Raw genomic sequence first — 133,225 nt, forward strand, 5'->3', positions numbered from 1 at the left:
TCTGCGTAGGGACTTCCTGCTCTAACCAACCAGACTCATTCTTCACCTTCCAGGATCATTTTATAAGATTCTTCTCCTCACCCTCTCATGGAGTGCTGAGTGGCTTCATATATCTTTCTACGTAATTCTTTCTAGGGTTTCTCTGTGTAGTCTTGGCTGTCCTGGAACTTGCTCTGTAGACCGGGCTGGCTTTGAACTCACAGAGATCCACCTGCCTCTGCCTGTCTCCTGAATTCCGGGATTAAAGGCGTGTGCCACCAACTCAGGGCTTTGAGTCTTTGTTTCTTTCTTTGTAGGATTTATTTCATTTTTATTTATGTGTGTGTGGTGTATGTGTGTGTGTGTGTGTTGTGTATGTGTGTGTGTTGTGGTTGTGTGGTGTATGTATATTGTGTGTGTGTGTGTGTGTGTGTGTGTGGTGTGGTTGTGTGGTGTATGTATATTTTGTGTGTGTGTGTGTGTGTTGTGTATGTGTGGTGTATATATTCGTGTGTTGTGTATGTGGGAGTGTATGATGTGGTTGTGTGGTGTGTGTTTTGTGTGTGTGTGTGTGTTGTGTATGTGTGGTGTATATATTCTATATATTCGTGTGTTGTGTATGTATGTGGGTGTGGTTGTGGTGTGTGTGTGTGTGTGTGTGTGTGTGTGTGTGTGTGTGTGCTGCCTGTGTGTGCCTCTGTGGCCTGAGGCTGTGTAGTATCCCCTGGAACTGGAGTTACAGGAGGTTGTGACATAGATGCTGGAAATCAAAGTCAGGTCCTCTGGAAAGTGTTCCAAACCAGTGAGCTATTACATCCCAGCCCTCCTGACTCGTAAGCCACACAGTGTCCAGACAAGCTCCCATGTCTAAATACTCTCATTTACCTCACAGTGGATTGTGTGCAGGAACAAGTTTTTAAAAGATAATTTGCAAATGATGAAGTTCAGTCTTTTTAACATATAGTTTTGAGTTTTGATGAAAACTCATGCAGCATGGTCCCACAGTAATGACTTCCCATCCCACACCTTCCAGCTCCTGGCAATCTCAGGCTACTCTTCCAGCCCCACAGCCCCACAGTGTCGCCTTTCCTAGGATCTCTCGGGAATGAAATCACGGCACCGTGGAAGCTTTCCCATCCCTTCTCCGTTTGCTTAACAGAATGGCATTGGAGACACATAACTGTGAGGAACTGTCACTCATTCCTTCCCTGCTGCAGACATGCTGGTGGCCAGGCATTCTTAGAATTCCCTTCAAAACTGTTTGGCACACTTGCATCATTGTGGAAGCTGATTAAAAGTAAATTACAGATATTTTAACATCTGCCCTCATGAGATGCCCATGTGTCTTGCTCTTCACCTTTCCTGTGTTCTAGTATGTGTGACTTTGTCTCTTCTGTGTCCCAGTGGCTCCTGGGACAGTAGTTCTCCCTGGTGGCATGGTCAGTCAGTGGCTAGATCACTGACATTCAGATGATAATATTCTGCTCTCCATTCAGGCCAACACACTCTTCTTTTTAACTCATTAGAATTTAGTGCAAGTGTTCTGAAATCAGCATGTAAAAACCCTATCCAACAGAAGTATGAGGCAAATCAAATACCAGATTAAAGATTTCCATACAACCATCTGTTTTATCTTATTTTGGTTTCAGATGTTTTTCCATGGTAATTTCTAGACAGCCTAAACATTTGAATGTGCATCTCATTAATTAGCCAACTTCCATCCAAACCATCCAATGTCCTTATTTTTATCATGATGGCTTTGAAATGAGAAAATCAGGTGTTCTGTAGCATTAAAGTGGCTTGTGCTATGATACTCATGAGTGGGGGATACCTTGCTCTCCCTGCCCTCACTCCCACTAAGTAGAGACCCTGTAATCGAGGTGTCAGTGAGGAGCGTGGAAATCAGGGGTTAACCCTTCACTCCTTTCCAATAATGGCACCTCATGGATGAATTCTTATGTTAAACTGAGAAGGGCAGTGGTTCTCAAAGTTGAATGCTCATAGGAATTTCCCAAATGGGTCATTTAAATTGAGAATTTCCTGGGCACCAAGTGTATGACATACTTACCCAGTAAGCCAGGGATCTGAGTTTTTACTTTGAATCCCAGGTGATCCTGACACAGGGAACTGTAAACTTCCACTTGATGATTTGGAATATGTAAGACCTTCAGACATGGGTCCTACTTATAGGCTGGAGAAGGTTGTTTGAACTCAGGCAATTGAAGGATCCCAGGGAAGGGGTGTGTACTGGAAGCAGAATACTATAGCGTTACAAACCACTCTGCTCCAGAAGGGGTAAGGGCATGTGAAGATGTGTGCCATCTACTTCCAGGGCTCAGGTTTGTGATTCTTTGGGTGGAAGAGTGCATACTGCTCTAGCAGAAGACCTGAGTTTGGGTCCCAGCAACCATGTGAGGCAGCCAGCTCACAATGACCTGTCACTCCAGCTCCAGGGGATTCAATGCCTCTGTGACCTTCAACACTAGCACTCACAGGCGCATGTCCACACAGAGACACATATACACATTGAGGAGAAATTACCAAGCAGGGCAGGCAATCTGCAGCACAAGCCTGACAATCTGGGTTTGATCCCCACAATCACCAGTGGATGGAGAAAACTGGCTTCCATAAATTGTCTTTTGACCTCTACATGAATTGTGGTCTGTGTACACTTACACTCACGCACACATCAAACATACATACACACAGTAATTGTAATAATGATACATTTTAGAATTACCACGCAAATGTTGACATATCATTCTACATTCACACAGCAAACTATACAGCTATTAGTACATAGCCAGGCATGGTGGCTCATGCCTATAATCCCAGAACCCAGGAGGCTGAGGCAGGAAGATACTGTAAATATGAGGCAAACCCAGATAGTGAGTCCCAGGCTAGCCTGGGTTACAGAGTAAGACCCTGTCTCAAAAAACCAATTAACCTAGCCAACTATGGGGGGCTAGTGAGGCCATGGATCTTGGAGGCTGTTCATTAACTTCACTAAGCCAGCCTAATCCCTAAGTGCATCTTAAATGTCTACCCTTCTATGCTCACATAAGTGTCACCCTCACCCCTCATCAAAGAAACTTCTCTTTGCAACAGAGACCATGACAGGAAACCATAACTGATCAAAATGCAGAGGACAATGACCATGGGGTGCCCAGCCCCAACACAGCTCCTGTGCCTGAGGCTTGGGGAATGTCACAGAAGAGAAAGCAGGGAGATTGTGAGAGCCAGAAAAGCAGGAAGCCGGCTGTGAGCTTTCATCTCCTAGAAATGACACAGAAGCTACAGCCATGAAGTGTCAAAACCAGGATGACACGGGCAGACATGCTAACATGAAAGGGGAAAATCTCAGTGTCCCAACCCTTGACAAAGAATTCCGAGCTGGTAAGAAATTCTGAGAATGGGAGAAATAGTCTTCCTGAGGGAAGGGCCCTCCTATTTGTTATCCAATACCAAGTAGTCAGCTCTGAAATCATACACATACAAGTAACATTATACAGACTGAGCAGGTTATATTTACATATTTATGCATTAACAATAAAAACAATAATAATGAAAGAAAAGAGGTCATGAACTTGAAAGAGAACAAGGGGACATACATGGAAGGGGCTGGAGGGGGGAAAAAGAAGGAGAGAAATTATATAATTATATTTTAATTTCAAAAAGTAAAAACTTGGGCTGGAGAGATGGCTCATTATAATACTGGCTGCTCTCCCAGAGGTCTTGTGTTCAATTCCCAGCACCCACAGGGTGGCTCACAACCATCTGTAATAAGATCTGGTGCCCTTCTCTGGCCTGCAGCCATACATGCCAGAAGAATACTGCATATGTAATAAATAAATAAATCTTTTTTAAAAAGTAAAAACTTTATTAAAAAACCATCAATTGATTGGATTTTAATTAATTGAAATGAAAAATTATATACATACTTATTTATATTATTTTTGTGTATATAGTCACATAAAATGGGTGAAAAACACCAAAATGTTCACAGTAGCTATAACAACCTAATAATGTGAACAACTTAAAATTTTCTCCTATTATCTTGATTTTATCACAGAATTTTGTATAGTAAATGTGCTATTTTAATAAAATGCAGGGGAAATTAATTTTATTTAATCCAAGTACTGTTGTTATAAAGTAACAATTGTCTGTTTAATAAGTAGGCAATAATAGGTTTTCTGTCCCTCAATAACAGGTGCTCTGCCAATGCAGTAAGCCATATCAAGCTTCACTGAAAAAGGATAACAACAGGTTCATTTGAGCAACCCCAAGGTGGGTTCTCCAGGCCCAGAGATTGAGGTGGAGAAGCTGAACTCCAGAACTAAAGCAGAGAGATTATATGGCCTGTAGGTGAGGGATGATGACATGTCTGCCACAGGCTGGGTTTGTGTCCAAGTATGTATGGTCAAAAGCCGGAATGCCTAGGTGGGAACTTGGGCTGCTGGTCACAACAGGGGAGGAAGCTGCGTTAATAGCCAGGAACTCGGGACTGGGCTTTTTTGCACCTTATCTTTGTTGGAGATTCTCTGAGAGGGCAGAGTTTGGTGAGAGACAGGAATAGGGTTTTCCGGATCATGAAGGGGTGAGCTGGAGGTTCCAAACAAACATATGAGTACACTTTGAAATTTTCTGATGATGGATATTTTACTAAACATATAATTGTTAATATGCATATACTGACAATTTAAAGGTGGATATCTGAGTTTGTGTGATTATGGTGTGTGTGTGTGTGTGTGTGTGTGTGTGTGTGTGTGTGTCCAATAGTCTGTCCAATAGCCATGGTTTCACCTACTTCAGTCACCCATTATTTACCATGATCCAAAGACAGTAAAGGGGCAATTACAGGACTAACCATGTTCAGGAACTACAGCATAGATCATCCATTTGGCAGTCATATCCACACTGTATACACTACCTACCTGTTAATCCCTCAGAAGCCATCAAGCTTATCAGATTGATTGTCATAGAGCCATGGTGCTAGTATTTATATGACCCTTATATTATTTAATAATGTCTCCAATCATCATGGTAGTAATTCTGACAATTATGACATAAGAAATAAATTTTAAAGTCGGGGGTAGTGATATATGCCTTTTATCCCAGCACTTGAGAGGCAGAGGCAGGTGGATCTCTGAGCTTGAGGCCAGCCTGATCTACACAGTGAGTTACAGGACAGTCAGGACTGTTACACAGAAAACCCTGTTTGTTTGTTTTGTTTTGTTTTACATTTTATAGGACTTGAGGGGAATGGTAGAGAATATGATAAATAAACTATATGAAATTCTTAAGGGCTAAAAACATTTTTAAAAATAAACTAATTTTCTTGTTCTCTGGACGTTTTGGCTGCTGCTCTTGTTGGGGGCTATCCTGCACCTAGGTCAGGAAGATGGTGGCCACAGAGAAGATGGAAAAGTCTCCAGAGTGACCAGCTCTGGACTCCAACTTGTTATGAAAAACGCAGAGTACATGCTGGGGTAGGAACAGACTTGAGGATGATCAGACAAGGCTAACAACTGCTCAGCTTTGAGGAAATCTGTCTGAACTAGGACATTCGACAAGCACTGTCCGTCACTACAGTGGCAGTCACACTGAGCTGAGCACAGCAGGCAGAAACACTTCAGAACGCATGCTGGTCCTCCTTGGCCTTCTCTAACCCTCGCTGGCCCTTGCTGGCCCTTGGGATGCTGGTGTTGTTACAAGCATGCCAGGAAAGATGGGTGCAAAATAAACCAGGAAAGTCTTTCTTTAATAAAACATGCCAGCACGCCGGGCGTTGGTGGCGGCACGCCTTTAATCCCAGCACTTGGGAGGCAGAGGTAGGTGGATCTCTGTGAGTTCGAGACCAGCCTGGTCTACAAGAGCTAGTTCCAGGACAGCCTCCAAAGCCACAGAGAAACCCTGTCTCGAAAAACCAAAAAAAAAAAAAAAAAAATGCCAGCTTGTTTAAAAATAAATACATTTATATCTTGGTAATTGACTCGTTTTGTGATTGTTGTATTGTCCATCTCTTTTGGAACCTAACATAAAGTCAATCTCACAGACAGATAGGAGATACCTGTGTCTTCAGGCATCCACTGTAATCTCAGGCTGTACTGAAGTTGACAGAGGGGACTCCTGTAAATATTTTCTTGAAAATGAAAGGCTTTTAAAGGCAAAACATATCTTTTAAGGGCAAACTATCTGACTTCTATAGATTCTCCCTGGCCACCTGCTAGACCTACCCTCCTAAAACACCAGGAGGAGGCTGCTTTAGGAGCGTATTTCAGTCTGGTTATGTTTGAATTTGTGATCTTTTTTTTGTTTTGTTTTTTGTTTTTTGAGACAGGGTTTCTCTGTGGCTTTGAAGGCTGTCCTGGAACTAGCTCTTGTAGACCAGGGTGGTCTCGAACTCACAGAGATCCACCTGCTTCTGCCTCCCGAATGCTGGGATTAAAGACGTGTGCCACCAACACCCAGCAGAATTTGTGATCTTTAAAACTTATTTGTGTGTGTGTGCATGCACGAGAGAGTTTCTCAGAGTGAATAACAATAAGAAAAATCTTTGAACAAAGGGCTTTGATAGAGAACTGAGACCCTCTGCTTGCCTGACCACTACACCCAAGAGATTCAGAAGGTCAAGCCAGGTGTCACAGCAGGGCACTAATGCCATGGCACTGTGGCCTCCCACACAATTCCCTTCTTAACCTCCCTGTTCCCTTCTCTCCACAAAACAGTGTGCTTATTTTGTGACTCTTCCCAGCAGGTTCTCCCTTCTGCTCCAATTTTAGATCTCCTTTCTGTCTCCCATCCAAGTACTAACCAGGCCCGACCCTGCTTAGCTTCCAAGATCAGACAAGACTGGGTGCGTTCAGGGTGGTATGGCTGTAGATGATCTCCTCTCTATATTTTTCCATCACTTCCCACCTCTTCGACAAGAGTCACTTAAAACTGTATAGTTGAAACCACACCCCTGTTGGTAGGTAGTGTGGAAATGTCTGTGGTGTGTGAATGGCCAAGACTGCAGAGAACTATCAGCACCTACTACTGTCCACTGTGATCATCCTTAGAGAGCCCGGGGTCTGGGTGTGGAATTCCTCAAGACACAGAATGTGAAATGCACAGAAAAGAAAGGTGAGGAAGTTCTGTTAGTGGTTGCATAATAGTCAGAAACATTCTAGATTTTCTAATGAAAAATAAAATAATTATCCCTTCCATTCTCCACATGGGAAGTCTGCTAGTTTGAATGTAATTGGCCCCCATAACCTCATAGGGAATGGCACTATTAGGAGGTGTGGCTTTGTTGGAGAAAGTGTGTCACTGTGGGGGTGGGGTTTGAGGTTTCCTGTGCTCAGAAGACTGCCCAGTGTCTCAGCTGACTTCCTGTTGCCTGCAAAATGTAGGACTCTCAGCTGTGTCTCCAGTTCCGTGTCTGCCTGCACGCTGCCACGTTCCCCACCATGATGATAGCGGACCAAATCTCTGAAACTGTAAGTGAGCCACCCCGATGAAATGTTTTCCTTATAAGAGTTGCCGTGGTCATGGTGTCTCTTCACAGCAATAGAAACCCTAACTATGACAGGAAGGCTGTTTTGTTTAGCACCAGTAGACAAAAATAATCTCTAACAGGGCTGGCAAGATGGCTGAGCATGTAGAGGCGCTTGCCTCTAAGCCTGGAGTGGTGGCTTGCACATTTGAATACCTGAGCCAAAGCTGATGGCAATACCTGGGAAGGCTTAGGACGTGTTGTCTTGTTGGCAGACGTGTGTCATTGCAGGTAAGCTTTCAGAGTTTAAAGACTCAGGCCATTTTGAGTTCCTTGTTTCTGCTTCCTGCTTGTGGTTCAAGATGTGAGCCCTCAGCTGGCTCTCCCTGCTATGATGGGCTTTTATCCCTCTGGGACCATATCCACAAATAAACTCTTTCTTCTATAAGTTGCCTTGGTCATGGTGTTTTATCATAGTAATAGAAAAGTAATATACCTGATGATTTGAGTTTTATTATCCCTAGAGCTGACAGAAGGAAGGAAAAAAGTCTCTCCCTTCCTCTCCCTCCGTCACTCCCTCTTCCTCCCTCCCCCAACCCTTCAGAAAGCTGTTCCCTCATGCACATGTATGCCCTCATGCACATAAACATGGGGGGGGGATTAACGACAACAACAAAATACTCTGGGAAAAACAAAACGATAGTATGGCTAAGCAGAGCTTCCAGAGGTCTCTGAGTGTTACAGTAAAAGGAGAAGGTGGCTGCTGAGAGTTCCCAGCTTCTCCGATGTGTTGAGGTCCCCATCCATGGCAGAGGAGGGCCCCTGTGGGAGGTGAGCAGCTGGTCTCCCCTTGGAGAAAGAGACTGTCTCCAGTACCAGGGAGCTTCCTTGGAGGAGAACTCAGGTAAGCAGAGATCTGCTCTGTCAGCATGCTGTCCTCAATTTGTGACCCAAATCTTCTCAGACAGCCTAGAGGTTAAAGAAAGCTTTTCTGTTCAGAGAGCAAGGTGAGGAGTGGCAGCACACTCCTGGAATCCCAGCATCTGGGAGATGAGGCTCAAGGACAGAGGTCAGCCTGAGCTCCCTCAAAAACAACAAAACACAATTGAGGCATTCATGTGGCCGGGTGTGGTGGAGGCGAAAGAATCTGTAAATTCTTGGCCAGTTAGGAATAAATAGTGAGACCCTGTCTCAAAAAAAAAAAAAAAAAAAAAAAAAAAAAGCCATGCCCATGCCTTGCTCATCACGTCATGGTTAAAATCCTGTGTTTCTGAAAGCAGGGCCAGTGAGATGGCTCAGTGGGTAAAGATGGTTGTCACCAAGTGTGACAACCTGAGTCAGATCCCTAGGGTCCACATGGTGGAAGGAGAGGAGTGACTTTTGAAAGTTATCCTGACTTCCACAAGCATGCTGTCTTAGAGTTTCTATTGCTATGAAGAGACACCATGACCCTGGCAACTCTTGTAAAGGAAACATGTAATTGAGGTGGTGGCTTACAGTTCAGAAGTTCAGGGCATTATCATCATGGGACCGGGGAGGGGGGGTACAGGGGAGGGTGTGGGGGGGTGTGGGGGGGGCCCACGGAGCATGGCGGTCTGCAGGCAGATGTGGTGCTGGAGCTGAGAGTCCTACATCTTGCAGGCAACAGGAAGTCAACTGACACACTGGGCGGCATCCTGAGCATAGGGAACCTCAAAACCTGCCCCCACAGTGACATGCTTCCTCTAATAATGCCATACCTACTCTAACAAGGCCACACCTCCTAATAGTGCCACTCCCTATGAGGCTATGGGGGTCAATGACATTCAAACTACCACACATGCCATGGTGCGCGCACACACACACACACACACACACACACACGGGGGGGGGGGGGAGCAATAGACCGAGACAGAGACAAGACAGAGACAAAGAAACACAGAGAGAAATATAATTTTTTTTTAAATTTCATAAACCCAATATTTCACACCTGTGTTCCCCAAAATAAATATGTTGGCCTTCTGACCCCACTAATTCAGAATATGAGGGTTTTCTTACTCCCAGTCCATCATGGCTGCTTCAAGCCTGAGGGTCGATAGTAATACCATGCAATTATCTCCATTTACAGAGTGCCCCCCAACACACACACACAGAGTCAAAAGCCACTGGTGTTGTTAGTTCTGCTGCTGTCCTGAGGTTGGAATACTAACAATGGAGATTTGAGAGAGAGGAGAGGGAGAGGGAGAGAGAGGGAGGGAGAGAGAGAGAGTCATTTTTCTTTCAGCACAAGACTACACTTTAACCTATTTCAGCCAGTTACTGGCCTGCTTCTGTGGCAGCAGGCTGGCCACTCACACTGCCGCCTGGTGGGACTTCTGTTCCAGCAGGCACTGGCTCTGTCACTGATGTCAAATATAGCTTTAATTAAATCTCTACTGTTCTATTGATCAGTACGACTTTTTATCAGTACGACTTGGGAGTCAAAGGCTGGGGTGAAAACCTGCTACTCAGAGAGGCAAAGCAATTAGCTGGCCTTCTCTGTCAGTGTCTCCAAAAGACAGAGAACTTCCCATCCACCAAACAAGAAAGACCACATCACTCATAGTCGTCCCCCTACTACTTCCTGTGCATCTGTCTACCATCTTCCAGGTGTCCTCTGACTCTCTAATTACTTTCTGTCAACTAGTTGCTAACTCAGTCTCCTGGCTTAAGGTTGATCTTATTAAATGAACAAAAATGCAAACTCAGGGTTCACATTGTGATTGAGTTTCCTACAAGAGAGTTTTGTCTGTTACCTAACATGAACTATCAAGCAGAGCCAGGACCCAGCATGGATACTGTAGCTCCAATGCGGCTCATCTTGCACAGTGCGTCCCTGTGCATTCCTCTATGACAGGAGAGCTTCGGGCAAGCAGGAGGAAAGACCTGCAATTTCTCCTCCTGCTCGGTTGCAGGGAAAGCTGAGAGAGACTTAAGGTGATGTCAAAAAGTTCTGGGATGAGCTTGAAAGTGTTTATTGGCCAAAGAAGCACATTAAAATAAATGCTTAAATCAGTGAATTAGTGTGGATATTAAAGATAATGACAATGACACCACTGGTCATCTTTGAAGAACACTGGGGACTCTTTTTTTTTTTGAAAACTAGTAATCAAAGGATGAAATCAGTGTTCCTTCTGCCTTCCTAATATGTGCTGCTGGTGCAATGGTCAGCACCTCATCACTATGGCAGAACCCCTGGCAGCTACTATGCAGCCCATTGTTATAGATTCAAGGACATGATTCTGCCATGAGCTCAGCTCTGATAAGAACATGTAACCATGTCTCAGTATGGAAAGCAGGCCCGGGATTGGAAACAACCCTCCGGGGAGAAATCACTAGAGGTTGATGAGAATTACATTAATCTTTTCAAAAGCAGGACCTCCTATCACGCCACCCCAACAGTTACTCTGTGGGCCACACTTCCAAGGATTAGACTCCAGCACCTGGGTAACAAGGCAGTCCAGCCAATGGGTGGAAACAAAAAGAGCATGAATGCTAGTATTGTGTGTCTGTTGTCTATGCAAAACCACTCGTGGGCAATCCATACACAGAAGGTGGGTGAGTGGGCACGATGACTGAATGTGCACCCAACGCCAGTGACAAACTCTTGGCCTAAACTTCAAACTTAAATCTGACCTGTTTTTTAATCTAATGACTAATTTCCAGCAGGTGTAGGGAACAGAGTGAAGTTGTGAAGGGACACTTAAACAGGCTGCACTCATTGGAGTCTGCTGAAAAAACCTGTGGGAAAACCACCAAGTCTCTCTTTGTGAAACTGTAGTAAGGGATGTTGTACTTCATGAAAACAATTATGCAAGGAGGAGCTAGAGTTGGCTCAGATGAACTCCCCGTGCTTCTCCAGAGGATCTGAGTTGGGCACCCAGCCCCTAAGTTGAGTGACTTACACCAGCCTGCAACTCCAGCTCCAATGGATCTGATGCCCCCTTCCGGCATCTGAGAGCACCTGCACACACCTGGCATACACTCACGCACATAACCATAAATAATATTTTTTAAATATTAAAATACCTCTTCAAGGAATACAAGTGTATGCACGTGCACACACACACACACACACACACACACACACACACACACACACAGAAAAAGAGAATTTTTTTTATGTTGCCTCTACTTCCCAGAGTCTGGCACACTCTTGTAACTTCCTTCCACCAACAGAAAGCTGTAATGGTGAAATTACACTGCTAATGAGCTAAGTCCTCAACGGGCTTTGCAGCTTCTGCTCACACCCTGGAAGCCCTGCGTGTGATATGAATGGCTTTGAGCTGTCCCTGGCCAGCAGTTGACCCATCAGAGTCCTACATCAAATGAATAATTAGCACAACTGTCCAGCTGAGCCATGTCGAAATTGAATGGCAACTGTCATTTTAGTTTGGTTTTTTGTTGTTGATGATGTTTGTTTCCAGGCAGGGTAGCCCTACATATTCTGGAACTCTCTGTGTAGACCAGGCTGGTCTTGAACTCAGAGATCTGTCTGCCTACCTGTGCCTCCTGAGTGCTGGGATTAAAGACATGCACCATGATCGCCTGCCTAAGGTGGGTCTTGTTAATGAATATAATCTAGGTAATTCTTGGCATGCACAGAGATATGTCTCCATAGTGATTCCAAGTCTCATCAACTTGGCAAGATTCACACCACAGTCTTCCTGCCTCATTTCCCACGGCACAGAATCTGCATAGGGTATGTTGATGATGATTATAAAGGCTCATTGTCTTGGAGTACCTATATTATGGTAGACACTATACCAATTGTTTAAGATGATTTTGCTCATTATAATAGATTATATGGTGTTTTAGTATTCCCAATTTCTTAATTAAAACTCAGAGCTGATAAGAGACATAAGATTAACAAACAACAACAACAAGCTAGGCATAGCAGCACAAGTCTGTAATCTCAGCACTGGGGGGTGGGGTGGGGGCAGAGGCAGCCAGTTCTCTATGAATTTGAGGTCAGCCAGGTCTACACAGGGAGTTCCAGGCAAGCCAAGAATACACAGTGATACCCAGTATTAAAAACAAAGCAAAAAAAAAAAAAAAAAACACCAAAACCCAAAAACCAAACAAACAAAACCCTGCTCCAAACAAACAAACAAAAAGAAACCTAAGTGAAAAACAAATAAACATACAAAAATATAATCATGATTAACAGCAAGAGGACCTGGGTTTAGCCCCCAGCACCTAGATGGCACTGACAAACATCCATAACTTCAATATCAGGGATCTGACTGATTTTTACCTTTTCTGATCTCCACAGGCACCAGGCGCATGTGGAATACACACACACACACACACACACACACACACACACACACACACACACACACAAAACAATTACAGACATAAAACAAAAATAAATATTTAAAAAAGATTAACTGACTAACATTGACCATTTTGAGATTTAGACTTAAAATTTAACTTCCAGGTGACTATAAACTTGATACTATAAACTTAAACACTAATTGCTTTAGGAACTGGGTGTGATGGTAGGCACCTTTAATCCTAGCACTTGGGAGGCAGAGGTAGGTAGATCTCTGTGAGTTCAAAGCTGGTCTGGTCTACATAGTGAGTTCTAGGACAGGCAGAGCTATGTAGAGACTCAAAAGAACAAAACAAAATAAAAAAAAAAAAAAGAACAACACAAAGCAAGCAAAAAACCAAAAACACAACCAAACAACAAAGACTCCAAAAAGTTGTTTTAGTGATGTAATGACATTTTGATATTGTTTTATCTAGAGCAATGGTATGGAAGAATTGTGAGAGCAGGTGATGGGGATATGAACCCGTGAAAGTTCATTACCAATTCTGAGTACTCTACTTTTATGTATTGTGAAATTCTTTGGAGCCAAAAAGAGAAAAGTGTTTCTAAAAATGTTCTAAGACAATTTTTTAATCTTTTTCCTGATTGCTGAGTGAAGCCTTAGACTAAATAACTGCAAAGGCATGGATTTGTGTACACTGAATGATATACATTCTTTTTGCTAATTTTTCTGGTGTATGTGTAACTGTGTTGGGTCATGTATGTGTCATTCATTAAATGAAAATTTTTAAAAAATATCTAACTTCAATGTCTTTTTAATTTCTGAGACAGTATCTTGCTAAGTGTGCACTCAGGCTGGCCTTGAACTCTTGATCCTCTGCCCCTCAAGTGCTAGAATTATAAGCAGGTGCCACTTGTCCAGCCAAATGGACGTTCAATTAAACTTTCATCATTGCACTGTACAACCTGCTTCTGATAAATATGTTGGTATTGCAGATTGTTTTTCTTTTAATAATGAAAGCATAGATGTATTAAGAGTGAGAATAAGCCGAGTGTTGGTGGCGAATGCCTTTAATCCCAGCACTTGGGAGGCAGAGGCAGGCAGATCTCTGTGAGTTTGAGGCCAGCCTGGTCTACAAGAGCTAGTTCCAGGACAGCCTCCAAAGCTACACGAGAAACCCTGTCTCACAAAACAAGACAAAAAAAAAAGTGACTACTGATTTTTGTTGCATTCTGCGCCCAATAGTTGTTTGTTAGAAACAACCATAATGGGAAAAGCTTTCTACATAGCCAGCCTTACCTTTTCATAAAGTTGGGGGCTTCAAATACCAACAAAAGATGCTGAGAAGATAGTACTTTTTATTTTGGTCAAATTAGTATGTATGCTGACTTCTTTAATTTTCAGTATCTAAAGTCTCATGTATTAGAAATATCTATATAAGTGGATACATAATTAAAATGTAACTCAGAAATGTGAATTAATAATAGAGTTTGTTTTCTGGAAAAGATATAGCCCTATTGTATCAAATTGATTTTACCTTATAATGGCCAATATTCTAAAAGTAATGTTTACTATTTAAATTCTTGTGCCTCCTCCTCCAAAGGACATGAAAAAATATGATCATATATTAACTTTATATACCTTCTTATGAATTTTGCCTTAGTTCTTGTGCCTTGTTTTATTAGACTCCAATTCTGGTTTTTGTAATAGCATTTTAATGTAAACAAACATTTATTTAAAAAACTTTATAATAACTATTTAGTATATTTCTGTTTATCTATTTATTGAATTTATTGAATATACAATTCCAAAGATTAAGAAAAACCCAATTCATCCAAATGCATAACATTGGGGATGAAGTGAGAGACTTCAAACTCTTAGAATGGGCTTTATTCTGTTCCTTTGAGTTAATATCTACTGCAAAAAAAGATTGTTACTGGGCACACTGCTGCAAAAGGACCTCACAACAACCTGAGAAGCTGTCTGGAGAAATGGGTTTCCAAAGTCCACATCCAGGGTCCTATTTTAGTCCAACTGGCCACCAACCCCTCTCTTAGTATATCCACAACCTGTAGCAGACACCTACCCAGATCGAGGTTTTGAGGAAGGCTAGGAGCTGAAATGCAGGTCTGAGACACAGCCTGGGTTCTGGGGGACATATTCTAGCAAGGGATGCTAACAAGGAAGTCAGAAAGCAAAGATGCTATGAGAAATAAATGGAAGGCTCAGTGGAAGAGGGAGGGAGAATTTTACCTTAAAATAAGTAAGAAGAGCTAGACTTGGTGGTATGTGCTGACAAAAGCTGTACTTGGTGAGCAGAGGCAGGAGGATCAGGAGTCAAGGACAGTTTCACCATGTTTGAGGCAGTCTGGAGAGCCTTTGAAACTGTCTCAAAAAAGAATCTAGGAAACGCTTCTCTGAGGACATGGCTTTTGTCCCAGGGTGAATGCAGACTGCAGATGGGCAGGAACCTTGGGGGAGACTGCTTCAGACTGAAGAGGCAGCAGGAGTGATTGTCCTGGACTAAGGGGAGGCCCTTGGCTGCAGAAATGTGAGTTAGGGGTGTGGCAGGGTCAGCAGGACTTAGCATGGAAATTGACTACTCTAAATTACAATGGTGTATTAGTCATGGTTCTCTAGAGTAGCAGAACTTAGAGAATGAATATCTCTATAAATATATATAGAAAGGGGATTTATTAGAGTGGGATTTATTAGACTTCAATTCTGGTTTTTGGACCAGCTAATCCAACAATGAATGGAAGGTCCAAGGGTCCAGTAGTTGTCCATTCCATGAGGCTGGTCTTCCGTATACTGCAGAATCCTGAAGAAGCAGGCTCTAATGCAAGTGAAGGAATGGACTTGCTAGCAAGGTGAGGGCAAGCAGGCAAGGAGAACAAGCTTCCTTCTTCCATGTCCTTCCAGCAGGAGGTGTGGTCCAGATTAGAGGTGGGTCTACCAGCCTCAAAGATCTGGATTAGAAGCAGATGATCCTACTTCAAATGCGTAAGCAAAATTCCCTCACAGAGCTGGGCGGTGGCGGCCCATGACTTTAATCCCAGCACTTGGGAGCCAAAAGCAGGTGCATCTCTGCAGTTCAAGGCCAGCCTGGTCTACAAATCGAGTTCCAGGACAGCCAGGGCCACACAGAGAACCCCTGTTTCAAAAAAAAAAAAAAAAAAAAAAAAAAAAAAAACAAAGGGGAGGGACCTTCAGAGTTGTGCCCCTCCATTTTTGGGTTTTAATTAATTCCAAATGTGGTCAAGTTGACAACCAAGAATCGTGACCACAAATGGAGGATTTTGGATTTAAAAACCCTCCCCAGTCAGTTGTAAGGGCCTGTGAGTGTAGCTCAGCAAGGCCATTAGGAGCATCAGATGGGCCATGGCGGCATCACTTAACCTGCTATTGCATAGAATGCCCAGAGTTAACTACAAAGTGGGCTCAATTTCTCCAGAGCAGCGGTTCTCAACCTTCCTAATGCTGTGACCCTTTAATACAGTTCCTCATACTGTGCTGACCCCAATCATAAAACTATTTTTGTTGCTACTTCATAACTGTAATGTTGCTACTGTCATGAATCATAATGTAAATATCTGATAGGCAGGATATCTGGGATGTAACCCCTGTGGAAGGGTCTTTCAACCCCAAAGGGGTCATGACCCACAGGTTGAGAGCCAATGATCTGAAGGATGGAAATGTGCTTTTCTCCTCTTGGTAACAGGAACGTGCTTTGCTGAGGTTGTTTACCTGCGCCTCTGAGACAGAATCCCACAATGCTGTGTTTATGCATTCTGCATGCTCTGTCCCCCACAGATATACCCCAGGGAGACACAAATGCATAGCCCCAACCTTTTCTAAATCAGAACATCTATGGATAATGCATTTCATTCGGTCTCTACAAAAACACATTCTAGTGTTCACAAAGGTTTGCTCGCTGTTGTCAGAACGCAGCTAGGCTTTTAAATCTTAACCGTATGAAATTGCAGTGGCTGGCTGTTGGGTATCGGAGAAACCTCTCACTGTGTATTCTGATTTTTCCTCATTGGTGCTGCTGAGGGGCATGTTAAAAAAAGGGTTATGAAAAGATAGTAGAGAGTTTGATGACTTAAGATTCATAAAACCCCCATGTTCCCTTTTTAATTTAAAAATTATGATAGTCTATAAAATTATGATAAAGTTTTACTTCAATATTTTAACCCTTTTGAGTACATAATTGAATGTCATTAAGTAGATTCACAGTGTTGTATGACCAATACTACAATCTGTATCAGAAGTTTTCATCATCTCAAACACAAACTCTGTACTCATTAAGCAATAATGCCCCACTGCATCCAACCCCAGCCCGTGGTAACCTTTATTCTACTCTCTGTATTATGAATCTGACAATTCTGAATGCCTCTGTGAGTAAAGTCCTGTTTGTCCTTTGTCCTGTTTGCTTCACTTACCATGTTTCACAGCTCATCAGTGTGGTAGCAAGAACCAGAATGCTATGCTATTCCCTTTAAAAACTAAATACTTGGGGTGTGTCCTTCCTTCCTTCCTTCCTTCCTTCCTTCCTTCCTTCCTTCCTTCCTTCCTTCCTATTATTTATTTACTTGGACAGGGTTTCTCTGTGTAGCCCTGGCTGTCCTGGAACTAGCTCTGTATACCATGCTGGCCTCAAACTCAGAGATCCTCCTGCCTCTGCTTCCTGGGATTAAAGAGCCACTATGCTCAGCCAGCACGTGTCTTTTCCTATGTGAAAGTGCCTTATTTGGGACTTTCTAGATTGACTCTTGTGGCTAATGCCACTGTTCACACCAAGGAAGTGTCTGTTGGAGTCCCTGCTTTAATTCTTCTGAATATATATCCAGAAGCATAATGCTTGCTAGTGTAAATTCTAAATAAACAAATAATATATAGAGAGAGCTTGCATACACCTAAAGACTTGTGTTTAGAGCTGCTCCTACAAAGCTGAGGAGTGGATTGAAGGATGCTGAAAGTAAACTTAGATTTCTTTAAAATAGTTTGTTGTATTTTTGCTTGTTCACATGTGAGTGGAGATCAGGGTACAATTTTGTGCATTTGGTCCTCTTTTTTCCATCATTCTGTGGGTTTCAGGGCTTGAACTCAAGTCATCAAGCTTGCTCAGCAATCTTTCTAACCTGGTCTAACTCCCCAAAGAACAGCTGCAGATTTACTGCCTCATGGTATTGGGAAAAGCCATTTTGGTGAGCACTGGGTTATTTGGAAATATCCCCAAGGGAAAACTAGTCTCTAGGAAGAGAACTCTCCCAAAGTCACCTACAAAAGGCCTTGAGTTTCTTCATTTTCGTAGCTCCAGAATTTCCCTTTTTAACTGATTGATAACAGTGTCCTCGTGTGTCTGCAAAAGACTTACAGTTAGAATCATATAACAGGGGAGGGAATTTAAATATCATTTAAAAAATGAACACTGCCTGCTTGCTGGATCTTAAGTACATTTTTAAAAAACCAAAAATTTTGACAGATCAATGAAAATCCCGAACCCTTGTCTAATGTGCAGAGGTACACTGTAGCATTGTAGAAGCCAAGCTGACCCACACAAGCTGTATAGCTGAACTTACCTCAGACAACACTACTCTGAGCATTTTCTTGCTTTCCCCAGGCAAGGTCCGATGAGATTTCCTATTTTGGAGATTTGCACAGATTGACTGCCCCTCTGTCTATTCATACTTGCTCCCCCCCACCTCTAGTTTTTCGAGACAGGGTTTCTCTGTATCATTTTGGAGGCTGTCCTGGAACTTGCTCTGTAGACCAGGGTGACCTTGAACTCACAGAGATCCGCCTGCCTCTGCCTCCTGAGTGCTGGGAGTAAAGGTGTGCTCCACTAATACCCAGTTGTTTTCTTGTATCTCTTGAAAGAGTATAGTGTTCCTTATTCACATTCACCTTTGGTGTTATTTCAGTTTAAGAATATACTCCTAAACCTGGCAATGGTGGCACATGCCTTTAATCCCAGCCATTTGGGGGGTAGAGGCAGGCAGATGTCTGTAAGTTCAAGGCCAGCCTGGTCAGCAGAGTGAGTCCCAGAACAGTCAAGGGTACACAGAGAAACCCTGTCTTGAAAAAAAAATATAACAGAATATACTTCCAAAATGGCTTCCAATTATCATGCAAGAGATGCTAGAATGCTAGCCCATATGGCACCCTAAGTTCACGGTGACTTTCTTCTGGGGTAAACATAAGGGATGGAATAGTGGGGTCTTTTTTAAATAATTTATTTAACTTTATGTGCATTGGTGTAAAGGTATCAGATCCCCTGGAACTGGAGTTACAGACAGTTGTGAGCTGCCACATGGGTGCTGGGAATTGAACCTGGGTCCTCTGGAAGAGCAGTCAGTGCTCTTAACCACTGAGCCATCTCTCTAGCCCTGGAATAGTGGGGTCTTAAGGTGTATATGTGACTAGTTTTTCTACAGTCGGCTTTCCTTTCCAAATTGGATGAGTACGGTCTGTACGAACTCCCTCATCCATGGCCTTGACACAGGGCTTGCCTGTCAGACTTCCAGATTTTGACCAGTCTAGCAGGATGAAATGTGACCTTATGGTGGTTTGAGTTTGCATCTGGTGTAGTAGTGGTGTGCACCTGGGCAGGATGGTCACTGAAAGTTCTAGGACACTTGAGGTTACATGGCAACACCTTACAACCTCCGCCCCCCGTGGTGGTGGTGCATGCCTTTAATCCCAGCACTTGGGAGGCAGAGACAGGTGGAAATCACTCTGGTCTATAGAGTAAGTTCCAGGACAGTCAGGGCTGTTACATACATCTGTAGATCAGGCTACCCTCAAACTCAAAACCCCTTCTGCCTCTGTCCCCCAAGTGCTAGGATTAAAGGCATTGCCACCCACCATGTTCTGCTTTCATAGGTGTCTTCTATTGTTGGTGGAGCTATTTTGTTAATAGTATAGTATTTGATACAGAAAGGTGCAAACTGTTGGCAGAAGTTTTTGTGCTCCATCTACCAACTCCCAAATAACTGACACAGAGACTTAATATTAAATAGAAATGCTAAGTCAATAGCTCAGGCTTATCACTAACTCTTACACTTAAATTAACCCATATTTCTTTTTATTTATTTTGATTTTTTGAGACAGGGTTTCTCTGTGTAGCTTTGTAGACCAGGCTGGCCTTGAACTCACAGAGATCCACCTGCCTCTGGCTCCTGAGTGCTGGGATTAAAGGCGTGGGCCACCACCTGCTGGCTCTAACCAGTATTTCTCATGCATGTTTTGCCATGTGGCTTAGTACCTTCTAAGCATGGCATGCCCATCTTGCTTCTCCCTGCATTTGCTGGCAACTCCTCTGACTGTACCCTCCTCTTCCCAGCATTCTCTCTGTGTCAGACTATTTCACCCAATCCCTTCCTGCCTAGCTATCGGCCAATCAGCTTCCCCCCACACCCCCCCTTTTGTTTTGGAGACAAGGTTTCTCTGTATTACTTTGGAGGTTGTCTGCCAATCAGCTTTTTATTAACAATGAGAGCAATACACATTTACAGTGTACAAAGATCGCTCCACAACAGCAAAAATTATGAATATGCTTTTATTCCTTTTTTTCAATTACAGTGTGGTGTGTGTGTGTGAGTGAATGTGTCTGTGTGTGTCTCTGTGTGTGAGTGTGTGTGTGTGGTGTGTGTGTATGGGTCTGTGTGTGTGTCTCTGTGTCTGTGTGTGTGACTGTGTGTGTGGTGTGTGTGTGTGAGTGTGTGTGTGTGAGAGAGAGTGTGTGTGTGGTTGTGTGTGTGTATGTGGTATGTGTGTGTGTGTGTGTGAGAGAGAGAGAGAGAGAGAGAGAGAGAGAGAGAGAGAGAGAGAGAATGTGTCTGTGTGTGGTGTGTGTGTGAGTGTGTGTGTGTGTGTGTGTGTGTGTGTGTGTGTGTGTATACAACTTATGGGAGCTGATTCTCTCTCCTACCCTATAGGTCCTAGGGATGAGTTTGAACTTAGGCTGTCAGACTTGCTTGCAAGTACCTTCATGTACTGAGCTGGCTACCTCTCCTCCTCCTTTTTGAACAGGGTCACTCAGACCAGAATGGCCTTAAACTCATAGCAATCTCCCTACATTAGCATCCTAACTGCTGGTATTACAGGTGTGTGCTACCACTCACAGCTTGAATATACCATTAAAATAATAACCTTAAACAGGGTGTGGGGGCACACACTTAAATCCTGGCACTTGGGAGGTAGAGGCAGGTGGCTCTCTGTTCAAGGCTAGCATGGTCTACAGTCCTCCTGCTTCCCCAGTGCTGGCATTACCCCAGGCTTGTCCCCACCATGCTTTGATTGTTCAAAAGCTTTTATAGAATATAGTGTATAGTAGACATTGCCGAGTGGTTAAGATGATGGACTAGAATATAGTGTATGACAATTCAATGAATTAATATCCTATTGATAGACATAGACTGTTCCTGATGGTTTTATGGAGCCCAGGCTGTCCTCAAACTCACTATGTAGCTAAACATGATCTTGAACTCATAATTCTCCTTCAGTCTCTGTCTCCCAAGTGCTAGAATTACAGGCAGTGCCACCAAGTGTGTACACACACACACACACACACACACAGTGTCTCATGGCTGTGAATTTACTAAATAGCCAAGGGTGTCCTTGAACTCCTGATCTTCTTGCCTCTACTTCCCAAGAGAACTGGGACTTCCTTATAAAGCTGCTTTCCATTAAATCATCTGGTGTGTCAGAGGTAGCAAGTCTCTGTGTATTTCAGGGCCGGCCTGATCTACATGGTGAGAAACTATCTAAAACAAACAAACAAACAAGCAAGCAAGCAAACAAAACCAGAAAAATCTACCCCCCACAAAGCCTCATATGGATAACGTTTTAAATAATAAAAACTCTTTCCAGATTTGATAGAGAGATGAGACTGGCCACTCACAGCAGAGGAAGCTGGAATATGGTAGCAGCCCCAGAACCAAGGAAAACCCTTCAATTAGAGATGTTTCTATTAGGGGAAGGGTCTCTGATTATAACAGATTAGTGAAGGTACTAGATGGGAAATTAGGCTGAGATGTAGCAAGTGAATCCTATCGTCCTACCCTGTTTTGACTCTGTTAACCACTAGGAGCTCAGTGGTTTGGGGAAAGGGGTCCTAAAGAGAGGATGTGAGGCCTGGCTGACCCTCTCTACTAGAGCAGCCTTTGTCTGAAGTTAAGAAAACCCTAATCCTTTTAAAAGATTTATTTTTATTTTATGTGTTTGGATGTTTTGACTGCGTGTATGTGATCCTCTGGAACTGGAGTTACACGTAGCCATGTAGGTGCAGGGAACCCATCTGGTCCTCTGTGAGAAGAGCAATCTTGTAATGTCTCTCGACACACTCGAGCAAAGATGTTCTCAAGAGTCTAAATACCAAGGAGTTGTTAGGATGAGGGATAACTACCAAATAACCCTAAGTTATCCAGAGTGTGTGCACCAGCGTGCCTCCCACCACAGTGCAGAAGTTCCAAGTCCAACAGTGCTATTGTTGGTTTCTAACTTTTGCCAATTCAGTACATCCAATTTGTTCTAAAAACCAAACTATTAAAAGTGGTCACTACAGCTTTAACAAACGCCCTGGATTAATAATGAGCTTCAGAACTGTATGTACTTGTTGCTGCTTTAGATTTCATTTTCAAAGCAACTGCCCAGTTTTTTCTAAGACTCATTTTTCACTGGGGCTTTTTTTTTGTTTGCCTGGTTTATACTTGGGATAGTTGCTTTCACAGTCACATGCCTCCCCAATACCTCTGGTACTATGTGGTTTACTTTTTTCTCTGTACAGCATATTGTGAAGGTTTTGTCGATCTTCCTCGGCCGGCACTTTTGTAGTATATATTTCTGGTCACAATCCAGGAGATAGTCTAGGTTATTTCCCCCCAAAAGCTCCTGGTTTTGCACTTCATTTAGGTCTTTGATTCACTCTTTTTGCTTATTTTTGTTTTTTGGGTTTTTTTTTTTTTTTGAGACATGGTGTGGTGGTATTTTGTTTAGGATCTAATAAAGTTTGCCTGAAGATCAGAGTGCAGAGCTAGCCATACTAGTTAGCCATAGAGGCCAGGCAGTGGTGGCACACACCTTCAATCCCAGCACTTGGGAGACAGAGGAGATGGATCTCTGTGAGTTCAAGGCCACCCTGAGCTACAGGAAACTGATCCAGTCCTAAAGAGAAACAGCTCATACAAAGGTGATCACAGCATTTGGGATCCCATGCCTTTGGTCCCTGCACAGGGAGGAATATAAGGTGGGAGGAGACAGGAGCTTATTGTAGTCTGAGGAACTGTGCAGTCTGAGGAGGCCTTCTGAGGACAGGATCACCCCTTTGGTCTGAGCATTGGTGGAGGTAAGAACGCCAGTGGCTGGCCGCTCTGCTTCTCTGATCCTTCAACTTTTACCCCCAGATAGGGGCTCCAAATTTTTAGCTTTGGAGCCTAATCCTGGCACTCGCTCTGGAGACCAGGCTGGCCTGGAACTCATAGAGTTCCACCTGCCTCTGCCTCCCGAGTGCTGGGGTTAAAGGCGTGCGCCACCACCACCACCCGGTCTGACTCACTTGAATTTTGTGTGACATAAGAGTCCAATGCAGCCCGGCGTTGGTGGCGCACGCCTTTAATCCCAGCAGAGGCAGAGGCAGGTGGAACTCTGTGAGTTCCAGGCCAGCCTGGTCTCCAGAGCAAATGCCAGGATACGCTCCAAAGCTACACAGAGAAACCCTGTCTCTAAAAAACCAAGAGTCCAATGCATTCCCTTCCCCAGCACAGACAAGTTTCATCACCTCCTACAGAAAAGGCATCATTTCTCTGCGGGCCTTGCAGTACCTTAGGAGTCCCTTCCCCTTTTATCACCGATATCTACCTTGCCCATATTTTTTACAAACCACCTGACTGTTCTTAAGATTTTCGTATTCGCTGCACATTTTCGAAAACGTACGTTTAGGCTACCTGGGCTGTGAACGCTGACGTGAAGCAGACAGGACAACTTTTTCTAGAGCCCGGGGGGTAGACACTGCGCATGCGTGTGTCCCGCCCCCTCCCCGGGGCAACACGCAGGCGCGCCGTGGGTGCGCTCACAGGGGAAGTGCGCTTGCGCCGACCGACGCCCCGCCCCGCCACTCGCCCGCTATAAAACCTCGTGCCTTTCCTCGCGAGAGACGACTCGCTCATGCTCGCTGCGGGGGTCGGAGGTCAGGGCGAGCGTCTCCCGGGCCGAAGGAGGAAGATGGCGGTGGAATCGCGCGTTACCCAGGAGGAGATTAAGAAGGAGCCCGAGAAGCCGATCGACCGCGAGAAGGTGCGGGCCGCGGGCCGCTGCGGGGCACAGCCGGCCGGAGGCAGGGCGGGCGGGCGGGGGCGGGCGCGGCCTGCGGGCCGGTGGGCGGGAAGGCCGGGCGGCGCGGCCGAGCGTTGAGCTAGTCCCGCTTGTCCCCAGACCTGCCCGCTCCTGCTGCGGGTCTTCACCACCAACAACGGCCGCCACCACAGGATGGACGAGTTCTCCCGCGGGAACGTGCCCTCGAGCGAGCTGCAGATCTACACCTGGTGAGCCGCGCGACCGGGGCCTTGCGGGGGCCGGGCTCTGCGGAGGGAGGGAGGGAAGGAGGGAGGGACGCGGCCCGCCCGCCCGCCCGCCTCGGAGCGCTGTTAGCAGTGGCGACACGCAGGTAGACTAAAATGCCATCGTGAGATGGTAGGTGACCGGGGCTTGTTCTCAAGCGCTGGCGGTATGAAGAAGCCTCGAGTATCGCAGCACCACAAGTTAAAAGAGCGCCAGCAAACCCCAGTCCTTTCTGCTCTGGCCCATGGTGTAAATTTAGGCTCTTGTGGTGGTGGTTTAGTGAAGACGACTTAACACGTTTTATCTCTGCGTTGACTGCCTTGCTGCCGCCTCAGCTAGGACCATACAAACGTTTCCTTCATATTGTGTTGGGTTAACATCGCAATGGCTTTTGAAGAGCGGTAAAAACTTATATTTGTAGTGGTAAAACAACACGAAATTTGCCACTTTAACTTTTCAAAGTTGTGCGACGTCTACTTCTAAAATCCTTCCACACACCTCAATACTATAAATTCTGCACCTGTTAAGCGAGCGGTCATTTCTTATTACGGGTGGATCAGTGTTCGAGGCCAGCCTGGTCTACATGATGAAGTCCACAACAGCCAGGGCTACACAGAGACCCTGTCTCAACCTCCCCCCAAAACAAACAAACAAACAAACAAAAACAACTATTCATGTCTCCCAACAAATAAGATTTCCAACTTGCCAGGACTTTCCTTATATCCTGAGGATATAACATACTGCCTCTCTATACAGTGATGAGCTTTTCAAACAGGGTTATCTATATTTGTAGAGATTGTTCCAGAATCACGGGGATATCAAAATCTTGCAAAATTCACAGTTTTTATTTTAAAAAAGGAATGTAGTGTTTACTTAGAACCTGTGCCCATCTTTCAGGATGTCCCCTTAGGACTTTGGCTGATAAATTCAGGCCCACCCGGACTGTAAGTTTATTTAGTTTTTAAAAGATCGCCTCAAAACAAAAGAAAGTTCGTTATCTCACCTCAGAGTTTATGCCAGCCTTGAAGTTCACTGGAGGCAAAATTTAAAATTTCAGATTTAATTGCAGAATAGAATATGAATTCTGACAAAGTAAAACTCACCTGCAAAATTACATAAGGTAATAGTGTGAGTTGTTATTTCTGACGTTTTACCGCTCACTTGACTACACAGTGAACTACAGTTATCTGAGAAAATAAGATTTTACTTGAAATATACATAGGATGAACTGTATATTTTTGTGTCATAGTTTCAATATGATTTTTTTTCAATTTTTAATTTTTTTTTTATGTGTATGGGTGTTTTGCTTGCATGTATGTGTGTGTACCACATGAATGCCTGGTGCCCACTGAGGTCAGAAGTGGGTGTTGGGTCCCTGGAACTGGAGTTACAGATGGTTGTGAGCTGCCATGTCAGTGCTGGGAATTGAAACAAGGTCTTTGCAAGAGCGTCAGGTGCTCTTAACTGCCACGACAGCTCTTCAGCACCACTCCTCACAACCCCCGTGATATCTCTTAAACATTTGTTTTTTAGTTAGGCCTCAAGGTGGTGGTGGTGCACATCTTTAATTGCAGCACTTGGGCAGAGGCAGGTGAATCCTGTGAGTTCCAGGACAGCAGGATAGCCAGGGTGTTACACAGAGAAACCCCATTTTGAAAAAAGAAAAAAAAATGGGTTTTAGGTTCTGGAGAGAGATCTGAGTGGATAATAGTGCTCACAGAGGGCCAGAGTTCAGTTCCCAGCACCCATGTTAGGGAGCCCACAGCAGCCTGTTACTCTAGCTATAGTGTCATCCAAAGCACCCATCTGGCCCACATAGACGCTAGGCACACACACAGTGCACATACATATATATACAAGTAGAGTACTCATATACATAAAACAAAAAATAAATCTTTTCCAAAATCCCTCTTTAATTCTGTATTGCATACATGTGCAGAGAGGTCCACAGTGATGTTAATAGCACTGGTTATATTTTGATTGGGCTATAATTCATTGCATTCTAGAAAAGTAATATGTATGCATTCTTGCAATGCATAAAATGGCCTTTGGTCTGGAACATTGCCGTGGCAAAAGATAAGGGAGACCTTCCAGCTTATTTCTAGAAATATCTTTTCCTGTTTTTGGTTTGTATACATACTTCTTTGTTCTGCTTAACTGTGTTTACCACTGCTCTGTTTGTTCCCAGTGGGGAGGAAACAGGTGGCCATGCCTGTAGCAATGGAGGAATGCCAGCTTGGGTGAGCCTTTGCTGAGCTTGTATCTTTGTGAGCAAAGTATGATAATACAAGTAATGTCTTTCTTGGTGACTATGACACCTATAAGTCACTTATTAGCTTGACAGACTGGGACTTATCAGGTGTCAGGCATTGGCATGCTGGGCTGTACTGTTCATGCAGTGAGACCCTTCCCTAGAGGTGACAACAGGTGGCACTTCACAGCAGTTTATAGATTGGAGCTGAGGGTGTAGCTCAGTAGTACGTTGCTTGGGAACAAGAACTTGGGAACAAGAACCTGACTTCGACAGCTTTAACTAGGGTGGTGGTATTTTTTTTTTTTTAATTAAATTGGACTAGCAGAAGGGCATGTTCTGGAAGAGCAAATTCTATTACAGGAATATTGAAATATTTGGAATAGAAAATGGAGGACAGTGTGGTTGGTCATCTTTGGTATTTTCACTCCATGTATTTGAATATGGTGGTGTGGAAATTGATTGTACAGTTCACAGTAGAAATGCAATGGGCTCTTTGGTTCTTTTCCTTGATGCTGTTACATCAGTGTTCTAATTCTCAAGTGTCTAGTGTTCTGCCATTTTCCCCCAGCACTTTGCACAAAATGCTGTTTTAAGTTTAGACCTTGCATTTCACTTTTCTTGTTGTTATGAGCAAAAACAATATGTGAACGAGGTTGTTAAAACATTGCTAAAATGTTTACATTTTCAGTTCCTTTGTTCTAGATTGTGTTATATTAGTCCAAAAGACTATTTTTAGTTCTGAGTTCAGAAGTTTTTTTAAGTTGTATTTATTTTACATCTCAGCTGCAGTTTCCCCTCACTCCTCTCCTTGCATTGCCTTCTGCCACCCCCCCCATCCACTCCTCTGTTTCTGTTTAGATAAGAATTTTTAAGTTAATGGCTTGTGTTGTAAAAGGACCCAAAATTTCATGTCCTTGGCTTTAGGATTCATTCCATCTTTAAAAAAAAAAATAAATAAATCATTTTTTTGTTCTCTTCCTGCCGTTTTCTGTCTTTGTCTCTCTCCCCACTCTCCCTTCCCTTCCCCCAATGAACTTTCCACATAAGTTTTAAAAATCATTTTTTATTATTTTGTGTTGTGCACTGTGCAAGTACTACATCACTTGTAGAGGGCTGAGGGCATCTTTTGGGATATTTTCTCTCCACATTTACTTAAGAATTCTGGGGATTGAACTTGGGACAACAGTCTTGTGCAGCAAGTGCCTTTACCTACTGAGCCATCTCACTGGCAAATTTTCATTACACTTTTCTGTGTATATGTAGTGTATGGGAGTGTCATGGTACATGTGTGGAGGACAGAGGACAGGCTACTTCTCTGTTCTATCATGTGAGCTCCATGGATCGAATTTAGGTCATCGGGCTTGGCAGCAAGCAATGATACTTGCTAAGCCTTCTTGCCTGCCTCCATCAAGATTCTATTAGAGAATAAGAAATTTCATATCCTTATGAAGATGCTATCCCAGCACATTGATTCTAAGATGCATTCTAGTTTTAGAGGCTGCATTGTATGAGATTATATATCTTAGAAATTAAACAGTTAATTTGTGCAGTTGAATAACTTGGACTGGTTACTTGTGGGTAAGTACATCACTGAGCCAGATGATGCTGTGTAGCTTCAGAAGTGGTTATGTGGGAATCTCCTTAAACTCTTGCAGTAAGAGTTATTGATATTTTTAGCATTGAGGCCAGCACAGGAAATATTCAGAGGCAAATAATTTTTTAATTATTACTTGTGTGTGTTTGCCCACATCCCATGAAATGCTTGAGGAGGTCAAGAGGACAACTGTGGAGTTGGTACTCTCCTGACCTTTATTTGGGTTGACACGGTTTGCCAGGATTGTGCCACAAATTGCCTTTTCCCTGCCAGGCCATCTTGTGGGTAATTCATATAGTGTGAGGCCCTGGAATACAACTCAAGGATGTACAACTTGCTGTTTTTTATGTCCCTGTTACACTAATGTTTATTAATCGTATTATCTTTTCAAAAACCTTAGGATGGATGCAACCTTGAAAGAACTGACTAGTTTAGTAAAGGAAGTCTACCCAGAAGCCAGAAAGAAGGGCACACACTTCAATTTTGCAATTGTTTTTATGGATCTTAAACGACCTGGATATCGGTAGGTGACTTGTTACTATTTCTGTACTCTCTGGAGTTTGCAGGACCCTTTTCTGACAAGATGAAGTTATCAGTCTATTTCAGGCTTCAGTGTTGGAATTATAGGCATATCATATGATACCATGCCTGGCTTTAGGATACTCTCTTTAGTGGTGGTGTCTATAGGCTTATATTCAGATCTGGCTTAGCTTGAATGTAGTGCTTAAATTCTGGAAATCTGTTGTGTAGAGACCATTTCATGTTCTCTGTAGTCTATACTGTTCCATCGATGCAGTTCTAGTCTATTAACGGCTGATTTCCTTCACTGCAGAGTTAAGGAGATTGGCAGCACCATGTCTGGCAGGAAGGGCACTGATGACTCCATGACCCTGCAGTCACAGAAGTTCCAAATAGGGGATTATCTGGACATAGCCATCACTCCTCCAAATCGAGCACCTCCTTCAGGACGGATGAGACCGTACTAAATTCTATTGACTTTCTTCAAGTTATTTTTCAGCCAGTTTGTAAAATAAACTTAATCTTTTCCTCCCTTGAACCTTGCCATTAAGCCTTTAAATTTTAAGCAAATTGTAACACATTTATTTAGGAATTAGAGTTGGATGTACTTTGGTATATTAAAGTCTGTATGTTTTAAGTCCTCCTGTAAAATACGAAAAGTGCTCTTAGCATTCTGTGTAAAACTGTTGTGAAATACATGTGTGCAATTAGCCCAGGTGTGAAGTTAATGGAGACCTGGGAACAGAGTCTCAACCATGAGGGCATTTTAAGCCCTCAAGAGGCAGAACAAGAAAGCCATGGGGTTGTATAAAATGGTACAGTCAGTTTGTGGTATTAGACTATAGGCGTGTGTGAATAAGACGTTGAAAAAACCATCTTGTGTTGGAAAAGCTTGGCTCGCTTAAATAACAAAATAAAATAGGTGGCAAGAGCTAGAGAGACGGCTCAGTTTAAGAACACTTGCTACTCTTGCAGAGGACCCAGGCCCCACCCAACATCTGCATGATGGCTCACAACTCTAACTGCAGTCCTAGGGGATCTGACCCACTCCTGACTATAGCACCATGCATGTGTTGAAGAGAAGAAATGAGCCAAAGCCTAAGGTTCAATCAAGGTTTACCTTGAAGAGCTGAGAATGGAGGGAGAGGGAAGGAAGCAGTCCTGTGAAGTGCTGGAAAGCTGTAAAAGCTTTAGAGTAGGACCTGCAGGGCAGGAGAGATGGCAGAGCAGGTCAGTCATGCTGATGTGTGTGTGAAGGGCAAGGGAGGAGGAAGAGAGCTAAATAGTTATTCTCTGACATGAAGAACTGGATTTGTTCTACCACTTTCCAGCTTGTATAGGACAGCTTAGCTGTGTGTGCCAGGACTGTACAGAACATACTGCCAAGTACCGCCTAAAAACCTCGGCTGCGGTGCGGGGACTGACTCTTGGCTGGTAAGGCTGTACTTGCTTGAGTTCAGGGCAGGCATTTGAAATACTGACCTGACCCTGCCTTACTGAATTCATACACAATTACAAACTCCAATCTTAAAATACTTGGCTATAGTTTCCACCTTAAAGGTGGTTAAGAGCAGTAGAATGACTGCCTGTCTGGTTTGTTGTCTTAAACACTTGTCAATGGCTGTGATTTCCTAGGGTTGGCAATGAAATAAGCTAAAAGTATTTTTTAGGATTAATCTTGACCAGGTAACCATTCTCTGAAGACAAAATCACTGGATTCTTTTCTCCCCCAAATAAGGAAATCCCTAGGGGCAGTAAGCTAAAACCGAAGATAAAATTACAAGTATTTATTTGGAGGAAGGGACTATGAGTCAGGACAACTTTGGGTGTTGGTTCTCTGCTTCCACCATTGAGTCCCCAGGATCAAACTCAGGTGGTCACACTTGGTAAAGGCTCCTTTACCCACTGAGCCATCTCACTAGCCCAAAGAGCAACTTGACATAATTTTGTTATTTTGGGTGTATGCATGGGCCTTTCAGAGGTCAGAGGGTAGTTTCAGACCCCCAGAACTGGCATTGCAGACACCTAGTAAGGCTGCATGTGGATGCTGGGAACCAAATGGAGTCAGTCCTCTGCAGAAGCAGCAAGTGTTCTCCGTAGCCCTTGTTTTTGAGAATAGAATTCATAGATCTGATTTTGGGGGGGGGGGGTGTCCTGTGTATATGATTGTCTTACTGGTTGATAAAGTACTGTTGGTCAATAGGAAAACAAGATAGGTGGGACTAGGAGTCAAAAAGGATTCTGGGAAAGGTAGGAGAAAGCACAGTAACCATGTGAGCCCGGCAAGACAGGACGCTTGCTGCTGGCGTCTGATAAGTCTTATAAAATAAACAGGTTTATGATAATTTAAGACTGAGCTAGCAGATGAGAAATCCTAGTCATTTGGCTAAGCAGCATTTGTGCCTAATATAAGTCTGTTTGTGTTACTTGGGACCTTAACGTGGCGGTGGGCGGAACTTAGGGCGGCCTGGCGGAAAGACTTATTGTTAGAGATATTACCTGCCTCTGCTTTCTATCCTGGGATCAAAGGCATGCGGGACCATACCCAGCACAAAGCATTTTTAATAGTAAACACTTAAATCACTTTAGTAATTTGTCTGGGAATGTTAACATAGTCATTACCCTGGAAGGGTGCTGTGGTGAAACTTTTTGGTTTTGTTTCTTGGACAGGGTTCTGCTGCATAGCCCTGGCTGTCCTGGAACTTGCTCTGTAAACCAAGCTGGCCTTGAACTCATGGATCTGCCTGCCTCCACTTCCACTGACTGGCTTGCATAGCCAGGTGACTTCGACTTGGCACAAGGCTCAGTGTCAGTTATTTTCAAAGAGGGAAGCACTGCCTGCAACCTCTGCTCTGCACCTTGGGTGCTCGGACGTCCTAACCCTATTCAGCTGCTTTTAACACTTCCAGGGAAATTCATGTACAGTAACGTAAATAAAAACTTTTGAGATGGTATCTCTACTGTAGTCCTGGAACTCTATGTAGATCAGGATGGCCTTGAACTGACCATCCTGCTATTGGATTTACAGGTCTGGTTTTAACCAACTGGAATAATTTGAATATGAATGAGGTGAACTTTGCGAAAGTACTTAGAAACTGGCTGAAAACTTGCAGTGTTTCTAATTCACTCCATTCAAGCTTTCCAGCAGTGACAACAGGTAAATTAAATACAAAGATCAGAGACAGGTGTGGGGGGGTTAAGGATGAAAAGAATAAGTGTCATGAAATAATTGCTGAAACTACGTGGTACAATTCTAGTGATAGTGTGAGCTTGCCATCTCCAAAAATGGGAGGTGACATTTCTCCTCCAGATAAAGGACTGTTAAATGAAGGGCTTTTGTGGTGCTAGGCATCAAATGCAGGGTCCTTCACATTAAACAAGCAACGCCCTTGGCTTCTCACCCAATTTTTTATGTACTATTGGCAAGGACTAAAGGAAAGGAGGTAGAAATTTCAGATTATATAACCAAGGTGAGAACATCCCAGATTTTAGAGACCATCGGAGCTTGCAAAACAGTGTAAAATAGAACACAAGGAAAAGAATGTCTTAATTTCCTCATCTGAAATGCCTCATATGTAAGAATTATATAGGCTAATAGCATTTAGAATCAAATGTTACTGACAAAAAAATCTTGGTAACTGACACTGTCAATAGTTAAATAAACACAAGGCTAGGGCAAAGGTCACAGAAACCAAGGGTGTAGTGGGTAGCCCACATGGGAAGTGAACATTTTATACTCATATATAGTACAAGTTCTACTTAGTGTGACAGACAATACAGCACTCAAGAGCTGGGATATCTGGAACCAATCCTTCAGTACTCTTCATTGTTGACAATAATAGACTCTAACATAAAGCACAGGGGTTTATGATCATTTATATGGAAAGTCGAGGGCACAGCTCGCTGGCCTGAGACCAGCTCACAGTGGAAACTCTTATCTTGCTAGAGCCTGTGTGGACTCTGTCCAGGTAGACTCACCCTGCATAGCTCCAGGTGTACCTCTGCATGTTTTACCAGCACTGTCAGCGATTGCAATACTGCTTGGTTGAGCACTAAGTTTTTTGGTTTTTGTTTTCTGAGACAGGGTTTCTCTGTGTAACAACCGTAGCTCTCTTGGAACTAGCTTTGTAACTGGCCTCAAACTCAGAAATCCACCTGTCTCTGCTGCCCGAATGCTGGGATTAAAGGCATGTGCCAGCACTGCCCAGCAAGCATAAGTTCTCAAGTGTGGAGGAGGAAAGCAATGTCAGCTGTCAACTGCTTGAAGACAGAAGAGAATGAAGCAGAGTTGGCAGGAAAAAAGAAACCATTCTAGGCAGAGCAGCCAGCGTGTCAGCCCCAAGGCAGAAGCTGAAGACTGGTGAGGCTAAGGAACACATTGCAGGAGAGCAGTCACCTAGGCCACAGTAAAGATCTGAGATCTCCTTTAAAGAACAGTGGGAAAATACCCTGGAAAGACCACAGCATGTACAGCTTGGGCTAGAAGCATCATTCTAAGTGACAAGCTAGGGACAGTAGGGAAATGTTGAGGGTGGAGCTCAGGGAAACAAATTTTGTACAATCTGAAAGGTCAAAACAAGCCAAGCTTAAGCTAAAGTCTACCACTAACCCTGAGAAACATCTATCTTGTCTTTCCCTGTAGCCCATCCATTTATTAACTGACCCTAGCAAAACTCCAAAGAGCTGCCTCAGTTGGCTCTCTACTCCCTCCATTCTTTCTTCTGTTCACCCCAAACCATGTCTGAAAGTGTTATCAACCTTGGCAAACTTAACAAAATTCAGCCTGCATATTCTCAGCAGCACTGAAAGAAATGATTACTCCGCCTAAAATACTTCTTCCTGAGTCACTAGGCCTCTTCCCAACCTTTGCTAGAACACTCTCCTCTTCCCACTCTTTAAAAGCTTTATTAGACTTACCTATTCTATGTGTGCTTTGCTTGTATATAGTATGTGTACTGCATCTGTGTGTGCTTGGTGCCCATGGAAGTCAGAGGAAAGCATCGGATCCCCTGGAAATGGAGTTACAGATGGTTGTAAACTACCATGTGGGTACCTGGAATCAAAACCAGATCCTTCTGCAAGAGCAACAAGCACTTTAAACCTGGAGTCATCTCCCTGGCCACTCTTCACTCCTTCAGCAGTCCCATTCAGTTATGTGGACTCACGGCCACAAATGCCATGTAGTGAAAAGGGCACACAAAAAGTGGGGTAGAGTTTTCTTTGAAAATCATCTATTTTATATTATGTAACAAAAAATATACAAACACAATTACCCTGGAATTCTTCCACTTAATTTTCAATGCATAATCAGAATAACCTTTATATCACACAAAATTTCCTAAAGCTGTTGGGAGGTGGTAACTAACTCCTTTAATCCCAGCACTTGGGAGGCAGAAATGGAAGCTGGAGAGGCCAACATAGTGTGGTGGAATGAAACATTCACGTAAGAATGAAATAAAACAGAAAAGAAAAAAGACTGACAGCAGTGAGCGCTCCTTCCACCTCCACTGGTCTCTCCGTGTTAACCAGCTAAAATTTTTAAAAAAATTTTGAAAACTTCAGTCCAGCTTTTGCTTCTACATTTCTGTCCAGCTTCTGTATTGGATGTATCCACACTAGAATTCCTACAAACAAACAAAATCAAATAAGGGCATCAAGACAGAAGGCAACATGGTAGCTAAGTATTTTAAAGTTACACACATACACCATAAATCTTTAAAAGAAAAGAGACTGGTGGCATACCCTGAGGCAGGTAGGCAGGTGTGTGGTTTGAGGCCAGCCTGTCTATATAGCAAGTTCCAGGTCAGCCAAGGGTATAGAGTAAGACCCCGTTTCAACAATTAATAATAAAAAAATTTTAAAAGCAGAAGTTAGGAATGGATTCATTACCACACAAGCAGATTTGATAATTTGGAAATGAGATCAAGGGCCAGTTCCAGGCTCAGGTGGAGCCAGGCCATTAACCTGCACTGGCAATGCAAATGAAAAGGGAAATTGCCATTACCATTCTGTGGTGGCGCCTTACTGTCACCAGTTTTCCTTGTTGGCAGCACCTCGGATACTCTGCCCCTCGTACTTGAGGAAGCCTTTCCTGAGTGGCATCGTTTTAACCTCCAATGAAGTAGCTAGGTTTGAGTTGTGCTTTGTTAATATCTGAAACAAACAAAAAAAGAGATAAATCTGGAAGGAGTTATAAACATTCAAGGAAAGCCATGAGGCCGGGTAGTGGTGGTGCACGACTTTAATCCCAGCACTTGGGAGGCAGAGGCAGGAGGAGCTCTTTGAGTTCGAGGCCAGCCTGGTCTACAAGAGCTAGTTCCAGGACAGCCTCCAAATCCACAGAAAAACTCTGTCTGGAAACCGCTACTCTGCTCCCCCAAAAGCCATGAGCAATTAGATGAAGGTTACTTAAAATACTTAAAAAAAAAAAGTCAGCAGTCCATACATACAGAAACTGAATAAGCAAACAAAATAAAATTAACTTCACATGGAATTTTGATGTCTAAAATCTAAATACACATTTACTAAATTTAATGGAATCATGAGAGGCGTGTTCAGTCTTGATGGTGTAGATGACCGGAGACTAATGCACTGAAGAGAAGGTAAACAACCGCTGTGAGTATGTGCACTGCATCTATACAAGACGAGCAAATGAGCACCCATCTCAGAGGGGGAGAAGCTCACAGGCCCTACCTCTCCCTGAGTCTCTAGAGTTAATGAGCAGGGTGAGACATTTCTTCAGTGACATAGACACTTCTAAACAAACCCTCACTCTTGCTTCTAAAACAGCTTAATGAAATTCATTTGAGGACACACTCATCCCCTCTCTCTTAATATAAAAGTAGAGGGGGCTAGTTGGGAAGGGAAAAGACCCATGGGAGTGGGGCAAGAGAAGGTAATGGGTGTTTGTTCATCTGTGAATATCAACTAAATATATTATGTACACGTGTGAAAATTTCATCATGTAAGCTGGGCAGTGGTGGCACATGCCTTTAATCCCAGTACTCGGAGGCAGATGGATCTCTGCCTGGTCTACAGAGTGAGTTCCAGGACAGCCAGGACTACACAGGGAAACCCTGTTTCAAAAAAACCAAAAAGAAGAAAACATGAAACCTATTGCTTCATATAATTAACATATGCTAATAAAACATTAAAAGAAAAAACTAGAAGTAGCATATTGAATGTAAGGTGTCCTTGGGACTGGGCATGTATAATAAAAGGTAGCATGCTTCTGTGCCATACACAAGTCCCAGTGTTGTTCCCCAGCACAGTTAAGAAAAGCAAACAGCGGGGCTGGAGAGATGGCTCAGCGGTTAAGAGCACTGACTGCTCTTCCAGAGGACCTGAGTTCAATTCCCAGCAACCACATGGTGGCTCACAACCATCTGTAATGAGATCTGGTGTCCTCTTCTGGTGTGCAAGCATGCATGCAGATGACTGTATACATAATAAATAAATAAAATCTTAAAAAAAAAAAAAAAAAAAGAAGAAAGCAAACGACAAAGAAAACCCACAACCCCTACATACATCCTCACCAAGACAGGCATTCCAGTTTATCTCCTAAGAGAGCAAGCAGTCAAGGGGAAGGACTGGAGACAGCTCAGCAGTTAAGAGCATGCACTGCTTTTACAGAGGACCAGAGTTCAGTTCTCAGCTCGACGTCTGGACAGCTCACAATTGCCTGTAACTCTGATCTGACACCCTCTTCTGACCACTCAGGCATCTGTATTCATGGATAGGTACACATTTCCCCGCAAGACACACATGTATATTATACACATAATTAAAAATAAAATGTTAAAAAGAAAAATTTAACAGATCCTTGGTTGATATTTCAGGGTTGGGTCAGTTCTACTGGTATTTAAGTCTTTTCTCAGTTTATTGTTCTCATTGCTGCCTGTGAGGCAGAACAGCTCTAAACAGTCACTTAGAATTCTTTGCACGTAAGTACTGATTGCCCAACTCTATAACCTGGATTAGAGTCAGAGTCAGACCCGTCAGTAGTATCTACTAGCTGGTGATGCCAACTACAGTTAGCTATTTTATCATCATGCTAAACAGTTTGAGAAATGGAGACACACGTTATTAATGACACCCTATGATGACTATAGGGAAAAATGACATTTTTAATTTTAAAGGAACAATAAATAGCCAATGTAGCAACCACAGATAAAAACTAACAGAAACAACCAATTGTAGAACACAAACTTAAAGAGAAAATACCTCATGGAAGTAATATCACTAAAACCAAGTCACACATTGGTTTGATGGTAAATATGACAGGTTATATGCAATTTAAATTCTCTAACACAAATATATAATTGTAAAAATATTAGAAAAAAAAAGTGTGGAAAATAACCTGGAGAATGTCTTCTGGAATTGCAGTGACTTCTGGAGGACTGGGTGTTCTGATATTCTCACAAGAAGTAATTGTAGGAGAAGGGGGGTCTGCAAAACTCTCGTAGCATTCATCTGAATTTAAAATTAACGGAGCATAATCTTTAACCTCCATATGGCTTAATGAAGTATTTGGTTTTGACAATGGATAATTTTTATATACCTACAGAATGAAAATAAATAATTGAATTATGGTAAGTAAATAATAATGCTTAAATAAACTTTTATTCATTTAGCTCTAATGAAGTCTACTAAAGCAGCTGTCTCACCTGACTAATGAGGAAGGTTTTGATTATGTTAAATAAGTTAACAAGGAAAAATTACTTAAAAATCTGTTTGTTACCTAGGAGAACAACTTTGATCTGTTTCTACTCATTCTTTTTTCTTTCATTTTTAGGTTTTTGAGACAGGGTTTCTCTGTGTAGCCTTGGCTGTCCTGAAACTCACTCTGTAGACCAGGCTGGTCTCAAACTCTGAGAGATGCTCCTGCCTCTGCCTCCTGAGTGCTGGGATTAAAGGTGTATGCTGCCACAACCCCACCTGGCCCATTCTTTTTTCTTAAACTATATGTTTATCTTCAAGAACATCAGATTTCTTGAAAACATTCCTTTGGTCTCATCCGGTTTTTAGACAGTGACAGATACTTGGCATCAGCTCTTAGATAAGCTCACTATATCCATTCTGCTTTCTCACTAGCCATTTGTACTTCTGTACTTCTTTCTATACTGTTATCTCCGTCTCAATTTGCCTCCAACACATTTTTTGACATGATATCAGGTCCTGATCTATGGTGCTAAACTACCTCCCAGAATGTACTGCACGTCCATTCCTAAGAGCTGCACTGGTCTAATTTGTCAGACACTGAGTCCAGAAGTAATGTCTGAGTCATAAGGCGGAAGATTGGTGCTTTTAACATCAGTGAAACTTTACCAAAGCTGTACTGTCTACTGTAGAAGGAAGTTTCAAACCAGGAGTGCAGAGTTTAGGTGGCAATGGTGAATTTCTGCATTCAGTATCTAGAAGACATAAAATAGTCATAAAAATTAAGTTGAAATAAGTATTCCAACTTTTTAAGTTAGAGGTGGTTGTGAGTGTCTGATGTGGCGCTGGGAATTGAATCTAGAAGAGCAGTAAGTATGTGCTCCTAACTATTGAACCATCTCTGGAGCCCCCATATTCCTTTTTTAAATTAAAAGCACTGTCAATTTAGCCTGTATATTTTGTTAGTAATGTTTTAAAAATCTACATATGGTGTGTGGTTTGGCTGAACAAGAAAAACCAAAACTGTCAAATTACATATCGTTAATATTAACAAAAGTTGCATGTTATAAGAACAGTACAAAGTAATGAATTCTACTGTAATAGGTAACATATAATAGCAACAAATTATTGGGGATCTAACTCAGTTGTTAGATCCTATGGATAGTAGGCCCTGGGTTCAGTCCCTACTATCAAAATATTTAAAAAAAATCAAATTAGCTACAAAGATAACTATTAATAAATTCATTTAAAACCGCTAGGCCATGGTGGCGCATGCCTTTAGTCCCAGCACTCGGGAGGCAGAGGCAGGTGGATCTCTGTGTGTTTGAGACCAGCCTGGTCTACAAGAACTAGTTCCAGGCCAGGCTCCAAAGCCACAGAGAAACCCTGTCTCAAAAACAAAACAAAACAAAAAACAAACAAACAAAAAAACAAAAAAAACAAAAAAAACCTAACATAAAATAGTACCTTTCATGCACAAAGCCCGGAGTACCATTCATACACAAAGCCCTCACTATTATGGAAAACTAGGTGGAGGCGGATGAGAAAGGTTTGAAGAGGGGGCTGGAGAGATGGCTCAGTGGTTAAGAGCACTGACTGCTCTTCCAGAGGTCCTGAGTTCAATTCCCAGCAACCACATGGTGGCTCACAACCACCTTGAATGGGATCTGGTGCCTTCTGCTGGCATGCAAGCAGAAGACTATAGATTGTATACATAATAAATAAATAAATAAATAAATAAATAAATAAATAAATAAGGCTGAAGATGTGGCTTGGTGGTTAAGAGCACTTGCTGTTCCTATAGAGGACCTCGGCTTGTTTTTGAGCACCCACATGAGGGCTCACAACCACCTATAGCATGAGCTCCAGAATTCCAGCTATCTTCTGCCCTTTGTAGGTACTATACATAGTGCACATATATTAATGCAGGCAAAACACATATATGCATAAAAAATAAATCTTAAAAAAATATATTTTAAGTGGACATGGTGGTTCAAGCCTGTATCCCAGAGGTTGAGGCCAGAGGACTGCTGTGAGTTCAAAGACTCAAGATGAGACATTGTCCAAACACATAAACATATTCTCTTTTATCTTTTTTGGGTGAGTGAGTGGTGTGTAATACTTCGTGTGGTGAGTGCACAAGTATGTTTCAGTGTATACTGACTGTGTAGGCTAGAGGCAGACATCAAGTGTCTTCCTCATTGCACCCCATCTTTCTATTTTATTTGTTTTGCTTCAAGACATGGTTTCTTTATGTACCCTGGTTGTTCTGGAACTCACTCTGTAGACCAGGATAGCCTTAAACATAGAGCTCCACCTGTCTCTGCCTCCTCCCGAGTGCTGAGATTAAAGGTGTGCACCATCAGGCCCAGCCACTATCTTGTTTTTTGAGACAGTCTCTCACTGAACCTGAAGGGTTCAACTGTCATTGCCTCCCACAGTGCTGTCGATAACATGCACGTATCAGCATGCCAGGACTTTTATACAGGTTCTGGGAACCCAAACCCAAGTCAGTCCTCGTGTTTGTGTGGCAAACCGTTTACCAAGTGAACTATCTCCCCAGCCATACTTAAAAAAATAAAAAAAAAAAAAAAAACCAAACTTATACTCTATTGATTTTACTTTTATGTGTGTGTTTTGTCTGCATGGATATCTGTGCATATTCCAGCCCTAATTTCATTTTTTTTTAAATAGCATATTGAGAGCTGGAGAGATAGCTCAGTGGTTAGGCCACTGGCTGTTCTTCCAGAGAACTAAGGTTCAATTCCCAGAACCTACATGGCAACTTACAACCATCTGTAACTCCAGTCCTGTGGGATCCAACATCCTTTCCTAGCCTCTGAGGGTACCAGACATGAATGCACACGGTGCATAGACATACATGCAGACAAAATACCCATACACATTTTAAAAAGAATAAAATAAAAAGTATCTTGGCAGGCAGCTCTTCTGTGCCTGCCATGACCAATGTTTTCCTTTTGATATACTAATGAGCCTGTTTTCTTTCTTTAAAGAACTAGTATTTTTTAAAAAAATAATTACTTATTTATTATGCACAGTGTTTTCTTCCTGCATGTACAGCTGCGGGCCAGAAGAGGGCACCAGATCCCATTTTTGAGGTACCATGTGTTTGCTGAGAATTGAACTCAGGACCTCTGGAAGAGCAGTCAGTGCTCTTAACCACTGAGCCATCTCTCCAGCCCACAAGTAGTACTTCTTTAATACAATCATGTTCTTCCTTATAGTTACCACGAGTATGGGCCAGTTATGTTTTTAAACTTGCTTTTACCAGCAGTGCGTATTAATAACATGTCATGAAATTAGCACTTTTTTTTTTTCTAAAAAGTAAGTGCAAAACTTTGCAAAGATGATAGACAGTTTTAAACACTTGCCAATAATGTGAAAAGAACTCAAAGATTTCAAAGTTAAAGGATAAAATGACAGCTGAAGATATGGCTCAGTGGTTAGAAGTACTGGCTGTTCTTCCAGAGGACTTGAATTCCAGAGCACCCACATGGCAGCTAATAGTGACCTGTAAGTCTAGGTCCAGGGATCTAATGCCCTCTTCTGATCTCAACAAGCACCAGGCACATATGTGGTATGCAGACATACATGCAGGCAAAATACACATAAAATAAAAATGATTAAATTTTGTTCATTGGTGTTTTGTACAAAGTTAACCAGAAAAGAGTACAAAGGAGAAGTTAATTTTTAAACTCACCAGTTTTTTCTAGCTGCTGGACTACGAAACCAGGAATGGCAAAAGAATTCTCCTTGGTCACAGGCTCTGTCCCTATGGCCTCTCCACTGGCACTATTCAGAGGGGAGCTGTAAAGGAACAAGAGTTAACATTCAATCTTTGTGGGGCTGGAGAGATGGCTCAGCGGTTAAGAGCGCCCACTGCTCTTCCAGCGGTCCTGAGTTCAACTCCCAGCAACCACATGGTGGCTCAAAAACCATCTATTATGAGATCTGGTGCCCTCCTCTGGTGTGCAGATATACATGGAAGCAGAATGTTGTATACATAATAAATAAATAAAATCTTTAAAAAAAAAAAACAGTCAATCTTTGCAGAAAAACGTCATCTATCTTTCAGTCTGGGGTAGTTCATTTTTGATTTTTGGTTTATGAAAAAGACCAATGGAAGAAATCATTAAAATAATATATTTGATACACATATTTTTACTTTAAATATTTAAAGTAGACATACTTATTTAAAATATACAAATACATAAAGCAAGGTGTGGAGGCACACACATGCAATCCTAGCACTCAAGCGATAACAGGTGATTCCTTGCTTGATAGTCCTGAAGCAGATTAACAACCTCTAACTTAAAGGAAATCTGTGGACTTTACTGAGTATGGAAATGCAGTAAGTTAGCAAGACTTCATTAATAACCTAGTGTGGCAAGATTTATTTATCTATTTATCTATTTATTTATTTATTTTGGTTTTTTGAGACATGGTTTCTCTGTGGCTTTAGAGGCTGTCCTGGAACTTGCTCTGTAGATCAGGCTGGTCTGGAACTCAAAGAAATCCTCCTGCCTCTGCCTCCCAAGTGCTGGGACTAAAGGCATGTGCCACCACTGCCTGGCCTGGCAAGATTTATTTTTTATTAGTCTGACAGAAAGCAAAATTGTTGAAGCCCAATAATAAATCGGGGGTGAGGGAGGCTGGAGAGATGGTTCAGTGTGGTTAAGAGCACTGGCTGTTCTTCCAGAAAATCAGGATTCAATTCCTAACTCCCATCCTAGGGGCTCTGACATCCTCTTTCACCATGCATGAACCAAGTGCACAGTAATATACTCAGATAAAACACCCAAACGCACAAAATAAAATTAAAATTTTAAAAATCTGCCATTATTTTAGAGTAAAAAGACTGAATCTATCATTTTATTAAGATTGACTTGCCCTTGGTGGCACACACCTTTAATGCCAGTACTCGGAGGGAGAGGCAGGCTGATCTCTGTGAATTTAAGGACAAGAAACCCTGTCTCAGGGTGGGGTGGGGGTGGGGAGTTGACTTGTCCAATTACACAAATACATAGGAGAGAACACTGTGCAGTGTCTATCATTACTTAAGAGATCAATAGCTTATGCTTCATTGATGAAATTAGTGATTCAAGAGATTTAAAATATGAAATAGCTGAACTCCTTACATAAGTTGGCAGGAGAGACTGTTGTGTGATATTTTGTTTGTGTTCTGACAAATAAAGCTTGCCTGGAGATCAGAGGGTGGAGCTAGCCACTAGTTAACCATAGAAGCTGGGCAGTGGTGGCGCATGCCTTTAATCCCAGGACTCGGGAGTTGGAGACAGGAAGTGATAAGGTGAGGTGCAGACAGGATCTCAGAGTTTTTTGACTGAGGAATGAGAGAAGATGCAACAGGCAGCTGCTCCGGGTTTTGTTATCTTCTGGGTCTTTACCCCAAATATTTGACTTCTGGCTTTTACTGACTACGATTATGTAGATTAACGCTTCAAGAGATGGCTCAGTGTTTCCTGCCCTTCCAGAAGACCCCAGTTCAGTTCCTGGCACAGACATTAGGAGCAGCTCATCTTACCCTGTCACAAAGGCCAAGATTAAAAAAAAAAAAAAAAAAAAAAGGACACCACTCAGGTGTGTCGGTATACACCTTTAATCTCAGCACTCAGAAGGCAGAGGTAGGGGAATCTCTGCATTTTGGGCCTTCCAGGATTAGAGAGACCCTAACTCAAAATCAACAACACAAACTCAACCGACACAAAACCCGAAGTTTTGCTGGCATGGATATCAGAGAAGGGGGAACACATTTTTTTTCCTTCAGGTAGGAGTTTAAACAGGTACAGCCACAATGGAAATCAGTGTGTAGGTTCCACATAAAGCTAGACATAGATCCTCCATGTGATTCAGCTATACCACTTTTGGGCATGTGCCCAGAAGAGTCTATGTCTACTTCAGAGATACCTGCTCAACTATGTTCATTGTTGCTTTATTCATGACATCAGGAAATGGAAGTATCTTACAAGTTCACCAACTGGCAACAGATAATGAACGAGGTACCCAGACTCTGAAAGACAAATATCACATCTTCTCTTGTATGTGGAATGGATGCAGCACCTGTGTGTATGTGCGTGTGGTGTGGAAGTGAGGGTGTGTATAATGGAGTAAGAAGGATTAAGTGGGGTGGGGAATGAGGGCAGGAAAGTGGGACAACACTAAAAATCTTTGTGAAAAAGTCATGGAGACCTACTACTATAGAAGCTTCCTAAAACATACACACATATGTAGAGTATGAATGGAGCTATCCTATAAACAGGAACAATGGTGCCATCCCCAAGACACCAAAAACTATTAGATTAAAAAGCCCAGTGCCTGGAACAGGTTACCTTTTGGAGTTATTTGCCAGTGAAGTTTCAGACTCCCACACATTACACATGACATATGCCCACTGGAGTTTCAGAAATAACTTTCTTTCTTTGGTTTTCCAAGACAAGGGTTCTCTATAGTCCTGGCTGTCCTGTAACTCATTCTGTAGACCTGACAGCCTTCGAACACACAGAGATCTGCCTGCCTCTGCCTCCCGAGTGCTAGAATTAAAGGCGTGTGTCACTACCACTGGGCAAACCACTTTCTAATTCCAATTACAGCCTGATACACAAGACAGAAGTGACAAGTACCCATGGCTAGATAGATCTTGGGGGAGAAACTATTATTAATTCTGACACAGGGACATAGTATTAAACTGAAGCTTAATGACACTGCTCACAGATTAGTGTGCCCACCCAACTTTTTTTTTTTTTTTTTTTTAAAGACAAGCTCTATGTAGTCCTGGCTACCCTGGAACTTGCTATGTAGACCAGGCTGGCCTCAAACTCAGAGATCTGCCTCCTGAGTGCTGGGATTGAAGGCATGCACTACTACACCCAGCCAGATTATTGCATCTCTTTTAATCTTTATCATAGAAGCTTCATTTTTGTTGTTTGCTTTTGTTTTGTTCTTTGAGACAGGGTCTCTCAACACAGTCCCAGCTGTCCTGAAACTTACTACATAGACCAGGATGGCCTTGCTTTCTTGACAGATCAGCCTACCTCTGCCTCCCAAGAGCTGGGATTAAAGGTGTGAGCCACCACATCCGGCCTGGAGAAGCTTCCTTTTGTAGATGACCATTAACAGAGATCCACAGTCAACATGGGGAGGGTAAAAGACTATACCGAGTGCTCAGCCCTAAATGGGACGTCATCCCAAGACTCAGGGATCATCTTGGAAGAAGAGATGGAAAGACTGTAAGAGCCAGGGGTGGTAGATGACTACTTAAAATAGCGCTTTCCTGACACAACAGGCAGCTGCACATATGAACTCACAACAGTTCTGACAGAATGCACAAGGTAAGGACACAAAATCCCAACATGGAGGAGGAAGGAGGTCACAAAGTCCCTCCCTTGGCAGAGGAGCTACAGGCACTGTGTTATCTGTTTTCTTTAAGGGTGTGGCGTGGGGAGGTGGACTGTGCTCCAGCAGTATAGGGACAGCACAAATCAGACTTCGTGGGTCATTTAAATAAAAAAGGACATGAGTTGGGGGAGGGAGGGAGGGAGGGAGCTAAAGGAATTAGGAGGAAGATAAGTAAAACACTGCATAAAGTTTTCAAAGAATTAACAAACATATTCTCAAGGGGCTGGAGAGTCGGCTCATCTAGGACCGGAGTTCAGTTCCCAGCACCCACATCAGACAGCTCACAAATGTGTGTACCTCCAGTCCCCAAGGGGAGATCCAATACCTCTGAGGGCACCTGCACTCACCAGCACACACCCACACATGTAATTAAAACTCACAAAAATAGTCTGGTAGTGGTGCATGCCTTTAATCCCAGCGCTCCGGAGGCAGAGGCAGGCAGATCTCTGTGAGTTCGAGACCAGCCTGGTCTAGAGTGACAGCCAGGGCTGTTAAACAGAGAAATCCTGTCTCGAAACAAAAAACAGACAAAAAAAAAAATCACAAAATTAAACCTTTAATTTCAAGTTGCTTACCTTTTGATGGTCTTCCTATTTTTAAGTGCCATTGTATAATCTTCATTTAAACACATAGTATATTCAGATATACCAAAGTGTTCTAATTTAGGAGTTGTACACTCGAAATCATCCATCTTTAGAGCACACCTGGGAGTCTTTATCACTGTAACCGAAGAGTCTTTGGAGGGAGGAGTTTCAGATACGGACCCTTCTTTAAGGCTGTCAGCTGCCTGGGGAGGGGGGTTTGGGACTCGGGAGACCATGTACCGCTCAAGTCCAAAATCTGAAAGCTGTGGGCTGCGTAGTAGGAGATTTTCAGAAACAGAACTGCTTGGAACACATGGATCGGACAGATCACCCTCCACACCAGGCATCTGAAGGTCTTCACACACATCCAACTCCGAGGCTGAGTCACTGACTTTGTGCTCACATCCTGGGAAGGAAAGTCGAAGAGGTAAATTCTGGCCAGACATCAAGACAGAAAATCTCTTGATCATTAAAACACAGAATAGCCCACCCCAAATATTCCATGTCAGTGAAATCTTGATTCTTTGAAGCTTTCATTTCAAAAGTTTGATATATGTATATCTTACCTACTTGTATTCCATCTAGACACTTTAAACCAATCTGCTTTGAAAAGCCAATACCCACAAATAAAATCCAATTTCTTATTCCTCAATATGATTTATTTATCAGTCTTAGTGTTTTCTGAAAGTATTATTAGTATGAAACTGGTGTATAATCAACTTTGTTTTAGATTTAACACAAACTGTAACAATATGATTTTAGACTTAATTTTGTAAAAATTTTCAATTACATTTTGTTTATTTTGTGTGTACCATAGGGTACATGGTGTGTGCCAATAGTCATGGTGATGACTATTGTCAGGTTAGGTAACAAATCCCTTTACCCAGAGCCATCTTGCCAGCCATCGACTTAACTTTTAGGTGCCTAAGCGCAAAAGAAAAGGAGAATTTGAATCTATGATTATTTAAGGAGAAAAGCAGATTTTATTACACATTTTCTAACTTCCAAATTAAACTGAATTCTAGTATAGCATGTCGGCTAACATACTTATCACACATATATACTTGTTGGATTTCATGAATGCTTTCCTTACATATAAAGATCATCTTCATAAAAGACCAAGACATTGAAGCATATTAAAGCCAGCCACTCAGGGATATGGGCAGAATGACAGCAACAGCACTAACATTGAGCAACAAACATACCAGCTGGCCTCCATCAAGTGATCTTTGTGCCTGGGCCTCCAAAGGGCTGCAAAATGCTCAGCTCTTAACTGGTCTATATGCAACCTCATGAAGTAGATGTATTAAATATTCCCACCTTACACTGGAGGAGCAAGGTCAGTTATTATGCTCTGAGTAATAACTTTTCAACTGGTAACCCTTCTCCCTCTGGCTCCTAGGGCTACAAGCGTGTGCAGCTTTGCTGAGCCACCATGACTAACCAATCCTTTATTATAAGTGTGCAGTCAAAAAAGCACTTTATCAGTTTATATAACCCAAGCACCTTGTTCTGCAGCAGAGGAATCTGAATGTAAGGGAAACCAGAGAACCCAGTGGTTCTCCAGCTACTTACTGGCAGAGATAACTAGACACCCGTTTCCATTTTAAATGGCTCAAAGACACTTTCATCCAGCACTACAGAAAGGAGAGCAAGAGCAGTTTTATTTCTTGCTGCAAGTCTTACTCTGTGTCAGGTTAGCTCGAAGAGGTCCCTCAAATTCAAGACCCACACGGGACTACTTCAGTGTACCACTGACTGGCACAGAGTGCTGAATGCTCACCAAACAGCCTGATAGACAGAACTAAAGGCCCAAGTCGAGCCTCAATCATTCTGCCTTCTTCCACACTGATGCTAAGAAATGAAAGTCAATCAAACCTGACTCTTCTTTGTCTCGTGACTGATAGCCATACTTCTGGAAAAACTCTGTTAGTTTCATGATGTCTGTGGAATTTTTTTTCATCAGTACTTTTGTTGCCTTTATGAATCTTGTGCTTTCTTGACTTTCCAATCTTGCTTTATCAAGCAGAGTATTAACATCATCCTTTTGGGAGGAGAGCAAATATAGTCACATTATCTAATGTACTTTGTGGTTATCATTGTGTTTAAGATTTAGACTTACTACACTTGAGATACCAAAAAAAAAAAAAAAAAAAAAAGCCTCCAACATGTGAGTCCCTAGACTGTACAGGCTGTACCCTAGTTGCCCACTTCCCTCTCTCCCCAGACGTTGAAGGCCACGCTTAAAATCAACTGATCTTGTAAAATTTGTTTTTCCTCAGGACAGGGTCACAAGACTACCTGCCATTTCTGCTTTTGTAACCAAGCTTGCTTACTGTGCTCAAAAAGATGACGAGGACAACTGCAAACCAAATTATGTCAAAATTAGCCTCTGTCTACAAGAAGGCAAAATACTTGTAATCCTTGTTTTTTGTCTGGATAAGCCCTGGGTTGATATGGCTAAATGCTGCATCTTGGGAGCACTCTCAGGTGCAATCATGGTGCCAATCAGTCAGGTGCCAGCAAATAAAAAGCCTCCAAAAAGCCTCTTAGTCATCTCTTCCCACGACAACTTAAGCTACAAAAAATTACACACCCACCATGGAAAAATGATAATAAGAAAAATAGTACCTTTAGAGTCTGAACTTCTGAGTGAAGGTCACACAATATTCTCATTGGATAATCCTCAAAGTCTTCAAGGGAAAAAAAAAAGTTCAATAAGCACAAGGAAAACAAAAAATTTAGTATAGTTCCTTAGACATAAAAATCCTGCTGGTGTGGTGTGTTTAATCCCAGCATTTGGAAGGCAGAAGCAAGCAGATCTCGGAGTTCAAGGCCAGCCCGATCTGAGTACCAGACAGCCAGGGCTACACGGAAACCCTGTCTTGAAAAACAACAACAAAATGAATAGATAAACAAATAAATAACCTTCAATGAACTACAGCACACAAAGTACACAACTCTCCAGGTATGTCAGCCCATGTCTTTGATTCAGAACTGAGAGGCAAAGGCAGCTGGAATTGTTTGAGTTCAAAGCCAGACCAGGCCCTTATCAACACAGCAAGGGCTACAGAGTGAGACCTTACTTCACTAAGTAAAAAGTACACCTAACAGACAAATGCCCTACAAACACAGAAACACAACATACAGCAACTGATACAATGGGATAATAAGACCAAATATGGTCTTACTCTACAATGTGGATGAACATGGGGAATCATGCTAAAGGATTACATACTATGGGGTTCCTTTTACAGGAAAGGTCCACTCATACAGAACATAGACAATGGTTGCCGAAAGCCAGTGTGATGGGCGGTGATAGGATTGCAGGGAACACCTGTTTAATGAATCAGTTTGGGTTTTGCGTTTACTGAAGTAAAGAACAGCTGTAAAGGGCAAAAGCAAGGCTTACCTAACCAAGTTTCAGGAAATTATCTTTTGGAAGTTATTACAATCTAAATCTTCTGTACTGACTGCTGCATAACTGACTACACTAAGAACCAATGAAATGCTTTCTCCAGAGTTTTACTGTATGTAAATTATCTCAAAGCTAACTTTTAAGTCCATTTAATGATTTATCACTATAGTCACTGTCTTAGTTAGGGTTTCTGTTGCTGCACTGGAACACCATGACCAAAACTTGGGGGAAAGGGATTTATATTTGTCTTATACTTCCACGTCGTAATCCAGCATTGAAGGAAGTCAGGACAGGAACTCACACAGAGGAGGAGCCTGGATGCAGGAGCTGACACAGAAGCCATGGAGGAGTACTGCTCAGTGGCTTGCTCAGCCTGCTTTTATGGAACCATGACCACCAGCCCAGGGATGACCCAAGCCACAAGGGGCTTGGAATGGAATGGCTTCCCACATCAATTACTAATTAAGAAAATGCCCTTCAGGCTTGCCTACAACCCAGTCTCATGGCAGCATTTTCTCAGCTGGGGCTCCCTCCTCTCAGATGACTCTAGCTTGTGTCAAGCTGACATAAAATTAGCCTGCAAAGTCATAAAAAGTACAACTGCTGGCAATTATCGCCTGTGTTTTTAGCATAATAATTAAAATATTGCAATTTTTTTATGTAAAAAGCAAATGAAGCTTGTGCAGAGGTAATGCTTTGGTAAGAATGTAGACTTAGCCGGGCAGTGGTGGCGCAAGCCTTTAGTCCCAGCAATCTGGAGGCAGAGGCAGGCGGACCTCTGTGAGTTTGAGACCATCCTGGTCTACAAAGAGCTAGTTCCAGGACAGCCTCCAAAGCCACAGAGAAACCCTGTCTCGAAAAAAACCAAAACCAAACCAAAACAAAAAAATGTAGACTTATTTTCACTATGTGAAAAGCAATTTTCATAGGGTCAAAAATCTAATACACTTTAGTCTATTATTCTGCATTAACTAAAAAACAAATAAAGCACATTTTAAACCCCTAAAATAAGAATGGCAGAAACGCTAAAACAGTAAGTGGTATCTTATGAGTTAAATAGAAAATATGTATATTCTTTTTACTTTTCTGTATTTGAGGTTTCCTACAGGGCATTAAACACTTCTAAATGGAGTTAGTCATAAGTAAGAGGAATCTGTGTCTACAGGGTGCAATATTATTTAAGATACATTAAAATTATGATATTTAAGATCTCACTATGGTAGCCTGGTCAGTCTGGAGCTCCCTATGGAAAACAGGCTGGCCTGGAACTCACAAAAGCCCGCCTGCTTCTGCTGCAATTCAAGGCGTGCGCCACTACTCTCGGCCCTGAAACTTTTTTTTTTTTTAAATCTCTAATAGGAGTAAGAATGGTGGTGAATTTTATTTAGTTACAAAACAAAACAGCGGTGGTTAGTATTTTTACTGGAAATATAGCATTACTGGAGAAAATGCAGATGTTTGCTTCAACTCCACACAGACAGAACAGCGGTTAGTGCATTTTCGAACAGACTAGGGTGGATGATGTTGACAAGCACCCAACACACACGGGACGCCTGGCGGCGACACCGGAGAAGCACAGTTCGACTTCGCCCAGCCTCGCGGGTGCCGCCGCCCGCCGACAACCGCGCCCGCCCGCCCGCTCACCGCTGTCCTCGCCGTCCAGCGCTCGCAGCAGCCGGGCCGTCTCGTGGTCCAGCACGGCGGCCAGACCCCGCAGCTTACAGTGGAAACTCTGGATCGGGTTCATGCTGAGGGGAGCGGAGCCAAAGGCAGACCTTCTTCACGCCCACCCTCAAACGCGCCACTCATTTGAATCTTGCCGCCGGGACGAGGCCCTCGCTCCGCGCAGGCGCAGAAGACTTCTCTCGCGAGAGCCGAAGTCTCGCACCAGGGCCCCGGCTAGCTCGGTAAGAGACGCGCGCGCTCGCGTCGGTCGGCGTCTGAGGGAGTCCGCGGCGAGAGGCTCGTGAGTTGGTTCGCGGGCCTGGTGGGTTCTCTGGGAGGCTCGTCGGCCCCGTGGGCGCGGGACGCTTGCTGCTCGCTGCCCGGCCCAGGGTCTCAGCGACTTCGGCTTCCGTGTCGTTTCCCCAGGAGGCACCATGTTCCTCACCTCTGCCCTCCTCCGCGGTCGCATTCCGGGCCGGCAGTGGATCGGGAAGCACCGGCGGCCGCGGAACGTGACTTTCCGGATGAAGGAGAACATGCTCCGGCGCCTGGAGGTGGAGGCCGAGAACCACTACTGGCTGAGCATGCCCTACATGACCGCCGAGCAGGAGTTCGGCCACGCCGCGGAGCGCAGGGCCCAGGCTTTTGAGGCCATCAAGGCAGCCGCCACTTCCAAGTTCCCCAAGCACAGATACGTTGCCGACCAGCTAGCCCATCTCAACGTCACGAAGAAATGGTCCTAACCTGGAGCCGTCATCTTTACCCTTATGGATACCAGACTGTTCTCTTACCTGGTCCTGGAGCTGAAAAAAAAAATGTAATTTATAAACTGTGGCGCACCCCCCCTCCCACTTCGACCAGAATCCTATTAAAACAAACACGATTACTAGTTGTTTTATAAAGAATGTTTGGGGCTCTCAGGCATTTGGCTCACGCTTGTAATCCTCACACTTGGGAGGGAGAGGGAGAAAAATCTTTGCTGCCATACTCAGTAATGCCCAGCGTCAGAAAGCCAAAAGAAAGAACATTTGGGGCTTTCACCTTGCTACATGTGCATAATTTCTGATCTGAGTTTTTTGGGGGATTTGGGGTTGGAATTGTTTTGTTTGCTGACCTCATTTTTGGTGGCCCTTTCTATTCCCAAGTGCTGGAATTACAGGCATTGGCTCCATGCTCTACTAAGAAATGTGGGGTTTATTTTTGTTTTGGAGATGGATCTCCCTATGTAGACTAGACTTTAATTTTTATCTAGAGCGGTACCTGTAGGGGAGGGGGATGTTGTTAAATGATCTTTTCACAAGGGTCACCTAAGACTAGCAAAAGACATATTTACGATTCGTGACCGTAGTAAAATTACAGTTATAAACATGCAATGAAAATGCATGGTTGGGGGGCAGCACAACATGAGGAACTGTATTAAAGGCTCTCAGCATTAGGAAGGTTAAGAACCACTGGTCTAGGATAAATGTTTAATCCCCAGCACAGAATAAACTGGGTATGGTGAGGCATGCCTACAATCCCAGCATTCTGTGGGTGAAGGCATATGAGAAGTGCAAGGTCATAGTCGACCGTGTAGCAAGTTTGAGGCCAGCCTGAGATACACGAGACCACTTATCAAAAGAAAAGAGTATTTTTGGGAGCCTACCTCCTATATTGCCTGGAACTCCTGCCCATACTAAATGATGAAGACAAACTGAGTGCAAGATTTTTTGTTTAACATAAAACCCTCACAACTTTTTTTGCCATGCTGCTTAGGTTGTTGAACTTCTGGGTGGAATTGATCTGCCTGATTCAGTCTCCTGAGTAGCTGGGTCTACAGATGGCACAGTGACTTGGGATTTTTTCTTTCTTTTTAAAGATAGGATCTCACTTTGTAGTCAGGGCTGGCCTGGAACTTGATATGTATACCAGGCTGGCTTCAAACTTAAATGTCCACCTATCTGCCTCCTGGGTGCAGGGAGCAAAGGTGTGTACTGCCATGCCCAGTACTCCTTTTTAATTTTTTATTTTGAATTGGAGACTTCATAGAAAGCTGACCAAAAAAGGAAAAAGTCTAAGTCCATTGTAACTACCACCCAATGTCCCTCAGTGGTAACATTTTTTCTCTAACCATAACAAAAACCTAGAAATTGCCTGATGGTAGTGATCCCAGCACTCTGGAGGCAGAGGCAGGTGGAACTCTGTGAGATTTAAGGCCAGCCTGGTCTATAAAGCGAGTTCCAGAATAGCCAGGTCTACAAAGAGAAACCCTGCCTTGAAAAACAAAACTCCAATAAACAACATCTAGAAATTGACATTAGTATGATCTATAGAACTTACCTAGACTTTGTTTTTTTGTTTTTTGTTTTGGTTTTTTGAGTCAGGGTTTCTCTGTGTAGCTATGGAGGCTGTCCTGGAACTAGCTCTGCCTCCCAAGTGCTGGGATTAAAGGTGTGTGCCAACAATGCCCTGCTAGACTTCCTTATTTTATATGCACTGTTGCATGAATTCTAATTGTTCTTAATAAAAACTCAGAGTCAGATATTGGGGTTAATGCTAAAGATCAGACAAGCAAAGGGGCCAGCCACTCTTAGACCAAAGGGTCGATCCTGTCCTCAGACTGCATGTCTCATCTCCTCCCACCTTACTTCCTCTCTCTGCCCAGCCATATGTCTTCCTGGGATCACCTTTGTGTGACCTCTGTTTCTCTTTTAAACTGAATCAATTTTGTGTAGCCCAGGGTGGTCTTGGAACTAACAGATCCATCCGCTTCTGTCTCCTGGGATTAAAGGTGTGTGCCCCCACTGCCTGGCCTCTATGGCTAACTAGTGTGGCTAGCTCTGCACTCTGATCTTCAGGCAAGCATTGTTAAATCATAAACAAAATATCACCACAATGCACCCATGTGTGTACAGGTCTATGCAGTTGTTTGTAACCATGGTTCCTTTACCTCAGGGTCTTCCATGCTCTCTGTAACAACCTCTGACTCCCCTGCTTCTGTTCCATCTCTATGTCTTTGTTATTTGAAGAAGGGTCTATAAGAATAGTTTATATTGGCTTTTTTTTTTAATGTAGTTTATTTCCCTTGTGATCCATTCAGGTGATTACATGTATCAATGACTTGAACTTGCTTTTTTCAATACGTAGCCCAGGCTTGCCTTGAACTCATTGATACTCCTGCCTCTTCTCCCTGCCTCCCCAAATGCTGGGAATATAAGCATATACCCATGCCTAGTAAACTTGCTTGTTACCTCAACAGTGTAGCATGGGCCTCTGCATCTATACAGATCCACCTTATACTTTGAATACTTGCATGATAATAGAGATATGCCGGTTAACAGCTATTGATTATGGGCATCTGATCTTTTTCCTTCAACAAACCTTGCTGTAATGCATGTTAAGTATACACATAGTAATGACTGTAGTGTGTGGGACAGTCTTAAAGTGGTAGACCCTGTGTACACGGACACTACCAATTTATGCCCTGCAGTCCCACAGGAAATACTAGTGAATTTGTTTCCTGCTGTACTATTTGTGGCAGCAAACTTAATGAAAGAAAAAGTTGGCAATCCAGAGGCTGCTGCTCTTGGCACTCTGGTTTACATTTTTCCGGATACCTGCAAATTCTTAGTCACTGTTCATATAGAGGGAATTATACTAGTCACTCAGAAACACTGACAGCCAAGTGGGCACTTGAGACTGTTTTAGGCCTCTGTTTATTCTCTCTCCCCACCCTGTAATTTGGTCTTCATGTTTTTTTTTTTTTTAGATAAATATGCAGGAAAATTCATGATTCATGAAACAAGCAGTGAAAAATATGAGTGGTTCCCTCACCGTTATGCTTCCAATTCTCCTTTCTTAAACATTATGGTATTTCCTTGGGCATGAGTCAACTACTTTTCTTCTGAACCTACCCAAAGGACAAAACAGACTTACTAGCCAAGTACTTTATTAAACAAAACTAGTACACTAAATATATAATCCATCATGTCTACTGTTAACACATGGCGAGCACTTCTAAACATGGAGCAAAAGTAGATATTTAAACAAAGGGCTTAGAGTTAATCACTGCACTCACAAGGGCAGGGTAACACATGAATCAGCAACAGTTCTACTACACAGATTTTAGAAGGGCTCCTTCCACTTCCCCGATGTATCTTCTACCCTCCTCTCCAACCTGGGAGATAAACCTCAGGCATGAATGAGTCAAAAAAGTGATGTGAGGGTCACATTTACAAACTTTCCATCTCTTTATATAAAACTTGATAAAGCTGGTGTTTGAATCTGACACATGTTATGCAAGGGCTCTACCAACTGAGCTCATACCCTGTCTGAAAAGTAGGGGATTTTGCTGGCTGTGGTGGTGAGTGCCTCTAAGCAACTCCCAGGAGGCAGAGCAGGCAGATGACTGAGTTCCAGGGCCACAGAGAAGACAACTCAGACACAGAGGCATGCCAACAGAAACTATTAGCCAGCCGGTGACTATACTGGGTATTTACCACTCGAGTCCTCCCTCCTACAACACACCTGGGTTGACATACTTCAGTTAGCCAGAAGCGTAACTATAGAAGCCAAAACAGAAGGTTAGTACATTTTAGGAGCTTACCCGGAACTCTAGCTTCCTGAAACCAAACCCAGGACTTGAGGTTGGAGGCAACTGCCTCTACCTGCAGAGCTTCTTACTGGCCCAGTAGGTTTTAAATAACTGAAAGCCCAGTAGAATCTAAGTGCTATGTGAAAGAGGCAGACCACCCTCAAAGGGGTAGCACAATGGTCTAGCATCCAACATGTTTTCATCATTGATGCTGACTATCTATGGCAAAATTTTCTGTTTGAAAACCAATGTAGGCACATGCTAGGAAAGCATTAAAAAGACATACACTGAAGTGGCAGCTATCAACTCCAAGCTCCCCTCTCTGGAAGCAACCCTCTTAGCCACTCCACTGCACACACACACAGAAGTGGAGTCAGACACAGGGCACGTCATAGACTGTTGCTTCAAACAGTACTGTAATGAATACTTTTTCTTTCTTTCTTTTTTTTTTTTTGCAGGGGAGAGTGTGAATACAGTCCCCTACTACCACAAATTATTCAGCTGAGTTTCCTACGTTTGAGGCAATCCAAGAGGTCAGCACATCCTGAATGAAGTAGATAAGCCTCACCCTAGGAAAACCATCTTCATGATAATGGTAAATCCACTGCCAGATAAATGTATACAATGAATATTCTCACACAAAGTACAGCTCCTGAAGGTACTATGAACCAAAGAATGTGAGCACTTACAAGTGACAGCCATGCCGGGTGGTGGTGGCGCACGCCTTTAGTCCCAGCACGCAGGAGGCAGAGGCAGGCGGATCTCTGTGAATTCCCAACCAGCCTGGTCTACAAGAGCTAGTTCCAGGACAGCCTCCAAAGCCACAGAGAAATCCTGTCTCAAAATAACATTAAAAAAAAAAAAAAAAAAAAGTGATAGCCACTGCCAAACTTATCTCCCGAGACTAAGGCCACTGAAACACAAAACTCTGGTGCTTTTAGGAGATATTTTTAATTATGTGTATGTAGGTATATGCAGGTATATGTAGGTTAGTATAGGTGCCAGCCAAGGCCTGGAGTTGGATCCCCCAGAGCTGGAATTATAGCCATTATAGGTGCTGGGAATGGAATTCTGGACCCCTGGAAAAGCAGTGTATGCTCTTAACCACTGAGCTCTCTCTCCTGCCCATTAGAGAAATTTAGGCACCACCACAGAAAAATAAAATTAATGGATATGAAACTCATTACAGTTCCTTTCTGATTTTTAGTGTTTATTTTGTGGGAGGCTATTACAGGAAAATAAAACTTCAAGAATTTACAGTTGATTGGAGCCGTGTAACCAGCACAGCAAAATAAAATAATAGAAACTAGGGTGTCAGCTGTGATGGAGGCCAGGCAGCTACAGGGGGAAAGGTGATGGGGCTGAAATGCAGCCTGGGTGGATCACTGAGCAGAAACATCACTGGGAAGCTAGCAGGGAGCTGTGGAGTCGGCTCAGTGCTTGGAAGTGCTTCCCACTGTTGCAGAGCAATGTTGGCAACTGCCTTATCTCTAGCTCCACAGAATCCAGGGCACCAATAGTTCCTTTCCTGTAAGAGCCCACACACAAAAAGTAAATCTTAACAAAACAAAACACCCAGGAGTCATGGACACAAGGTCAAAGACAGTTAACTCACGAACTGTTAGATATCCATAAAATCCTGTGGCTTCAAAGAACTGTTAGTTGCTATCCTTATGTATTTTGGACTACCATCTAAGGGTGTTGTTCTGTTTCTTTGAGACAGAGTGTCAACTATGTATCCCTGGCTTGTCTGGAACTTGCTATGAGACCAGACTAGCTTCAACTCACAGACATCCTCCTGCCTCTGCCTCTTGTTTTGGGATTATAGGTGCATACCACCAAGACTGGCCTCAGACAGCGTACTTACTGAGCCAGAGGGAATGGTGCTCATCTGTGTGAGCCTCTCTATTGCCTCTTACATATATATTTTTGAGATTTTAATGGTCAAAATAACATCAACAACCACTATTTAACCATTTTACACATCTGGCAGTACGCAAACTTCCTAAAGTACCTTGTGAAACAAATTGTGTCCACTAAAAGCCTAATTAAACCTCTTAGGTTCTGAATAAAATGAACAATTTAACTTGCCTCTCTTCGAGGCCATTTTCAGAATTACTAAGCTCTAACTAAACCAGTAGTCCTCAACCTACGGGTTAAGATCCCCTTGTAGGGTGAACAACCCTTTCACAGGGGTTGCATATCAGATATCCCGAATCTCAGATATTTACATTATGATTCGTAACAGCAGCAAAATTAGTTATGAAGTAGCAACAAAAGTAGTTTCATGGTTGGGGGTCAGCACAACATGAAGAACTGCATTGAAGGGCTATAGCATTAAGAAGGCTGAGAACCACCAAACTAAACAATACTTTTAACAGATTTTTATATCAATCAAGTGAAATTATTTCCTCATTTGGCAAATAGCACTTTATAATGGCAATAAAACCATTCCAAAACAAGGCAATATCCTTTATCTGTTTATTAATAAAGTAATTATGATTTCTGAAAAAAAAGTTGTAAAATGTGCACATATTAATGTAGGTTAGGCCATCCAAAGTACAGAGCAAAGTCATGGTCCAGGTTCACACAAATGAGAAATAAATACAAGGCTAAGCTACTTGATAGGTAAAGACAACTAAGGTAAACTATATTTCAAACTTGTTTATAGAAAAGCATATTAAATATAACCTTAAATAGTATCCATCTTTTCTTTTAAACAGGCATAGGCTTGTCTGCAATCATGTACAAATATAATAAACTAACAGCTTTCCTAGCCCCTTAATACAAATATGATTCCTTGCTTTATGTAACCCAATAACATAACATAGGGTGAAGTCATTAGAAAAATACGGGCCTTTCTGAATCTCTATTGTATTTTAAATTTAAAAATACAGCTTAGATCATATGAAATATGAATTACAGATTTATATCTTATCTGTACTTTTACATATGTTCTTGTTAATTTGACTGAATTGCAAAAATATGATTTAATATCAGATTAGTTAAAAATACTCATCCATGGACAGAAGTACTGGTTTATAGAACGAGATGTAAGCTAAGCATATTTCTGAGTTACTGCCTCTTCAATGCCCCAAATACACAGGCTCTAACACTAAGCCCTTAATATAGGTTTGATTCAGAGAGAACGGGAGGGCTCACGACTCATCTCAAGCATTCCTGTAAACAGTCAAAATCTGCTTTCTCTAAGAATTAAAATTCAAGTAAAACACCATATATTTATGTAAGCTGACCTGTTATGCTCATAAGACATTGAATCATAACCACTATGTAAAAAGTTTTTAAAAAATCATTCTTATGTGAGGAGAAAACTCAACTTTGTAAACATGTTCATTTCAATAGCTGGTGTACTGCAGCTGCTTTGGTTGGCACAGTGACAGTGGCCAGGTGCCACAGGTACTGAATGTCAGGTACCTCTGTACCCAGCAAACCAAGTCTCCTGTCTGATGTTTTTAATGGCAAGGGCAAGACCTGAAATTCAACTTTATTTTATTTAATTTTTTTACAAATGTTCAAGTGTTTGAAATTTTGGCAAAGCTTAATTTTTGACCTGGTCTCCCCAGCAGACAGTAGACTCAATGCCAGTTGAAATACTGAAGAGCCAGCCTTCCTTGGCTCCCATACCACTTCTTGGCCCCTAATGAATGGCCACTAATATGTATGAACATATTCAGCCTGGACCAGTGGTAAAGGACTTGCCTACTATGCACAAGGCCCTGGGCTTGATTCCCCAGTACTAAAACAAAAAACAAAACAAAACAAGAACCAGGTAAATATTTTAGATTGGAAAAAAAAAAAAAAATGATGGCTATAAAGGCTACCAAAGCCAAAACCTAAAAAGTTTACTATGCTAATAAACAAATGATAACAACTCAGTAAGATGATACTTCTACATGATAGCATGTTAAGGGGGCAAACTGTGCTAGGTGCATGCAAATCCCTTGATCTAAAGACAGAAACAGAAAGACTGGGTTACTTCTAAAAGCAGCATGCAAACTACCAAATTGAGGTTGTATTTTTGGTTGGTAATTGATATTTCTCTCCTGGTTTTTTCACAGAGGGTTTCATGTAGCAAAGGCTACTTTTGAACTCACTACAAAGCTGAGAATAAACTTGACTTTCTTGCCTTAGGCTCCCAAGTGTTGAGACTACCAGTGTGTACCAGCATGCCTAGTAGTAATTTGTAACTCTTAATTCATTGTCTTTTATTTAGTTTTGAGAATTCCATCAATTCCACAAATTGCAAAGTTGGAATAGAAGGTATCTTCATCTTTGCAGGACTGGAAAACCACAGCATTATCTATAGTATAATGTCTGATACACAGAGGATTTCACAGACACTTGGTGGATAAATGAAAAGCAAGGTTGTTTTGCACACTTCAATATTGGGGAATATAGGGAGTCCTGTAGTCCAATTCACCCAGGATGCGCTCTCCTTTACACTGTGTGTACAGACACCACAGGTGTACAGACCCATATAGTCCAGTACCTGCACATTTGAGTGCGACTTCTCTCTGCTGGTCTCAGTCTAAACTGAGACCAGCATTTCTACATTGTCTTTCTATAGAACACTGGACTAGTCTCCTGATAACAACCATTCCTGTTAAAGTCAACAGGTGACTGTTAGGGAGTCAGACTTTTTCACATGCGTCAAGAGTCTCAGAATTTAAAAGTAGTGTCTGTGTGCACCAGAGAGCACATGTGAACGTCAGGAGACTCGTGGGAATTGGTTCTCTCCTTCCACCATGTGGCTGATCTCAGATTGTAGGTGTGGGAGCAAGTGCCTTTATCTACTGAAACATTTCTCCAGCCCAAGACTGGGAATTTGTTTTATTTATTTCACTTTCATCTAAAGTGCATTTTCAGCCACTGTTTAAGCTGTTATAGGATTATTGTAAAGTACCACAGTAACTTTTAGACATCACCTAAACTGAAAGTCTGTTCATTAGCATTTTGTAGCTTACATACTTTTATGGCTGAGAATCTGTTTCACTGTTTAAAATATTCCTTCTACCTTTCTCTCTTTTCTTTAGCCACTTCCACCTATTCATCATACTGTGTTGGATCCGTGTATAGCTCGTGAACTTCTGTGCTTCCATGCCCATATAAATTCCCCTGAAAATTCAAGAAATAGTAATCAAAGAGCGGAGAGTACCCAAAATACCTCTTTTACTACCATGTTTCTTCTGAGCCTTGGGCACACACTACACCCTATTAGTGCTTCTTGTGCTCTGCTCTTTGGACACAGTCCCTATGTGACCTAGGCAAGACTCAACTGACAGCAGTCTTGCCTCAGCCTCCTAAGCGCTGGGATTACAGGTGTGTGCCACTGGCTTGCATTATAATGCTTCTAACTAAAACTTCACTGAATTATATCAACATCTTCAATGTTCTAAATTATTATATTTAGGTATCTGAATCCTTCTGAGTGTTATTTCATAACCAATAATAAAAAAACTTTATTAAAATGTTGAAAAGTATAAAACAGTAATTATAAATTAGTAAACATCTAATAAAAAAAAAAAGCAGTGTTTTCTTTCCCTTATATAGCGCAACAATCAGTGGTTTGGATGTCATTTTTAGCCACCATTTGCCCTAGATTTACTTCACCGAAGACAACTTTTTAGTTTGTTTTTGGGGTGAAAAATCTATGTGGATACTAAGAAATAACTATTGTTTTTAACTCAGTTGTTAGAAATACAAATGCCATGTTAACATGTGAGGATAGCATCTCAAGACAGGTGTTATTTCCAAAGGAAAATTAAGTCACTTTTGAGGTGTGAGGCAATGCTGCACAAATGGACACTAAAAATTAAGGCATCTTTCTGCTCCATAGTGCTTCTGTGGATCCAGCAAACTGTACAAACTCTTCCTTTTAAAAAATATATCTTCTGTTATACTTCAATTATTTCATTCCACCGATCATTTTTCTTGCAAATAAAACTGAAAATAGTCCAAAATGTGTTTTTATATACCTACAAAACCAGAAAAAATTGAATTATTAGTTGGAAGCCAATTTTTCCATTTCCTTAAATACTTAGTAGATGGTCCTATGGACAAACAACCAACCAAATTCTTGAATTTTACTACAATAATACAAACTTTTGTAAATAGTGAAGGAATCATCATCAAGCTTTCAACTTGCACTCAGGGCACCCTGAGAGAGTCAGTCCTCATACCCACCTACTGCTAGAGAAGCACCAGGTGGCTGGAATGGGTCTGTACCCACATATGCAGACCTGCAGCTAGCTCTTCACAGTGGGACCTATTTGGCCTGATGGAGGATTGAAACCCCTGCCTCTGGAGCCTGGATCTCACTTTGTCCTAGGTCTTGGGCCTCGCCTCTAACTGCATAGGCTCCAGGTTCTCTGCAAAGACCTGACCTTATGACAGATAAGCCTAGAGTGGAGGATGCAGGTGCTCCACTTGGCAAGACCCCGTATGAGATACTCTGGGAAAATAAAAGTAGCCAGAAAGCAAAGGGCGTAGGTGAAACAGAGGCCATGAGGCACGGCTTTCCTTTTTGTGCTCTTTTCTGTTGGATCAGCTGATCCAGTAGGGAGAGCAGGGAAACGCTCTGGCGGTTCTTGGTATTTTTCTGTGTTAATTGTTCCCAAATAAAGACCCATTTATCATTTATTTTGGGTCTAGTGACATAATTACACCCTCGCCTTCAGAAGGGGATACTAGGCCATAGAGGTTTGAGACAATCTTTGCTGTGTCTTACAGAGTAACATTAGTGAACCTAGAAGCCCTTTGTCCACCTTTAGTCAATCTTCACTTGATCAAACTTCAATAATGGGCACCCATTGTTCATTAAACTAACTAGTAAGGTGCTGTCTCCATGCTTGCATGTAAATTTTTGTTTTGTTTTGTTTTTTGGTTGAGACAGGGTTTCTCTGTGTAGCTTTGGAGCCTATTCTGGCACTCGCTCTGGAGACCAGGCTGGCCTCGAACTCACAGAGATCCGCCTGCCTCTGCCTCCCAAGTGCTAGGATGTAAATCTTAAACATTTTCAATTAGCTTCTTCATTAATCTACCAGTAAATGATTAGTAACGTTGTGTTAGAAGCAGTAAGGAAAATGAGATTCTGGCAGAAGTCATATTCCAGTTGCAGGCCAGAACTGCTTGATCTGGGTGATATAGTTGAAAAAAAAAAAAAAAAAACTACAAACTGTTTTGAGATGAAATATGCAAATAAACTACATTTTGCTGAAGGAAATTACCTTTTTATTGTCTTACCTTGCACTCATCAAATGGTTAGTTATGAACAAGTAGTACTCAATTTTCTATTGCCACTGTAACATGGTTATTTGTCCCTGTAAACATATAATTAATTATAAGACAAAAGAAGGATTAAGTTTCTGGCTACATGGAGAAGTTAATTACACTGAAAAGAAGTTATTGAATATTAAAGGTTTAATGACAACTATTGGCCTCTGTGTAGAAGGTAGGCATGAGTACAGCGTGTTAAGAGTTGGCTAGGTTTTCTTATATTTATCTTGTGAACATGGCTGCTGGGTTTAGATGCTAAGCAGCAGTAATTAAGAAGTACATGAAACACAGCTCTCCATATCCATTACTTTACCTAGGACCTGAATAACCTTAAAGACCCCAAGACACTTATTAACAGATTCCCTTCATTTATTTATGATTTTTTTTTTTGACACAAGATTTCACTCTATGGCTCAGGTAGGCCCGAAATTCATAGGAATCCTCCAGCCTCAGCTCCCCAAAGGGATACAAAGGGGTGCTACTGTGAGAGGTGAGGTAAATGCTTCTCAAAGCTCAAGCCCTCTGCCTACCACCCCAAGATCAGAGCTATTCAGACCATTCACAGGGTACTTCTGGAGTTACTATGAACTGATCTGACAATCTCAAAATGTTTTCCTATAATCAAGCAGATTACTGACAGGCATCTTACCATTGGAACCATGAAGTACCTGAGAGCCTGAGAAAGCTTTGATTTGGGCTAGTGATGCTAGTTAAGTGGTCAGATGATAGTGTAAACCCAGTTCTGCTCAGAAATCCCACTCAGCCTTAGCAGTTGTTCTGTACTGCATCTATAGTTCATGGGCTTGTCACTACTCTTTAAAGAGTACAAAGCTCACTACACCCCAAGGGAGGTTTTACAGCAGCCTTGCTAGTATACAACTTGTTGATTCTCCTGCCTCAGCAACCCCAAGAGCTAGAATTACAGGTATGTGCCACCATAGCCAGTTGAGTACAATGCACTTAAAAAATTATTTTCAATTAAATATATGCTGGAACACTAAAAACAGTTCTTAAAATATTATTCAGCTTAGCCAATGCCAAACTAACTTTCCTTATCTGGGTGAAGAAGCGTGTGGCTGGGAAGCAGCCCTGCTGAACAGAGCAGAGTACAACTCCACTGACATTCTATCAGTCAATATGCTCTATTATCTCAAATGTCACACCACTTCATTTTATACCGTTTGTTGAGTCTGGTGATTCTCATCTGGACCAGACGAGAGTTATTACCTGATCTGGTGACTCCTTCTTCAGCTCCATTCTCTAGCCACTGAGATTCACTGTCCAACAAACGGTTTTTTGATTCACTAAGTGGTTTGATAGGAAAAGGTTGATTTGAGCCAGTACTGGAAAAGGAGCAGACAATTCAGTGAATAGTTTAATGCTCAATTAACAATACTTAATAATTAATAAGCGGCAAATTAGTATTCCTTCTCTGAAATATGTGAGGGCAACTCATGAGATCTTAGCACTCTGAAAAGGCTATCTCCAAGAGAAAAATAGGCCCACAACCCCCGCCCCCAGTCAAATAACTCTTGGGCCCAAAAGTGTGTATTTCAACACTGCCAAAGAAACCAGTTAGACTAAGACACTGCTTCAGGGCCAATGGGAAAGGGCTTTTAACACTTGTTAATTGGGAGCTGGGGTGGCATAAGGACAGGTGAAGAGCTATGTCTGTGGCCAGTACAAAAGTTACCTGTCATCTCCCAGATCTCTGCTTTCTACCTCTGCAGTTTAGATCTAAGGGGAAAAAATGATTCAGTAATTTATCGTAGACTTATTGTTCTAACTCAGAAAACCAGGGAGGAAGGAAATGGAGGAGGAAAGGAGGAAAAAGGAGAGAGGTTTGCTAGGAACTTCTTATGGGCGGACACTACACTGGGTGCTACACACTATCTCCACCCTCTCAAGAACCCAGGGAAAGGAAACAGACTTGCCTGAATGACTTGTCTAGAACCACAGCAAATGCTAGAGCTGAAGGGTAGAAGGCTTTGGTGCAGTGCTGAGGCCTGCCTGCTGACATCAACATGCTAGTTTGGAGCTTAAAGCCCTCCTCACCTCCCCCCCCTCAAACCCAACCCTGTGTAGCTCTGGCTGCCCTGGAACTCACTTTGTAGACCAGGCTGGCCTCAAACTTATAGAAATCTGCCTGCCTCTGCCTCCCAATTGTTGGGGTTAAAGGTGTGCACCACCATGCCTGGCTACCTTCCATTTTTTTGTGTTGACAGAAATATGAATTTATGAATCAGTTTTCTTGGTGTGCAACTATGTTAAGAAATTTCCTTTAAGATGAATAAGAAAATATTTGTACTTTCAAGTTTTCATTAATTATTCTGACATTGTAATTAAAATATAGTTATTGAAATTAATAGTCATTAGAATAATGACAATGGCTTTTAAATTTTCTCTGAAAAACACAACTTGGGATAAACCAATATACTAAAGTCCTGAAGACATGAAGCTGCACGGATCTGTCCTGATCTAACCACTGACATGCTCTGTACTCTCCGTGTTCTGCTTTGCATGTAAAAAGTGTGTAAGGTTAGGCACTTAACATATCGGTCCTCCACTGAAAAGAGAATGTAAATACAATTTTTCTTTTTCTGTGTGTTTCCTGGAGTCTGCTGTTTTGTGCATGAGTCACTCATGTAGAACAGGATTCAGACTGTTTTACAATGAATACTGAAATACTGAGGATCAAGAAACACACCTTCTGGCATAGTCATTCTGGTTTGCAACAGAAGCTTGTTCTGGATCCATCCCCACAAGGCGTGTTGGAAAACTGCAGCCATCACCCAAGCTGTATGAAGAGAAACAGTAATTATCTCAGTACTAATTTAATAACAGTCAACTGTAACATTCTTTTTCCTTTTAGATTTATGTATTATGTATACAGTGCTCTATCTGCATGTATGAATACACACCAGAAGAGGGCACCAGATCCCATTACAGATGGTTGTGAGCTGCCATGTGGGTGCTGGGAATTGAACTCAGGACCTCTGGAAAAACAGTCAGTCCTCTTAAGTGCTGAGTCATCTCTCCAGCCCCCAAGAAAATTCTTTTTTAAAGTATAACAAGCCCCAGACATCCGCTAGAGCCTAAGGATGAGGAGAATATAAGCAAAGCAGTCTCACTGAATCAAGGCAACAGAGAAGGAGGAAACTTTGGGAAGCTGAGATGTCTTGAACCTAAAAGGCAGAGGAGAAATGTCTATAGAGATATGCACAGGCTGAGCTGGGACGTGGTGGCAGTATATGTGTTTAATCCCAGCGCCAGGAGAAAGAGGAGGTGAGGTGGGGAGAGGGGGAAGAAAGAGGAGACAGAGAGAGAGAGAGAGATACACAGGCCAGACTCGTCTATCTACAAAGCTAGTTCTAGGACAGCTAGGGTTGTCACACACAAAAAAAAACCCTGTCTCGAAAAAGACAGACAGACACAGACACACAGACACACAGACACACAGACACACAGACACACACACACACACACACACACAGTGTATGTACACATAGAAATTGTAAAAATTAATAGTGGGGTGTGGGTGTCACCAAATCCACAATTCACCAAGAATGAATAGAGTAAGAGTGATGACAGACACTCCTTTAACAAAACAAAACAAAACAAAACAAAACACAGGCCGGGCGTTGGTGGTGCACGCCTTTAATCCCAGCACTCAGAGGCAGAGGCAGATGGATCTCTGTGAGTTCGAGGCCAGCCTGGTCTCCAGAGGGAGTGCCAGGATAGGCTCCAAAGCTACACAGAGAAACGCCGTCTCGAAAAATAAAAATAAAAAAAATAAAAAAATAAAAAAACAAAAAAACAAAACACAAATCAGAGAGGAGATGGCTCAGTAGTTAAGAGCACTTTTTCAGGAGCTGGATTTGGTTCCCAGCACCCACACGGCAGCCCACATCATCTGTAACACCAGTTCTAGAGGATCTGGCACCTTTTTCTAACCTCCTCAGATACCATGTGTGTACACAACACACACACACACACACACACACACACAAAGCAGGAGCTATCTGACAACAGTGTCATGGATTCACTGATCAGACAAAATAACCTTATAATCAGATAGTGTGCATTTCATTCTTTTGTAGTACTAGACTTAGCTTTAAAGAAAGTATGACTCTTCATCCAACCTTATAAGACTTAAACAAAAAGACTGTGAAGCCTAAACCAACTACACACAAAAAATCAATACTGAATATACAGCATCAGGGTTTACAGGAAATGAAACACACATAGACAACAGTAAACTATGACAGAGCTATGGGAAGCAAGGGCCCCATGCAGGAACAGGAGCCGTCCCCACAGGGGAGGACACAGAAGAAATAATGCTTAGCAGTTCCCTAGCTGATGAGAAGACACAGACAGACTTAGCTAGCTGGGTGTGCTGGTGCACATCTGGGAGACAGAAGTTCAGGAGTTCAAGGCCAGTTTGGGATATATAAGACCTTGCCTCAAGAAACAACACAAATGAAAAGAAAAACCAACAATAAAAAACCCTAATCCTAAAGTAATCCTAAACAAAAGAAACCTGAAAAAAGCCACACTAAATTTTATCACAATAAAATTTTGTGAAAGGAGTAAATAACACTCTTAAAATCTGCAGTCAAAAAAATAAGGTGACTATACTCTTGCCAGCAGAAGATAAGGTAAGCTAGGAGACAGTGAAGCAAAAATAAATAAAAAACAAAACTAGGTGGGGTGGTGGCACACGCCTTGAATACCAGTACTCAGGAGGCAGAGGCAGGCGGATCTCTGTGAGTTAGAGGTCAGCCTGGTCTACAAAGTGAATTCAAAGACAAGCCATGGCTGTTACACAGGTCTTGAAAAACCAAAACAAAAAACCAAAAATAAATAAATTAAATAAAAAAATGAAGGAAAGCAAGCCATTTTGGACAGAAAAGGGCAATTTAATTAAGGAAAAGGCCCTACAGTTACCCTAGCCCCCTTTTGAGGCAGGGTCTGACTATATGACTATATAAGCCAAACTAACTTCAAAAACTCATGATGATCCTCCTGCCTCAGCTCTCTGAACCTGGGATTCTAGTGTGAGCCTCCACCCAGCATACCTACAGGTCTTACAAACTTGGGGATACACTTCCAAATTGCTTTCCTTCTCTGTAGTGACTGACGTACAGACGGCCCAGACGAGCGGGGATTAGGGAGAAATGGGTTTGAATCATCTAGCATGTGCATTATTTACACCTGAGATAAAACCACATTAGCATTCAGTCTTCTTTCAGAAAATAAAGGTAAGCTGGATGTGGCACAAACCTTTAGTGCCAGGCCTCTGGAGGAGAGAGAGATGGACCTCTTCCAGTTCTAGGCCACCCAGGGCTACACAGTGAGACTCTGTCTTTAAAAAAAGAAAAAAGAAAAGAGGGAGAGAGAAGAGGGGTACACACATACAACTCTTGTGTGTTATAATATATGAAAATACTTTTTATGTTCCTGAAAGTGATTTATTTTCATTTTGAAGAGCTCTTTGAGTCATTTTTATTTTTCTACTTCCCATTCAAATGTGTGCTCTTACTGCATAGCTACTCTGAATCTGAATATTCAGCCAGAAGCAGAGGCTACCAGTGAGCCCTACATTCTGTAACTTACCTTGAAAATACTGGAACTAGCCAGTATTTCTTTTCATCACCAAAGACTTGTCTCCAATTTTTACTACATCCAAGAGAAAAACCATTTCCATCTATTCCATAAGAAAACATAGGTGCACGGAAAGACTCTGTTTAAAAAAAGGAAACACAAGCATGTACACACATGAATAAATCTTATCTATTCAAAAATTATAAAGGGAATTATAACAAAAGGTAACAAGGAATGACAATCATCTGAGGTGACAGATGTCCCAATTACCCTGATTTGACTTACATTATAAGCATGTACTGAAGTGTCACCTCAGCATAGACACAATTATTATGTCAACTAAACTCTACTTTTTTTTTTTTTTTTTGATTTTTTTGAGACAGGGTTTCCTCTGTGTAGCTTTGGAGCCTATCCTGGCACTCGCTCTGGAGACCAGGCTGGCCTTGAACTCATAGAGATCCACCTGCCTCTGCCTTCTGAGTGCTGGGATTAAAGGCGTGCGCCACCAATGCCCTGCTAAACTCTACTTTTAAAAAGACAAAATTTCTAACTTATTTGGAGAACGTATATTTTTATTTCAACCCTCTAAAATGATAGGCCCAAATAGTTACCTAATATTATATTATATTATATTATATTTATTTATTTATTTATTTATTTATTTTGAGGTAGTGTTTCTCCATGTATCTTTGGCTGTCCTAGAACTATGTAGACTAGGCTGGGCTTGAACTCACAGACATACACCTGCCTCTGCCTCCCAGGTGTAGACTGCCATGCCCAGCCATATATACTGCTTTTTAAAAAACAACTGTTTTGGTCATTATACTTTGACTCAGCCCATTTCTGTGGTACTAGAAATTGAACCGTTGAGCATGCTATCAAGCATTCTCCCGCTGCGCTAAGTCCCCGGCCTTCAATGAAAACATTCTACTCCATTTGATTTATTGTAATTCAATTTGTTTTTAAGGTACTAGAACTTGTTCATTCTTTCTTGATGAACTTCCTATATATTTCTAACAACATAGGTACTGGGACCCAAACAAAAAATTAGAATTTCTACAAATCTACAGTCTAGCAAAACCTACGTGTGTTAAGTCCTAAAAGTCCTGTGCTTCGTGAGTACAGAAGTAAGGACAGCTAATTTTGTAGGACAGACTGTGTGTCTTGGGGGGTTAAGGGAGATTAGAAGATGGCAGGAGTGGCGTTCAACATGCTTGAGTAATGAGGCAGCAGAGGGAGATTATAGACCACAGCTTCAAGCTTCAGTGTAAAGTGATACCGAGTGAGGTCCAGGCAAAAACAGGTATTACAAAAAGAGTTGTACATCATTGTTTTTAAAAACAAAGCACTCCAGTATCTTACAGGCTGAAAGGTGATGGGCCAGACTGACTGTAGCACGAATTCTAATTGTCATTAATAATAAAAACTCAGAGTCAGAAGCTGAAAACCAGAGAAGCAAAATGGCCAGTCATTAGAGGGTTCTCACCTCTCCCAGTACTCAGACTGAAGGGGCCATCCACCAAACCTCAGACTGCACTGCTCTCCATCAAACCAAGACTCCCAGACTGCAATGCTCAGAATTCACTCAAGACTGCAAATGAGCTCCTGTCTCCTCACACCTTATATTCCTCTCTAGTGCTGGGGTTTAAGGTGTATACCACCACTGCCTGGCCTCTATGGCACTCTGATCCTCAGGCAAGCTTTATTTGTTAGATCATAAGCAATGAACCACAACTGACAGCACAAGAAAGCAAATAAAAACTAAGGCAGCCGAGAGCAAAAGAGAATCTCAACAAGAGTTCTAAGGTAAATACTGCAGAGCAAAATTACATCCTTCCTCAGAAACTGGAGGAAGGCCAACACTGACAGGTGGGAGAGGAGCTGTGTATGGAAGGCTAGAAAGGGAGAAGATAGGAGCTTGCCTGTGGCTTTTAAGTATTTTCCTCAGAAGCACTCAGAAATCTGAAGAACAGAAAGGCAACAATCAGGGCTGGGTAAGGCCAACCTAGTCTACAAAGTGAGTTCCAGGACAGCCAGGGGCTACAAACTAATCTGCCTGTCTCAAAATACCAACCCTTGTCTCCCCCTCAAAAGATCTAGATTAATAAGAAAAGCAGCTGGGGAGACTGACTGATCTTACCACCACCATTTCCACCCTTAGTGAGGTATGGGATTGTCTTATCCTTTTGTTTCTGACGTAGTCTTGGGTTAGACTTGAACTCACTGTGTAGAAGAGACTAGTGGTAAATCACAGAGATCTACCTCTGCCTTAGTGATAGGATTAAAGGTGTGTCCCACATCAACTGGCTGGGGTCTAGGATCTTCAGTCAGAAGTGTGACACTCTAAGGGAGTTATGATTTCCTCCAGATGTCAGCAGATTGCAAGACACAGCACCAAGTGGACAGCTGAGTATTCCAGCCCAAGGATTAGTAAAGGCATCTTGGGAAGAAACCTAGGCACAAGAGGTGAGAGCACTACAAAGGAAGAGTTGAAACCATTGGTTAGTGCCTCTAGAATGGACTAGTGTGTGCAGTCAAAGCAGAAGAGAAACCCTGCAAGGAAGGCTGGTGTGTTGGGGACTATTATTTTAAGGTGTGTTACTTTTGTTTATATTTGCATTTGTTTTCTCTGTGAAGCTGTGTTACTGTGCCTGTCTAAAACACCCGATGGTCTAATAAAGAGCTGAATGGCCAAGGCAGGAGAGAGGAAAAGGTGGGACTGGCAGGCAGGGAGGAGAAATCTGGGAGGATGAAGATCTGGGAATGAGAGAGGAAGGAGGAGGACTTCAGGGTCCAACCACTCAGCTACACACAGAATAAGAAGGAAAAGAAAGGTATACAGGAATAGAGAAATTAAAAGCCCTGAGGCCAAAGATAGATGGGATAATTTAAGAAAAGCTGTCAAGAAACAAGCCAAGCTAAGGCTGAACATTCATAACTAAGAATAAGCCTCCATGTGTGATTTATTTGGAGTTGGGTATACCCCCCCAAAAAGTCAAAAGACCAAAAAGCCTAAAAAGAACAAATATATCACACAACATTCTGGCACCCACGTTGGGAACCAACTGCTGTGCTCTTTTTTAATTGTTGCTGCTTTTTAAGCCACAGCTGTCCAAATCAGCAACTGCAACTCCGCAGCTATCAGTCTATTCCCTCGGGCACCGACTCTTTCAAAGCTACAAAGGAACGTATCTAAGTCTCTGTCCTTCTCAGAACCCAGGATTCAATGGCTGAGCTGGAACCATGCTTCACAGAGAGGCTGGGTAGCAAGTAGCTCACCTCCTTTCTTTGTGTCTCCCCAGAAGTCCTCGTGCTTCTCCTCGCCCCTCATTAAAAACATTTCTCCACCTGGCTCCTCCCTACCACTTCCTGTCAGCTAGTTACTGACTCAACCTCCTGACCACAGCTGAACTTTACTTAACGAAATACATCTTTGTATCATTAAACAAATGTCCTAGAGCATAAATAAAAGTAACACACCTTAAAATACTATTCTGCAACCCTGTTGGGTAATAGGACTCTGAGACAGGAGTGCAGTGGAGCATGGAAAGGGAGATGGAAAGACCGGGGAAAGAACAGAATACAAAGTTTAAAACACACCACTCAAAGGTTGGGAGAAAATTCTGTCATCCCCTGCCACCCTTCCCTGAGACAGAGTCTCCCTATGTAGCCCTGGCTGGCCTACAACACACTATGTAGACCAGTGTAGCCTTGAACTCACAGAGATCTGGAGTCTGTGTGAGTGCTGGGACTGAAGGTGTGCACCACCACTGCCGGCTCTAGAATCTGGGACCAGCCTAGATTATATAAAAACCCTGTCAGAGACATTAAAATTTCATTTTGAGAGGCCTTTTAGTTTCACGTGATTAAAGGCTCCAGGTGTGATTGTGGGACATGGACAAACGTCCCTACTTAAGATAATGGCTTTAGCTGGGACACTGGAACTCAGAGAGATCTGGGCAGATGAGTTAGGAAGACAAGCAAAGGTGGCACAGCAGAATAAAGTGCCCTCACAGTAAACAACAAGGTGGCAGGAGCAGCAGAGAACTCACCAGAAGCCAGGGTGGAGGTTGAGGCAGTAAAGGAAGAGGTATGGGAAGGCAATGTGTTTTCAAAGCATGGCCACAGAATCATCTAATTGCCTGAACTAGACCATACAAAGTGTCGGACTACATTAGACAGGATTGGAACTAATGGGATTCTCTGAAATCCTGCTTAATTTTTGTAATTTTTTGTAAGATATGTGCACATGATGAATCATGATGTAAAATGGTTTCACTGGTAAAAACGTGGAAAAAATGTTTAAGGATGACAGCAGAGTGCCTAGAAACACGACCTATGGTCTGGATCTGAACTGTGCACAAGGGCTAGTCACTAGCTGATGGCACTACCTGAAGGTGGTGGAGGGTCATAGAGGGAAGGGTAATGTCTTTAAAGACCCAAAGGGGTCCTCTCCCTCACCCCTTTTCCTTCATGGCTGTACCACATGCTCTCTACACTGTACATGGACCCCTATAGCACAGCACAGGAGGTGAACATGTACAGAGACCTCTGAAAACACAATGCAAAATCAAATCCTGCTTCTGCTTCCTTTCCGCTAATCCAGCTGAGGTCCTTTGTTCTCTTACACACAGGGGCTCAGACTCCACGCAGAAGAAACAAGCTATGTGAGAAACAGATTAAAGTGTTCACATCCCATTTAGGACAACTGGCTGCTCCTTAAATCTAGGTGGTCAGTACCAATTGGGAAAATAGACCTACCACTAGCAGAGTTATCAATTTGAAATGAATTAATTTTATTATTTAATATGTATGGGTATTTTGCCTGAATGTATGTATGTACACCACATGTGTACCTATTGCTCAGAGGCTAGAGAAGGCATTGGGTCCCCCAAAACTGAAGTTACAGACAGTTGTGAATTCTGGTTTTCTTTGTAAAATCTGTTTTTTGTAACAGTCTTTAGGGCACGGCTTTGCAAACAGGTCAAGTTGTTGTCAGTTCTCGGGTAAGAGCACTTCTGTAAAGAGAACAAATTATTTAACAGACATAAAAAATTTTATTTATATGGAAAAAATAAAGCATAATGGCCCTGAGGTGCTTAACAGTGGAGCTGGGCACAGAAACAGAAATCCTAATATTGGAAGCTACATAATTCACACAACCAATAATAAATAAGCCCATATAATTCAACTATAGTAACTAAAATGTGCCCTCAAATCTCTTAATTTTTCTACATTAAAAATTGTTTCCTTCCAGCCAGGCGTTGGTGGTGCATGCCTTTAATTCCAGCTTTGGGAGGCAGAGGCAGGTGAATCTCTGTAAGTTTGAGGTCAGCCTAGTCTAGAGTTCCAGGATAGGCTCCAAAGCTACACAGAGAAATACTGTTTCGAAAACCAACAACAACAAATGTTTCCTTCCAATTCTGGCAAACATACAGGCATTGGCTGGCAGGTGAACTTTAGGCTACCAGGTACATATTAGTTAACAGGGTTGTGAGGCTGGCAGGACAGCAGTTCAGTGTGAGCAGGCTCTCCAGCTCTCTTGTTAGGCAGCCCTAAGCTGGCCTCACACTAGTAACCTTGCCTTAGCCTCCTAAGTGCTGGGAGAAGGGGCACAGACCATAATCCCAGTCCTACTACTCTTGAAGAACACCCTTGTTGTGAAATGTTATTTAAAGGTGTGCTATATTTGTTTATGCTGTGGAACATTTGTTTAATGATGCAAAGATGTGTTGCATTCTTTTATGTTGCATTTGTTTAACTCTGTGAAGCCGTGCTACTGTGACTGTCTAAAACATCTGATGGTCTAATGAAGAGCTGAATGGCTAAGAGCCAGGCAGGAGAAAGGATAGGCGGGGCTGGCAGACAGAGAAACTAAAGAGGAGAGACCTGGGAGGAAAAGATGAAGGAGCAAGAAAGGGAGGAGGACATCAAGGGCCAGCCATGGAGTAAGAAATAAAGATATATAGAAATAGAAAAAGGCAAAAGCCGAGAGGCAAAAGATAGATGGATAACTTAAGAAAAGCTGACTAGAAACAAGCCAAGCTAAGGCCAGGCATTCATAAGCAAGAAAAAGTCTCCGTGTGTGTGATTTTAGAGAGTTAGGCGGTGTGTCTCCCCCCAAAAGCAAACAAGAGTAGAAACAACTAGTGACACACCTTACTCAATTATTCCTCTATTGCTTTTGTTTTTATGTATATTTCTTTTTGCATGTATCTACTTATTCAGTGTCTATATATACAGACTGTCAAGAGGTCAGAGGACGATTTGTGGGAGTTGGTTTCTCTCTTCTATCATGTAGGTTCAGGAGAGCTGAGCTCAGACCGTCAGGCTTGGCAGCAAGTCCCTTACTTACCAATCACGCCATCCCTCCAGCCTTGTGTTTTCATTTTAAACATCAGAGAAAAAGGAAAATAAAAAAAGCTGGTAACAACTATACTTTGCATTAAATTTCACTGACAAACTACACAAAAAATGGCAATAAAAAGACATCAAAAGCACTAGCCTGTCATTGTGCATTGGGGTAGGGGGTGTCAAGAATACACGAAGTATGCTCTGTCCTAGCAAGAACATAGACTGAAGGGTTTAAAATGGTTTGGGTTTGAGCATCAACTTTAAGCATGAAAATACCATTCAGAGACTAGCTTTCAAAAGATAGTGTATAAACACGGGTAATGGCTTTTAAGTTTATAAAATCATCCTACATATATAGTCATTTATGCAATCATCCTCAACATGAGTCTAGGTATCTTATACAATGACTGTACCTGAAACTATGAAGTTAAATACATAATTACTTTTCATTTCTTTATTGCCTACTAAAGGCCACAGTCATTTGTGGTCATTTCTAAAAAAGACTTATACTTTAGTTTATTTACCTATTGTTGTTCTGTTTTTTCCAACTAGCCAGCAATGGTAGCTAAATAGTGAGAGCACACTGACGAAGAACATTGCAGACACAAAGAAAAGGAAAAGTACGTGGAATTTGGCACGTGACTCTCTCAGTTCATTCTGAGGAAAGAAGAAAGAGGGGTTAATTGTGAGGATACTGAACGTCTAAAATGCAACTTGTAATCTGGTTCTTCCTAAAGATTGAATTCACACACAAAAAAAGTCATACATGAAGAGAAGTGAAATAAATGAAACCATGTATTCTGAAGGCACAATCTCATAGCAGGCTGAAACCATCAACAGTCCCAAGTCATTTAAAAATCATCCTTAGAAGCTGGAGCGATGGCTCAGGGTTTAAGAGCACTGACTGATCCTCCCAGCACCTACAAGGTGGCTTACCACTGTCTATGACTCCAGTCCTAGGGGACCCAATACCCTCTTCTGACCTGTGGGCACCAAGCATGCTTGTGGTGCACAGATATAAATGGCACACACCCATCCATGCACAAAAGAGAACAATATAATACAAACATTTTAAAACGTTTTTCTTAAACTTCTAACAAGTCAGCCATAAAAATGAAAAGACCGACTGTTCTCTCTAGCCAATTTTCTTTCACACCTTATGCATATATTTAGATTTTCCTCAACATCCAGAGGAACAAGGGTACTTCCATTTGTATAAAAACAGCTGTTTAATTACATATGCTCTAAAAACAAGTGGAATGTGATATATTTCACTTTTACTTCTGTGCATGTCTCCTCCAAGGTGTCCAGGTCCCTAGATGCTCTGATGCCCACCTCCTCATCCTTGTTTCTTTTCCTTGTGAGTCTTTGTAGGTAATTGCCATTTGAAGTAAGTTGCCATAACGTATTAAAGAATGAATAGTTTCTGTTATTCCTTCGTACAGAAATATGGCTATTAATAGGAAGAAACCTTTAAATATTTGCTCTTAAAATAAAACCTTGAAGGGGCTGGAGATGTAGTTCAGTCAGAAGAATGCTTGCTTGGTAAGCATAAAGTCCTAGGTTCAGTCCCTAGCATAACAAATAACCTTGCATGGTAGTGCATGCCTTAATTTCAGGACTCAAGAAATGCAGGCAGGAGGATCAGAAGTTCAAGGTCATCTTGAGACACATGAGACTGTCTCAAAAACTATATTAGTAAGTCTCCTGGTTTTTCAGAACAGGTTGTCCTATTTAATTTAAAAAATGTTTAACAGGCTGGGCACGGTGGCATGCACCTTCAATCCCAGCACCTGGGAGGCAGAGGCAGGATGATGAGTTTGAGGAAGCTAGGTCTTTATAGCAAATTCCAGTATAGCCAGGATTACACAGAAAGATCCTGTCTCAAAGGGACTCCCCCTCTCCCAAATACAACAGACTGGAGAGATGGCTCCTTGTTTAAGAACACCACCTCAGGTGGCTCACACTACTCCAGCTCAAGGGGATATGATGCCGCCTCTGGCCTCTTTGTGAACACGATTGTGCATGCACACGCACACACATTTTTTTTTTTTTTAAAGTTTCTAACCAAAGGGCCAGCAAGATGGCTCAGAGGGTAAAAAGTGGTTGTTGCTCAAGCCCAACAACCTGAGTTTAATTCCTAGAACCCAGAGTAGAAGAGAACTGACTTCCAAAGTTAACCTCTCACCTCCACACATGTGCCCTCATGCATGTGTGCACATGCTTCAGACATACAACTATGAATTTTTAAAATTTAAATTTGGCAGTATTTAGAAGACAGCTCAGTGGGTAGAGGTATTTGCTTTGGAAGCCCAAAGACCTGAGTTGAAATCTCCAGCCATCACATACACAGTGGGAATGGCTGCACATGCCTGTAAGATGTGGAGACAGGCAGAGCAGGAAAGCTTGCTGGCAAGTGAGAGGCCCTGACTTAAGTAAGGCACTAAGGTCAAGTGGCCTCCGACATTCGTGAACACCCACATTCATATGCACACATATAATCTTCCACACTACACACAGGTTTTGACAGACTAACTGAAAGATGGCTAGCGTGTGTGTGTGTGAGAGAGAGAGAGAGAGAGAGAGAGAGAGAGAGAGAGAGTGTGTGTGTGTGTGTGTGTGTGTGTGTGTGTGTGTGTGTGTTGTGTTCTGGAGATTGAATCTAGTGACTAAAAAACTTTACCGCTGAACATTTTCCCACTAGCCCTGCACTATTCTGGTATTTATTTTTTTCTCAGAGTAACCTCTATACTTTTAAAACACAGTGACTATCTATCTTGCCAACTTGTAAAGCAAACTTTAATTATAAACATTCACTCTATAAAGAGATTATGAGAATGTCATGGCAATGGTATGTTTTACCTTTGGGCAATTCTCTGTAGATTTCCTGCGGCAAAGCTTGTGCAAACAGAGACAATGCATTAAGAAAACAACTTTTATACAAAGTTATCCTGAAAACTAGGCTTTATCAGTTATGTGCATTTGGAAGGAATACAAGAAGTTGCCCTCTAATGGTCTACATTTTTCCAAAAAGTAAATCCCCCCCTCCCAAACAGTTAAAATCATTTATCTCTTCAAGCACATCTCAGAGACCCTTTAAACATGCACTTTCCCAACCAACTATATACAAGGAACTTGTGTCTTAAAGAACAAAACAAAATGTTTTAGCATGAACATCTGTAACTCTTTAACCTTCAGGTTGGTTAGTAGTTCCGGAAATGAGACCTGATGACTCAGCAGCTCACTGCTACTGCCTGTTTTGTATGAAAGAACAATGGCAGCCTCTGATATGGCAGCTGTGCTGACTGCCTGTTGGGTTACAGCTCAGCAATCACAATCTTTTACAAGTAACATCATGTCACCCTTTTGTTCCCATTTTACTGAAGACAGGCAGGCAGGCAGACAGACACAGACACCTTCTAACACTAAAGATTGCTTCCCCTATGTATCTGTTCTTAGTCTAATCTAGCCATAAAAAGTTCCCATGGATCCGGATGACGGTGGTATACACCTTCAATCTCAGTGAGGCAGACAGGTGGATTTCTGAGTTTGAGGCCAGCCTGGTCTACAAAGTGAGTTCCAGAACAGCTAGGGATACACAGAGAAAAAGTTCCCTAGGTATAGCTCAACAGATTCCTCTGGCTTAAATGCTCTTCCCTCAGACACCAATCAAGTCCTCTGTCTTGGTTCAGGTTTTCTACTCATAGTGAGGCCCACCTTGTCCACTCACTTTAATATGCAACCTACGCCATCTCACCCATTGCAGATATGTGAAGGTCAATCAGCTGCTTCACCCTGGGGTCCACTTTGCAACTCCTACCAACTGAGGGTGCAGCCCTGCCTACAGATGAGGCCTGTCTTTCTAAAGACATCTCAAACAAAGATGTTTAAAGCCATGCATACTTAGGACACAATGTCTGTGACCTTGAATTTAACCACTCTCCTTGTCAGCCCTAAGTGTAAAAATATACACCTCAAAAAACAATTTAAATTTTCAGTTTGGTTTTAGAGACAGGGTCTTATTGTGTAGCCCCAGCTAGAACTTGCTATGAAGACCAGGCTGCCTCAAACTCATAAAAGCATACTCTTTAAAATAAGAGGCATAACTAAGTTAGCTCAGTTTTGTTTTGTTTTACTAATTAAACTCTACCTACTTTGTTTCATCTGGTTTTTTGTTTTTTAATTAATTAATTAATTAACTAATTAATTTTTTGGTTTTCCAAGACAGGGTTTCTCTGTATTGCTTTGGAGGATTGTCCTGGAACTGTTCTATAGACCAGGCTGGCCTTGAACTCACAGAGATCCACCTGTCTCTGCCTCCCAAGTGCTGGGATTAAAGGTGTGCGCCACTACACCTGGCAATTTTGCTCCATCTTTAAATCTTGTAGATTATATATTTCAAACAATGTAACTTACCCACAATATCTACCTGTGACTCTGGAGAAATCCACACCCATGCCTTGAGTGTATAGCCGCCCTTTCCCTGAACATCATCTCAACACCAGCACGTTAACTCTAGCTCAGTGGTTCTCAACCTTCCTAACACCGAGACCCTTTATTACAGTTCTCTTGTTGTGGTGGCCCCTAACTATAAAATTATTTTCATTGCTACTTCATAACTCTAATTTTGCTATTGTTATGAACTGCATGTAATGTAACTATCTGATGTGACCCCTGTGAAAGGGATCATGACCCACAGGCTGAGAACCACTGCTCTGAAGCATGTACCATATCTTGCCTCAATAAACTCGCTAACTCTGACTTGTCCTAGCCTGTTTCTGTGGAAATCCATAAGTAGGCACCACCTCAGGACAGTGGACAGTGCTGGACTGTATCTCCCTGATGCTACTGAGGGACCAGGGCCCTTAGCTCACACTATCACTGAGCAGAAACTTCAGTTTTTTGTTTGTTTTATGAGATTAGGTCTCACTATGTAGCTCCATCCGTCCTGGAATTCACTCTGTAGACCAGCTAGGCTGGCTCTGAACTCACAGAAATCATATGCCTCTGTTTCCTGAGTGATGGGATTAAAGGCATGAGTTATACACCCAGCATTAAGGATTTTATTTTACACAAGTAGGTTTTTGTGTGCACATATACATGACTATAAATGGTTATGAACCAGAATGTAGATATTGGGAATTGAACATGAGTCTTCTGCAAGGGCACTAAGTGTTCTAAACCATCATCTCTCCAGACCCCCAAATTACAATGCTTCAGTAAAATAATCTCTCTAAAATACATAAGATATTTCCTGGAAATAACTGTGCTCTGTGACTTGGCTCTTGTTGTACGCAGCTTTTAATTGACAAGTGACCATGGAAAGTATCTGGACACTGGGATAGACAGATCTGACAGAACTAGTTTTCTATACTATGAAATACATGACCTTGGGTAGCTAACTTCTCCAATCTGATAACTGCAGTCACAACAACCTCTGTACAAAACCATGGTTCCTTATCTTCCTGTGTACACACACTGGGATGTCCGGGCTTCACTGACTTGGGGAGATAATGCCCCTCCCAAGTTGCCAGTACTTTGAAAAGCACTCACCACTAGGAGGGCAACTTTCATATGCTAACCAATCTAGAGTCCAAACTCCAAATCTGAGTCTGTTGCCACCCCCAGCAGGAGGCAGCATTACTATAGTTTAGTCATCCCAGAATCCACTGAGATTATTCAAACTGGCTAAAGTAGTTCATCCTGTTTTAGACACCAGCAGCTCTTGCCCTCACTGAACCTTGGTTAGGCTGTGTCTGTTCTCTCTGGGGTCTCTGAGTAAACATCTTCTCAGTCACAATGGACTCTAGCTCTGGGGCCTCACCAGACCTGGATAACAAAACACACATTTTAAACATTTTTTCCAGGTGTTAAAAAGAGTAAATGTAGACATATTTTTATAACACAATTATCTCCTCTTCCAAATCACAATTTAACAGTGGAAATGAAAACAGTAACAGTGTCAGAATAAAATGGGTGACCATTGTACAATCTTATACCAGACAGCAGCCAGAAACATGATTAAAAAAGGGCTGGTTAAAAAACAGAAAACTTTGACAAAAACAAAACAAAATCTGTTTAGAAGATACAAACTGAAATGTGATGGAAACTCTACATACAGTCAGAGTCAAGGAAAGAAGAGTCAGCGCCCTCAAGACAAGCATGATAGGCCATGAGCACTGGACTGCCTTCTGACTTGGGAACTTTGCTATCCTGCATGGTCGAGGCTGGGCTCTACAGCCAGGATCCAGACAAATCTATCTCAACCAACAGAGTACTTACTGGGCTACAGGTGCCCAGTGGCTCCTGGTAAGAGAAACTGTCAATTTTAGTGCTGCCTAAATTATGAACTGGTGATTTCTGTATTTTATTGAAGAAAGGCTCATCGATACCAAGGTCATGAATAAAGATTAGTATCTTTCTTATGGAAACAAAAACCTATCAGAGAAAGTGGACAAGGAACAAACTAGGGTGCTCATAAAAAGACAAGGCAGTGACTAGTAAACAGTCTCACACATGCAGAGTAAAGTTAGGTACTGTGTTCATAAGTCAGTGGGCAGTGTACATCAGAAAGGAATCAGAGACAAAGATGGTTACAGTAGGAATGGTTTGAGACATACAATGAGAAAAACAAAACCAAAGACATCTCAAAAGGCTCAGGCAAGAGGACTGCCACGAGCCTAGGCTACAAAGTGAGTTCTAGACTGGACTGGTTAAGACCCGGTCTCACACACACATGAACAGACAGATAGACATCTACTGCATGCTTTTTATATACCACGTTTACATTATTCTGTGCAGTAAGTATGACTCCAATTTCACAAGCAAAAGTGCAATCTAAGCTAACATCACTTTGGCTATTTTACCATTAAGCAAACATTTACTGAACATTTACTGTATTGTGGGCCAGGTAATATCCTAGATTCTCTACTGATGGAAAAGATACAATTTTTCGCCTTCATGGAGTTTAATTTATAGCAAATATATAAGCAAAGCCCATGCCCTTTCCTTGGGATCCATTCGATTCTAGATCTAGGTACTTATTAGAGAACAAACAGGAGCTCAGAGATGACATCACTATTCTAGCATGGCAACCAATGGACCGGTGCAGCTTTTGTTCCCATTATAGCAGATAAGCATGGAGAAAAACAATGGAAAGAGAATAGGAAGAAGATTTGAAATATGCCCATTTTTATGATGGCTTGATTATGTCTGATGGCTCAGTAATAATTATCAATTGAAGATTGGGTATTGGGTTCAGCAGTATGACAGTCAAGACTGAACCTACTACATTTAATGGGGCTGATGTGATGACACTGGGGGGAAAGAAATAGAGATGAAGAATATCCAGATATTTAAAGATTTTAGTGGAAGGGTAGTTTTAATATATTTTAAAGTTATTTCTAAATTATATCAATAGAAAAAGTACATATAAAAATCAAACACTGTGAAAATGTTATAATGAAAAGCAGCATTCTCCACACCACTTCTAAGATGGAGTTCTTTCCATGTTTTTGGTAGTTATTTTCCCCTCAAGTATACATACTTGGTTTCAACTTGATTATGTATTTTGAATAGATAGATGAGCATTTGTATATAGTAACCAATATAGTATATAGTGCCAGCAAATCTCTTAACATTTCCAGAGAAGCCAGGACACACTAGTAGGTTCCTATTCCCCTTAGACACTCCCACATGCTACACCAGAGACCACTTCCCAGTCATTCGTCACACCGGGATGCCTGTTTCATACCATTTCCTCTCAGATAAATCACACTTTAGTCCCTTGTTGATAAAACATTTGATTATTTTTTAACTATTTGCTGTTTTTTTAAAAGTTGGAGAAGAGAGCTGGAGAGACAGCTCAGCTGTTAGAAGCACTGGCTGCTCTTGCAGAGGACTCAGGTTCAATTCCCAGCACATACATGTCATGTTGGCTCACAATCTTCTATAACTCTAGTTCCAGGGGATCTGACACCCTCTTCTGGTCTTTGTAGGAACCAGGCATTCATACAGTGCACAGACATATCTGGCAAAACATTCACATTCCTAAAATAAAAATAAATCTTTTTTTTTTTTTAATTCTGAAAAAAGTGTATGCAGACAGGAAGCAAGTGTTTGTCTGGGCTGAGGACGTCACTTTGAATACAAACACAGCAAGTCTCATCAAGGCAAGTGGAAAGAGGCACTGACTTCTCTAAAGCAGCTCTCCCTACAGTCTGCACCAGTTACTTAGCCTGTGTATTAGACACTTACTTGCAGGTAAAGTATAGTCCTGTCTGAGCCATTATAGAGGCTAATCAGATCTACTTATAAAAAGCATAAAGAAACCCTTTTCAAATACACATCTTTAAACATCTTTTATATATGTTTAAGAGAGAAAAAAGACTTACCGTCCAAAATTTTATGAAATACTCTAAAACTGTTGCAGCCACAAAAAGGCAATATAGTAGGGAATACAACAAAAACAGCATGAAGAATTTGTAATTAGTAAATCCGACACAGTTATTCACCCTAGAAGAATACAGAAAGTAACATTATAAAATAAGACAAATCACAAATATACAGAAAGCAAAATAGGGTCTCAAGGCTGGTGGGAGAGGGGTATAGGGAGTGTTTCATGAAACAGCTCAGTTCTGTAAGATGTGAAAATCCTGGTGCTTGTACCAAAATGGGAATACACCTAATATTACTGAGTTTACAGAGATGGTTAAGATAGCAAATTAATGTATGCCTTGTAGTCATAGGGGGGAAAAGGGATTCAGAGAGCTTATATCATCATTACTTGGAAATAGGTCAAGTGAGAAGTGGAAAACAAACAGTATCTCAACTAATGAATGTTTTAAATTCATGTTATATAGATTTTTGCAATTCTAATGTGGTGATATTTTGTTTATGATCTAACAAATAAAGCTTGCTTGAAGATCAGAGTGCAAAGCTAGTCACACTAGCTAGTCACAGAGGCCAGGCAATAGTGGCAGTCGCCTTTAATCTCAGCAACCACACTAGTTTGCCACAGAGACCAGGTAGTGGTGGCACTCACCTTTAATCCAGCACTTGGGAGACAGAGGCAGTCGGATCTTTGTTAGTTCAAGGCCACCCTAAGCTACAGGAAATTAACCCAGTCTAAAAGAGAAACAGCTCAAACGAAGGTGATCTCAGCACTTGGGATCCCATTCCTTTAATCCCAGCACTAGGGAGGAATACAAAGCAGGAGGAGACAGCAGCTCATTGTAGAGTCTGAGGAGCAGTGCAGTCGGGAGCAGTCTGAGGTTCAGTGGATCGCTCCTTCCGTCTGAGCATTGGTTGAAGTGAGAAAACTCTAGTGGCTGGCCGCTTTGCTTCTCTGATCTTCAGCTTTAACCTCAATATTTGTGTCTGGGTTTTTATTATTCCTGTTACATTATAATGTTAATTTTTAACGTCACCTCTGAATTATTTATCAGGAGATATTGTTAAAGGAAAAAATATAAATGTACATATCTCTGTAAGTGTGTGTGTGTGTGTGTGTGTGTGTCCTTCTTCTAATGTCCAACCCTCACCCTCTTCACTTAGGCAATTTCTACTATTTTTCATACATACCATGGACAGTGATGATCCATCTTAAGAACACATCTAGGAAGCAAGCATAAGAAAATTCATACAGAAAATCCTGACTCTAATTTCTCATTATTTTACTCAACTTAAAATATCCCCTTAAAACTAAATCTTCCAAAACCAACTAAGAAACCTCAGGTAACTTCTGCTACTTCCATATGTACCTTCCCAGGTAAATAGTCACTAGTTTTCACTCTGTCAGTTCACCACCTCTAGCACACTGCACCAAATGACATCTTACTATTCAGGTCTGGGAATGATTCTTGGTACATTAGAAGAATCAGTTAGACATCAGCTAAGGAGAGGAATAGATGACCTCTAGTGTAGTGCCTTTCCTATATTCTTTAACATCAAGTTTCCCCATGGTGACCACTACTACACTTTATCATAAGAACACCATAACAAAACCAAACTTTTCTCCCTCTAGAGTACTATTTATACAAGTAAAAAGTGAGATTACAAGCTGGGTGGTAGTGGCGCACGCCTTTAGTCCCAGCACTTGGGAGGCAGAGGCAGGTGGATCTCTCTGAGTTCAAGGCCAGCCTGGACTTGTCTCCAGGACAGGCTCCAAAGCTACACAGAGAAACCCTGTCTCGAAAAACCAAAAAAAAAAAAAAAAAAGTAAGAGTACAGATCTCATAAAGTAAGAATGAGAAACACATCACCCAAAAACTTATATGGCTTATCAGGCCTGGATTAGTCAAGACTTTTAAGCTAACATCTTTCCGTTACCATACTACCTTCTCATATGAAAACAAGGATTAAAATGGACCAAATGGCAACTGAAAACAATTACGGAATTTACTTCAGACATCCATACAAATACTGGGATGAAAGGCATGCACCACCACACCTGGCTAGAAAGCATATTTAAAATTAAAATTCTATTCAACTAGCAGAGAAATGGTTAAAAGACTTCTAGTATATTCTAGTTCATATAAATATTTATGTTAGTTCTATATCCACAACAAGTAATGGGAAAGGATGAAATGTTTTTGCTAAATATGCAGAAGCATATAAAATGTTCCTATGTTGCCAAATTCCAGGGTAGGATTTAAGGAAAACAAACTGAGTAGCACTCACCTGTCACACGCAGAGCAGTGATGAGCCCGATCAGGTTTAATCAACTGACATTTTTCACAGTATCGGATAGCTAGAGAGAAGAAAAAAAAAAAAAAAAATCAAAGGTGTGCAAGCTTAGCCGATTTATAAAGCCTGACTTTTGAAATATACCAAAATGCACCGAGAGCATCTCAAACAAAATGTCACAAGAAAAGGGGCCTCATATGTATCTTCCCAGAATTTTTCAAACTAGATAAAGTAGATCCAAAGTAGGTGACTTGCAGAAGGCCAAACACCAAGACGAACAGCATAACAAGGCCAGAACTCAGGTCCATTGAGTCCCAAACCCAGTGCTTTGCTGATCACAGCACAATGTCTGTAACAGATTACCACAATACTTGAAGGCATTCACCTCTGTCTGCATCCAGCCCTACTCTAGACCAATTCATTTCTGGAACAACAAAAACCTCTTTCCAACTAAAATTCTAATACATGCTATATTATTGCCTAGTTCACATTCAATTGTTCAAGACCCTAATCACCTACTATGTGCCAGTTAATCTAAACAAAAATCCCTACTTTGTGAAGCTTATATACTCTATGTTGTAGGGACTAAGAGAATCAATGAAATAAACAGCACACTAGACAATGACAGTGGACAAAAAGGAGAGGGAGTAGGAGGAGCCTAACAAACAAACATCTGAGAAAACAAGGGGAGTGCAAGGATAAGGGCATAGCTCAGACAGCAGAGTGCTAGCCTGGCTGTCATGCACAAAGCCCTAGGTTTGAAGGGCATCACTGCATGTGCAAGACAGTGGTTCGTGCCTGTAATCTGAGCACCTGGGAGGCCTGAGGCAGGCAGAAGGATCAAGTTCAAGGTCATTACCAACTACACAGAGAGTTTGAGGGCAATCTGGGATGCATGAGACTTGAGAGAAAAACAAACACCCCCCCTCCCATCTTGGAACATTAAGACTCTAGTTAGAAGGAATAGACTCAGTTACAGAAAACTGCTTAGCTCATTTGAACAGCAACAAATACAGGGACTGGAAAGATGGCTCAGTGGTTAAAAACATTTGCTGCTTGCTCTTCCAGAGAGGATCAAGGTTCAGTTCCTAGCACCTATGGCAAGTGACTCACAACCATCTATAACTCCAGCTCCGGACCTCTGGCTCCCTAGTATACATACCTACATGTAGACACACACACACCTACACCTAATTAAAAATAAATCTTTAAAAAATAACAAATAGGAATACTCATTACTGCTACTTTAAATAATAAAATGCCAGGATAATATCCCTTTAAAAATATGTATAAATGTTGTGCCTGAATATATATTTTGTACAATCCATTTGTTCCTGGTGGCCTTGAAGTCCAGAAGAGGCATCAGATACCTAGGAACTAGAATTACAGACAGTTGTGAGCTGCCATGTGGGTGTCAGGAAGTCCTGGGTCCTCTTGAAGAGCAGCCAGTGCTCTTAATTGCTGAGCCATTTTTAATTCCCTAGGAATAACTGTATACTTGAAATGGCTAAATACTTTATGGTGTGTCTGTATAGCGCACTATTATTCAGAACAAGAATTTCCCACACAAAACACATTACGGAAAAGACAGCAAGCTGAAGTTGGAACCACTAACGCTGAGTCTCATACCAAACAGAAACCTAAGGCTACATGTGTAGGAAAGTCAGGATCAGAAAGAAGCCAAGCACCTCTCGTCTCTCTTTCTCTCCATCCTCCCACAACTGGCCCGTGACAGCTGTGCACATTTGCAGGTACAGGGAAGGGATGAAATCAAACAGGCCTTACAAGAACATGGGTTGGAGTCGGGTGTGGTGTTGTGAGAATTTAACTCAGCACTTGGAAGGCAGAGGCAGGTGGATTACTATGAGTTCAAGGCTGGCATGATCTACATATCAAGTTCTAAGACTACATATTGATATCCTGCCTAAAGGAGGGAAAGAGGGAGGAAGGAAGAAAGAAAACTATACTAAACAAAAACAGATAAAGCTAAAGAAATAGTTGCAATCCAAGGAAACTTCAGTTTCTTGTACAGAGCAACCAGAAAAGAACAGTGCTGAAGACAGAAATAGAGCAGAGTGCAGCTGGGGTGTTCCTTCATTTGTTCAATGAATACTTGAGAGTTTCTATGTATGATAAATACTGCCCATTTCTAGAAATAAAGGTGAACACAGCAAACCTGTCTCCTGCTTCTATGGCAATAGACTTTAAATGGAAATCTGTTTTCTGTGAGTCTGAAGGTTCAAATAATAACTCATTCAAGTACAAGTATCCTTTTACAACTGGAACCCTCTGACTGGGTGGACAGATACTGAATTGAAGGCATACGCCTAGATGAATGATGAAGGCTGACTCAGAGTTCCTAGGATGTGCTGGGCAAAATGTCAGATCCCTCTGAGATCACAGGAATGAGGATCCAGGGTACAGCTTTTCCACTGATAAAATGTGCCAGAAATGAAGATATGCCGAAGAGATATTTGGGCCCCCTCTTAGGCTGTCAAACTACTGAAACAATGGATGCCAAGGCACAGGAATTTCTCCAAGGATCTCCTGCAGGAAGAAGGCCAAGGTCCTGGGACAGCCAGAAGAGGAACTTGTCTCCCAGGATTTCTAAGCAGAGGACCTCACAGAGAGATGCAGCTGTAGAGAGGCGCAGTGCCACACCCTGACCAGGACCACTTGGTCTCGTACTTGAACTTTACCCTCAACTTAGGACACCAAAGATGAACTCGGGGAAGTTACCAGATCATCTTGTCGCTCTTCCCTATGTGGACACATGGAATAAACTTCAGGGGGAAAAATTCTGATTTTCATGACTCTTTCATTGAACTGTGTGTATAGCTGCAACTCCACCTAATAACAGGCACACAACACAACACTTGAAAGGTGACTTCATATGGTAAGATCCTTAAATCTGCTCTAAGTTAACAAGAAAACTATTAAACATAATGAATGATTGCAGTATGGTGGTGTCCATTGTCAAGTTCAGCCTGTTTCTCTTACCTCTTGAAGCCGATGTGGTATAGATAGGCAAGTCTCTGGCGGCTCTTCTCAAAATGTCTTGCTGTCTTTCTTGGCTGAACTCCTTCTCATAACGTTCTTTTTCAGAGTTTGACAAGTAGAACTAGATAGAGAAAGACAACTACTGAATCTGTAATTCTCAGCTAGTGTGCTGAGGAAAAGTTTTATCTGAAATACTCTGCTTCATGAAAGGAAAACTTGTTTCCAACCGACCTTTATGTACATTTTAACAAAAACTGCACAGATTAAAATGGTTAGACTAGGCAATGGTGGTGCACACCTTTAATCGCTGCACTCGGGAGGCAGAGATAGATGAGTCTCTGTGAGTTTGAGGCCAGCCTGGTCTACACAGTGAGTTCCAGGACAAACTCCAAAGCTACAGAGAAACCCTGACTAAAAAAAAAAAAGATGCACACTGTCTTAAGGTGAAAGTCTACATAAATTTTCATAAGCCTCACTAACATTTGAACACTTTCAGAAATAAAAATAAAATATTTAGCAGAGAATCTGGCCAGAAATCTGCAATTCCTCTGGGCTGACATCTCAAGCCTGTAATAGAATTCCAGACCTCAGCTTGACTGTACTTTTACCCATCATCACCATTGTTGTGGTGGTTTGAATTAAGAATTCAAATAGGAATGGCCCCATAGACTCATGTGTTTGACTGCCTGGCCCACAGGGAGTGGTACTATTAAGAGGTGTGGCCTTGTTGGAGGAAATGTCATTGTGGAGGAGGGCTTTGAGGGCTCAAATATGCTCAAGCCACGCCCAGTGTGACAGTCTCTCCCTGCTGCCTGCTGATCAAGAGAGGAAAACTCTCAGCTCCTCCAGCACCATGTCTGCTTGCAAGACACCCACTATGATGATAATGGAGTAAACTTCTGAAACTGTAAGCCAGCCCCAATTAAATGTTTTCCTTTATGAGTTGCTGTAGTCATGGTGTCTCTTCACAGCAATGGAAACCCTAAGACAGTTGTAAAACAATGAGAAGCTAAAATCAAATGAAAATTTTCAAATACCAGAGTATCCAACATTCAATACTATAATTCAAATTAAATTACAACATGCCATTATTACCATAAATTCAATGATCAGAAAATTCCACTTAAATATTAGACCAAGAATGGTGAGCATCAGTTAAGCACACACAAAGTCCTGGATTCAATTCCTAGCAGCAAAACAACTAGGAATAAATTGCTTTTAAATCATTATCTTTTTTTTTTTAAGGGACAGTTTTGCTATGTTGCTCAGGGTGATCTCAAACTTCTGAATTCAAGTAATCCTCCCAACTCAGTTCCTGTGTAGCCAGACTACAGGCTCATTCAAGAGCCTAACCATAAACAAGTATTAAAGCAAAACAAACAACAGCAATAACAACAAAACAGTAAGAGCTAGGCACTGGGGCTGAACAGACTGCTGGCTCAGTGATTAAGAACACCTGCTGTTTGCAGAGGGAGTGATTTCAGTTCCCAGCACTGGCATGGTAGCTCACAAGTGTCCTTAACTCTAATTCCAGGGGACTCAGCGCCCCTTTCTGACCTCCACTAGCACCAAACACATGCAGTGCATATTCATACACGCAGGCTGAAAAGTCTATATAAAAATAATGACTCTTTAAATTAAAGTTAGGCACTGTTTCAAATGGCACAGGTTCAAAGATGAATAAAAACTGGGCTGGAGAGATGGCTCAGTGGTTAAAAGCACTGACTTCTTTTCTATAGGACCTGGGTTCAACTCCCAGCACCTATATGGCAGTTCACAACTTTATGTAACTCCAGGATCCATCATCCTCATACAGACAAACATACAGGGAAAATACTAATAAAATAAAAATAATTTTTAAAAAAGATAAATAAAAACAAATATTGCCTTTAAAACAAAGAATTATACAAACCAGTGAAATAGCATTACAGGTGCTATGCAAGTTGCTGATGGAGAAAACAGACCTACCCAGCAGTGTACTCTCTGCATTACAGTATCTACAGGAGAGGTGTGCCCACTGGTGCTGTAACAGCAAGACTGTTACTGAAGTAACCAACTACATTTCTGACAGGATCTGATGGCCACTCCATGGGAGGGAATTCATTCCTGGCAGTCTAAATCTAGATAAATGCCATGGCTAGAGGTGGGTGTAAGGGTGTGGGGAACAGGGGTGGGATGGGGTTGGGGGTAGGGACACATCACTACTCTTACTGTTGTTTGCCAAATGGATGACACAGTGGGTGATCAGCTAAGGCTGATGGAGAGTTGGGAATACTCTGTTCCCTGAACTGGCTTGGATAATGGGTAAGGTATGTACTCAATTTTTGTGAAAATTTTTTGTTTGTTTTTTGAGGCATGATCTCTCTATTAAGTAGCTCAGGCTGTCTTGGAACTTTCTGTGTAGACCAGGCTGGCTTCACACTCAGAGATCCACTTGCCTCTGCCTCCCATGTCTGGGATTAAAGGGTAACCTGACATGCTAACTAGTTTTATGTCAACTTGACACAAGCTAGAGTAATCAGAAAGAAGGGAAACTCAATTAAGAAAATGTCCTGTAAGATCTGGCTGCTGGAGATTTTCTTGATTAGTGAGTGATGGGGCATAGCCTAGCCCATTGTGGGTGGTGCCATCTCTGGGCTGGTGATCCCAGGTTCTATAAAAAAGCAGATGGAGCAAACCAATAAGCAGCCCTCCTCCATGGTTTCTGCATCAGCTCCTGCCTCCACATTCCTGCCCTGTTTGAGTTCCTGTCCTGACTTCCTTCTATGAATACTGATATGGAAGTGCAAGCCAAATCAACCCTTTCCTCCCTGAGTTGCTCTGGTCATGGTGTTTCCTCATAGCAACAGTTTGTGGGAACTACCAAGTTAGGACACTTAGGACTTTTACTTTCTGTATATGGATTGTCTATAGAAGTTTTAAATGAAAGCTGGTATTTTAAACGACATAGTCTATACATACATACATACATACATACATACATACATACATACATACATACATACATACAGGGTTTCTCTGTGTAACAGCTCTAGCTGTCCTGGAACTATCTCTGTAGACCAGGCTGGCCTTGAACTCACAGAGATCCACTTGCCTCTGCCTCCCAAGTGCTGGGATTAAAGGCGTGCACCACTACTGCCTGGCCATGGTCTATACTATAATTTTAACATTCTGAAAAGTTAACATGAAGGAAAGCAATTATATTACTACTATCATCCAATATTTGAATATTAATCCTAAAACAGGAGTATGTTAAAAATTAGAAAATGTCAGTCCTCACATGCATCCCACAGACACAGGCACGATTTTCTGACATGAAAAGCGAAGCTCAGAAATTAATGTGTTGAAGAGAAAGAAAGAAAATCAAACTCAAATCATCTTAACTCTGTGCATATGTGGTATGTGTGCATGTGTTGGTGTGGTGTGGTGTGTGTGTGTGTACATGCTGTGTGCTTGTTTTGAGGACAGGGTCTCACTGTGTCTTCCTGAAGAAAGCTACATTATCAGGAGTGTAACACCACCATGCTCAGCCTAGAGAAGAGGCTTGACCACCTTGCTATACTAAATTTCAGAGAGGAAAGACTTCATCTGTGTCAAGGCAAGAGATGCACACCAGTTATAAGACATAACACACCTAAATATTTACCTGTATTACTCTCCAAGTGCATCCTCCAAGAGGAGAAATGCAGTCACAGCAAGACAACCCTGAATTACTATTTTCCACAGTGGCATGTGTTTTAGATACAGTACATTTGTTCATGCCTGAAAAAATATGGTGGAAGTTTCTAAAAACTTCTGACCCTCAATGTTTTACTCCAGTGTTTAAGAAAACTCAGCACGCCAGAAAAGTGTTAGTATAATTGAACATTTACTATGCTGTCAGTAAATTGTGCTGAGAACAAGCCAATGATTCACATTCACATTACCAAGGAATTTTACAAATGGAAACAGAACAAACGTATCATGCAAGGTTTTAACACAGGTAACACAGGGAACATCATTCCATAGTCAGTTAAAGCATTTGACAATTTACCAACACAGAATTTACCTCTTTGGAGGGGCTAGCGGGAGATGTGAATATTGTCATCCAATAGGACCATACAAACATAACAAAGAACAGATGGAAAGCCACAAGGTAAACAACGGTCTTTCCTGGTAAATAAAAACAAACAATATTTCATTGAGTCCAGGTGAAAACAAGAAAATGCATTACATTAGAAGAGGATGGTCACAAGACATAATTTAATAAAAACTCTTATTTAAATACCAAATATATAAACTCCTTTATCTATATGATACAACAGTAAGAGATAGTAAGAAATAGCCTACCGTTGTATTTCAGGGTGTAAGGTTATAAAATAAACTTTACTTATAAAGCATAAGTTTTCGAATAAAGGCTGTATTTGGTGAGACTTGATTACATTCGGTTGTTGAGGATCTAAGCTAAACACACATCTGAACACTTTTGCTCACTGCTTCCTTTCTTTCATTAAGACAGAGTCTCTACATAGCCCCGGCTGTCCTGGCACTCACTCTGTAGACCAGGCTGGCCTTGAATTGAGAAATCCACCTGCTTCTACCTTCTGAGTGCTGGGGTTAAAGCTGTGTGCCACCACTCCCAACTAGGTTTGAATTTTTTGCTTTGCTTTTTTTTTTTTTTTTTTTGAGGGTTTCTTTATATAACAATCCTGGCTGTCCTGGAAGTTGTTTTGTAGAACAGGCTGGTCTTGAGCTCACAGGAAGCTACCTGCCTCTGCCTCCTGAGTGCTGGGACTAAAGGCGTGCGCCACCACTGCTGGGTTGAAGTTTTGAAAGAGAAATTCAACAGGCTGGTCTTGAACTTACTATGAAGCCCAAGATGGCTGGAACTCATGACCCTCCTGCCTCTGCTTCTCTCATGCTAGGATGGTTAAAGAGTATAACAATGTGCACCCACAGATAGCCACTCTTGGTAACTTTAAGTTTTCCTTAAATGTTAATTCTCAATGACTTAAAAGGACCCATCACTGTGAACATTAAGCCAAGGGGAATTGGAAACAGAAAACAAAAAAGTTTTTAATGTCACCAAAAATAATGAATAAATTTGAAAACTCAATTCCTGTCTGGGTTAGAGTATTTTGAAATTTATTCTCCTGTTCAACATAGGCTAACAAGAAAAAGTTACCACTGTTAGTTTCTACCAGAATCTTTTCCAAGTAGATTAGTGTTCCATTTGACATCTGTGACTCCAACTATCAACTCACTGATGCAATATTAAGCCTTTTGTTTTATTCTGTAGTTTTTCTATTTGAAACAAGTAGGGTTAGGGTTAGTTTTTATAAGAAGTGAGAATTGACTTTTTTTTTTTTTGGTGTGAAATGTCCTACATATACACTCTGAAGATAACAAATTTGAACTCTACTCATTTTTAAGCTCAAAAGTTCTCTCCATTCTCAGAATTTACTTTTCACAGGGTTTCCTCTTTATTACTCGTACTTGCTTAGACTCCAATTAAAACACTTACAAAGTCAGTGATAAATTAAGCCAGGCAGTAGTGGCACTCGCCTTTAATCCCAGCACTCAGGAGGCAGAGACAGGAGTATCTCTGTGAGTTGGAGGCCAGCCTGGTCTACAAAGTGAGTTCCAGGACAGCTGGACTGTTAGACAGAGAACCCTGTCTCAGAAAAAAAAAACAAAACAAAAAGAGGGTAAATTAATGCATGCAAAACATCAATGTGTTCTAACAAAACTAGGGGACTTTCTAGTCCCATTTGACTTTAGCTACTCAAATCTCCATTGCTTCCTCTTGAAAGCCTCTTAGCATATGACATTCGCTTTCTAACCCTTAGGAATATGAACACCGAGGCTCAGAGAATTTAATTTAATGTCACTTGTATGAAACCTTAATACCAGAACTGAAATTTACAACTGCTTGATAAAAATCTAAAGGTTTTCACTTCTATCACCGTAAACTGTGTTTTCATCCACTTGTTTTTAAACCATATTTTAAATGGTCAGCAGTTCTACTTCTGTGCTAATATCTGAATTCTATATTTAAAGTATTCTTTCTTTTCATTTACACTAATACTGTCATCCACACTAAAAATCCTGGCCTCTGAGCAAGCTGCATTTCTCTATGTTCTCTATGTCTGTTCCCTTGAGGTCAATCTCACAGTCTATCCAGTGGACTCGAAACCACTGATTCATTGCTTTTTCCTTTGGAAACTCATTTGGGACTTAGTTCCCTTCTCTGACACCGGTGCTGAGGCCATTCACTGACTCTGAAGTGATATTTTACCAGTACCTCCTGTCTTCATTTTTCTTTTCTTTGCCCTTATCAAATTAGCATCTTCATCTACACCAGTGGTTCTCAACCTGAGGACCTCGACCCCTTTGACAAACCTATACCACCAAAAATATTTTTATTACGATTTATAACAGTAGCAAAATTGTAGTTACGAGGTAGCAGTGAAAAATTATTTTTAAAAATTTATTTACTTATTTTTATTACATATGCAGTGTTCTGACTGCATATTTGCCTGCACACCAGAAGAGGGCACCAGATCTCATGATAGGGTTCTGAGCCACCATGTGGTTGCTGGGAATTGAACTCAGGACCTTTGGAAGAGCAGTCAGTGCTCTTAACCTCTGAGCCATCTCTCCAGCCCCAATGAAAATTTTATGTTTAGGGACACCACAACATGAGGACCTGTATTAGAGGGCCACAGTGTTAGAAGCTTGAGGACCACTGGACTATACACTACTAGTTTAAGACTTCTTAATTACTTACAACTAAGACTAGCATAAACAGAATCTTGAACTCTTCTCTTAACATTTAGTATTCCTTTAGGAAGGTTCCACTCTCCATACACACAAACAAACTGGCTTGCTTTAAAACGCATTTTCAGTTAAATAAATTAAGCTCTAAGCACAATGCCTGGGATATAATGAACAGACAATAACTGACAAATAATAAGAGAAAATACTGCTTTTAACTAATTTCAAAAATAAAGTAAATATTAATAACTGTTAATTGTTCAATAGTTTCAGTTGTTTTAGAATCCTCTGGGTTTTTGTATGCTGAAGTCTAATTTTGTTTTTGAAATTTTACTTCAATGGTACTACTAAAGTCTTCTTTAATTCTAGTGAAATTCTTAGAAAGGATCCCCACCCCAGGCATTGTTTGATTGGTCATTATAAACTCTTGTAATCCCTTGACCTAATAATACAAATTTAAAGTCTGGTTATTTGATTAATATCTGTGAGTACTAATGTGCTATTTTGAACAAATACATGGACAATGGAATCATCCCTAAGATTTAGGCATTATGAGAGCAGACCTGTCTCCAGTCCAGTGAAGACTGCTATCAGAATTGAAATGGACAGAGCTCTGGGGAACACACAAAGCAGAAATGCATGAATTTACACAGAGCAGTACTAAGTGTCTTGCAAAACATGGCTACATTAATCCTTTAAAATACTGCTTGCCTGGGAAGAAACCTAGCATTCTCTCCTTTTAATTACTTAAAAGTTGAAGATACATGTTTTCTTTCAGGAAAACAAAAACACATGTATTCACCACTAAATGAAAAGTACATGGTTTACAAATGACTCTACTTAAAGGGAGACTAAGAGTCTTACCATTTTCTCCTTTTCCAGAAACAGTAACTAGAAGAAAAAAAATATGAATAAATATATTTTATACATGAATTTTATTTCAAACTGAATATTTACCTAAATTTCATTTTCACAAAACTTCAAAAACATTCTTTATCATTAGCAATATAACTACTTAAAATTTATAGACCTCTTTAAACTTGAGAAGTGTTGACTGAGATCCTTAATCCCACAAAAGGAAAGGACTGTTCCTTCATTAGAATACAGTATACCTTCCAACCTTTTCCTGAAAACTATACTCAAGAATTCCCTCTGGGTCTGGGAGATAGTTCAGTTGATAAAGCACTGGCTTCAAAAACACAAGGCATGTGTTTGATGCCCAGCACCCATGTGCTGGAGGGGAGCACCTGTATCCTAATCCTGGGTACGTGGTTACAGGCAGATAGATCCCTGGGTGTCCAGACAACTTAGCCTAGTCACTGACATTTGGGACAGGGTGTAAGAGGACACATCTGGACAACGTTGGATGAAAGGAGAACATAACACAACCCAGTTCCTGAGGGAAGAAATCCAAGATTGACCCCTGGCCTACACAATATTCATATTTCCTTTAAACTGATGCACAGTAGTCATACATATTTAGGGAAAGAGTATTAATAATTCATGTATACATGTAAAGCTCTCAAATTAGGGTAGTTAACACAGAAAAGCTACTTCCTCTTCCATCTTTTTCCATTTTGTACCTTTTTTTAAAGAAGTTTTTATTAGCTGGGTGTGGCGGCACACATCTTTAATCTCAGAACTCGGGAGGCAGAGGCAAGAGGATCTCTGTGAGTTTGAGGCCAGCATGGTCTATAAAGTGTGTTCCAAGATAGACAGAACTAGACAGAGAAACCCTGTCTTGAAAAACCAAATGAAAATAAATATTAGTAACTGTTAATTGTTCAATTGTTTCAATTGTTATAGAATTATCTGGGCTTTTGTATATTGAAATCTAAAGAAATTTTACTTCAATGGTACTACTAAAGTCTTCTCTTTTTTTAAAAAAGATTTTATTTATTTATTTATTTATTTATTTATTATGTATACAACATTCTGCTTCCATGTATATCTGCACACCAGAAGAGGGCACCAGATCTCATAACAGATGGTTGTGAGCCACCATGTGGTTGCTGGGAATTGAACTCAGGACCTCTGGAAGAGCAGTCAGTGCTCTTAACCTCTGAGCCATCTTTCTAGCCCCTGTACTAAGTCTTCTTTAATTCTAGTGAAATTCTTAGAAAGGATCCCCACCCCAGGCATTGTTTGATTGGTCATTATAAACTCTTGTAATCCCTTGACCTAATAATACAAATTTTTTTTAAAGTCTGGTTATTTGATTAATATCTGTGAGTACTAATGTGCTATTTTGAACAAATACATGGACAATGGAATCATCCCTAAGATTTAGGCATTATGAGAGCAGACCTGTCTCCAGTCCAGTGAAGACTGCTATCAGAATTGAAATGGACAGAGCTCTGGGGAACACACAAGGCAGAAATGCATGAATTTACACAGAGCAGTACTAAGTGTCTTGCAAAACATGGCTACATTAATCCTTTAAAATACTGCTTGCCTGGGAAGAAACCCAGCATTCTCTCCTTTTAATTACTTAAAAGTTGAAGATACATGTTTTCTTTCAGGAAAACAAAAACACATGTATTCACCACTAAATGAAAAGTACATGGTTTACAAATGACTCTACTTAAAGGGAGACTAAGAGTCTTACCATTTTCTCCTTTTCCAGAAACAGTAACTAGAAGAAAAAAAATATGAATAAATATATTTTATACATGAATTTTATTTCAAACTGAATATTTACCTAAATTTCATTTTCACAAAACTTCAAAAACATTCTTTATCATTAGCAATATAACTACTTAAAATTTATAGACCTCTTTAAACTTGAGAAGTGTTGACTGAGATCCTAAATCCCACAAAAGGAAAGGACTGTTCCTTCATTAGAATACAGTATACCTTCCAACCTTTTCCTGAAAACTATACTCAAGAATTCCCTCTGGGCCTGGGAGATAGTTCAGTTGGTAAAGCACTGGCTTCAAAAACACAAGGCATGTGTTTGATGCCCAGCACCCATGTGCTGGAGGGGAGCACCTGTATCCTAATCCTGGGTACGTGGTTACAGGCAGATAGATCCCTGGGTGTCCAGACAACTTAGCCTAGTCACTGACATTTGGGACAGGGTGTAAGAGGACACATCTGGACAACGTTGGATGAAAGGAGAACATAACACAACCCAGTTCCTGAGGGAAGAAATCCAAGATTGACCCCTGGCCTACACAATATTCATATTTCCTTTAAACTGATGCACAATAGTCATACATATTTAGGGAAAGAGTATTAATAATTCAAGTATACATGTAAAGCTCTCAAATTAGGGTAGTTAACACAGAAAAGCTACTTCCTCTTCCATCTTTTTCCATTTTGTACCTTTCTTTTGTGTGTGTGTTTTGAGATAGGGTTTAAACTTGCTCTATAGACAAGGCTGGCCTTGAATTCACAGAAATCCACCTGCCTCTGTCTCCTGAGTGCTGGGATTAAAGGTGTGCACCACCACTGCCCAGCCTTGTCCTATTTTTAAGATTTATTTATTTTCTATATATGGTGTTCTATCTACATATAGAGCCAGAAGAGAACATCAGATCCCATTATAGATGGCTGTGAGCCAACATGTGGTTGCTGGGAATTGAACTCAGGACCTCCAGAAGAGCTGCCAAGGTTCTTAAACCACTGAACGAGTCATCTCTCCAGTTCCATTTTGTACTAGTTTTTTTAAAAGCTTTTATTAGCTGGATGTGGTGGCCCACTCCTTTAACCCCAGAACTCAGGAGGCAGAGGCAAGAGGATCTCTGTGAGTTTGAGGTCAGCCTGGTCGACAGAGTGAGTCCCAGGACAGCCAGGGCTACAAAGAGAAACCCTGTCTCAGGGAAGAAAACGTTATTTTTATTTTATGTATGTGGGGGTTTGGCTTGAACATTGGTGCACCACTTGTGTGCCTGATGCCCATGGGGGCCAGCAGAGGGAGTCAGATCACCTAGAAATGGAGTTACAGATTGTTGTGCGCTGCTATATGGGTCCCGGGAAACGAACCTGGGCCTCTGCAAGAGCAAGCCCTCTGAGGAATCTTTCTTCAGGCCCCATCTTCTATTACCCTCGTGAGTACACGAAAAGCCTTCAGTCTACAGTGCCTGAAAATGTGGGAATTACTACTTATTCTTTCGGGATGATCCACAAGCATTTCGATCATGTTGAGTCCAAGCCGGTTTCCAACACACCCTTGCTTCGACTGAAGCACCCTTGCTTCCATCTCTTTCCTTGCCTTCCTCAAATGTAATACTTAAGGCACCTACCTGCCCATTTCAGTTTAACACATTCACCACCAGCAAACCTGATGGCTGAGTACTCTTTTATCAGCTGTGTCACCTCCAGAATGAAGTCCAAAGTCTCCCAGATAGCCAGCACTATGGGCTAGCCATAATCTATCGTCTGTCTTGCTCATGCTTTTAGTCTAACTATTCTGAACAAATGTGTTACAGAACACAACTTCACAAGCACTATGTTTCTTCCAATCCTCCTTTCAGAGCTCGGTGTGAACACTTCTTCGTCTCTAAAGCCTTCCTGAGCCGGCTTCCACAATAGAAATCACATGTTTTTGTTACTACTGCTCACTCCCACATCTGTTTCCAATCCTCACAACCTTCCTCTTCTCTATATCATCTCTCATCTTATCCTTAACTTGGGGGGGGGGGTTGACACAGGGTTTCTCTGTGTAGCTTTGGAGCCTGTCCTGGCACTCGCTCTTGTAGACCAGGCTGGTCTAGAACTCACAGAGATCCGAATGTCTCTGCCTCCAGAGTGCTGGGATTAAAGGCGTGTGCCACCAACACCTGGCCTTATTCCATATTTTAAGACTCAAAGAATAATATATATATATATCAGCAGGACTTAAGTAAAATCAAATCTGGACTAAAATCTCTAGATAAGATAGGACTATATGGCTACTTTCTTAAGAAACCAAAAATAAATTTACTTTATTCACCCACCAGCATAATACTAAAGAAATAGTCCAATTATCATCAGGTTTAAGACAAGTTTTTGATCATTACTTTTTAAGAAAAATATATACTTTACAGCTGCATAAGGTTTCTCAATCCATCTTAGATGTTAGATAAGGTCCGGATGTCTCAACCCCCTGGCTCCATCTCCCTTAGCAGATAATGTCCTGTATATACTATGACTTGAATGAAAATTCCCGAGAAGTACTATACCTGCCAAGCCAATTAAAAAAATAAAATAAACATTCAAAAATTGAGGGGTGTTAAAAGTGGCTCAAGAGGTAAAAATGCTTGCCCCAAAGCCTGGATCTGCATAGTGAAAGGACTAACTCCTAGATGTATGCATGACACACAAATCTTATCACCACCACCCACACACAAGGAAGTAAATGTTAGGGCTGGAGCAATGGCTTATTGGTTAAAAGCACTAGTGGCTCTTCCAGGAGCCTCAGGATCGACTCCCAGAACCCACACAAGGGATCACAACCATCTGTAACTCTAGCTCCAAAGGATCCAATACCCTCTTTTGATTTCCATGGGAACCAGGAATGCACATGATGCACATACATGAAGGCAAAACACTCATATACATTATAACACACACACACACACACACTATATACGTACTCTTAAATTAAGTGAGCCAGGCATGGTGGTATACACCTTTAAACCCAGCACTCAGGTGTCAGAGGTAGGCACATCTCTGTGAATTCCAGGCCAGTCAGGAATACACAGAGAGACCCTGTATCAAAAAACCAAGTGAATAAATAAATGCAAAATAATTTTAATGAAATTGAAGAGGAGGTGTTGGTGACACATGCCTTTAATCCCAGCAATTGTGAGGCAGAAGCAGGCGGATCTCTGTGAGTTTGAGGTCAGCCTGGTCTACAGAGCAAGTTCTAGGACAGCCTCCAAAGCAATACAGAGAAACCCTGTCTCGAAAAACAAACAAGAAAAAAAAAAAAAAAGAAAGAAAAGAAAAACTGAAAAGGAGAACTGAGATGTAACTCAGTTGGTACAGTGACGGCCTACCAAGCATGAAACTGGGTTCTAAACCCAGCAATGAAATGGAGGCAGGAGGATTAGAAGTTCAAAGTCACAGTGAGTTCCAGAGTTCCAAGGCCATTGTGGACTGTATAAGACTGTCTCAAAAACAAACAAACATGATCTACACATAGGTTATATAATAAGTATGCATCCCTAGATATTCAAACAAAAACTTATATATATATATATATATATATATTATATATATATATATATATATATGAGTAGGGAGCTGGAGAGATAGCTCAGTGGTTAAAAGCACCAGCTGCTCTTCGAGATGTCCTGGGTTCAATTCCCAGCAACCACATGGCGGCTCACAACTGTCTGTAACTCCTGTTCCAGGGGATCTGACACCCTCACACAGATACACATGCAGGCAAAACATCAATGAACATAAAATTTTTAAAAAGTGTGTATGTGTAAAATTGATATGCAGAAGTCCGCACCTTTCCTTTTTGAAATGTTATCTAGAAGCAGTAATTGAAGAAATTGGGTGCAGAGATGGCTCAGCAGTTACAAGTGCACACTGTTCTTGCAGAGGACTTGAGTTCAATTCCTAGCATCCATGTCAGTAGCTCACAACTGCCTTTAGTTCCATCTCTACAGGATAAGTCCTTCTGGACTCCAAGGACACCTGCATTATGTGCACACACACCCCTCACCACCAGACACATGGGTACAAATATATATAATAATTAAACCAGCAGATGGATAGTACAGAAAGCCATAACTGGTCAAAATGCAGAGAACTAACTGTGGGGTACTCATCCCAAATTAATACACATACAACACAACCCCTACACCTAAGGCTCAGGGACAGCAGAAGGAGAAGAAAGATTGGACCAGAGACTGTGGGAGTCTCTTCTTAAAAAAAAAAAAGACACAAAGTAGAGGGGGATATGGATCTGGGAAGAATGATGTTTGAATATGATCAAATTATTTGAAATTCTCAAATAATAAAAATATTGTTATTTTTAATAAAAATTTTACTATCTTAAAATTCTATAATTAAAGCTGGGTGATGGTGGAGCATGCCTTTAATCCAGCACTCAGGAGGCAGAGGCAGGAGGATCTCTTCTAATTTGAGGCCCCCTGGTCTACAGAGTGAACTCCAGGACAGCCAGGGTTACACAGAGAAACCCTCTTTGAAAAACAACAAAAACTATAATTGAAGAAAAGCACTTAAAAACAAACTCCCAGGAAGAAGCGTAAGAAACACAGAAGCTTACATAAGTAAAACCATATTTTAAATGATTTGTATTTGCTGGGCATTGGTGGCTCAAGCCTTTAATTCCAGCACTCGGGAGGCAGAGGAGGCGGATCTCTGTGAGTTTGAGGCCAGCCTAGTCTACAGAGTGAGTTCAGGACAACCTCCAAAGCAATACAGAGCAACCCTGTCTCAAAAAATAAAACAAAACAAAAAACAAAATGACTTATATTTTTATGTGTAAGAGTGTTTTGCCTGAATGTTATATATGTATACTACATGTATGCCTGGTGCCCATGGAGACCAGAAAAGGGCATTGGACTCCCTGGAACTGGAGTTACAGGTGGCTGTGAGCCACTATGAAGGTGCTGGGAACCAAACCCAGGTCCTACGGTAGAGCAGCAAGTGCTCCTAACCAGTGAGCCATCTCTCCAGCCCAAATAAAAACATTTTACTTTGTATGAGAATAACAAAAACAGGTCTGAACAAATAGGCTCTTACAGGGGGATGCATCATTATTGTTTATCATACACCAAGTAGTGTTTTCCCAGTAATAAAGCTGTTTTTAATTTGACAAGACTCTGAAAGGTCTTTTATAAAAATAAACCCATGAAGTAGGGAAATACTGAATGAGAATAAAATGTATCTAGTGAGGGAATCCAGAAGCACACACTGAAGGTTTTTCCATTCTCAGAAGTAGGCAATTCCAACCACTGGTGCATACTGCACACTTAGACAAGTTTAGGCAATACGGATCAATTGCTCAATGCGCTCAATCACAAGTAGCACTAAAAATTAGGCAATGGCAGCATGTTTCCATGTTCTAGGGGCTCGAAGGTTACTGAGTTCAAGGCCACCTCAGTATCCAAGTGAAACAGTCTCAATACCTACTCACACAACCCAGAGAGGGAGCAGGAGTCCTAAGTGGTGGCACTCTACTATAACCTTAACACTTGGGAGTTAAGGCTGGAGATCAGGAGTTCAAAGCTAGACTTAGTTACAAAGATAGGAAGGGCTTTAACACAAGGCTGCTACTGATAAGAACAACACACTTAGAGCGAATCAGACTTCACATCATCACTATGGCAGTCAAAAACTCAATTGGGACAAATAGATACAAGGCAGGCAAATACAGGCTATTTGGCCTAGGGCTACATTGGTTTTGGTTGTGTACACACATCTACTGTAATAATGCACCTGGCAGGCAGCTCCTTCACAGACACATTCCATGGACACACACTTCTCTCCTAAAATGCACCTAACAACCACTGAACCCCCATGCACCAGGCTAAATACACCTTATCTCTGAACAACAGTAAGTTTCCTTCCTCCTAGTAACACCTGAACTTAGTTTCTATTCAAATGTACTCCTCATGTATCTGAGTATGAATAACTGAAGAGACAGCCTGGTCGGAACTGGTTTTGGGTACATGCTGTAATCCTAGAAGAATCCACTATTTACCATTTATGATAATACAAGATTGAGTATGTGCACAATTAAAATCAGATAAATTGGGCTGGAGAGATGGCTCAGAGGTTAAGAGCACTGACTGCTCTTCCGTAAGTCCTGAGTTCAATTCCCAGCAACCACATGGTGGCTCACAACGATCTGTAATGAGATCTGGTGCCCTCTTCTGGTGTGTAGATATACATGGAAGCAGAATGTTGTATACATAATAAATAAATAAAAATCTTTAAAAAAAAATAAAATCAGATATATTATGAGAAAGGACATATATGTGGGAAAATGATTATATGGCCCATCTATCCAAACAGAACACCCTCACTATGCCCTTCAGTAACCAAATTACTCTTGAGTCTCCTAAATAGAAGCCCCCCCAATTGGGCCCTTTAGGATTCACTCATGTGACCTAGGGTTCATCTCAACAGTGCAACACTACAATAATATGCACCATCAATTTTTTTTATCTGAATAAAGTGATCTTGCCACTTTTGCAAATCTATATGAGTGCACTGTCAATTATTTAGATAAGAGGTGTATCTAGGGCTGGAGAGATGGCTCAGAGGTTAAGAGCACTGGCTGCTCTTCCAGAGGTCCTGAGTTCAATTCCCAGCAACCACATGGTGGCTCACAACCATCTGTAATGAGATCTGGTGCCCTCTTCTGGCATGCAGGCATACATGGAGGCAGAATGTTGTATACATAATAAATAAATAAATAAAATATTTTAAAAAAATGCTGGCTAGCATTGATATATATGTGTGTGTGTGTGTGTGTGTGTGTGTGTGTGTGTGTGTGTGTGTATCTAAGTATGTATGTAACCACCTAGAAAAACAGTTATCAGTGCGTTCTCAGCACTTTGGCTGGGAACAGGTGTGAGCTATCAAAGTTACTATTCACAAAAGTGGTTTAGCTACTTTTGGGTATGCATTTCCATATACATTTTATTTCTTTAAAAAACAAAACAAAACAAAACCAAAAAGCCTCCTTGGGGGCTAGAGACATAGTTCAGGTTAGAAGCACTGGCTACTCTTCCAAGGGACTTGGGTTCCATTCTGAGTACCACACAGCAGCCCACAACCATCCGTAACTACCCACTAGAATTAACTTCTGAGGGAGAAAACTTGTCTTGCAAAGTCTGCAAGAAATACAGACTCCAGAATATCTGTTGCTATGAATTTGGCTGTGTAATTTTAATATATAGTATATATACTGGGTGCTTTATATTCTCAAAAAGGCCCCAGGGAAAGGAAATGTCTTTTCACCAGGGAGTCAGGGGTAAGAGCTACAGCCTCTGGATGTCACATAGCCCTTTACTCCATTTAACCTTTACCCTACTTCTTAAGTTTGGCCCGGATGCTTTACAAGTCATGTGCCCCCTAAGACATGAGGTTCCCACTTTTCTCAAGATTTTATCTGCCTTCCTGGTTCTGAGAGATATGCATGCCTGATAACCCTGCTATTGTCAGAGGGCTGCTAATTGTATCTGTATTGGGTATATAAACTGGAAGCCTTGTGGGATTAAAAAAAATGTTAGAGAAATTTTAAGGAGGAGAATTTTAAAGAACAAAAGAGAATTTTTGAGAGCTTTTAGAAGGAGAACTTTTGGGAATAACATTTCTTGAAGAATAAAGAGTCACGAGAAAAATGATGTGTGTATGAACTGCTTCCTTTGCCCTCAGACCATATTAGTCAGCCTCAATCAGCCTGCTGTAAGCCTCCTGCCTGGACCCCTGATACATGCTTCATCCAGTCTTGTGGCTGGAAAACTGCAAACAAGGAAAAGAGCACACAGTTCTTGGCATTAGCACAAAAATTCTGAACGGCATCTTTAGCACAGGAAGCTTAGGAAGAGGCTCCAACCTTATCTTTATGGCTGTGCATGCAAATGTGATACATTGGTGATGCCAAAGAAACCAATGTGGTGATATCTTGCTTGTACAAATAAAGCCTGTCTGAAGATCTGAGAGTTAGAGCAAGCCACACCCACACCCTACCTCCTTGTCTTTCAGCACACTATAGAACAAGTTCCTGTTCCTTCCTGCTTATATTCTCTCTCTGCCCAGCCATCTCATTTCCTATTTCTGCCTAGCCATCTCACTTCCTGTCTGTCTGAGAGAGACCTCCATACCTCTACGGTTACAGTGGCAAGATCCATTCTCTGATCTTCAGACAGTGTTTATTTGTACAAGCAAGATATCACCACACATAAATCTAGTCAGATATATGGTTTAATGAGAAGGGTGGTAGTCATGGCCCAAATCAATGTTATTTGGCAGTCCAACTGGCTGGCCCTGATAGTAACCAACCCCAAGTCCAAAAGATTTGGAGGCCCTAGTGTCCATGTTCACTTCCAGAAATCCTACTGAGAAGCCCACCAGGAGGATCAGGGTTAACCTTTATAATAAATACTGTGGGATTTTAATGTTTCCAGCACTACCAGGGTAAAAAGACAGTAAAGGCAAAAATGTTTACTTATTATAAAAAAATAGAATGCAAGCCAGGTGTAGTGGTGCATGTGTTTGAATCTATCACTCAGGAGGCAGAGGCAGACCAGCCAAGACTAAAGAGGAACTATGTCTCAAAGAAAATCAAGAAGGAAAAAAAAAGAGTTTTGTATGCATGCTCTCTGTGTCATCAGAGTCAGCATCTACTAAAAACTTACTCTCACCTCCTGATAGCCCACATTTAGTCTTAGATTTAGAAGAAAATAGCTAATTTCAGATCAGTGTTTAGCTGTACATCCCTAGCCAGTTTGGCTATCTGAAGCTCATTCTCTAGCAAACTGGATTCATTGTAGATACTCTTCAGGGTCTCACTCTGAAGATCATGGCCGGGAACTCACAGAAATCCACCTGCCTCTGTCTCTGCCTCCTGAGAGCTGGAATTAAAAGCATGTGCCACTGCACCCAGCTAAGATGGTGATAGAAGCATAGGCAGGAGCATCTCTGTGAGTTTGAGGCCAGCCTGGCCTACAAAATGAGTTCCAGGACACCCAGGACTGTTTCACAGAGGAAACCCTGTCTCCCTTGACTTCTCAAGAAACCATGTCAGGTGACTTATGAAATATCTTAGATACTCTAGTAATCACTACACATAGCACATATTCAATTTTTTTTTTTTTAAGCACTCCAGTTTTCCATCACGTGGGTGCTCTGTTTTACATTCAGGTTTCCATGAGTGGCCATCTGGGTTGCCTTCAATCCTTTGTTACTAAAATATACAATAAATAACCCTGTGAGTATGCTATTCATTTGTGGAAGCTTATGCTCAGTGTAGAATCCTCACAGCACGAGTACGGAACTAAAAGTGCATGTCTGTTGTATTTTTAGCTTTCCCCCCAAACCTAAGGATTTTATATTCCTTTAGAGGAATACAGGTGCGCGTGCGCGCGCACACACACACACTCACTCACACACACACACACACACACACACACACACACACACACACACACACCTGGTCTCTTTTCAGTTTAAGTGTTTTCAAACTCTTGGTATTGCAGGTAATTTTACAAACTGCACTTATAAATGAGCATGAACATCTTATGTTTACAAGTCATTTTCATTTTTTCCTGTGAATTATTTATGTCTATCCATTTCCATTTTTGTCTATTGGATTTAACAATTCTAAGCTACAGGGGCTCCCACTTACAGTTTCTTTTAGTGCTTGAATATTTTTAAACAAATCGGGTTAGGTCCACTTTGAAACAACCAATTCCAATGGCAGGAAAAATACCAAATGAACCTTAAAAAGCTAAGGTGGCTGAAAGTAAGGAATTATTAAAAATGAGGGTGGCTGCAGAAACCAGGGACAATTTACTGGCCAAATCTGGGACAATTTAAGCAACAAAATAAATATTAGACCAAAACTCATAAAAATGGGACTCAGCACTGCATGCTCATGGTAACAATTATATCAACTAAACAGGGAGATTAGACAAGCAAGTTGGTGCAATGAGTATAGGTACTTGTGACCCAACACGGCAAACCCAGAACAGACTCCAGCAAGTAATCCTCTGTCCTACACACACACACAAACACACACACACACACACACACACACACACACACACCAATAAATATATAGAAAGGAACGTTATTCCTGCCTATAGAAGTCTATCTAATAAATATAGACAAAATGATGGCATTAGAAAAACTACCATGGGGGGGAGGGGGCTGGAGAGATGGCTCAGAGGTTAAGAGCACTGACTGCTCTTCCAGAGGTCCTGAGTTCAATTCCCAGCAACCACATGGTGGCTCACAACCATCTGTTATGAGATCTGGTGTCCTCTTCTGGTGTGCAGATATATATGGAAGCAGAATGTTGTATACATAATAAATAAATTCTTTAAAAAAAAAAAAAGAAAAGAAAAACTACCATCTGGTAACTTTTTTTTTCAAGAAAGAATCTTCAGAGGATACTACAAGAAGTTCAATCAAAGTACCAAGAACAGATGGTTTCCAGTTTCAGTGCTTCCTTACAGCACACCTGTCTTAGGTTGAGCTCTGTGGAATCAAATGTTGTGCTGGCTGATTATTATTATTATTATTATTATTATTATTATTATTTGCCAACTTGACATAAGCTAGACTGATATAAGAGGGAACCGCAGTTGGGAAACTGCCTGTGTAAGATTGGCCTGCAGTAAGTCTGTAGGGCATTTTAAGTTGTGAATGACATAGGAGCTGAGCAAGGCAATAAAAGTGTTCCTCACTGGCCTCTGCTTTGCCTCTTGCCTCAGGAGCTCCTGCCCTGACTTCTTTCTATGAAGGACAGAGATGTAGATATTGCTGTGTAAACTAAATAAACCCTTTCCCACTCAACTTGCTTTTGGTCATGGTGTTTATCTCATTACAGAATAGAAACCCTGACTCAGCATAAGGCAGGAGCTGAGACAGAGCTTAAGGTGCAGCCTATTTCCTAGGGGAAACATGACAGGACGAAAGGATAAGCAAATCGCAAGGGAGCCAAGGGAGCACTGAACTGCAGCTCAGGCTCCGCAATGACAACACAAGAAGCTCCGCAGGGAGCAGCCCAGCTGCGCCTCTCAGCCTCTTCCAGCAGGCTGTGCCAGGAAGGGTGTGACCTTGGATGAGCCAAGTCACACTGAAAAAGCTTGGCTGCTGCCTGCTGACCACACTTGCCATAGCTGAGTAGCAAGTCCTTCCTCGAAGGCAAATCTGTATACCGGAGCCCTAAGTCTACCAGAACACCAATTACAAAGGAAAACTGCACCTTTAATAGATGAAAAACTTGGCAAACATCATCTTTCAAGTGGTGACCAAAGTTAAAAATGACACAGCATCACTTCTGCAGCATTCCTGCTAAAGTGTAATCATGAGGAAACTAAAGATAAACCCAAACTGAAAGACATCCTACAGGGCATGCCTGTGTTTTTAAAAATGCCATAGTCAGACTCATAAAGACTGAGGAACACTTCAGGTTAAGGCACTAAAGAGGAATAGTTATAATGTATGAGCCCTTATGTATTTGCAGTGCTGTAGATCAAACCGAAGGGTCTTGTACATCCTGTACATAGTGAGATGGGGACTCACTATGTAGTAGACTGGCCCTTTGCTCACCACTTAACTCACAACTCAAACTGCTCTTGAACCACTCACTACAAGCTGGCCTTGAACTCACAATCCTGTCTCTGCCTGAGTGCGGAGGGTGCAGGCATGGACTACCATGCCCATCTTTAATGTATAACCTTGACTGGATGGTAGAGCAGGAAGGGGAAGAAAGTTATGCTGTTTGCAGAAAAGGGACTCAAGTGGGAATAATAGCATTATGCAAATTAAGCTAATGCAGAAAGACAAATGTTTTTTCTCACTTAAGGTTCAAATGTGGCAGTAGAAATAAACTGTCTAGGGACCAAGGGGAATAATGAGAATATCAGAAAAGGGACTTCAAAAGGATCATAAAGTAGAATAAGTTCAAATTATATATGTACAAAAGCTTGGGGAAAAAATCTCAATATTCACAGTAAACGGGCATACAATCCACAGCTCACTCTCAGGAGACAATGACTGGTGGGCCCATAAGGGAGGAATAACAACATGCAGGAAATCTGGAGGAGACTACACAGAATTCTTCACATTACTCTTCACAAGTGAAAGTAAAAGGTCAGGACTTAGCTCAGTGAACAGTGCTTGCAAAGCAGGCCCCAGGCCCCAGCTTCAATCCCCGGCACCTCAGAAGACAGACAAGAGAATAACAGAAGTAAACACACTCAAGGAAAACCAGATTTCATCCATGTGTAATCAACCCTCAAGAGTGAGGCATGCGATTGATTTTTCTCTTACTAGATACTTAAGCAGCTGTCCCATCTTCTCCTCCAGGATTTGAGCTGCTACCTTCACCGAATTAGAGATTTTAAATATTGTCTATTTTTAAATACAGCATTCTGTTCCACTGCTAATATATCTGTCCATTCAACAGAATATGTAATTTTTACAAACATACTATTTGGGAGCAATTTTAGATGCTCAACAAAACTAGAAGAAAGCAAAGTTGTCATGGACCCCTAATTGCCAACTAATTACAGATACCAGTTTTAAATCTGGTGAAGATCAGGGTGTGGTGGTGCACAACTTTAACCCCAGAGGCAGGTGTGTCTGTGAGTCGAAGGCGAGCTTGGTCTATAGAGCAAGTTCCTGGACAGCCAGGCTACACAGTAAGACCCTGACTTTGCTTTTCTTGAGGCTATATTGTTAAGAGTGGAAGAAATTCCCTAGGTAGCAATGGAATTTCTAGCCTGGGTGGAGACCTAACATTCAAGTTGGGCTGGTTTTGTCACTAGCTAAAGGACCACCCCACTCACATAGTGAGATACTGGGTGGTTCTTTGCCAGAATCCCTGCCCCTAATTTATGGATAGCAGGCAAGCAGTAGGTCCTCAGGTCTGCCTCCTTTTCAGAAGTACTCAGTTTTCTGGACTTTCCTTCTTTCTACCTCTTTCCTTAACTCTGTGCTTTCCCTTCAGCATTTTGGGCTTCCTGACCCTTTCCAACATAGTGCTGTCTGCCCTCCGTTTGTCTCCTTAAGGCGGCTGCTGAGGGTTACAGCCTGCCTGCCCCATAATTTCTCTTTTAAACATAATAAATTTGTCATGTGCTTCTATTTGAGTTCATTCTTCAATTTTTTTTATTGGAGAAGAACCCCAAGGGGAACCAGAATTTCCTCTGTATCAGTATCTTAAAAAAAAAAAAAAGAAGCCTGGTGAGGTTGGAAGGCCTCACCTAGCATTCACGAGCCTCCTTTCTCCTAGTCCAGCTTGTTTGTTTGTTCTTCCTATTTTAGGCTTTAGAAATATAGCAATAAGCATGGTGCCCAGTGAGAAACATACCTATGTCAAATAGTCACCCGTGTTACTAAAAAAGGGGCTGTAAGGATAAAAAGTGGTGAAGGAGGAAGCATTTACTGTATGGGGGAGGTCAGAAATACCCTTCCTTGGGTGACTTAACAGAGATGTAAACATAAACCTCTCCACAGGGAGGAGCAATGTCCAAGCAGAAAGGGGAAGCAGAAGGGTCCTCAGGTGACCATGCCTGGGCTGACAGGTAGTTTATTATCTGCAGCAGAAGAAACAAGAAAGTCAGGACAAGTAGGCCATGGAAACAGCTGGATTCACAGCAAACTGGAGAGCAACTGGAGACTGTGAAGCAGACACTTAAAAAAATTCAATCAGCCGGGCGGTGGTGGCGCACGCCTTTAATCCCAGCACTTGGGAGGCAGAGGCAGGCGGATCTCTGTGAGTTCGAGACCAGCCTGGTCTACAAGAGCTAGTTCCAGGACAGGCTCCAAAGCCACAGAGAAACCCTGTCTCAAAAAAAAATTCAATCTAGCTACCTGGAGGGGTGGTGGTAAAGGAATAATGTCAGGGGAAGATATGAAAGGCTCCCACACATCATTGATCTCAGCACTAATGAGGTAGAGGTAGGTGGATCTCTTGTGAACTCGAGACCAGCCTGGTTTGCATAATGAGCTACAGGCCAGAGCTGGACAGTGAGGGCCTGTCTCAAGCAAGCAAGCAAGCAAACAAAAAAGCACACTGAGTACGTGTACATGATATTAATTATGGTCACTGTCTTAGTTAGGGTTACTGTTGCTGCGATGAAACCCCATGACCAAAAAGCAAGTTGGGGAGGAGAGGATTTCTTTGGCTTACACTTCCACATCATAGTCCATCACTGAAGGAAGCCAGGACAGGAACTCACACAAGGTAGGAGCCTGGATGATAGGCCATGGAGGGGTTCTGCTTACTGGCTTGCTCCACATGGCTTGCTCATCCTGCTTGATTATAGAACCCAAGACCACCAGCCCAGGGATGGCAAGATGCTCTACCCAAATAGACTGGGCCCTCTCCCATCAGTCACTAATTAAGAAAACCGACAGCCAGGCAGTGGTGGTACACACATTTAATCCCAGACTTTCAAGGCAGAGGCAGGCCGATCTCAGTGAGTTTGAGGCCAGGCTGGTCTACAAAGCTAGTTCCAGGACAGCTAAGGCTGTTACACAGAGGAAACCCTGTCTCAATAATAATAATAATAATAATAATAATAATAATAATAATAATAATAATGAGGAGGAGGAGGAGGAGAAGGGGAAGTAGTAGTAAATAAAATAAAACAAAATCTTCCTTCTTTAAAAATGCCAATTCTCAAGATCTGGATCTCTCTCTTGTAGAACCCTACCCTGAAATAGTAGCTTTTACTGCTGACCTCTTATTTCAGTATTTCAGAGTAGGTGCTCATCCGATCAGGGCTATGTGCTCCATAGTCTACAACATGTAAGCTTATAGGAGGAGTATTAGTGCTGACCCCCCTACACTGTGGGGGCTCCTCTTAGACAACACACAGAATCCTGACACTACTAGCACTGTAACAGCAAAACTGGCATACTTGCAATATAATCTTTAAAAAAATTTAGCTAAGAAAAAAAAACATGAAAAGTGTTTCACATGGAAGGAAGGCTCTGGGTTTGGACTACAGCACAGCAAGCAAACAGACAAATCATGTTGTCTAAATTAGTATTCTCAAATATCAGCTTGGGGAAAGAAAAAGAAAAAGAGAAAATCAAGGGGGAATTCCAATCTAAAACTAAAACTCAGCATTATTCCTGGTGCTTTACTTTTCCACTTATCACACCCTGAAAGCCCGAACTTAGACGAACCACTTCCCAGTCAATTTTGTTCTAAGTAATGTCCTTCCACTGGCTCAGTTCACTTCCTTCATTTGTAGACACACCTATGTTTGGAGATACTGAGAGAAAGGAGAGCAAAGGAAATGTTCCCTCTATGCCAATTAACACATAGCACTCCTCTATTTACATTCATTTCCCTTTATTTGGAGAGGCAAGAGTGAGTCAAGGGGCTTACTGCCAAGCCTGATGATCTGAGTTCAACCACCCCCAACCCACAGGGTAGAAACTGAGAACCAGCTCCTAAAAGGTCAAATTCCAGACAGACAGACAGACAAGACAGACAAGACAGACAGAGACACAGACAGAGACACAGACAGAGACAGACAGACAGACAGACAGACACACACACACACACACACACACACACACAGAGACTTTAAAAATAAAGGGATTGATGAAATAAAAAAATAAGGACTTCATTTCACTGTGGGTATTTTTGAACAAAAACTATTTTCAAGTTAAGCTATGCAATCTGTAGCTAATTCACATTTTTTAGTGTTCCTCCAGGAACTTTAACTAATAAGGATGCTGGGTGGTGGTGGTAGCAGTGGCACGTGCCTTTGATGCCAACAGAGGCAGGTAAATCTCTGAGTTCAAGCCTACAGAGCAAGTTCCAGGACAGCCAGGGCTACACAGAGAAACCCCTGTCTCAAAAATTAAAGAAACATTCAAATCCAGTCAATTCTAATTGACTCAACAATTTTAGCAAACATTTTGGTATTCAAAAAGATGAGTCTAAGTCATTAATTCAACAAATTTACTATTTGGAAAGGTATTACATAATTTATTCAAAGATAATTAAAATATACTGTTTTGTTTGGGCCAGTGAGATATAGCTCAGCAGGTAAAGCAATTGACAAATGAGCCTTGGCCCATGTGCACCTTTGTACATCATACAAAAAATAAATTATTTTTGTTGTCATTTTGAAACAGGATCTCTCTACACCGCTCTGTCTGTACTGGAACTCACTATATGCCTGTGTCTGCCTCCTTAGCGCCGAGATTAAAGGCCCAGCTGTTTTGTTCTAAAACAGAGTTTCACTATGTAGCCTAGGCTAGCCTGGACCTCAGCCTTCCACCAGCTAAGATGACAGGTACACACCGTTGCTTCTAAATCAAATGTTCTAAAGAGCAGTCATTTTCAGGATGTTCTGATTTAAAACCCTGGCAGGGGACCTGAGTTGGAGGCTAGCTTGTCTACAGTGTCACAGTCAGGGTGGTTACACAGAGAAACCCTGTCTCAAAGAATAAACACCCCAGAGCCTTTCTATGTACAGAGTTTTTTGTTTTTGTTTTTTTTTTAAGATTTACTTATTTATAATGTATGCAGTGTTCTGCCTGCAGGTATGCCTGCAATGCAGGCCAGAAGAGGGCCACCATGTGGTTGCTGAGAATTGAACTCAGGACCTCTGGAAGAGCAGCCAGTGCTCTTAACCCCTGAGCCACCTCTCCAGACCCCAGAACTCAAGCTTTAAACAAGTACTTAGTTCAAAACTAACCAAATCCATCCAGACCCACAATTGAGGCCTGTAGTCTGCCATCTTTGTTTTTCCATTCTTGGGCCCACCCCATATGCTTTCCCCCAAAGAATGGCTGTCCTTCAAATAACTGTGGACTGTCTAAAATTAAAACCACATCATTTTTTGGGAAACAAAGGGACTGCCTTTTCTGAGGCTTTCACTTGATAATGCTGATATGAGGTAAGCACAGAAAACAGCCAGTCGCTATAAAACATATACTCAATTATTCACTGTCACAGACAGCAATGGCCTAGGAGATTCTGATGACAGAGAATCTTTCCACGTTAAAGACAATCTATGTGAATAAGTCCTTTTAGTATAAATAATGTGATGCTATTCGAATTTTTAGTCCTAGAAATCGGGTTAAGAACTGCGTGGTAAAATTAAATAAATAAATAAATAAATAAATAAATAAATAAATAGGGGAAGCAGCAAAAGTAAAAATAAAGCAAGGCCTTAAAACTAAAGGTATAAAAAAAAATACAAGCCTTCAAAATAAACAGTAAGAAAAGCTAATTGTGCTATGCACCTCTCCTTCAATTTTCTGTGCCTCAAAACAACATGTTGTATGAGTTCAGCACTGACATTCGAAATGAACGTTTAAAAGGGTCAAACACAGGCTGGCTCTCCCTTTGCCCCCGGGCTGGGTCCTCACTGCAGACCTTGGAGACACACCTCCCTTCCCTGCCCGCAGGCCGCGCGCTTCTTCTCGCGCAGTTTGGTGAGAAACAATCTGGGAGAGGCAAGATTTCATTGTTGTTTGTTGTTGTTTTTAAAGCAAAATGGACCTCGCGAGCCATCTATCTATGAAGGGCGATTTCTCCAAAGGAAAGGCCTCCGTGAACATTTCGTCACAGAAGGGTGGGAGCCCCAAGGCGACCGCAGCCACCCGGAAGCTCGGGACGTGGGCGGCGCGCAGGCCCGAACTCGGGACCCCACGAGCCGCGAGCCAGAACCCTACAGGCAGGGAACCGCGGGCCGGAACCCACGGCCAGGGAGCCCACCGGCGGGGAACCGCGGGTCGGAACCCACGGCCAGGGAGCCCACCGGCGGGGAACCGCGGGCCGGAACCCTCGGCCAGGGAGCCCACCGGCGGGGAAGCACAGGTCGGGCCCACAACGCGGCGCCGCAGCCTCGGCCTGCCTGCCGCGCCTCCCGTACTCACACACGCACAGCTCCACCACGTACGCGTAGTAGGACCAGACGACCACAAAGGTGATGAAGAGCACCGGAACCCAGCCCACCACGCGCTGGCAGCAGCGCCAGAGTGTCCAGGGCGCCATGTTCCTCCGGTGACCCTCTGGTCCTGCTCCCCACTGCTGCGCAGGGCGCCAAGACCCCCGCCGATCTTCCGCCAGCACCCCCTCCCCCGAGGCACGGCCGCCGCGAGCAAAGGCGTAGGGCGACGCCGCAACTCCGCCCCTCCGGGAGCCCGACCCGGGCCCGCCCCCGCTCCCGCTCCCGCTCCCGCCCCTCATCCCGCCGCTCCGCCCCTAGCCGGGCGCGGGGCTCTCCCTGTAGGGGGTGGGGCTTCCCGGCCGAAGAAGGCGGGGCCTGGTGTTAGGGCGGGGCTTCTGCTCAGGCCCGCCCACGGGATTTGGGGAGGGGTCTGGGTGTGAGAAGCCGCCCAGGGTGGGTGATGAGGGGGAAGGGGATCTGCATGTGGCGAGGAATGAATCCTTAGCTGCCCTGTGAGCCTTGGGTGGCTGTCTGGGTTAAAACTCTTCCCCTGGGGTCTTCAGGACCCAGACAAGTTGGGTTCCTTTTTATATAAGGCCATGCCCCACTCTAGCATGCAAACAAGACTATGAGACTCTTATGATTCTGATGTGTTTCCAATGAAGAATCCCCGAGATAATTTGGTCCTCTCCGGCCCTTCCCCCCATGTTTTGTTTGAATTGTTAGGTGCCTGTGATTTAAGGTAGAAGCCATATACAGCAGGTCAGTTTGATTTGGAGCCCACATTTATGGTTACATTGCGAAAGCGGAATATATAAACAGCCCTTTCCGGGCGTTGTATTTTCAAGTGTATTTACTGCAGGAGATTGCTAAGCAATGACTGTCATCTTAGTAGAATCTAGAAGCCTCGCTGTGAAGCATCATAATGCACAGTCATTAGAAAAATTCCAGACAGCCGGGCGTTGGTGTCCCACGCCTTTAATCCCAGCACTTGGGAGGCAGAGGCAGGCGAATCTCTGTGAGTTCGAGGCCAGCCTGGTCTCCAGAGTGAGTGCCAGGATAGGCTCCAAAGCTACACAGAGAAAACCTGTCTCGAACCCCCCCCCCAAAAAAAAGAAATAATTCCAGACATTCTAGAAAAAGATAGTACATTCATTTATTTGCTTTGTATGTGCATGTCCATGAACCAGCTCACATATGTATGGGGGGGGGTGAGGACATTTTACTGGAGTGATTTTCTCCTTTACCATGTGGGTGCTGGGATCAAACTCAAGCCAGGTTTTCCACACTGCATCTCACTAGCCCCAGACAGCATGTTTGGCTTTTTTTTTTTTTTTAAAGGTTTATTTATTTACTTGGCAGTGGGCATGGTTGCACATGGCTTTAATCCCAGTGCACTCAGGAGGAAGAGGCGGTGGATCTCTGAGTTTGAAGCCTAGAACAAAACACACTAGAACTACATAGTGTGTGACCCTGACTCAATAAATACATCTTTTTTTTTTTTTTTTAAATGAGTATTTCTCGGCAGGTTTGTCTGTGTACCACACGGGTACCTGGTACTGAGGAGACCAGAATAGGTCATCAGAGTCCTGGAACTGGAGTTACAGGTGATTAAAAATCACTAAGTGGATGCTGGGAACTGAAACCTGATCCCCTGCAAGAGCAGCAAGAGCATCTCTCTGACCCTCCTGCTACTACCATGGCAATTGGTTTCAGAGTGAGATTTTAGTTAGTTACTGTTCACTAAAGTCTCCAGGAAAAACGCAACTGCTTTTATAGTATGAAAGATACTTAGTAAAATGAGCATTAGAAGCATTTGCCAGCACTGCCTGACTCAGCAGTCGTAATACTGTTTTTTCTGTCAGTCTTAATTCTATCATAAACATCCCCATAGACACACACACACACCTCACCGGGGACTTACTACCACACCTGTACTTGAGGTGGTCGCCCACTGGGCTACTCCCCTAGCTTCCAGATTCCATATTGAATCTTACTTTGAAGCAGACTTTATGGAAAACTGGCTGAATTTTATCCACCTTTGCCACCAATATGTGTTAGAAAATTGAGGCTAGGCTATTTCACACATTTTATTACTTTAAAGAATAGTGTGTGATGGTTAAATATTAATTAATCCCAACATGTGGGAGGCAGAGGCAGATGGATCTCTGTGAGTTCAAGGCCAGCCTGGTCTATGGAGTGAGTTCTAGGACAGCCAAGGTTACATGGAGAAACCCAGTCTCAAAAAAAAAAAAGAAAAAGAAAAAGAAAAAAAAAACAATAAAAAAATCTGAGGGCTAGGATTGGTATATAATAAATGAAGCCCCCTTTTCTTCCTGCTGTCTCTCTATATAAAACTATGCTAAAGGTTATACCCTTCACAACTTCTCTGTAAAACAAATAATTTCTCTTTGTTACGTCATTTTGCTTATAACCTCTGGGCCCTGCACAGCTCCAAAGACTGGCCTAATTGGGCTATCTTAGGGTTTATCTTGCTATGAAGAGACACTATGAACCATGGTAACTTTTTTTTTCTTTTTCTTTTTTTCACCGTAACTCCTATAAAAAAAAAAACACTTAATTGAAGTAGCTGGCTTACAGTTCACAGACTTAGTCCATTATCATCATGGCAGAAAGCAAGTCAGCATGCAGGCAGGCATGGTGCCTGGGAAGGAGCTGAGACTTCTTATATCTTGACCCAGAGGCAACAGGAAATGGTCTGAGACACTGGGTGTGGTTTGAGCATATATGAGACCTCAAAGCCCATCTCCACAGTAATACCCTGCCTCCAACAAGACCACACCTACTCCAACAAAGCCACACCTCCTAATAATGCCACTCCCAATGGGTTTATATTTATACCAACACACGGGGCATCAAAGGAATAAAGAAAGGACAGCTATACAAAAGAGCTGACATTGGGTGGTCTTGGCTCTCTGATAAACAAGACTCAGCATACTATGTCTTAGTCAATACTCTATTGCTGTGTAGAGACACCATGAACACAGCAATTCCTTTTCTTTGGGGGGGGGGTCGGGTTTCAAGACAGGGTTTCTCTGTGGCTTTGGAGCCTATCCTGGCACTCGCTCTGGATACCAGGCTGGCCTCGAACTCACAGAGATTCGCCTGCCTCTGCCTCCTGAGTGCTGGGATTAAAGGCGTGCACCACCACCACCCAGCTCACAGCAACTCTTATAAAGGGAAGCATTTAATTTAGGGCCACTCCCTAGTGACCAGCATCCAAACTCTATGATGGTTCTTAGCCAAACCATCATATCCTGGAAACTCAGTGTGTTTAGTATATATAGCTGAACAAGGAGGCAGGTTTAGCTAATCTCTGTGGGGGTGCAGTCTTCAGTCCATTAACATCTGGGGGGTGGTGTAGGTGAAAGTTTCTGTCCTGCCAGCAACTCCCAAATAAACACACTGAGACTTAATATTACTTACAAATGCTCGGCTGATACTCAGGCTTGTTACTAGCTAACTCTTACATTTAAATTAACCCATATTTCTTATCTATGTACTGCCATGTGCCTTAGGGCTTGTTACCTTATTTTCTACACACCCTGCTTCCTTGGCAGCTGGCTGGTGTCTCTCTGACTTTGCCCTTCTTCCCATCGTTCTCCTAGTTTGGTTGTCCTGTCTATAATTCCTGCCTGGCTACCAGCCAATCAGCTTTTCATTAATTCAAGTGACAAATCTTCACTGTGTACAAAAGGATTATTCCACAGCAGGGGGATTACAATGGATATTTTCTACTTTCACTGTCAACATTTTTACTCCAACCATAAGAAGATTTGCCATCTCTCTGAGCCCGCCCAGGGAAGGCTTTGTCAGTCCCATGGGGCTGAAGCATTAGTCCTTAAATGGCTGTGCCCATGTCAACAACACACATTCACTAAGGATTTACTCACTCCCTACATATAACACTAGCTACAAAAACATAACAGACCACACAAGCTAGAGCAGTGGTTCTCAACCTTCCTAATGCTGTGACCCTTTAATACAATTCCTCATGTTGTGGTGACCCCCAAGCCTTAAAATTATTTCCATTGCTACTTCATATCATAATGTATATTTTTGGAGATTAAAGATTCATGAAGGGTAGTGACCCATAGGTTGAGAACTAATGAACTAGAGGCTTAAAACAATAGAGAGAAATTCTCTAAGTTCTGGAAGCAAGAAATTCTAAAACAAAACAACAAAAAGGATACAAATATAAATTTGCAGGGGAGGGTTGGAGAGATGGCTCAGTGGTTAAGAGCTCTGGCTGCTCTTCCAGAGGACCCAGGTTCAATTCCCAGCACCCACATGGCAGCTTACAACTGTAACTCCAAAATCTGACACTCTCCCAAGACATACATGCAGGCAAAACACCAATGCACATAAAATAAAAGAAAAAAAGTCAGAAGAAACAATGCAGGGGCTGGGGGTGTGGCTCAATGGTAGAACACAGACCCCTCACAGGAGAGCACCCTTCTTGAACCTCAGGAAAAGAAGCCATTAGCTCAGAAGGCATAGAGACGCAAAGAAGCATCTGAACAAACAGGCCTTGCTGAGCTCCTGTTTTATTACCATTAAATAATGCCTTTCTCCTCCAATTGCATTTCCACTCCTCCATCCATGAGAATATAAAACATAATAGTAAATGCATCTGGGTGCTTCTCTGTTGCTAACCTTTTATTATAGGTGCCTCGGTGATGGAATACACAATGGATGAGGAATCATTTCTCCATGCAGTACCCACATAAAACCCTTTTTGAGAACTGCAGGAGAGCTGTGTCTTGCTTTAGGAACAAATGACTCAGTAGATTCTGTCAACTGAAAAAGGCAAGTTGAGGCACATGGAGTATGAAAATTTGGAATTAGAGGCAATTCACTGATGGTCACCAAGTGACCAGGTTCTAGACATCCAGAACTAGCATCCCCTGATGGTGTACAGGGGTCTGGTGCTTTGTAAGTTCTGTATGTGTGCCAGGGATTTTATTTGGGGCCTCAAGAAAGGCACGTGCTCAACTCCTGTCCCACTTCACCCTCAGCCCACCGGCAATAATTCCACAAAAGACAAGTCCAGATGACCACACTGACTAAGCCAATTGAAAGTACTTGAGTTCTTTAATTTTTGGCCAATGACCAGGGGCTTATGCCTCAATGTCTTTTGGTGTCAAAGCTCAGGGGTACAGCATCTATAAAGGCAAAAAACACAATTACATCAATGTTCGATGAGGGTCAGAATAGCATTTGTTTTGACAGAACATAGTTATTTCAGATGCAACATGGCAATTAATTTTGATTTATACCTTCTTCAGTTATTTAAAGTTTGTATAAATATTAACTACATTGGTTAGTACATTTGGACCATAGTCAGAGACATGGAAATCTCAAATGTGTTGCCAAGGCAGACATGACTGTTGGGGGAGTAGAGAGCTGAGAACTGCCTAAGCTATTACAAAATGAGTCTGGGCAAGATGGCCTTACCTTAGTCACTTCACATGAATGGGCTATTATAGATAAAAAATAAAAAGGATGGAGAGTGTAATAAAAGCTTGTCACAATTAGAGTGTTTGACAAGAACAGTGCTGGATGGCTATTAGCAGTGGCTCACATGTAATACATTCCCAGGAGAGAATGGTGACAAGCACTGGGTATGGCCCCAAGGCATCCACATTTCCTACCTGCCAGGTCCCAGGTTCTGTAAAAGGAACATGGACCTTAGCCCACTGACTCCATGATGGAAGTGCCATTTAGGCTGTAAAACTCATCATGTAGACAGCACTACTTGCCAATACTAAAACAAAGGCCTAATCTACCAAAGGCCATAGTTCTGGGAAAGTCTCTAAATGCACTAACCTGGCTTTTTAAGCTTCTGTAGTTCTGCTTCTGGACAACTGTTCTTGCTAACTTAAGTCTGTCAATCCAGGGCTTTTTTTTTTTTTTTTTTTTTTTTTTTGTACTTAAAAGCTCACCCTGAGAAAGGCTCAGGATACACTGGAATCCAGTATAGTTGCTGGCTGGCTAATAAAGACTTTTTTATTGGCTTAAACCCATGTCTGAGCAGTCTACTCTGGTGGAATCTGTTAATCCCAATGTCGAGAATAAGACCATTACCACAATTTGAGCCAGATTTGAAGCAAGTTTGATTTTTTTATTGGGGTGCACCCGACAACTGGCTATCAATTCCCTCCTAAGTTAGGTTAAAGACAGCAGCCCCAATCCCCCTCTTGTGCCCTTTTAAGGAATAAAATCATGAGTCGTTTTATAGAAGAGAGACAATGGAATGATAAGGAAATACAGAAAAAAAACTAAAAAACAAAAAAATCATGTGGTCCTGTGATGAGAGTCAGGGAGGGTCAGGGTATTCTCAAAAAAAAAAAAAAAAAAAAAAAAAAGTCAAGATCATGGGTTGGGGAAGGTCAGATTCTAGGAAACAGAGAAACTCAGCTCTTATAGTAAATAGAAAGTTCTTTTTAACAATAATAACATAATGGTTCCTACCTTCAAAATGGAGTCAGGCAGGTTCAATACCCCACAACAAGTTCCTGTGTTACTCAGGGTTCCCTTGAGGAACACAAGCAATGGGAATATACCTATTCAGATTCAAATTAGTCAGCTTTTTTTTCCCTCCATTTTTAAAAATTTAAATTAGAAACAAGATTGTTTTACGTGTCAATCCCAGTTCCCTCTCCCTCCCCTCTTCCCCTGCCTGTCACTAACACCCTACCTATCCCATACCCTTTCTGCTCCCCAGGGAGAGTGAGGCCTTCCATGGGGATCTTCAGAGTCTGTCATAGCCTTTGGGATAGGGCCTAGGCCCTCCCCTGTGTGTCTAGGCCTCCTCACTGACACCCACATTCATGGGGTCTGGATCAGTTCCATGTTGGTTTCCCAGCTATCAGTCTGGGGCATTAGTCAGCTTTAAAACAGTAACAACAGCAGAGCCAGATTTGAAAGCTGAGAACCTGGTTGTTACTTGGTCTTGAGGCTTTGTATCTCAGTGGCCAGAGAAGTACCACAAGAGCTGTCTTTCATAGGCTCCCTCATGACAACCCTTAGTTGCTCAGTCCACAAGGCAGGGTGCCTCAGCAGTCCAGTCCCAGTCTGGTGCCAGAAGCCTGAAGGTTCCTGAGGATTGGCTCGTCCCTAACCTATGTTGATGGCTTGGGAAAGCTAGTTGTGATGTCAGTGAATAGAAGAGCAACTGCGGAAGGGCAAAGCGGTTGCAGGCGGGAAGGCCTTCCTTCTTCCCATGTTAATCATGGCAATCAGAACAGTTGTTCAGGAGGGGATCCACACTCAGGTGATTCTAATTTGTAGCAAGGTGACATTAAACCATAATAGTTCCATCCTTAGTACCCCCAAACCAAACAAACAAAAAACAACGAAAAACAAAACAAAAAAGCTGGGCGTTGGTGGCACATGCCTTTAATCCCAGCACTCAGAAGGCAGAGGCAGGCAGATCTCTGTGAGTTCGAGGCCAGCCTGGTCTCCAGAAGGAGAGCCACGATAGGCCCCAAAGCTACACAGAGAAACCCTGTCTCGAAAAACCAAAATAAATAAATAAATAAATAAAATAAAAAATTTAAAAAGAAATCCTTGAGCTGGAGAGATGGCTCAGAGGTTAAGAGCACTGGCTGCTCTTCCAGAGGACCTGAGTTCAATTCCCAGCAACCACATGATGGCTCACAACTATCTATAATGAGATCTGGTGCCCTCTTCTGGCCTTCAGGGACACATGCAGACAGAGCACTGTATACATAATAAATAAATAAATCTTAAAAAAAAAAATTAAAAAACAAAACAAAACCAAAAAACCCCAAGAGGCAAAGAGTCTGCTCTGAAGTTGCTTTATCATCATCACCATTATTATTATTATTATCATTATTAATTTTTTTTTTTTTTTGGTTTTTAGAGACAGGGTTTCTCTGTGTAGATTTGGAACCTATCCTGGCACTTGCTCTGGAGACCAGGCTGGCCTCGATCTCACAGAGATCCGCCTGCCTCTGCCTCCCGAGTGCTGGGATTAAAGGCGTGTGCCACCAACGCCGGACCATTATTAGTTTTGTTTTTGCTTGTTTGTTTGTGAGACAGGCCTCCACATGTAGCTCAATCTGACCCTGAACTCTCTCCGTCCTCCTAGTTGTTCTCTGCAGTGTTGAACTGACAGGCATGTGCCACCAAGCCTGCCTGTATGTGTGATCTTTATACATTAAGAGCCCACAGGCAAAATGACTAGATGAACGTCTTGGTTAGTGTTCTCTTGCTGTGAAGAAGCCATGACCCAGGCGATGCTTATAAAGGAAGCATTTAATTGGAGCTGGCTGACAGTTTCAGAGGTTCAGTCCGTTATCACCACGATGAAAGGCAGAGAGGCATGGCACTGGAGCAGTAGCTAAGAGGTTTACGTATTGATCCACAGAGAGAGACAGATGTGGGGAGGGGAAGGGGGGCACATGGTGTGGGCCTTTGAAACCTCAAGCCCACCCACAGTGACACACCTCCTCCAGCCAGGCCACACCTTCCATACAAACTTCAGTACTTACCTCTATGAGATTCCTGAGGAAATTCCAGTTTCTGGGAGCCAGCATTTCAATAATCTGATAACCAAAGGGGCTCAAGTGTCCCTTTTGGCTCACCTTCCCTACTGCCAGGCCTGGTACACATTTGGTAGCTAACAGACCCAAAGCTTGATGGGCATCCAGTCTTCTCCAGACCACGACTTTGCTGAATGTGAAAGTGACATTTGATGGTGTATTTCTACACAGAGGATGAAAATATGTGGTAGTTTTAGATTCTGATAGGTTCCCGCCCTTTTTTTTTAAACTTCTGAAACCATCTTAGTTTTATAGATTAGTTGGAAAATCATTACAGAGAATTTCTGTAGTGCCTTCCCCCAGCTTCCCCCAATGTCAGCTTACATAACTTACCAAATATTTTCCAAACTCAAAAATTAGCAAGGATCTGTCCAACAATATAACCTAATTGACACACTCCACTGGGATGTCACAGCCCCCTCCACAGCCTGTTTTCTGTCCCTGGATTTCTATGTGTGTAGGTGTTGGGCTCTAGGGCGGCTGTGGTTTCTCAATCTTTGTTTTGCATGAAATACACTTGGAAAAGTACTGGCCAAGAGTCCCAGAAAGACAACACAGTATTCTCATTTGTGTGTGGATTCAAAACAATGAGATTCACAGAAGCAGAGAGGAGAATGCTGTTTACCAGAGGGTGTGTGTGTGTGTGTGTGTGTGTGTGTGTGTGTGTGTGTGAGAGAGAGAGAGAGAGAGAGAGAGAGAGAGAGAGAGAACGTTGGTCTAATGCTTCAGTGAGACTAAGTTAGTCTTGGTGGCACAGCATGGTGATCATGATGGTATTTTTCCATGTTTCAAATTGTTGAGAGTAAGTTGCAAATGATCTAACTACAAAAATTGTCTTTGAGGCGACATGTGTATGAGTTTGATTTAACATTTCACTTTTTGTGTTTATATATGCATAACACACACACACACACACACACACACACACAATCACCCATACCTCAACATATGTATAAAGTACATTTTGGCCCATTTGCTATATTTAATTTAATATCACTGTGTATGTAGTCAAAGGATTATTTGGTGGCATCAGTTTTCTCCTTCATCCTTTAAGTGGGTTCCAGGGATGAACTCAAGACACAAGGTTTTTGAGGCAGGTGCCTCTTCTTGAGAAACCATCCTGCAGGGCCCCTTCTCCTATTTACTATAAAAGCCTTAGAAAGTCCCTCAAGTGCCAAAGCTCCTCTAGTTTTAAAAAACATTTTTTCAATTTTGAATGGAGTGGGCTATTGTGGAATTTGAGGACCAGTCCACGAAAGAACGAGAGAATGAGAGAGAGGGAGGGAGAGAGAGAGAGAGAGGGAGGGAGGGAGGGAGGGAGGGAGGGAGGAAGGAAGGAAGGAAGGAAGGAAGGAAGGAAGGAAGGAAGGAAGGAAGGAAGCAGCAACACGGAGGCAGAGACAAGTGGACCTCTGGGAATTCAGTCAGCTAGGTGTAAATGTTAAATTCCAGGCCAGCCAGGGTTCCACAGTGAGACCCTGTTCCCCTCCCCACTCCACCCCAATCCAAAACAAACAAGAAGAAAAGTGCTGTTGTTCAGGTAACTTGTAGAAAGACCCTCAATTTAGGTACACTTGATGATGAGTTCTCATGACTACACAGAGTTTGTGAATTTTTTAAAGGTTTATTTTATTGTTGTGTGTGTGTGTGTACCTGTGTGAGTTTTTATGTGCACCATGAGGGTGTAGGTGCCCACAAAAGCCAGAAAGTATAGGATACTCTGAAATGGGAGTTACAAATAGTTGTGAGCCATCTGATGTGGGTGCTGGGAATTGAACCTTAGGCTGTCTACAAGAGCAGCAGGGGCTCTCAACCACTAAGCCATCTCTTTAGTGCCAGGAGTTGTGAATTATTGGAAAGGAAATCACATAGGCAATATGCTGCACTCGGGGCATCATGCTAAGGGTATATATGATCTGCACAAGACTTTCAGTACTACTAGGCTTTGTCTTAAGCAAGGTGCCATTTCCTTCTGTATAATAAAGATGTGTCATTTTCATAGCACTTGCTGTGAAGACTAAGTGGCAAGTTATATATAATATATGTATATAGGGATAAGTTTAGTAAGAAATAAGTAGCTGAGCATAGTGGCAGACACATTTAATCCCAGTACACAGGAGGCAGAGGCAGGCAGAATAAAAGAAGAATTTGGGGACTGTCTTTGTCTTTTCTTGGATCTTTCTCTCAAGGTGTATACCCTCTCATAATTGTTATACTTTCATGGTTGCATTCCCCAGCATGTGTACATACACAAGCAAACATTTCTCTGCTAACTGTTTATGTTTGAGTCCCACACAGCCAATGAAGACCTGCCTGACAGCAATCCCTGGACACCCTGGAAAGAAAATGGGCCACACTCCTTGACTGCACTGGATCCAACTTGCTCCATTTCAACTGACACTCCAGCCAGATGTTCCGGTACTGACTTCAATCAAGTTGAGGATTTCAATCGAGATCTTCAATCAAGCGAATCCCATCTAACATGGACTGGATACAATCCATTCAAGACTTTCACTATACTAACATTTTCTTCCTACAGGACCCCACAAGGCTATTGTCGTCCCATTTCAGCGGGAAGTAACTTGGAGAATGCTACATCCCCTTTCCCGATTGTTGTTATTTAGGATAGTGTATATATCTAGTTAGGGATAGCTTCTTATTGTTTATTGTTGGGATTGGAAGGAGGTGTTCAGGCTTGGACAACTCTTTCAGATGACTTTAGGGTTTAGTTAAAATAGATAGTTAGGACGTGACAAAGCAGATTGTTGTATCTTCTTATATTTTACCTTTATGATTGTTAATTTTGGATACTTTACACTGTTAAGTTTTAATCCTCTTTTAGACTAAAAGGGGAATTGTAGGGGAAGCTGTAGCCACGCCTACTTAGGGACTGGCTACAGGTGTGCCTGACCACTCTTGAGAGGGCGTGGTCAGGGTGGTGTAGAACGATACTTGCATGGGACTGCGTTTTCTCTTTCGGTTTCTCTTTTGTACTTGCTGGACAGACTGCTGCCACACCGGCTGGCTAGGTTGCTCTGTAAGTAAGGCTTTTCCCTATTAAATACCCTTGTATTTCTACCTGACTCCGTGTTGGTAATTTCCCACTATAGATCTCTGCAAGTTCAAGACCATCTTGGTCTACAGAGTGAGTTATAGGATAGTCAGAGCTATATAGTGACAACTTGTCTCAAGAAGCAAACAAAAACAAAATTAAAATACTTCACACAGAATTCACAGCAAGGCACAGACTATTTCAAAGGCCACCTGAAAGAAAATACTGCAGTGACTTTGGGCTGCTTTGCCTTGGTGAGTGTTTACCATCTCAGGGCGGAGCACCTGCTACTTGCTTTGGGCTGTTTTAAAAGAGGAAGGAAATGGACTTTGACCTTTGTTCTTAGTGTGGTGGTTTGAATGAGAACGGTCCCCAAAGGCTCATATGTTTGAATGCCTCATCTCTAGTTGATGGAACTATCTGGGAATGATTAGGTGGTGTGCCCTGTTGAAGGAGGTGAGCTACTGGGGTCTGGCTTTGAGGCTTCAAAAGCTGGTTGGTCCACTGTATTTTCTCTCTCCCTTCTTTGTGGTTGTGTCTCAAGATGTGAGCTCTCAGCTGCTGCCCCAGTGCCATGCCATGCCATGCCATGCCTGCCTGCCTGCCTGCCTGCCTGCTGTCATGCTTCCCACCATGATGGTTATGAACTCTAGCCCAATGAAACTGCAAGCCCACAATAAGCACTTTTTTGTAGGTTACTTTGGTCATGGTGTCATATCACACAATAGAAAAGTAACTAAGACAGTCTCCCTCTAGGTAGGTATCATTTTTATCTCCTAGCACATAATCTTTTTTTCTTCAAGACAGGGTTTCTCTTTGTAGAGCAGGCTGACCTCGAATTCACAGAGATCTGACTGTCTCTGCTTCCCGAGTGCTGGGATTAAAGGCATGAGCTGACACTGCCCAGCTGCACATAGTAATTTTTATCAGAGTCTACAGTAAGTATTACAATAGAAAATTTGATTTTTAGAAACCAAGTATTTAAAAAAAGATATTAGGGAATTTTAATCAAAGAGAACCCTGAGTGACACAGAGAAAAATCCCTTTTAGAAGCACCTATCATGTTCAGGGCCTGGGCACAAGGGCAAGAAGTTGGAGCTGTTGCAATCTAGAAGCTTGAAGGAACAGTCCTGCCTGCTCAGGAAAGGATGCCTGGAGGTAGGAGCTGGTGTCTCTGGGGGAGGAGTGGGGAGAGGACAGACAATGAAGCTGGTTCTAGGCTTGCCAAAAAAAAAAAAAAAAAAAAAAAAAAAGGCAGCCAGAGACTGGTACCAGAAGCTTCAGAGACTAGATACATCAAAGGGCTTGTTTTCCAGCTCCAGGCTTGCAGCCTCCCTTGTGCTGCTCACTGTGGGCAGAGCCCAGGATGCTGGCAGCAGGTGAAAGGAACCAGCACCTCCCATCACTGCCTAACATCACCGTGTGTTTGGAAAAAGAATGAGACACAATAGCTTTGCCATCAGCAGGATTCTGCAACTTAATGTATCCACTCACACTTTAAACGGCTGCCTAGAATTCAATCATTTAATCCACTTATCCATTTTCAGAGTGCTGGATAGTTAGGTGATTTCCAAATTTTATTATCTGAAATGATACTGCAATGAATAGTCTTTTCCTTTTCTTTGGATCACAAACTTCTGTAGTCAGGGCTAATTCATACAGTTATGACTCATATACATACTTGAGAAAAGATTCAGTTTTTAATTTTTCTGGGCCTTACTGTTTCTTTCAAAATCAAATAGTTCTCACAAATATTGTGCAAACCCGAGTGTTAGAAGCAAATGTTCATCTCATTCTTCTGGAAGGACAGAATCCTACCCAAACAAAGGTGAGTCCCTAGCAGGCTCATGGGACAGTGTTCAGTACAGCTTTGGTGGTGGTGACACTGAGGAAGTCACTTCACAAGGCCAAGGTTCATTTCCTTCCTCTTCAAATATAGCTGAACGCAGGGATGAGGCGTTGGTTCTTCTGAGAGCTGGTAAAGTCTCCACAGCCCAGCATTGTTTCCTTTTAGGTGGCCTTTGAGAGATCCTGTGTGAACATTCTCATGTGGTAGAGCCTGGACGTGTTTTTGGAATGCAAGGGTGCCATCTTGTGGAACTTTTGTTTTGAATTCCTTTTATCTGAAAGTGATTGTAGAGATACTGCAAGCGGTCTGTGCCATCACCTTTTCTTTTTGCTTCATCTACTCTATGGCACTGAAGTGGTTGCCCTGTGAATTGCACACCACATTTTGAGAATATGCATTTTGTTTTTACAATGATCCTTATATTTTTGGTTGTGAGTCTAGCCTTTAACAGCTGAGCCATCTCTTCAGCCCCTTAGGATGATTCTTAATGTGTCTAAATTAAAAAGTATTTTTAATTAAACATGTTTTAGTTTATTTTTTTGTGTGTGTGTGTGGGTGGGTGGGAGAACCATCTGGAAGTCACAAGGTAACTTTCGGGAGTCAAGTTATTTCTTTCCACCATGTGGGTCCTCAGGATTGAACTCAGGTTATCAACCTTGGCAACAGGTGCCTTTAACCACTGACCCATCACATAGGTCCCAGAACATTGATTGATTCATTTTTGAAACAGGGTTTCTTCATGTAGTCCTGGCTGCTTGCAGCTCTCTATGGTGACCAGGATGGCCTTGAATTCAAAGAGATCCTCCTGCCTCTGCCTCCCCAGTGCTGGGATTTAAGGCATGCGCCACCATACCTGCCACCCCTGAATTTTTAAAAGAGCTGCACTTTATTTTATTTTGCAGTGCTGGGCTGCAAGAATCAAATGGAGCTCTGAACATATTCGATTCCTGAAGTTTAGTGCTTCATTTGCCTGTGCTGCCCTCTCTACCCAGCTGTGTGCTTATTTACAGTTTACAAAGCCCCTACTATGTGCCACAAGTGGTTTGAGGTTTCAGAAACACAGCCAGTGAGTACAAACATGGACTTGCACTTGTGTTGGGGAATTACATTCTGATTAGACTAACAGTATCATCAGACAAAAACTCCATCTTCACACTTTCAGGAGATGATGCAGGGCTGGACACTGTGCTGAGCCGGTCCTCCCATTCATTCACTTTTTATACACAGATATGTGTGGTACCCACATGCCATAGTGAGCATTCATGTGGAGGTTAGAGAACAGCTTATGAGAATCCATTCTATCCTCCCACTAGCTGGGTCCCAGGGATCGAACTCAGATTGCCAGGTTTTCTGGCAAGCACCTGTATCTCTTGAGCCATCTCAGTGGCTCTAATTTCTAACTTACACAAATTGTGGTTGCTATAGGGCTCACTTCCCATGTCTTAAGCTTATTATATTGGACACATATCCCTGCTGTTTCAGGCCACAGTTCTAACCAAGTACTGTCTTCCTTGGCTCATTTTATTCATGCATTTCCTTAGTGATGGACATTGGTGTGGGCAGTCCTGACAGGAATGCTTTTGGAGCCACCCTCATGCCCCTGCTTCTCTGGGGGCATCTGTCCAGGAGGTAGGCTCGTTCTAGTTTCCTGAAGGCTGCCTGTAGCCAGCAGACACAGGGAGGGATCTTGCCTCCTGAGTCCACGCTGACCTTTGCAGGATCAAATTTCTAATTTGTACCAATCTGATAAGTATGGACTGATGAGCGCATAGCTCTCTTGGAGACCCGGATCAATCTGTGTGACCTCACCTCTCACTGTGAATGAACTTACCAGCTGCTTTTAACTCTCTTCTCCCCTCTTTCCACTCCTCTTTTTTCTTTTCTTCCCTCCCTCCCTCTTTCCTCTCCCCCTCAGTTTCTATCCCCTCCATTCCTGCTTCCCCCTTCTCCCTCTCCCCACCCCCTCTCTTCTTTCTGACATACCATCTCACTGTTGCCCAGGTTTGTCTCCAAACCTTGAACTCCAGTGATCCCCTCCTTAGCCTCCCAAATAGCTGGGATTACAGGAGCACCCAATTGTGCCCAGCCCCTTCATGTGTTTCTCTACCGACTTGTTAGATATTCTAGAGTACATTGGCTTAAGGGTGTTTCAGAGATGTGAATTTATTTGGAGGCACTCTTCCAATATAGTTGTGTCTGAACTCCTGGTTACATGCCTTTTTTTTTTTTTAAATTCATGTGTGTTAGAGCTTTATCTTAAAAAATAAATGTGTGGTGCAAGCCTTTCATCCCAACACTTGAGAGGCTGAGGCAGGTGGACCTGAGTTCAAGGCCTATCTGGTCTACAGAGTGAGTTCCAGGTCAGCCAAGGCTACACAGAGAAACCCTGTCTTGGAAAAACCAAAAAAACAAAACAAATAAAAACTCCCCAAAAAAGGAAAAAAAAGAAAAACAATAACAAAAACAAATGTGTAGGAAGATTACTAAGGGCCAATATAGTTTCGATATTTTTACCTTTAATCCTTTTGTCATTTTATTTATGTGTGTATGCATGTATTCATGGGGTACCACATAACTGTGGAAGCCAGTTCTTTCCTTCATCTTGTTTTCAGGCAAGATCTCGTCTCTGACTATGCCACAGATGTGAAATCCTCCTGTCTTTGACTGCCATCTCTTGTAGGAACGCTGGGATTAGAGCCACCACCATATTTGTGGGTTAGAGAGAGTCAACTCATGTCATCAAGCCTGTGCAGCAAATGCTTCTATCTGATAAGCCACCTCACTGGTGGGATCTTAAATGTCCCCCAAAGACCCAAATGGTTAAACGGTTGATCATCATCTTGGTGATGTTAGGGCAGTGAAGCCTTTAGAAGGGGCCTAGTGGACAGGGCTTTGGGGTCATGGGGAATATGTCCTTTAGGGGAATGAGAGACCTTTGTTGCTTCCTTTTTCTGGCTAAGAGGTAAGTGTCCTTCCCACCATGCACTTCTCATCATTGCCACCTTGGATCCACAATAGAAGCCTGAAAGCAATGGTTCTATACCTGATCATGGCCTGTGAATTCTAAACCCATGAGCCAGAAGACCTTTCTCTTTTTACAAGATGATTACCTCAGGCATTTATTACTGGGGTAGATATCTGAGTAATAAACAGACATTATAAATATCTGTTAGAGATGGTAGTGGGGACCAGCAAGATGGCTCAGGATGGAAAGGCAGTTGCTGACAAGACTGAGGATGTGAGTTTGATCCCTGGGATCCACATGGCAGAAGGACAGACTTCTTCAAGTTGTCTCTGACCTCCACATGCATGCCACGTCACACGTGTGAGCCACCTCCCCCAATGGATGTAATTTAATCTTTGAAAAATACTGGGGGTTGTGGGGAGGAAATTAGGACGATAAAGATGAGAATTTCAATTCCAATGTTAATCCTTTGTTTTATTTCTTGCTATTTCCAATCACTTCCCCAATCTATTGATTAATCTTATTTATATTAAGCAAAAGAACAGCTGCATTAAGATATAATTCACATCCTCTACTTTCAAGTACATATTTAGTGGGCTTTGCATGTGTTTATTTGAATTCCTAGGACTGTACTGTTCCCCCCCACCCTACCCCCAAGATAGAGTCTCTATAGCTTTGGAGGATGTCCTGGAACTCACTCTCTAGACCAGGCTGGCCTTGAGCTCACAGAGAGCCCCCTTCCTCTGCTACCCAAGTGCTGGGATTAAAGGCGTTTTGCACCACCACTGCCAGTCTGGTTTTTGTTTGTTTGTTTGTTTTGTTTTTGTCAACTTGACGAAAGCTAGGAGGATTATCTGAGAAGAGGGAACCTCAATCGAGAAAATGCTGTCTTAAGATTGGTCTGTAAGCAAGTCTGTGGTATAAGAAAGCAGACTGAGCCGGGCGTTGGTGGTTCACACCTTTAATCCCAGCACTCGGGAGGCAGAGGCAGGTGAATCTCTGTGAGTTCGAGGCCAGCCTGATCTCCAGCCTGAGTGCCAGGATAGGCTCCAAAGCTACACAGAGAAACCCTGTCTCAAAAAAAAGAAAAAAAGAAAAAAAAGAAAGCTGACTGAAGAAGCCATAAGGGACAATTGAGTAAGCAGCCCTCCTCCATGGCCACTGCATTGGCTCCTGCCTCCAGGTTCCTGCCTTAACTTCCTTCATGATGGACTGTCATCACAAGATGTAAACTGAAATAAGCAAGTTCCCCCCCAAGTTGATTTTAGTCATGTTGTTTGTCATGACAACAGAAAACAAACTAGAACAAAAATTGATACCAGGATCATGGGAGATTGCTCTGATAGACCTGACCATGTTGTTTTTGGGAGGACTGTGAAAGGAATTTGGAATTCTGAGCTAGAAAACAATCCAGCATTCAGAGCTCAATGAGCTGTCATGGGAGCTTGGAAGAAAGGAATTTGTGGATATGCAGTTTTCAGCACA

The 133,225-nt window shown here is 42.1% G+C and overlaps 4 protein-coding genes and 1 non-coding gene across 11 annotated transcripts; 2 read left to right on the plus strand and 3 right to left on the minus strand.

The window, feature by feature from the left end:
• Positions 1-23,889: 23,889 nt before the first annotated feature.
• On the plus strand, positions 23,890-31,636 carry Sap18 (Sin3A associated protein 18). Its single transcript, XM_027390456.2, has 4 exons — positions 23,890-24,051; positions 24,190-24,299; positions 28,564-28,686; positions 28,996-31,636. Exons 1-4 carry the CDS (start codon positions 23,923-23,925, stop codon positions 29,147-29,149), a joined length of 516 nt encoding a protein of 171 aa, XP_027246257.1. The 5' UTR covers positions 23,890-23,922; the 3' UTR covers positions 29,150-31,636.
• A 746-nt stretch (positions 31,637-32,382) lies between these two features.
• On the minus strand, positions 32,383-50,554 carry Ska3 (spindle and kinetochore associated complex subunit 3). Its single transcript, XM_027390448.2, has 9 exons — positions 50,421-50,554; positions 47,990-48,051; positions 47,237-47,402; positions 45,350-45,764; positions 41,062-41,168; positions 38,010-38,095; positions 37,042-37,242; positions 34,687-34,835; positions 32,383-34,306 (listed from the first exon to the last, which is right to left on the minus strand). Exons 1-8 carry the CDS (start codon positions 50,521-50,523, stop codon positions 34,710-34,712), a joined length of 1,266 nt encoding a protein of 421 aa, XP_027246249.1. The 5' UTR covers positions 50,524-50,554; the 3' UTR covers positions 32,383-34,306; positions 34,687-34,709.
• Mrpl57 (mitochondrial ribosomal protein L57) lies at positions 50,552-51,363 on the plus strand. 3 transcript variants are annotated; one of them, XM_027390459.2, is made up of 2 exons: positions 50,552-50,683; positions 50,868-51,361. In XM_027390459.2, exon 2 carries the CDS (start codon positions 50,876-50,878, stop codon positions 51,182-51,184), a length of 309 nt encoding a protein of 102 aa, XP_027246260.1. In that variant the 5' UTR covers positions 50,552-50,683; positions 50,868-50,875; the 3' UTR covers positions 51,185-51,361. The 3 variants fall into 3 exon arrangements, with proteins under 3 accessions (XP_027246260.1, XP_027246258.1, XP_035308206.1); XM_027390457.2 differs by having other exon boundaries at positions 50,623-50,742; XM_035452315.1 differs by lacking the exon at positions 50,552-50,683 and adding an exon at positions 50,745-50,763 and having other exon boundaries at positions 50,868-51,363.
• A 4,106-nt stretch (positions 51,364-55,469) lies between these two features.
• On the minus strand, positions 55,470-55,633 carry LOC113832738. The gene has a single exon (XR_003480184.1). It is a non-coding gene; the product is annotated as a U1 spliceosomal RNA (small nuclear RNA).
• Positions 55,634-57,481: 1,848 nt separating this feature from the next.
• Positions 57,482-115,509, minus strand: Zdhhc20 (zinc finger DHHC-type palmitoyltransferase 20). Of its 5 annotated transcripts, none has more exons than XR_004772258.1 (14): positions 115,270-115,509; positions 97,319-97,345; positions 95,575-95,601; positions 92,003-92,106; positions 87,955-88,075; positions 84,949-85,018; positions 83,851-83,883; positions 82,662-82,782; positions 74,793-74,925; positions 67,927-68,053; positions 65,018-65,107; positions 64,004-64,047; positions 63,538-63,653; positions 57,482-61,010 (listed from the first exon to the last, which is right to left on the minus strand). XR_004772258.1 is itself a non-coding variant. In XM_027390449.2 (14 exons), exons 1-13 carry the CDS (start codon positions 115,385-115,387, stop codon positions 62,317-62,319), a joined length of 1,125 nt encoding a protein of 374 aa, XP_027246250.1. In that variant the 5' UTR covers positions 115,388-115,506; the 3' UTR covers positions 57,482-61,010; positions 62,278-62,316. The 5 variants fall into 5 exon arrangements, 4 of the variants coding, with proteins under 4 accessions (XP_027246250.1, XP_027246253.1, XP_027246252.1 ...); XM_027390449.2 differs by lacking the exon at positions 64,004-64,047 and adding an exon at positions 62,278-62,354 and having other exon boundaries at positions 115,270-115,506; XM_027390452.2 differs by lacking the exon at positions 64,004-64,047 and having other exon boundaries at positions 115,270-115,507.
• Between the last annotated feature and the right edge of the window lie 17,716 nt (positions 115,510-133,225).

Source organism: Cricetulus griseus (genome assembly GCF_003668045.3).
Source record: "Cricetulus griseus strain 17A/GY chromosome 1 unlocalized genomic scaffold, alternate assembly CriGri-PICRH-1.0 chr1_1, whole genome shotgun sequence".
Taxonomy (NCBI): Eukaryota; Metazoa; Chordata; class Mammalia; order Rodentia; family Cricetidae; genus Cricetulus; species Cricetulus griseus.

Coding starts and splice junctions, on each gene's coding strand:
- Zdhhc20 (XM_027390449.2), bottom strand. CDS start 115,387: ATGGCGCCCTGGACACTCTGGCGCTGCTGCCAGCGCGTGGTGGGCTGG. Junction 95,602..97,318: donor TTCTGGAAAAGGAGAAAATG/GTAAGACTCTTA, acceptor TTTTTCTTCTAG/TTACTGTTTCTGGAAAAGGA. Junction 74,926..82,661: donor ATTTCATAAAATTTTGGACG/GTAAGTCTTTTT, acceptor TTCTTTCCTCAG/AATGAACTGAGAGAGTCACG.
- Ska3 (XM_027390448.2), bottom strand. CDS start 50,523: ATGAACCCGATCCAGAGTTTCCACTGTAAGCTGCGGGGTCTGGCCGCC. Junction 47,403..47,989: donor CAGAAGTTCAGACTCTAAAG/GTACTATTTTTC, acceptor TCCTCCCAAAAG/GATGATGTTAATACTCTGCT. Junction 34,836..37,041: donor TTCCAGAAGACATTCTCCAG/GTTATTTTCCAC, acceptor TGTTTGTTTCAG/ATATTAACAAAGCACAACTC.
- Sap18 (XM_027390456.2), top strand. CDS start 23,923: ATGCTCGCTGCGGGGGTCGGAGGTCAGGGCGAGCGTCTCCCGGGCCGA. Junction 24,052..24,189: donor AGCCGATCGACCGCGAGAAG/GTGCGGGCCGCG, acceptor GCTTGTCCCCAG/ACCTGCCCGCTCCTGCTGCG. Junction 28,687..28,995: donor CTTAAACGACCTGGATATCG/GTAGGTGACTTG, acceptor CCTTCACTGCAG/AGTTAAGGAGATTGGCAGCA.
- Mrpl57 (XM_027390459.2), top strand. CDS start 50,876: ATGTTCCTCACCTCTGCCCTCCTCCGCGGTCGCATTCCGGGCCGGCAG.